General features: G+C 38.7%; 5 protein-coding genes and 2 long non-coding RNA genes across 9 annotated transcripts; 4 read left to right on the top strand and 3 right to left on the bottom strand.

Annotated features, from left to right (window-relative positions):
- Positions 1-12,197: 12,197 nt before the first annotated feature.
- LOC109156267 lies at positions 12,198-13,741 on the bottom strand. The gene is made up of 3 exons (XM_019304122.1): positions 13,451-13,741; positions 13,163-13,312; positions 12,198-13,064 (listed from the first exon to the last, which is right to left on the bottom strand). Exons 1-3 carry the CDS (start codon positions 13,739-13,741, stop codon positions 12,198-12,200), a joined length of 1,308 nt encoding a protein of 435 aa, XP_019159667.1.
- Positions 13,742-41,057: 27,316 nt separating this feature from the next.
- LOC109156391 lies at positions 41,058-42,578 on the bottom strand. The gene is made up of 4 exons (XR_002050017.1): positions 42,450-42,578; positions 42,175-42,231; positions 41,380-41,512; positions 41,058-41,275 (listed from the first exon to the last, which is right to left on the bottom strand). It is a non-coding gene; the product is annotated as an uncharacterized LOC109156391 (long non-coding RNA).
- Positions 41,506-49,655, top strand: LOC109156392. Its single transcript, XR_002050018.1, has 3 exons — positions 41,506-41,663; positions 48,909-48,911; positions 49,645-49,655. It is a non-coding gene; the product is annotated as an uncharacterized LOC109156392 (long non-coding RNA).
- Positions 49,656-67,693: 18,038 nt separating this feature from the next.
- Positions 67,694-68,851, top strand: LOC109156266 (uncharacterized mitochondrial protein AtMg00810-like). The gene has a single exon (XM_019304121.1). The coding sequence runs from the start codon at positions 67,694-67,696 to the stop codon at positions 68,849-68,851; it is 1,158 nt and encodes a 385-aa protein (XP_019159666.1).
- Positions 68,852-79,931: 11,080 nt separating this feature from the next.
- On the bottom strand, positions 79,932-85,756 carry LOC109156390 (probable GTP-binding protein OBGM, mitochondrial). 3 transcript variants are annotated; one of them, XM_019304228.1, is made up of 7 exons: positions 85,524-85,756; positions 83,382-83,498; positions 82,669-83,075; positions 82,487-82,595; positions 82,258-82,340; positions 82,030-82,092; positions 79,932-81,159 (listed from the first exon to the last, which is right to left on the bottom strand). In XM_019304228.1, exons 3-7 carry the CDS (start codon positions 82,795-82,797, stop codon positions 79,990-79,992), a joined length of 1,554 nt encoding a protein of 517 aa, XP_019159773.1. In that variant the 5' UTR covers positions 82,798-83,075; positions 83,382-83,498; positions 85,524-85,756; the 3' UTR covers positions 79,932-79,989. The 3 variants fall into 3 exon arrangements, with proteins under 3 accessions (XP_019159773.1, XP_019159776.1, XP_019159774.1); XM_019304231.1 differs by having other exon boundaries at positions 82,669-83,024; XM_019304229.1 differs by having other exon boundaries at positions 82,669-83,019.
- Positions 85,757-112,849: 27,093 nt separating this feature from the next.
- On the top strand, positions 112,850-113,546 carry LOC109156301 (F-box/FBD/LRR-repeat protein At1g13570-like). Its single transcript, XM_019304146.1, has 2 exons — positions 112,850-113,061; positions 113,396-113,546. Exons 1-2 carry the CDS (start codon positions 112,878-112,880, stop codon positions 113,518-113,520), a joined length of 309 nt encoding a protein of 102 aa, XP_019159691.1. The 5' UTR covers positions 112,850-112,877; the 3' UTR covers positions 113,521-113,546.
- Positions 113,547-113,564: 18 nt separating this feature from the next.
- LOC109156302 (F-box/FBD/LRR-repeat protein At1g13570-like) lies at positions 113,565-114,522 on the top strand. The gene is made up of 2 exons (XM_019304147.1): positions 113,565-113,837; positions 113,930-114,522. The coding sequence occupies exons 1-2, from the start codon at positions 113,634-113,636 to the stop codon at positions 114,245-114,247; spliced, it is 522 nt and encodes a 173-aa protein (XP_019159692.1). The 5' UTR covers positions 113,565-113,633; the 3' UTR covers positions 114,248-114,522.
- The last annotated feature ends 29,657 nt before the right edge of the window (positions 114,523-144,179 follow it).

Below are 144,179 nucleotides of genomic sequence, written 5' to 3'. Positions count from 1 at the left end.
CTAATCGCTCCCAAAAACCCAACACACCTAGGCGTGCAAGTATACAATTTCCCCGTGGAATACCTTCTCTATAGGACCACGGTCCTTCTCTTGACTCGTTAACCCTGCAATGATTTCCAAGCTTCGGGGACGAAGCTTCTCGTAAGGGGGGGAGAGTGTAACACCCCGTGTTACGGCCTTCAATCCCGGATTAATTATTAAATTAATCCCGTTAATAATAATTAAATATGATTTAATTCGGTTAGGTTTCCTTTAATTAATTAATAAAGGTCCACCATGAACCGTGGACCCTTGCCTAAATTAGAGTCCTAAGCCTATTAGGAATAAAGAAAGTAAACCCTTCACTATTCAGATTCTAATTAGGAATCCTATACCTAGTTATCTAATAGGAATAAAGGAAGTAGGCCTTTTACTATTCAGACTACGATTAGGATTCCCTTTAATTAATTAATATGGTCCACTATGGACCATGGACCCTTATCCCTAAACCCAATCCTTAGTTCCAAAAGGAATAGAATTAGCAAGCCTATAATATTAGTTCCTAACCAGGACTCCTAAATATATAAATAGGGGACTTAAGAGGCACCTAGAACCCCCACCACAATAAACGTTCCACCACCCCAAAGTGCTCCAAGAATCCCCTTAGAAGAAATCAAGAAAGCAAGAAAGCTTAAAGAAAGACCCTTCATAGCCAAGGAATTAATTAAGGCTAAAAGGTAACCCATGTCTCAACAAAACCTATTTTCATAGTTATGATTCCCCCTTAGGGTTTCCCCATATTATTGTGTATTAATGATTGGTGACGATTATTATTAATGATTGATATAATGATTCCATGAGAAATCTTGATAATCTTGATATTGGGAGGTTCTTGATAATTATGATGTTCTTGATGATTAATTGGGATTTTGATGATTATGTGTTGTTCTTGATGATTATGATGTTCTTGATGATTAGTTGGTATCCTTGATGATTATGTGTTGTTCCTACCGAATCTTGCAATTAGAAGACGAACCGTATTCTTGTTGATATAAAAGTGATTAGAACCCTAGGTTGTATCGTATGATCTTATTCTTGGATTATCGAGTGGGAAATCGCATGTTTGGGTGTTGATCCGTTAATTGTCTACTTGTTGTTGTTAATCGCGTTGTAAAGTGTCTAAGCATGGTTTCAGGTTCCACAACGGTTCCCGGGGCGAAAAGTGATGGAAAGAGTCAGTGGGGGGTAGGGGACCCGCCACCTACCCGCGGCATTCTCGGGCAGCTCCGGCAGCGGGCAGCCGGCGGGCGGGCAGCTGCCCGCCGGGCACCCGCTGCCCGGAACAGTGGCAGCCGGCGGGTGGACCCCCACCCACCGGCTACCCGCTTGAAATTACACTACCTCGGGCTCCCGGTTTCCCCGTTTGATGTTTCCCCGATCCCCGTGGTGTCCCAACGGACCCCGTTTGTCGTGCCTATGTCTAGTTTGATGTTTCGGGTACCGTTCGTAGGTTTATGAGTCTGTTATATCGCATGCTAGGTGAATTGGTATCCCGTTGACCTAGGTGAAGGAAGTATGAACCCCTTAGGACTATTCTTAGTATGTGATGGATCACGCATAGGTTTGTTATACGCTTTATCCCCCTTCCCAATGTGTAACGTGGGTTGCATGTGCTTGCTATGTGTTATGTGTGTGTGCTATCCCAATTCGGTTGCGATCGGATTGGTTATCCTGAGCTGCGGTTCAGAAGCTGGCTGCGGTCAGATTGGTATTCCTGGCTGCGGTCAGATGACATTCTCTTGGGCTGCGGTCCACCGTTTGGTTGCGATCAAACGTTTCTATACGAGCTGCGGTTCGTCCTTTATCCTGGCTGCGGTCAGATGACACTCTCTTGGGCTGCGGTCCACTGTTTGGTTGCGATCAAACATTATGATGAGCTGCGGTTCATCGGTCGGTTGCGATCGACCTCCCCGTGTTGCGATACGGGGCATGGTGCTGCGGGGCTGTGTCAGAGCTATATGCGCTGACCCTCATGTATGGGCATGCGATCGGTCCTGTGGCGCCAACAATGTGCGCTATGTGTGTGATATGGATGAATTGTGACTATGAGTGCCTTGGGGGATGTGACTATGGGATTTATATTGGGGATTGTCATGTTGGGTTATGATTATCGTTTATGCTTTGCCTTATCTACCTTATCTGTTGTGAACTGCATATGCTCGTTATAACTGTTGCTTGTGTCTGGCCTTATCTGTCGAGTCATTCCCGGTTTTTAAAGCTAGAGTTAGTAGGATATATCTTCATGCTCAAAATGGTTTTCGTATATCTATATATATCTCTATATGTATTGTATTTCAACGCGTTGGAGTGGGTTACCAGCATCTCTCGCTGAATAGATATATTTGGCTTTCAGGCACAGAAGATTAAGTCACTGGAGTGCGCTAGAACTTAGAAGTAGATAGTTTCCCTTTTGGCCTGCGTGCCACGTTTACGTATTTATGCTTTGAGGATATTAGTTAGATAGCCTGTGCACTTGGGTTCTCTAGCCCAGGTGTGGCATAGCACCCCAAACGCTTGTATTTATATCTTGGGATTTAATAAGATTCTACCTTTATTATAAGTTTTAAATGTCTTGAAAATCTGGGGTGTTACACTTTGAGTTAGGCTTTAGCACATGATGGGTGGAGACAAGCAATGGAGGAGGAGATGACTGCTCTTGAAGACAACCATACTTGGGATTTGGTACCCCTCCCAGTCGGTAAGACTGCAGTTGGTTGCAAGTGGGTTTATGTTGTGAAAATGAACCCTGATGGGTCTGTGGCTAGACTTAAAGCTCGTCTAGTAGCAAAGGGATATACACAAACTTATGGTGTTGATTATACAGAAACTTTCTCCCCGGTAGCTAAGATAGCTTCAGTTCGTATCTTTATTTCCTTAGTTGCGTCTAACCATTGGCCTCTGTATCAGCTAGATGTCAAAAATACATTTTTGCATGGTGATTTGGTTGAGGAAGTCTACATGGAGCAACCGCCTGGGTTTGTTGCTCAGGGGGAGTCTGGAAGAGTGTGTAAATTGAAAAAGTCTCTATATGGCCTGAAGCAATCTCCACGAGCTTGGTTTGGGAGGTTTAGTAGTGTGATTATGGAGTTTGGTATGCAAAGGAGTCAGTGTGATCATACTGTCTTTTCAAGCATACTAATGATGGGTGCATTCTCTTGATTGTTTATGTTGATGATACAGTAATCACAGGCAATGATGTAGTAGGTATTGAAGCTCTTAAATCTTTTCTCAAAGAAAAGTTTCACACGAAAGATTTGGGAGTGTTGAAGTATTTTTTAGGGATTGAAGTTGCTCGCTCTCGAAAAGGAATATTTCTCTCCCAAAGGAAATATGTGCTAGATCTGCTTGATGATACTGGGTTGTTGGGGTCAAAACCATGTGAGACCCCTATGGAGCAAGGTGTGAAACTTGTGGCTGGTGAGGGGGAGGCCTTTGATTCTCCAGAAAGATATAGGAAGTTGGTGGGAAAGTTGAATTATCTCACCATTACACGTCCTGATATTGCTTTTTCAGTCAGTGTGGTAAGTCAGTTCATGCAAGCACCCATGCAAACTCATTGGGAGGCAGCAGTTCGAATTGTAAAGTATCTTAAGAATGCACCAGGTAAAGGCATTCTATATGCTGATCATGGACATGCGAGAGTTGAGGCATTTTCAGATGCTGATTGGGCAGGTTCGTTGAGTGACAGGAAGTCTACAACAGGGTATTGTGTGTTCGTAGGAGGTAATTTGGTTTCTTGGAAAAGCAAGAAACAGACTGTTGTGGCTCGGTCCAGTGCAGAATCTGAGTATAGGGCAATGACTCATGTGACATGTGAAATAACTTGGGTGCACAATATGTTGGAGGAGGTTGGTGTGGAAGTGATGAAGCCTATATGTTTATGGTGTGATAATCAAGCAGCTATACACATTTCAAACAATCCAGTGTTCCATGAGCGTACCAAGCATATTGAGGTAGATTGTCATTTTGTGCGTGAAAAGATTCAACAAGGCCTTATTTCCATGGCTCATGTTCGTAGCGGCGATCAACTAGCTGATGTGTTCACCAAAGGGCTTAGCAGGGACAGGGTTGAGTATATTTGTAACAAGCTGGGCATGATTAAAATCTATGCTCCAGCTTGAGGGGGAGTGTTAGAAGTAAACAGTTATAGAAGATGGGAAGGCATAGAAATAAATAGACTAGCAAGTGAAGAGTTTATAAAACTGTCCATTGTTGTAGTATATATAGCTAGTTGTAGCAGTGAAGGAAAACACAGAAAATAGAACAAACACATTGGGTTGGTATCCTCTCTTTCTTTCTACACACACCACCCCCGCCACCGTACTATTTGACTCAGGGGCTACCAACTCATTTATAGCAACCGAATTCGCCACTCGACTCGATCTCAACACTAGCACCAGAGTACAACTCCAAGTCAAGGTGACATCCGGTGAAATCATAAAATGTGACCGCATGTACAAAGACATACTAATCACCATCGAAGGAGTGGGATTCCCTAGCAACCTAATATAATTCGGACTGGATGGGTTGCAAGTGATCTTGGGCATGGACTGGCTAGGGAAATTCCAAGCACAAATCCTATGCGGTGAACAAAAAGTGGTCTTACGGGGACCAAACGGCAAACGGGTATCCTACCACGGAACCCACAAAGACCCGGAAATTAAATTAGTGAACATGATAAACATGAAGAAATATCTAACCCAAGGGCACGAAGCCTTCCTATGCTCAGTCAAGGATCTCAACACCGAAATAGCCGAACTCCAAACCATTCCAGTGGTAAACGAATTCACCGATGTCTTCCCAGACGAAATCCCCGGAGCACCCCCAACCAGAGAAGTCGAGTTCACAATAGACCTGATACTAGGCGCTGCCCCAATCTCGAAACCACCCTACAGGCTGGCGCCAAAGGAAATGAAGGAACTGAAGACACAACTTCAGTAACTACTAGATAAGGGATACATCTGTCCCAGCACCTCACCATGGGGAGCACCAGTACTATTCGTTAAAAAGAAAGATGGGAGCATGCGTCTTTGCATCGACTACAGGGAACTGAATCAAGTTACAATAAAGAATAAATATCCTCTTCCCCGAATTGACGACTTGTTCGACCAACTTAAAGGAGCAGGGGTATTCTCGAAAATTGATTTAAGATCCGGATACCATCAAATAAAAGTAGCTAACCCAGATGTTCAGAAGACAGCCTTTCGAACACGCTACGGCCACTACGATTTCACGGTAATGCCCTTCGGACTCACCAATGCACCCGCTATATTCATGGACCTCATGAATCGAGTATTCCGGCCCCACCTAGATGACTTCATCATCATATTCATCGATGACATCCTGGTCTACTCCCGAAACAAGGAGGAACATGAAAAACACCTCCGCACAACCTTGCAAACCCTGAGAGAACACCAGCTGTACGCCAAATTCTCCAAATGTGAATTCTGGAAGGACAACGTAGCCTTCCTGGGTCACGTGATAACCAAGGAAGGAATCAAGGTGGACCCAACCAAAATCCACGCCGTCAAAGAATGGCCCACACCAAGATCACTTTCGGAGGTCAGAAACTTCCTTGGATTAGCAAGCTATTATAGGAGGTTCGTACCCGATTTTACCAAGATAGCTCAACCCCTCACCAAGCTCATGAAAAAGGAAACCCCCTTTCGATGGGACGATAACTGCACCTCGGCCTTTCAAGGATTGAAAGAGAAGCTGACCACGGCACCCGTCCTAGCCCTTCCCTCCGGGATGGAAGGATTCGAAGTTTTCAGCGGCGTCTCCAAAAAGGGACTGGGATGCGTACTAATGCAAAAAGACAAGGTAATAACATACGCATCCAGACAACTCAAAACCCATGAAGAAAATTACCTCACACATGACCTCGAGCTAGCCGCCATCGTGTTCGCCCTAAAAATTTGGAAACATTACCTATACGGAGTACAATGCAAGATTTATACAGATCATAAAAGCCTAAGGTACATCTTCACCCAGAAAGATCTAAACATGCGACAACGAAGGTGGTTGGAACTTATAAAAGATTACGACCTAGATATCCAGTACCACGAAGGGAAAACCAACGTCGTGGCGGACGCCCTAAGCCGAAAGGCTAACCACTCCCTCAACATCACCTGGATCCTGCCAGACCAGCTATACAAGGACTTCTAGAGGTTGAACTTGGAGGTGGTAGAGCAAGGACAAACCAATTCTGAGATCCACCTATTCAATGCCAGAGTCATACCCACGCTATTCGAAGAAATCAAGGCCGGACAGCATCAAGACCCAGAACTAAATAAAATTCGACTCGACCTAACTCAAGGAAAGGACGGACCCTTCGAAATATGCGAAGATGGCAACCTCTGCTATCAAGGAAGATGGTGCGTGCCCATGACACACCCCCACCTAAAGCAACAAATCCTGAAAGAAGGGCACAACTTCCCATACTCGGTGCACCCCGGAGGTGACAAACTATACCAAGATGTGAAAAAGATGTTTTGGTGGCCCAACATGAAAAACGAAATCGCAGACTTCATGGGCAAATGTCTAAATTGCCAAAGGGTAAAGGCTGAATGATGCAAGCCCAAAAGACTCGTACAACCTCATGAGATACCACAAGGGAAGTGGGACTCCATATCCATGGATTTCGTCGGAGGATTACCCACAACACCAATAGGCAAGGATAAAATCTAGGTAATAGTGGACCGGCTAACCAAGACAGCACAGTTCATTGCTATGAAAGAGGCATGGACAATGACGCAACTAGCCCGTGCCTACCTGAACCGAGTAGTAAAGTACCACGAGATTCCCCGAAACATTGTGTCCGATAGGGATCCTAGGTACCTCTCACAATTCTGGAAGTCTCTACAAACAGCCTTGGGAACACAGCTGAACCTGAGCACTGCCTTCCACCCCACTACTGACGGCTAAACCGAAAGAACCATTCAAACTCTCGAAGACATGCTAAGAGCCTGCATGTTAGACTTCCAAGGGACATGGGAAGAACATCTAGACCTTATCGAATTTTCTTATAACGACAGCTATCACGCAAGCATCCGCATGGCTCCCTACGAAGCACTATACGGTCAAAAATGTAGTACCCCCTTATGTTGGGAAGACATGGTCGGCCCAGTAACACTGGGACCCCAATACTTACAAGACACCATAACTGAAGTCAAGCACATACAAGAAAGGATGAAGGCCGCCCAAGACCGCCAAAAATCCTACGCCGACCTAGGAAGAAGACAAGCCGAGTTCGCCCCTGGAGATAAGGTCTGGCTAAGAATCTCGCCCACCCGAGGGGTAATGAGGTTCGGAAGAAAGGGGAAACTCAGCCCCCGATTTATTGGCCCCTATGAAATCATAGAAAAAGTCGGGAACCTGGCCTACCGCCTCGCCCTACCCATCGAACTGGAACGGGTACACAACGTATTCCACATATCCCAACTAAAGAAATATATACACGATCTGAGCCACGTGCTACAACCCGAGACCGTGGACCTTGACGACGCACTAGCTTACAAAGAGAAACCTGTAAGGATCCTGGACACCAAGACAAGAACCACCCACCAGCGAGCCATAGAAATGGTAAAAATCCTCTGGACCAACCACGGAACCGAAGAGGCAACATGGGAACTCAAAGACACAATGAAGGAGCGCTACCCCAAACTCTTCACACAAGGTAACCAAGGCGAAAGCATAGGATAAGGGAAGAAGTCACTCAACAAGGACCAAAGCTTCGGGGACGAAGCTTCCCGTTAAAGGGGGGAGAGTGTAACACCCCATGTTACGGCCCTAAACCAATTAATTATTTACCCGGAAAGAAAGATTAAATCACATTAATTACTTAGGAAAGGTCCACCATAAGCCCATGGACCCTTATCCCTAAATCCAACCCTTAGTCCCATAGGAAATAGAATTAGCTAAATCCATGCCATTTGTGATTGAGTGTCACAAATGATGATTGAATGATGATTAAATGATGATATGATTGATGTGGATATAGACTGTGACCTTAGCTGCAGATTCTTTATGATGATCCTCCTTAAACTATTATTATTGATTATGTGCTTACCTTGTTTGCTGAGTCCATTCCTGCTTTTAAAACTAGTGTCTCTTAAGTATATATCTTCCTGCTTCAAAACGATTTTCGTATATCTATATATATCTACCTATAATGTATTTCAACGTGTTGGAGTGGGTTACCAGCATCTCTCGCTGAACAGATATATTTGGCTTTCAGGCACAGATGAGTAGACACCGGAACGCGCTAGAGACCCGAAGCGTAGAGTAGCTAGTTCCCCTTTTCGTCCTGCGCGCCATGCTTATATACTGACTTTACTTCAAGGATTTTAGTTAGTTTGCCTGTGCACCTGAGCTCTCTAACTCAAGTGTGGCATAGCACCCCATACTCTTATGCTTACTTTTGGGATTTAATGAGAATTTACCTTTGTTATATAAGTTTTAAAAGTTTCAAAATTTCTGGGTGTTACAGGGATGGACCCGGGCTTGTGCCTACCCTTGTAGAGCTTAATGGCCTACCGACCGTGACAGGACGGACCCTGGCTTGTGCCTACCCTCGTAGTGCTTAATGGCCTACCGACCGTGCCAGGACACACCCGGGCTTGTGCCTACCCTCGTAGGGCTTACTGGCCTACCGACCGTGCCGGGACAGACCCGGGCTTGTGGACTATACTGAAACAGGGAGTTTTTTCATAACAACGCGGGGATTAAAAACCCATTTCATTTCATAACATAAGGAAGCCAACTGGCGAATATAATTAACTACGGCTGACCTACCGGCACAACAGCTATCCTGTTAGGTTTAAACTACTGCAAAAGGAAACCCACCGGCGAAAAGGACGAACCAGTGGGGCGAACAGCACTGATTCAGTCAGTCGCCTTCACTATCAAAGATGAAACAAGTCGAAGTTTTCTGAGTTTCAGATTCGATCCACAGGCTTGCCTATCGTGGTCTCGAGTTTGTAAGTGCCCGGGCGTATAACAACGGAGATTATGTACAGTCCTTCCCAACTCTGGGACAACTTTCCACCCTTCAGGGGACGGCTCGCCTCTCTCTTTCTTAGGACATAATCGCCGACCTAGAAATACTTGGGTCAGACTCGAGCGTCGTGGTAAGCTTTTGTCTTCTTTTGGTACTCAGCAACTCTCCGTGCAACCTGCTCACGTCTTTCTTCTACTGCATCTAGCTCGACCGCCATCTGCCTGTCATTCTCGTCCGGGTCGAAATCTTTCTCTCTAGCGATTGGCAGCAAAGCCTCGATCGGTAGCCTGGCCTCCGCGCCGTATACCAAGGAGAAGGGGTTCTCCATGGTTGCTTCCCGGGGAGTAGTTTTGTAAGCCCAAAGGAAGTAAGGCAGCTCTTCTGCCCAACTCTGCCCCGCAAAATATAGCTTCTTTTTTATGCCCTCCAAAATTGTTCGGTTGGCGTTTTCGACCTGGCCGTTCCCCTGAGGGTATGCTACGGACGCCCTTACAGCTTTTGTTCAGATCGTTGCTAGGAAATTTTTAACGTAATTCCCTTTGAACTACCTTCCGTTATCCGTGACTAGCTGCACGGGGACGCTGAACCGGGAGATGACGTTGTGCCATAAGAACCCCGCGCACTGCTAGGACGTGATCGTTGCTAGCAGCTCGGCCTCAATCCACTTGGAGAAGTAGTCGATGGCCACTATGATGAACTTTCTTCTCCCGGCCAGTTCGGGGAACGGTCCAACGATGTCGACACCCCACCAGGCGAACGGGATGGCCATGCTAACAGGTTGATAGAAGGTTGCCGACCTCCCGGGTGCCTTTGCGAAAAGTTGGCATGCCTCGCACTCCCGGGCCATCTTCATACAATCGAGCTGTATCGACGACCAGTAGTAACTTATTAGCATTATTCCACGGGCAAGGGCTCTACCCACCTGATGGGTCGAGCATATGCCGGAATGTAGCTCGGTCATTACTAAGTCAGCCTCGAAGTCGTTCAAACACCTCATCAATGGTCCACCGTACGACCGTCGATATAAGCAACCGTCCAACACCTGGAACCGCGGAGCTCTTAACTTGAACTTTCGTGCCCTTTCCGGGTCGTTGGGCAAACTATCTTCTTGTAAGTATTGGATCTAGTCTGTGATCCAACTCTCCTCGGGTTGTTCGACCGGGACGACGGGCAGCTGGTTTATGGTAGCGTGGGGGATTTCCTCTATCTGGGCGATTTTGGAGACGTGTTCGGGAGCTTCTTGGGCGAGTTTGGACAGAACGTCCGCATTCACATTTTCCATTCGGGGAACATGCTCGACTATATGTCCTCTAAACTCTGCCAAGATCGCTACAGCCTGATCCCGGTATTGTATCAAACGGTCACCATTCGCCTCGAAGTTTACTAGGACATGGCCGACGACCAGGGCCGAATAAGTTCGAGCCCGGACGTACTGCGCTCCCAGTTGCTTAACATAACGGAGACCGGTGATGAAGGCCTCGTACTCCGCTTCATTGTTCGTGGGAGAGAATTAGAAGATCAGGGCGTGGTACAATTTGAACCCCTCCGGGCGGTTATTACCACCCCACCCCAGCTCTCCTTTTGCTGCTGGACCCGTCCGTTGCTAACTCCCACCACTGCTCGTCTGGGTCATGTCGCGGTGCCTGATCGGTTTCCTTAGCGGTACATTCCACCACAAAGTCGGCCAATGCTTGGCTCTTGATTGCCGGTCGGGGTTTATACTCAATGGCAAATTGTGTCAACATCAGTGCCCACTTGACCAAACGCCCGGAGGAGTTGGAAGTGCGTAGGACGGCACCAATGGGTTGATCAGTAAGTAGCCGGACCGTTCGCCCCTGGAAATAGGGGGTCAACTTCTTGGCTGCTGTGTAGAGAGCGAAGACAACCTTTTCCAACTGGGAATACCGGGTTTCTAGCCCGTGGAGGGCATGGCTGACGTAGTAGACCGGCCTTTGAACACCTTGGGCTTCCGTCCTGCATAGGAACGCACTGACTGCTCGATCATTTACCCCAAGTAGACTTCCAAGTCTTCCCAGGCTCCGGCTTCGAGAGGACGACTAGCAACATTAAGTATTCCTTTAATTCTTCGAACACGTTCTGGCACTCTCGGTCCCAAGTAAATGCGTTGACCTTCCGCAATGTCTTGAAAAAGGGTAACGTGCGTTCGGCGAGTTTAGAGAGAAACTGGCTGAGGGCAGCCAATCTCCGGTCAAGTACTAGACCTCCTGGACTGTGGTGGGGGGTTGCATGTCTAAGATTGCCTTGACCTTGACCGGGTTGGGTTCTATGACCCTCTTGGTCATCATGAACCCCAAGAACTTCCCGGTCTGGACTGCAAACGTGCATTTGGCCGGGTTTAGTCTCATGCGGTGGCGACGCATAATTTCGAAACAAGAGCGGAGGTCTCGGTGGTGATCATCTCGGTGTAGGCTTTTCACGAGCATATCATCCACATAAGCCTTCATAGTTTTCCCGAGGAAGCCTTCGAACAACATATTGATCATCCTTTGGTAGGTAGCTCCTACATTGCGTAGACCAAAGGGCATAACTCGATAGTAGTATAGGCCGTCGGGCGTCGCAAAGGATGTCTTGGCCTCGTCTTCTTCAGCCATCATTATCTGGTGGTAGCCTTTGAAGGCGTCCATAAAGCTCATCAACTCTGACCCGCCCGTTGCATCGACCATTTGGTGGATACTCAGGAGAGGGTAAGGGTCGAGTGGACACGCCTAGTTGAGGTTGGTGTAGTCGATGCACATACGCCACGCGGGCGGTTTTGGGACCAGGACTACATTGGTTACCCAGTCTGGATGGACGACCTCTCGAATGTGCCCGATCGCACTCAGGGTTTTGACTTCTTTACATACGAATTCTCTCATGTCAACCGACAGGTGTCGTTGCTTCTGCTTGACCGGTCGGACAGCCGAGTTGACAGTCAAGTGGTGGCAGATTACCGCTTGGTCAATCCCGAGCATGTCTTCCGGTCCCCATGCAAAAATATCAACGTACTCCCTTAGGACTGCCAAGATAGAGCTCCTTAGCTCAGCTGGAAAAGTCGTTCCAACCCGGACAGGTTTCTCGGGGGAATCCTCAAACAGCGGGATCTTTTCGATTTCTTATGCTGGCTCGGGCTGATCTCTGGTGACCGTGTCTTCCCTGTTTATGATGGCATTGACACGGGACGTCCCGCTTTCATGTAGCACTTCTGAGTGGATCGGACATCTCCCCTTAGAACACCAACTCCCTCTGGCGTCTGGAATTTCATGCATAGGTGTGGCATGGAAATGATTGCCCCGATCTGGGAGATCCCCGGTCGCCCGAGTATGACGTTATGGACGCAGGCCAGGTTGACCACAATGAACTCCATGTCCACTTTCATCACCCTCAGATAGGTCCCTACCTCGACGGGTAAGCGGATCAGCCCTTCTTGTTCAGCCGTGTCCCCCGTGAACCCGGGCAACTGGGTCTGCACGGGGGTCATCTTTGCCTGGTCTAGCTTAAGCTTGTTAAAAACATCCATGTACAGCACATTCACACTACTTCCCGTGTCCACCATTACCCGTTGGACGTCTACCCCCAAGATGTCGATCATGACGATCAGGGCTTCCGTTCCGTGGTCAGGATTTCGGGGCAGGTCATCTTCTGTGAAGGCGATGGGTTCCACTATGGTGCGCTTTTCGGACCGGCCATCCTCCACGATCCCAACGTGTAGGCTCTGACACCACCTGTGTCTTTCTTCGGAACTGTCACCTCCCTCCAGGCTTCCAAATATGACATGAATAACTTGCTTGGAGCCGGAAAGCCGGGGTTCCTCGTCGAGATCCTGGTCTTTGTCTTTCTTGTCCGGACCCGATCTCTTAAAGAACTTCTTCCATCTCTTGCCTTTGCCTTTCTTCTTCGTGAACTGGGTCAGGAGGTCCTCTATCACTTCCTTCAAGACTCGACACTCGTCCGTGGTGTGCCCCCTGTTCCGATGATACGCACAGTACTTCGATGTGTCCCGACCATCCCGGCCGGGCTCAGGTAACTGAATCAGGTTGCAGCCCTATGCATAGTCGAGTATCTCGGCTGCCGGGCGGGTCAGTTTAAAAAGGTCCGCCGGCGTGCCCCGGGGCCCCTGCTAACGGTCGCCACGTTTCTGGTCAGGGCGGTTGTCCCGCCGACAGAGTCGGACTCTTGACGTCTCTTTGCAGAGTTCGCTTCCATTGCATTTGCATAATCGGTGACCCGACGGATGGCCTCGTCATAAGTTTGCGGTGGGTGTACTATGAAGTCCTAGTATAGAGCACCGGTTCGGAAGGAGTAATCTAGCACATTGATCGCTGTTCTGTCATCCATTGGTTCGACCTCGCCTATGGCATTCTTCCATTTTACTAGGAAGTCGGTTAAGGACTCCCCTTCCAGCTACTTAACCGCTTCTAGGTGCGTGAAGTGTTTCCGGATGGTCCGGGACATTGCGAAGCGCCGCACAAACTTAGTCGCCAGGTCGGCGAAACATGTTATTGATCCCGGTTTAACGGATTTGAACCATTCGGCCGCCCGGCCGGAGAGGGTGGAAAAGAACGCTCGGCAAATCACGGCGTCAAATACCCCTATCATTATCATGTTTCTGTAGAAGGAATTAACATGCTCCTCTGGGTCCGTCTTCCCAGAGTAGTCCTTTGCTCCCGGGATGCGGAGGTCAATCGGATATTGCTGCTGCATGATCTCAACGGAGAAAGTGTAACACCCCAGATTTTCAAGACTTTTTAAAACTTATAATAAAGGTAGAATCTTATTAAATCCCAAGATATAATACAAGCGTTCGGGGTGCTATGCCACACCTGGGCTAGAGAACCCAAGTGCACAGGCTAACTAACTAATATCCTCGAAGTGTGATTACATAAACGTGGCACGCAGGCCGAAAGGGAGACTATCTACTTCTACACTCCAAGTTCTAGCGCGCTCCAGTGACTTAATCTTCTGCCTGAAAGCCAAATATATCTTTCAGCGAGAGATGCTGGTAACCCACTCCAACGCGTTGAAATACAATACATATAGAGATATATATAGATATACGAAAACCATTTTGAGCATGAAGATATATCCTACGAACTCTAGCTTTAAAACCGGGAATGACTCGACAGATAAGGCCAGGCACAAGCAACAGTTATAACGAGCATATGCAGTTCACAACATATAAGGCAGATAAAGCAAAGCATAAACAATGATCATAACCCAACATGAACAATACCCAATATAAATCCCATAGTCACATCCCCCAAGACACTCGTAATCACAACTCGTCCATGTCACAGCACATAACACACTTTGTTGGCGCCACAGGACCAATCGCATGCCCATACATGAGGGTCAGCGCATATAGCTCTAACACGGCCCCGCAGCACCCTGCCCCGTATCGCAACACGGAGGGGTCGATCGCAACTGACCGATGAACCGCATCTCATCATAGTGTTTGATCGCAACCAAACAGTGGACCGCAGCCCAAGAGAATGTCATCTGACCGCAGCCAGGAAAAAGGACGAACCGCAGCTCGTATAGAAACGTTTGATCGCAACCAAATGGTGGACCGCAGCCCAAGAGTATCAATCTGACCGCAGCCAGCTTCTGAACCGCAGCTCAGGATAACCAATCCGATCGCAACCGAATTGGGGTAACACACACACATAACACATAGCAAGCATATGCAACCCACATTACACATTGAGAAGGGAGAGAAAACGTATAACAAAACCTATGCGTGACCCATCACATACTAGGAATAGTCCTAAGGGGTTCATACTTCTACCACCTAGGTCAACGGGATACCAATTCAACTAGCATGCAATATAACAGACTCGTAAACCTACGAACGGCACCCGAAATATCAAACTAGACATAGGCACGATGAACGGAGTCCGTTGGGACACCACGGGGATCGGGGGAACATCAAACGGGGAAGCCGGGATCCCGAATTGGGGAAATTTCCAGCGGGTAGCCGGTGGGTGGGGGGCCACCCGCCGGACTTTACTGTTCCGGGCAGCGGGTCGCCGGTGGGCAGCTGCCCGCCCGCTGGCTACCCGCTGCCGGGCGGTGTTTCACGGCCATGGGTAGGTGGCGGGTCCCCTATCCCCACTGACTCTTTTCACACACTTTACGCCCCGGGAACCGTTGTGGAACCCGAAACCATGCTTAGACACTTTACAACGCAATTAACGACAACACGTAGACAATTAACGAATCAAATACAAGAAACGAACGGCACATAACCTATCATGCTTTTCTAAATATAATCAACACCCAAACATGCGATTTCCCCACCCGATAATCCAAGAATAAGATCATACGATACAACCTAGGGTTCTAATCACTTTTATATCAACAAGAATACGGTTCGTCTTCTAATTGCAAGATTCGGTAAGAATAACACATAAACATCAAGAGCATCACACAATTATCAAGAACAACACATAATCATCAAGAACTCCATATAATCATCAAGGATCTCCCAATATCAAGATTATCAAGATCCCTCATGGGATCATCACGTCAAACATCAATAATCATCATCATATCTCGCCAATACACAATAATATGGGGGAAACCCTAAGGGGGGATCATAGCTATGAAAATAGGTTTTGTTGAGACATGGGTTACCTCTTAGCCTTAATTAATTCCTTGGCTATGAAGGATCTTTCTTTAAGCTTTCTTGATTTCTCCTAAGGGGATTCTTGGAACTCTTTGGGTGGTGAGAGATTATTGTGGTGGGGATTCTAGGTGCCTCCTAAGTTCCCTATTTATATATTTAAGACTCCTAGTTAGGGCCTGAATGGTATGCGTTTACTAATTCTATTCCTTATAGGGCTAGGGTTTGTTTTAGGGATAATGGTCCACGGTCCATAGTGGACCATATTAATTAAAGAGGATCCTAATCATAATCTGAATAGTAAAAGGCCTACTTCCATTATTCCTAACAGGCTTAAGACTCTTATTCGGGCAAGGGTCCATGGTTCATGGTGGACCTTACTAATTAATTAAAGGTGAACCTAACATAATTAAATCATATTTAATTATTATTAACGGGATTAATTAAATAATTAATCCGGGATTGAAGGCCGTAACACGGGGTGTTACAGAAAGGGATGCGCAACAGCGAGGCGTCAAGGCCAGGGACCTGCATTGTTTGCTCCTGCTTCGATCGGTTAAATTCTTGACGGACTTGCTCCATGATTCTGGGGGGAATACCATCCCCGGCGTCCTGCCGGTTATCACGACGATGGTTACTCCGGGACGAGCTGACTTTGTCTAAATCTCCTCCGTGGCTAGACACCGACCAGTCGAGGGACATCCTCCTGTTGCCTTGTCGGACTCGGCGAGGGGAATCGGTGGGCTGGAGTCGTTCGAAGGTGCTCTTGCGGGGCGCATGCTCTTCGGTGCGGTCGATTGAGCCAAGGCGAGATCTAGCTGGGCGACGCGGGGGCGCCTGCGAGGCGCCCCCGGAGAGCGGCTGACGGCCCCTGTGCGGACTGGGCTCGACCGTCTCCCGGCTCGCTTACCCTAGGGCCGAAGGCGGGGGCAGCGACCCGGTAGTTGTGTACTGGGCTGTACATCTATGGTAGGTACATTCCGGGTATTGGCAGTTGGAGGTACGCCGGGGCGTAAAATCGCAGAGCGTCGGCCCACCACTGGTAAGCTGGGTCTACCATCCCCGGGTGTGCTCCGGGGGCTTGATACGCGATGTGAGCTGGTATATCCCTGTATGTTGGTTCCGGTTGTCCAACGTTGACCGGCTCGGGCTGTTGAAATACTCCCTCTGGTGGTTGGTTGAGGTCCACTCGAGCAACTAATATTGTCATTTTCAAAATTCATCAAATGACTCTTTTCATTATGCACTAGTATTCAAATTTTAGCAAATCCTATTAAACTCTTAAAAGTCTAAACATACACCAACCAAAGGAGAACGCCGACACTCCCAACAAGTTCCAGCCGTCACTGCTCGTAACCGGTAGCCCGAGTTCACCGCGGGTGCCGTCGTCAACTGAGGAAACGAAATAGAAGATTTAGGCATTTAGTTACCATTTAACTATAATATCTAGACTTTTTGTTGTGGTGAGGACTAATGAATCAATCTGCAGTAAAGAATAATTCATAAAAAAATTCAAAGATTTAAAGAATAATAAAAAAAAGAAATGGAAAATTGCCTCTACACTTGTACCTTGAAAATTAAAGAGAAATGACCTGTGTATATCTGCTGTGATTTGCTGTCTGCGTGTCTGGTATGGAATTTAGATAGTTTGAGTATAAAACTTACTCTGGAAGCTTTGCTTTAGGGGGGAGTTGGGGGGGGGGGGGGGAATATTTTGCTACTCTCAAGTGGCTGAGATAGGCAAAAAAATAGTTTATGAGGGAATATCCTTTGTCTTAATTAAATTATAAAATATTTTTGTGGAAAAAAAAAAGTACCTTAAAAAGTAGTTGGGTGAGATGAGGATAGGGATGACTATATGACATTATGGTGGGAAATATGCAAGGTATATATATGACATTCATGTGCCCAAATCCCTTCCCCACCACATCTCCTCGTCCGTCCCAATTTGAAAAACAAATTCCTAACTTGATGTAGAAGCTCAGGTCACAGTACAAGAAAAGACTTAACAAAATGATAATAGAAGGACAAGAATGCCCTTAAACTATTTAACTAATTTGTATCTACATCATCACCCCCTACCCCACCCCCGTTTGATGGCCTAGCTTTGAAGGGAAATCATCAAATTTCAGTCTCGGTAAAGCTTTGGTGAATCCATTTGCAACGTATTTATGCGATGGAATCGATAATAACTTGATCAACCTTTATTGAATCTTTTGTTTGACAACATAACAATTTATTTCGATGTGTTTGGTGTGTTTATGGGAGACATAATTCTCTCCTATTGCAAAAGCAGAGCGGTTGTCACAGAATAATGCAATAGGTTTGTTAAACTTCAGATTCAGATCATCTAATACATAGATAAGCCATTGGATTTCACATAATGTAGAAGCTAATGCCCTGTACTCTGCCTCTGAAGAAGATCTTGACACTATGGCTTATTTCTTAGCTTTCCATGAGATTAGGGACTGTTCAAGGTAAATGTAGTTACTAGAAATAGATTTCATGGTTTCTATGCAAGCTGCCCAGTCTGAATCAGAAAATCCTTGTAGTTTATGTGAGATTTTGAGAGATAGAATAGCCTTTTGCCAGGAGAACCCATGAGGTATCTAAACACCCTATGCGTAGCAGTAAGATGTGTGTTTCTGGGTTTGTCTACAAATTGACTCAATTGTTGGACAACATAGGTGATGTCTGGCCTGGTGGTTGTTAGATATAATAGTTTGCCAACCAATCTTCTATACACTTTAGGTTTTTCAAACAAGGTTCCAGCTATGTTACCCAGTTTTTGCCTTGCTATGATAGGTGTTTGTGCAGATTTAGCTTCTAGAAAACAATTTTCCTCCAAGATCTCCATAGTGTATTTTCTCTGATACAATTTAATGCTATCAGGGGATCTGAATGCCTCAATTCATAGGAAGTAATTCAACTAACCAAGGTCTTTTATCTTAAAAGACTTATCCAAGAACTATTTCAATCTAGCAATTTGTTCACGATCAGTCCCTGCAGCCAAAATATCATCTACATAGATGAGCAAAGCAATAAATGAGGTCCCTGATGACTTAGTGAACAATGAATGATCTATTGTGGACTGTTGAAACCCATTATCCTGTAGAGCATTTGTTAGTTTGGCGTTCCACTGTCTACTAGCCTATTTTAGCACGTACAATGATCTTAATAATCTGCAAACCAGCTTGGGTTTGTCACTCTAAAAACCAGGAGGCAAAATCATGTAGACTTCTTCATCCAAATCTCCATGCAAAAAAGCATTGTTGATGTCTATTTGCTGAATACCAAAACCCATTGCAACTGCCATAGCTAGGAAGATTCATATAGTGGTTATTCTTGCTACAAGAGAAAAAGTTTCAATGTAATCCACACCTAACTGCTGAGTGTAACCTTTTGCAACAAGCCTCATGTTATATCTTTCTATGGAGCCATCTTCCTTGTGTTGTACCTTGTAGACCAATTTACAACCAATAGGTGATTTTGTGACACCCCGAAATCCAAATTCGGTTAAGGGATTAATTAAGTAATTAATCCTATTTCAATTTGTAATTTAATTCTTGAAATTTAATAGTCGGGGACTAGTAATTGACTAGTCAACCCCAAAGTCAAAGTTGTACCTTGAGCTTTATAAGGAGTTCCCTTGTTCCTTACACCTTTCGATGTTAGTAAGGGTATTCTTGACCTTTCACCTTGTGTTAGTATTGTAACCTTACCTAGTGAGAACACCTCATTTCTATCCTTACACTTTCCAAAATCCTAGCTCCATCTTCTCTCTAAAAAGGTGGATAGCTTTTCTTCCAAGCCAAGTTGAAGCTTTGCCAAGACTTCAAGAGTTGTCTCCAAGATTCTACTTTTCATACATTTGGGCATCTAGGAGGGTAAGATCCATGTTCATCTTGTGTTTTTAGTGTTTTCTTAGGTGTCTTTTCTTAAAGATAGGATCTTTATGATCTTTTGGTATGTTTTTGAAGTGGGTTTGGAAGGTGAGCTTTGATAGGAGCTTGGTGTGGTGTGAAGTGAAGGTTTTTGGTCTACAAGAGGTAACCCATGCTCTACAAAATCTAGTTTGCTTACCTATGTGAATATTTCTTGGATTTTACATGTGTTTTGCTATGAAATGTGAGTGTTTATGCATTGTCTTGTGAAAATGCATATCTAGAGCTTGTGTTTAGGGTTCTTGAATGCCATTGCTTGGCTATTCCTTTGATTCAAGTCATTTTGTTGTATTTGGTGAGTTTTGGTATGTTTTGGACTTGAATTTGAGTTTGGAGATGAAAATCCGCGAAGGGATTTATTGTGGTACAGGAGTGTACCCGCGGGCAGAACGGCGGGTAGGGATCCAACCCACCGCCCACCCGCGGGGTACAAGCTGTTGAAGGGTTTGTACCCGCGGGCAGGACCACGGGTAGGGGTCTACCCGTGGGCCCACCCGCGGGGTACGTATTGTGGTTGTTGGGGGATTTGTTCCCCGTGATTCTTTTGACTCGGTATTTGGTCTTTTGACTTCCCGATGTTCTTTTGTGGAACTATTTGAGTGTCTTCTTGATGTTTCGTATGTCTAGAACTATATGGTAGGAATCCATGTAGGTTTTGGTGTCTTGAATCGTGTTAAGTGTTCAACATTGTGTTTCGTTGAACCGTGATGAGTCTTGTGTGTTCTTCGGAACTACGTTTGGTTTACCCGTTTGATAAGCATGCTAGTTCGGTGTTTAAATGCTAGCGTGTGTGTTGTTTATACCTTCCTATTGGTTGATGATAACTTGTGTTACTCATCGTTGTTGTTGTTGGACTGTGATCCATTCCTTGATTGAGTATGGTTTCATATCTTCGTTGTGATCCGTTGATTGATTCCTATTGTGGTGTGTTGTGTGTGTGGCTTTACCTGGATTGCACGATTAGTGGTATGGGACACTAGTCACCAAGGTATTGTAGTGGTCCTTGTGGTGGCCATGACGCGATTATGGAGTTGTGACCTTTGTGTAAGGTTCACGTATTTCTTGGGTGGCATGTGTTGCCGTGTGTGTGATCGGTACCATCGTGTATTATGAAATTGGTGGTTTGTTGGTGGGGGACGACGGTCCAGGAAGAAAAAGGTTGGACTAAGAAGTACAGGGGTCCTGGAGGTAATGGTTGGAAGAAGATATAAGGTTGGGGGTAGCCATAAGGTTGGAACCGGGCATAAGGAAGGTATATCAACTCGTGATGGGTGATGTCACGAGGGCTTGTGTAGCCGTTGTTGTGAGTTCTCTTCTTGTGACGTGTGTAGTCACAAAGGCAAGTGTTGTCTTGGCATGTGTTGCCTTTGTTGTGTCTTTATCCTTTGAGTCTTGCATGTCGGGTACTAATCTATTGTGTGATGATAGATTATACCTTGAGACTTCTTGTGAGTCGTTGTTGTTCTTTGTAGTCTTGGGATGTGTTCCCGTGTTCTTGTTGAGAGTGTTTGAGTCTTGTGTTGACTATTACTCTTGGTTTTTTACTTATATATATGTATTCCGTTTCGAAAATGGTTTTACAAACTTATATCTTACCTATGTATGATATTTCACATGTATTGGTGGGTTACCAGCATTATTCGCTGACCGGGCGTCGTCCCATGTTTTATATGCTTCTTTCAGGAGATGCTTAGACGAGTGCGTGGTCTAGTGCCTGCTAGTATAGTTTCCCCTTTGTGTTTTGTGGCCTGTGAGCCAATATAGACGTAGAACTCTGTTAGATGGTTGTAGATTTAAACAATGCAGAGCGTGGCATAGCACCTCGTTTCCTCGTTTTATACATATCTTATCTTTCAGTCTCCCGCTGTGTTTGGTGTTTTAGTTTAAGTTATCTGCATGTTTTAAGGCTTTAAATAGCTTGGTTTTAGGGGGTGTTACAGATTTTCTTACTGTTAAGTTTGTCAAAGTCTGAGTTTTATTCTCAATCAATGCATGTACTTCATTTTCCATGGCTTTCCTCCAAGAATCAAGGTTGCAAAATATGTTAGGCGCCCCCTAGGCGTCGATTTTTTTAATTTTTTTTAATTTTTAAATTTTTAAAAAATAAAAATAAAATAAAATTTAAACCTAAAAATTTTAAAATTTACTAGTAAAACATAAGGTTCCTCAAGTTTTTTCTTACAAATTATTTATGTAAGTGGTTGTAAAATCGTTTTGACTATTGTTAAAAAAATCTAAATACATAAAAAAAATTAAAATTAAGAGCAAAAGAAGCATTTTTTTAGAGAAATTAGAGGGTCAATCTTGAAAAAATACGCGATTTAAAAAAAATTGTCCAAAACGGACAACCGAGTCAAAAGTTATGCCTTACCAAAGTTTCTACACTTTTCAACAAAAAAAAAAAAAAATTAAAATTGTTCGGTGCCGATTCCGGCCAAATCGTTCGCGGCCAGGCGGCGCCTAGGCGCGATTTTTGCAACATTGCCAAGAATCATGCTTAACTACTTCATTGTATAATTGCGGTTCATGTGTGGATGCAATAGAAGAAGCACATGCCCTATGATTGGGAGTTAGAGAATCATAGGAAATAAACTTGTCCATTGAGTGTAGAGATGACGTACCTTTCACCATTGTCTGACAGTAGTAATCATGGAATCTAGGAGGAGGTGTAACACCCCAGATTTTCAAGATATTTAAAACTTATAAAATAAAGGTGAAATCTCATTAAATCCCAAGACATAATACAAGAGTACGGGGTGCTATGCCACACCTGAGCTAGAGAACTCAGGTGCACAGGCTAACTAACTAACATCCTCAATAATGTAAACGCATAAACATGGCACGCAGGCCGAAAGGGAAACTATCTACTTCTACGTTCCAAGTTCTAGCGCGGTCCAGTGACCTACTCTTCTGTTCCTAAAAGCCAAATATATCTGTTCAGCGAGAGATGCTGGTAACCCACTCCAACGCGTTGAAATACAATACATATAGATATATATATATAGATATACGAAAAGTCATTTTGAACATGAAGATATCTCCTACGAACTCTAGCTTTTGAAACAGGGATAGACTCAACAGATAGGGCTAAGCACAGCCAGCAGTTATACCAAGCATATACAGTTTACAACAGGCAAGACAGATAAGATAAGCGCAATTAATAATCATAACCCAACATACACGATCCCCAGTACAAATCCCATAGTCTCATCCCCAAGATACTCATAACAACAACTCATCCATACTTCATCACATAGCACACTTTGTTGGCGCCACAAGACCAATCGCATGCCCATACATGAGGGTCAGCGCATATAGCTCTGACACGGCCCCGCAGCACCCTGCCCCGTCTCACAGCACGGAGGGGTCGATCGCAACCGTCCGATGAGCCGCAGCTCTATATAATATTTATATACCTGACTGGTCTTTACCAGCCTGGTTAACAGTTGGGATGGTTCTCAACCCATTCAACTGCCCGTATAGTGGACCTTTGTCCTATATAATATTTATATACCTGACCGGTCTCTACCAGCCTTGTTAACAGTTGGGATGGTTTTCAACCCATTCAACTGCCCGTATAGTGGATCTTAGTCCTATATAATATTTATATACCTGACCGGTCTCTACCAGCCTGGTTAACAGCCGGTATGGTTCTCAGCCCACCCGACTGCCCGTATAGCCCGATTGATCTCAACCAAATCGGGGTAACATGCACACATAACACATAGCAAGCACATACAACCCACATTAACACATTGGGAAGGGGGAGAAAACGTATAACAAAACCTATGCGTGATCCTTCACATACTAAGAATAGTCCTAAGGGGTTCATACTTCTTTCACCTAGGTCAACGGGATACCAGTTCAACTAGCATGCAATATATAAGACTCATACGACCTACGAACGGTATCCGAAAATCAAACTAGACATAGGCACGATAGACGGAGTCCGTTGGGACACCACGGGGGTCGGGGGAACATCAAACGGGGAAGCCGGGATCCCGATGTGGGGTATAAACCAGCGGGTAGCCGGTGGGTGGGGGTCACCCGCCGGCTGCCCGCCGGCGTTCTACTAATCCGGGCAGCGGGTGCCCGGCGGGCAGCTGCCCGCCCGCCGGCTGCCCGCTGCCGGTGTTGCCCAATTTGGCCGCGGGTAGGTGGCGGGTTCCCTACCCCCACCTACCCCCCACTGACTCTTTTTCATCAAAAACGCCCCGGGAACCTTTGTGGAACCCGGAACCATGCTTAGACACTTTCAAACGCAATTGATAACACACGTAGACAATTAACGGATCAAAATCAAGAAACAACGGCACATAACCTATCATGATTTTCTAAACATAATAAACACCCAATCATGCGAAATCCCACCCAATATACCAAGAATAATACTATACGAATTCCACGATATAACCTAGGGTTCTAATTATTTTTAAATCAACAAGAACACAATTCATCTTCCAAAATCAAGATTCGGTAGGAATATCATATAACTATCAAGAACCTCATATAATCATTAAGAACATCAAGAACACCATATAATTATCAAGAACGTCATATAATCATCAAGAACACCATAATTATCAAGAACCTTTCATCATCAAGATCACCCATGGAAATCATCCCACCAATCATCAATAATAATATCACAAATCATCAATACACAATAATATGGGGAAATCCTAAGAGGGGAATCATAGCTAAGAAAATAGGTTTTGTTGAGACATGGGTTACCTCTTAGCCTTAATTAATTCCTTGGCTATGAAGGGTCTTTCTTTAAGCTTTCTTGCTTTCTTGATTTCTTCTAAGGGAATTCTTGGAGCTCTTTGGGGTGGTGGAACGTTATTGTGGTGGGGGATTTCTAGGTGCCTCTTAAGTCCCCTATTTATATATTTAGGAGTCTTAATTAGGAACTAATATTATAGGCTTGCTAATTCTATTCCTTTTGGGACTAAGGATTGGGTTTAGGGATAAGGGCCCGTGGACTATGGTGGGCCTTTCCTAATTAATTATTGTGATTTAATTCTTTCTTTTGGGTAATTGGCTAAATGATTTAATTGATTTTAGGGATCGTAACATGGGGTGTTACAGGAGGATTTCTTATCCTTGTTGATCTCCTAGGCTGAAATTGGTTAACATGTTCATCAATTGAGTCTTCTGCAATGGCTGCATCTTTACTTAACTCAAGTACTAGGTCATCCTTGTGTTCAGTGTCACTGCCAATCACCTCATTTGCAGTATCATGTGACATAGTATTAGGAGAAATATGTTCTTCTGCTGATTGTAAATGTGTGATATCTTCCTTAATGGAAATAGGAACTAGAGGCAATGCAGGAATAAATAGTTCATTTTAAAAAACAAAAAATAAATAGTTCATTTTTGGATGAATCGTCTTTGAAATCTGCAATCTTTTGTTTGAATGGATAGATCACTTCATAAAACTGAACATTCCTTGAAATGAAAGTGCATTTGTCATTAATATCATACAGTATGTGGCCTTTTACATTAGCTAAGAACCCCAAGAAAATACATTTTCTAGCCCTAACATGCATTTTGTTTCTTCTCTATAAGACAGTAGCTCCAAAACATAGACAACAAAATGATTTGAAATCATTATAATCCACATTTTTTCTGAATAGTATCTCAAAGGGAGTTTTCTCATCCATCACAATTGTAGATAGTCTATTGATTAGATAGGATGCATGCAAGACACACTGACCCCAAAAGTGTATTGCCAGTCTAGATTGGAACCTTAGTGCTCTGGCCACATTGAGGGTATGTTAATGCTTCTTCTCTACAATCTCATTATGTTGGGGTGTGTTTACACAAAACCTTTGGTGAACAATTCAATTTTCATTGAAAAAAAACATCCATCTTGAATTTAGTTCCATTGTTTATTCTAACGACTTCTATATTTGCTGAGAACTGTGTGGATGCATAATTATAGAAATTTTGGAACAAGAGCTTGACTTCTAATTTGTGCTTGATTAAATGTAACAATGTGAACCTGCTGTGATCATCAACTATTGTTAAGAAGTAATGCTCCCTTTCAGGGAAGCAACACTAAAAGTGCCCCAAACATCCATATGTATTAAATCAAAATATTTGATAGCCCTTGATGTGCTAATAGGGAATGTATTTCTTTTATGCTTAGCAAAGTGGCAAGCTTCACAAGAAAAATTAGCTAGTTTATGAAACTATGTAGCATTTATTCCATTCAAAAGGTGAATCTTATTCATAGGATTGTGTCTTAGCCTTCTATGCCACAATTCTACAGACAGGCTAATACAATGATTGAGTATCAGAAGTAGTACTAGAACAATGTGTATTCTTGGCAGGAGGATCTGTAACCAGGTACAATACATTCTTTTCCTTAGCATCCAAAACCATCCACTATTCCAAGAGGACCCTAGATGGTGCAAATATTATCTTTCAAAATAATGTTGCAGGCTGATTCTTTGTCAATTTGCTGGCAACACTACTGGAAATTATGAAATTTCTGACCACCTGAAAGTGATCTTAAATCAAGTTGATACCAAAAAGTGGTCGGAAATAGCAACAAAGGTTTTTCCGGATACCAAAAGTGGTCGGAACAAGGCTTTCGACTTGATTTAAGATCATTTTCGGGTGTTCAGAAATTCCATAATTTCCAGTAGTGCAAATATAATATTGAAAGTAAAACATCGAATATATAACACATTCTTCAACCACATAGTATGACAAAGCTTAATGTCTCCTACATGTGAAACTGTTATAGTTTCTCAATTAAGCAAATTGACTAAAAATCCATGAGCTTTGCAGCAAGTTTCAAAGTATTCTAAAGAGCATATGATATGGTTTGTGGCTCTTGAGTCTAGAATCTATGCAGTAGGAGAATTTAAGACAACATTTATATGAGAATTAGAGAGGAACCTGCCTTCATTAGGATCTTTTGGATGATTTTGAAATCTGATCTAAACTTGGAGTTATTCATAGTGACAACAACACTAGTAGATCCTTTATTTCATTGGTTCTGATTCAGGAAAAAAATGACAATAGCCTTTGGAATTGGTAAGCATATAATCTTATGTCTCCAACTTGGTTTACAGAAGCATTAGGGGTCTGTTAAACATCCTAATTTTGTTTGTTTTTGGATTTGTTGTATCTTGTAACCCAACCGAGAGTGGGGTACCCATTCTTCTTGTAGCATTTGTCAATGGTGTGACCAAACATCCCACAGAATGTACATTTTGGCACAGTTTTTCCACTACTATTGTTGAATCTCCTCCTATTATTTGATCCTGAGACTGCCACAATATTTTGGTCATTCACAACTTGCATTTGAGTATTTTGAACGGTTTATTCTTCAATGTTCTGAACAACATTGGATTGAATCAGCTCATTAGTGTTGTGACTAGTATAACCATTTAGTTTCCTTTAAACCTTTAAAGCCATATTAAAAACTTTGTCCTTGTCAGGGATGGGATCCAAGACAAGAACACCCAACTTAATAGTTTCAAATTCATGATTTAGACCTTCTAGGAATCTAATCACATGATCTTCTTCCCTTTCCCTTTTTATTTTGCTCACAAAACTGCAAGAACATCTAGGTATGCGCTCACACACACACAACGATCTCATTGCATTCATCTGTTCCCATAATGATTTGCATTTTGAAAATTTCATTCTGAAGCTCTGCAATTCTGTGAGGGTCTGTCTAAGAATACTTGTTCCTAAGATTATTCCAAATATCTATTGCATTTTCGAAGTATAGAACACTCTCCGCAATGGTGGAGCTGAGCGATCTGAAGATCCATGAGCACACTATGCTATTGCATCTCTTCCATATCGCGTACCTTGAATTTGTTTCTCTTGGATTCAGAATTGTTCCTTTGACGAAGCCAAACATGTTTTTGACCTCCAAGGAAATCTTCTTTGATCTAATCTGTAACACCCAAGATTTTTAAGACGTTTTAAAGCTGATAATAAAGGTAGAATCTTATTAAATCCCAGAATATAATACAAGTGTTCGGGGTGCTATGCCACACCTAGGCTAGAGAACCCAGATGCACAGGCTAACTAACTAATATCCTCAAAAGCATAAATGTATAAACATGGCACGCAGGCCGAAAGGGAAACTATCTATTTCTACACTCCGAGTTCTAGCGCGCTCCAGTGACTTAATCTTCTGTTCCTGAAAGCCAAATATATCTGTTCAGCAAGAGATGCTGGTAACCCACTCCAACGCGTTGAAATACAATACATATAGAGGTATATATAGATATACGAAAACCATTTTGAGCATGAAGATATATCCTACGAACTCTAGCTTTAAAACCGGGAATGACTCGACAGATAAGGCTAGACACAATCAACAGTTATAACAAGCATATGTAGTTCACAACAGATAAGGCAGATAAGGCAAGGCATAGACAATAATCATAACTCAACATAAACAATCCCCAACATAAATCCCTTAGTCACATCCCCCAATATACTCATAAACACAACTCCTCCATATCTCATCATATAGCATACTTTGTTGGCGCCACAGGACCAATCGCATGCCCATACATGAGGGTCAGCGCATATAGCTCTGACACGGCCCCGCAGCACCCTGCCCCGTCTCACATTACGGAGGAGCCGATCGCAACCGACTGATGGACCTTTGTCCTACATAATATTTATATACCTGACCGGTCTTTACCAGCCTGGTTAACAGTTGGGATGGTTCTCAGCCCATTCAACTGCCCGTATAGTCGACCTTTGTCCTATATAATATTTATATACCTGATCGGTCTCTACCAGCCTGGTTAACAGCCGGTATGGTTCTCAGCCCATCCGACTGCCTGTATAGTGGAACTTAGTCCTATATAATATTTATATACCTGACCGGTCTCTACCAGCCTGGTTAACAGCCGGTATGGTTCTCAGCCCACCCGACTGCCCGTATAGCCCGATTGATCTTAACCAACTCGGGGTTACATGCACACATAACACATAGCAAGTACATGCAACCCACATTAACACATTGGGAAGGGGGAGAAAACGTATAACAAAACCTATGCGTGATCCATCACATACTAAGAATAGTCCTAAGGGGTTCATACTTCTTCCACCTAGGTCAACGGGACACCAATTCAACTAGCATGCAATATAATAGACTCATAAACCTACGAACGGTACCCGAAATATCAAACTAGACATAGGCACGATAAACGGAGTCCGTTGGGACACCACGGGGGACGGGGAAACATCAAACGGGGAAGCCGAGAACCCAAGATGGGGAAAATTCCAGCGGGTAGCCGGTGGGTGGGGGGCCACCCGCCGGCTGCCCGCTGGATTCACTATTCCGGGCAGCGGGTCGCCGGCGGGCAGCTGCCCGCCCGCCGGCTGCCCACTGCCGGGATCACCATTCCGGCCGTGGGTAGGTGGCGGGTCCCCTACCCCCCACTGACTCTTATCACACAATTTCGCCCCGGGAACCATTGTGGAACCCGAAACCATGCTTAGACACTTTACAACGCAATCAACGACAACACGTAGACAATTAACGGATCAAATACGAGAAACGAACGGCATATAACCTATCATGCTTTTCTAAACATAATCAACACCCAAACATGCGATTACCCACCCGATAATCCAAGAATAATATCATACGATACAACCTAGGGTTCTAATCACTTTTATATCAACAAGAATACGATTCGCCTTCTAATTGCAAGATTCGGTAAGAATAACACATAAGCATCAAGGGCATCACACAATTATCAAGAACAACACATAATCATCAAGAACTCCATATAATCATCAAGAACATCATAATTATCAAGAATCTCCCAATATCAAGATTATCATGATCCCCCATGGGATCATCACATCAATCATCAATAATAATCATCACAAGTCATTAATACACAATAATATGGGGAAACCCTAAGGGGGGATCATAACTATGAAAATAGGTTTTGTTGAGACATGGGTTACCTCTTAGCCTTAATTAATTCCTTGGCTATGAAGGATCTTTCTTTAAGCTTTCTTGCTTTCTTGATTTCTCCTAGGGGAATTCTTGGAATTCTTTGGATGGTGAGAGATTATTGTGGTGGGAATTCTAGGTGCCTCCTAAGTTCCCTATTTATATATTTAAGACTCCTAATTAGGGCCTGAATGGTATGGGTTTACTAATTCTATTCCTTATAGGACTAGGGACTTGTTTTAGGGATAAGGGTCCATGGTCCACATTGGACCATATTAATTAAAGCGGATCCTAATCATAATCTGGATAGTAAAAGGCCTACTTCCTTTATTCCTAATAGATAACTAGGTCTAGGATTCCTAATTAGGATCTGAATAGTAAAAGGTTTACTTTCTTTATTCCTAATAGGCTTAAGCCTCTAATTTAGGCAAGGGTCCACGGTTCATGGTGGACCCTATTAATTAATTAAAGGGAAACCTAACATAATTAAATCATATTTAATTATTATTAGCGAGATTAATTAAATAATTAATCCAGGATTGAAGGCCGTAACACGGGGTGTTACACTCTCCCCCCTCACGAGAAGCTTCGTCCCCGAAGCTTAGAAATCATTGTAGGGTTAACGAGTCAAGAGTAGAACGGCGGTCCTATAGAGAAGGTATTCTATGGGGAAACTGTATAATTGTATGTCTATGTGTGTTGGGTTTTTGGGAACGATTAGGTTTACAAGACTAAGAGAGTGGGTTTCAACTTGAGGACAAATTGAATTCAATAATTAGGATCAAGGTTTTCGAGGTCGCAACTTAGGTTGTGAGGTTGTCGCCTTGTGCGGAGTCGTTAAAACATGGAATCAAGAATGGGGTTTGAAGGGTAGAAAGGGTTTTGAAATAAGGACGGGGCCGATTTTCCGAGGAAGGGAAAGGAATTCGGCTAGGATGGGTTAAGGGTTCTTGATCTCAAGTGAATAATCTGGTTTGATGTTTTGATCACGATGCGTCGACGAGCCGTTGATCCTCCTTCCTCGGTGTTGGCGCTTGCTTGACTTTAAGATCCTTGTTAGACCTTGCTTCCCAGGCTAAGGTTTCATCCTTCTCTTCTATCTTGAGGGAGTTTCCCGTGGTGATTTAACACTTACCTCTTTAATGCGTCCAAGGTCTTGGCCAAGTTGGGTCGACCAAGCCAATTTTTTAGGGCGTACTTCCCAAATTCTTCCCAAAGTCTCTTGGGAGTCGCTAGACTTTGGGTTGAATTTCTCTCCTTATTGAATTTCATCTCCTCGTTAGTGGATGCAATTCTTAGTAAGACTTCATGTCTTCCCCGAGGTTCGGCTTGTGGTGCCCTTTTTGTGTAACTTTTAATGATGAAGGTGTCCTTGCATGCTCTTTTCCTTCTTGAAGCGCAGTAGGTTACCTAATCTCGTTGTGGGATGACTCGGTGTCTTTACGAGTCATCTCATTTCCTTGTGGGTCCTTAATGACTCTTGAGGTCTTGGCACAAATGTGCTCTTTACCTTTTTGCTTAGCACCATGGACTACGTAGTTCTTGGTTCCTATACAACTTGTAAGGAGTCCTCTGATTTGCTTGAACGATATCCATGGTTTGGAGGGCTTCTGGTCCATCCTTAGCATTTTGACTTTTAAGGTCTTCGTGGGTTCTTGGCACGAGTTCCCAACTCGCCTCCTTGGTTTGCGCAATCCTTTACGCCAAACATCCCTAGTCGGTTGTATCGTAGAATCCAACTTCAATTACTCGTGCAATGCAATTGATTGGGATTTTCCGATGGTGCCTCGTGCGTAGAACACTATGTTTGGGTGGCCCATGGTTCCTTACCCAAGACTCATTTTCATCAGTCGAGGCACACAAGTGTGCCAAAAATCAAAAAAATGAGGGGTTAAGAAATCAGCACATTGTACCAATGGGCGCGAGGTGGGCGGTTGTCCGCCTGCCAAGCTCCTGCCAAGGACCCTTCAAGGACCCGTTGGGGACCCGCGGGAGAATGACTAGGAAGAGTCAATTCCCTCGGGAAAGGCCCCAAAAAGGCACCGATTCTTGTCCTGACAAGTCCCATGCCCTTGTGCACTAAAAGGGGCTTGAATACATAGGATGACCCATCGTACAACGTTTATTGATCCTTAAGAACGAGTTCTAGATGAGTCAAGACTCTTGTATGTTCGTTCCGCTTAGTAGGTCGGGTCCGGTTTCCAATCGGCAACCTCGTCATCTTCACCGGGTAGTTTGGTTATAAACCAACTTCATCTTTTCCTTGCTTGATTAAGGGTAAGCCCTCTTGGTTCTTCTTGGAGTTCGGCTTGTCGCCCGCTCTTTGTTCAATCCTTTGGTGACCGAGTGCTCGGTGATGCATTTCCCTTCCTTGGGATGCATTTGATTGACTGCCCTTGACGTCGCATGGTGTATTGGCGACTTTGCGTGTCTCACGTACTTCTCACGGTGCCTTAAAACCATCAGGGTCCTTGTTCCAAGGTAAGATCCTTATTGCTGGGAGGTTCTAGTTGTATGATACTTTCCATGTGTTCGTTGCCTCTTCTTGTCATATCGAGCCTCTTTCGGTGATTCGTGCCAACGATTAGGAAAGGGTGTCGTTGACGTACTACCTTACTTCCTTGCATTCTAATTGGCGTTCCCAGTCTCCAGGCTGGGATAGTTGCGCCCATTCGTGACTAGTTCCGAAAGGGTTCGCTCATGCTGGAGGGAGCGGCTTCCCACTTCTGTTACTTCTTCTTTCGGGTTTGTTCCTGGATTCCGCGTTTGGAGTAGTTGGATTCGGTAGAGATTAGCGGCACTGGAGTAAGCCTCATTGAGAGCCCGAGGTCTGCTTACCACTAGTGCTTTTCGGGCTTCAAAGTTGAGGCCCGATACGAATCTCTCTACTCCGGTTACCTCGGTGGGACTAGTTCTAGTGTGAAGCGTGCTAGTTCAAGGAATCGTTTGTTGGTGTTCCATGACGGTAGTTGTCCCTTGTCTTAGATGGAGAAAGTCTTCGTACATGGATTCTTTTACGTGTGTTGGATAAAACCGCTCTCGAAGTCGCGCCTTGAGGTGTTCCCAGTTGAACCCTGGTTCTTGTTGGTAAGTGGGACCCTCGTGGATTTACCAGAGATCGGCCTCGTGTCCGAAGTAGAACGAGGCTACCTCCACGCGGCGTTCCTCTGGGCGTCCTACTAACTCGAGGATTTTGTTGAGGGTTCGGATCCATTCTCCTAGGATTACGGGATCCTCTTCTCCTGAGGATGTGGGTGGTCGATGGTTAAAGACTTGTCGGGCAAAGTCTGCGTTTTTGTTCGACGGAGGTGGTGGGGGATTTCTTGTACGTGGTTGCCCTTGCGGGTGCGGGGTGGAATCGTCCTTGTAGTCGTGCCCCTAGGCACTCCTAGTTGGACCCCCGGTTGTTACCCATAAGTGGGTCCTTTTTGGATTTATCAAGGATCAGCCTTGTGTCTTCGAACGAGGCTATCTCTACGCGGTGCTCCCCTGGGCATTCCATTAACCCAAGGATTTTGTTGAAGGTTCGGATTCGTTCTGCGAGGAGTGTGGGGTCCTTGACTGTCTTCTTGTTGGCGCCGTGCTGCTGGTCTTTAGGGCCAATATTTATTGTAGTGATGGGTCAGTGTGCTGCACCCTTACCTTGGTGTGGTAAGCGTAGGGGGGTTCTTTAAGTCATGGAGGGATAAAGTGAGGGGAAGTTATGTGTAGGTTTCACAATCTCACCGCGCGTCCTAAGATTCCTGAGTCCTATGTTCCTAGATACCTAGAGTTCAAGCCTAATGTCCTAAAGTCCGGTCTTAAGAGTCTTATCCTAGGGTCAAACTTAGGCTCTGATACCAACTGTAACACCCCAGATTTTTAAGACTTTTTAAAGCTGATAATAAAGGTAGAATCTTATTATGCACCTGCATCGTCAACTGGATCTCCCTCGGCTTTATATGCCGGCAGAGGAGGACGGCATCAGGGAACCGGAGGCCGCGGACAGAATCGCAGTGGAGGCGGAGGCGGTCGCGGCGGCAACCAGTGAGGCGGGCGTGGTGGTCGTGGCCGGAACAGTGGTCTGCGGTGCCAGATTTGCGGCAAGCAGGGCCACTCGGCAGCTTTCTGCTACAAGAGATACTCCGAGCCACCACCATTGGCGCATGTAGCGGTCGCCGGAGACGCTGGCAGTGGCGGATTGGCTACAGCAGTCACATCTTGGCTGCCGGACACGGGTGCTTCCACACACGCTACGCCGGATTCCGGTGTGGTCTCGCAGGCCAACGAATATCACGGTGATGACGTTCTGAGAGTGGGTATTGGCACAGGTTTGAAAATCTCGAGTTTGGGTCATGTAGTTATTCCTTCGGTCATTAAGCCTTTAAAATTATCTAGTGTCTTACATGTCCCCGAGTTGTCAGTTTCTTTATTATCTGTAAATCGGTTTACAAAAGATAATAACTGTTACTTTGAATTTCATCCTGATTTTTTTGTTGTGAAGGATTCAATCACACAGGCAGTTCTTCTTAAAGGGCCGAGCTCGGGGGGATTGTACTCACTGTCAGTTCCGAATCCTTATCATGTGTTTGTTTCTACCCGTGCTTCATCCACAGTATGGCACCAGCGTCTCGGTCATCCTCACGAACAAGCTCTAAAACGTGTCTTACGGGAATGCCCGGTTGATTTAAATAAAAATGTATCTCTTGGTTTATGTCCTTCTTGTCAACTCGGGAAATTCTCACGATTCCCGTTAGATAGGGTAGATAAATCTAGCAATAATATTTTAGATCTTATCTATACCGATATTTGGGGTCCCGCAACTGTTCTTTCTGCGGATGGCTCTCGTTACTTTGTACACTTCGTAGATGATAATACCCGTTATTGTTGGTATTATCCGCTACGACTCAAAACCGATATATATAAAATTTTTGATGTTTTTCGGGCGACGGTAGAACGTACGTTTTCACGTTCTATCAAGTCCATTCAGTCTGATTTGGGAGGGGAATATCAAAAATTACACAAACTATTTACCTCCTTAAGGATCGTACACAGACAATCATGTGCCTATACACATGAACAAAACGGTCGTGTCGAACGCCGGCATCGGCACATTGTCGAGACTGGGCTCGCCATGATGGCCCAAGCCTCTGTTCCACAAAAATACTGGGATCATGCTTTTGAAACAGCCACTTATTTAATAAATCGATTACCGTCATCCTCACTCCAGTTTGATACACCTTATTACCGGCTACATCAATCCCCACCCACTAACACATACCTACATGTATTCGGGTGTCTTTGTTTTCCGTACCTTCGTCCATACAACCGTCATAAAATTGAGTATCGGTCCAGTCCGTGTGTCTTCTTAGGTTACCCACCGTCATTTAGGGGTTACCGCTGCATGGACCTAAACACCGGGAAAACTTACATCTGTCGCCATATCCGCTTCGATGAAAGTCACTTCCCTTTTGCAACCAAGGACCCCGTGCAGTCTGAAGCACGAGAAGTTGTACCCAGCTTACCTTGGGGGTCCAGTCCCGTCTTGCACCGTAATACAACTGTTGAAACTGGAGTCATCACTCCGTGTACTGTTATAGAACCAGCTCCAGCTCGGCCTCCCGTTGTCAAAAGACGAGGACGTCGAGCTCAACCTCAGGAGCGGGCTCATGTTATGAGGCTCAGGCGTATGACACAGGGGACTGGGGAACAGTTCCATGCCCTAACAGCATCCACAGATGATCCGACTTGCTACTCTCAAGCAGTGGGGCATCCACAATGGCGAGACGCCATGGACCAAGAGTTCAACGCGTTACTACATAACAACACGTGGACTCTTGTTCCAGCTACTCCAGGCATGAACATAATAGGGTGCAAATGGGTTTTTCGCACCAAGCGAAAAGTCGATGGCACGGTGGAACGTTATAAGGCCCGACTGGTTGCCAAAGGCTACAATCAAGTAGCCGGCGAGGACTTCTTTGAGACATTTAGCCCGGTTGTTAAGCCGACCACGGTTCGGCTGTTGCTTTCTTTGGCCATTTCCCGTGGGTGGACTCTACGGCAGCTGGATGTTCACAATGCCTTCCTGAATGGGCATCTGGCTGAAACGGTCTATATGCGGCAGCCACCAGGCTACGAGGATCCCGATCGTCCTGATCACGTCTGTCACTTACAGCGTTCCCTATATGGGTTGAAACAGGCACCCCGCGCCTGGTTTAAACGCTTACACGATTTTTTGATTCTGACAGGGTTTGATGCTTCCAAAACAGATGTTTCACTGTTTCACTACTCCGCTGCTGATGCTCGGGTATTCTTACTTGTTTACGTGGACGATATCATTATGCTTGGGAGTGATACAGCCTTAGTCGATTCTATACTAAGGCAACTGGCAACGGTCTTCAAAATTCGGGATCTAGGGCAACCGACGTTCTTTCTCGGCATAGAAACCATTTCTATCTCTGGTGGCATGAAACTTTCACAACGACATTATATGCGGGATATTCTCCAGCGAGCCGGCATGACAGATTGAAAGGCGTTAGCCACTCCGGCCTCTGTGACTCAACCCGTGTGTCAGTCCACTGACTCCTTCGACAACCCAACGCAATATCGCCGCCTAGCCGGGGCTCTTCAGTATCTCGCCATCACTCGGCCGGATCTGTCATATTCTGTCAACCGACTTTGCCAGTTCATGCATTCACCGATCGATGAGCACTGGGGCCTACTGAAGCGAGTTCTTCGTTATATTAAAAGAACACTAGAGTACGGGCTACGCCTTATGGCTTCGGGGGTCTCGGATATTCATGCCTACTCCAACTCAGACTGGGCCGGTTGTCCTGTTGATCGCAAGTCCACTGGTGGGTATGCAGTATTCTTCGGCACGAATCTTGTCTCCTGGGTCTCTCGGAAACAGCGCACCGTCGCACGCTCGTCGACTGAAGCAGAGTATAAGGGTCTTGCAGATGTGTGTGCTGAAGTTGCCTGGGTTGTGTCCTTGCTACGAGATATCGGATTAGGGCCTGTCTATACGCCCACGCTATGGTGTGACAATCTAGGTGCGACATATCTTTGCGCGAATCCAGTGTTTCATGCGCGTACCAAACATGTTGAGGTTGACTACCATTTTGTCCGAGACAAAGTTTCAGCTGGAGAGCTTCAAGTTCATTTTGTGTCTACCAAGGATCAGCTAGCAGATATTTTCACCAAACCGCTTCTAGCAACGCGGTTCGCAACTCTGCGTGGCAAGCTCAATGTGGTTTCTCACCAACCTTGTGCTTGAGGGGGAGTATTAGACTATGTTATTATTATATACTATGCTATTAATATATATAGTTAGTTATGTAATAATCTGTTAGTGATCTAGTCTCTAGCCTAGAAGATAGTTCTCTCTCTGTGAGAGTATTAATGTAACTATGGTTCTGTTATTCAATTGATAATCTTTTCCCTAACTCATCCTGGGAAGCCCGTCGGCCAGCCCCGCACATTCGTGGTAGGATGTAGTGGCAGGCCTTTAGGGCCTGTCAACCACATCCATGATCGCCGCGGGACTCCACGGTAGAACCCAAAGTTTTTCCGCCTAGTCCCGTGCGATCATAGGGCCCTGTAGCAGAACACAAGTGTTTTACTACTAAGTGTTCGGTCACGGTTTGGTTTGCGGATCCGGGTGACTCGTGAGGTTCGGGACTTGATCCGATTGAGCCAAATTATTAATATGCTATGTGTACAAAATCTATTTTCAAATTAAAACATGATCTATTATTTTTATTAAGTGTGGTCCAAATATGAATTGCTATAAGTGTTGAACATGTTATATATGAGTTTAAATCATTATGGGTGCAACCTCTAATGTTATATGGCTTGAAATGTTCAATGTAAGTCTATGAGACTGATTTAAGAATAGTTTTCATACAAATGTGTTTGCCTATATAAAGTTTAACATTCAACCTACTGAAGCACAGAGAGTTAATAGCGCCTCCATTGAAGTTCAAACCCACAACCTTCCATGTAAAAGTTCAACTTGGTACCATTGATACCCTTGTCTATAATTATATTCCTTTTTCAACTTACAAATATATGATTATATTTATCTACCTATCTTTTCTCAAATAAAACTTATATTTCAATTACATATCATTTCCCTTACTTTAGAAAACTACATACATACATACATACATACATACATACATACATATATATATATATATATATATATATATATATATATAGACACACACACACTCTCGCGCTCTTATGTAAAAAGAAATATTTTTTTTGTGGAGGTTTCTGTTGAGTCACATAGACTCGATTTTCTCTTCTTTCTCTTGAGTCTCTTGACTCGCTTTTTTCTTCTTTACTTTCTTGCTTTCTTTCTGTACTCGCGAGCGAGGTAGGAACTTCACGAATCGTGAACGAACCTATCCGGACTCGGCATCTAGCCGGCCTAATACTCATCTCGTCCACAAAACCACTCTCTTGGTTCTTATCACAATCTCCGTAGAATCAAGTATCGTACTTGTCAGTGTGCACACCCCCTAACCAGGATTCAAAGCCCGGCGGGTAGTATCAAACCTAGCAACCCGGGAATATCGACCAAGTTACTTCATAAAAACTATCGGTCCTCTTTGACCTTTTCTTTCCTTTCTCAAACTTTCTTTCTTTCTCTTTTCTTCTGAAAGGACATAGTCCTAAAGGGTCTCCAAAACTCTATTTTCCTCACAATAGATAGCATATAGATATATCTCATGCAACTTGTTTCTCATGCAATTTCTCTTTTCATGCAACAAACTTTAACTTATACAAGCCTTGCTATGCACAGAAATCTCAACAACTTCTCTTTCTCACATTTTGAAAATCAAACATCATGCAATCTTCTCAATGCAAAATAGATAATGATTTTCCAAAACAGATATAGATTTTTGAAATAGATCTTAAGCTTTACTTAGAGCAATTTATGCACTTTAAACCTTTAAATAAGCTAACATGCTCTTTACTGCGAAATATGCTTTAATTCTCATTCACTGTAAAACAAGGAAATAATGCACTGTTCATGCCAAACTCTCATTAACTTAGTAAAACTTCCCAACAAATACTATCAAGTATTTAGACATGCTTCTCAATCAAATAACAATACTCAAATACTACAAACTCATTTACTGATATAAGTTCACAAATAACAAACAACAGAGCATTCATCTTCAAACTTTAACTGTATAACATGCTTTCTAACTCCAAATCCAACGAAACTAACTTCTACTAGTGCGTCGTAACCAGCCCGGGTGTCCGAGCCTCAAGGGCCCATGAATCCCGGTCTGAACGACACGTAGTTGAGCCACAGAGGGCTCGGCCCGAACCATATTTTGGCCTGGCAGAGCTTGGTGGCGGGGCTTGTGAAACCCCGCCGCTTGGCAACGGATCCAGTTGGGATCTGTTGCCTTAGTCCACTCCTCTACGGAACTAGCCAACGGACCACGCCTAGGTCCGTTGGGTTTACTGGTGCACCATCTGTGTGCACCAGACCCCTTCTTCTTCACCTGTAGCCTTCTCAGATCAACAAAAACACTTCCAAACCTCAATAAATCAATCATAGATCATCAACAGCACACAAATAGCTCAACAACAAGCATTATCTAGCATTTTAAACATTTATTTCATACTTCTAGCATTTAATAGAGCCAAAAATCTAGTTTGGGAGTCCATGGTTTATACCTTGTACTTCTTCTTCTTCTTGTGTGGATCCCCTTTTTCTCTCTACTTAGCTAATACCCCCTTCACCACCTAAACTCCCCAAACAAAGCTTAAGGAAGCAACTCAGAGATTGAAGGCAAAGGATGGAAAACTAGAAGGAAATATGAAATGAATGGATGAGATGAAAGCTTGGAATTCTTACTGTGTTTCTTCTTTCTCCTTGGCAGACTTAGAGAGTGGAGAGGCAAATGAAAGGGATCAAAAAGCTCAATGGAATAGTGAGGAATAAATAGGGTTCAAAACTTAGGTAGAACTCAAATGATTGGTTGAGGGCAAAGAGGTAATTTGGCTTGCTTCTCAAATATCATACAAAGCTTGTAGAAGTATCAAGGTTCACCTTGTATCATGGACCAAGGTCTCAAAAATGATTTAAAACAACTTGGGGTCAAAAAAAGATTTTCTGAAAATAGTTTCTAGTTAAAACACTTGGTTCAGGTTTCACATGTTCCTCTCAGGTTTCACTCAGATTGACTTTTTGGGTCAAAACTTGGTACATAAATGTACCCGAAACTTAGGATTTTCGAAATAGGATATTCTTGGTGTTGAATTTATTCAAAAACTCGGTTAAAATAAATATTTAATTCATACACCGTTTTCGAAATAATTTTTTTTTTTTGAAAGAGTGAAAATAGCTATTTGAAATTTTATAAAATAGAATTTAGGAAAATTATTTTTGGGTTGTCACACTACCCCCACCAATATAATTATACAGATGTGATTGAGGTTCTGTTAGGTGCGGATGTGGCGGTTGTGTGGCGGATGTGTGTTATTTAAAAATATATTTTAATTAAAACAATGAAAAGCTAGCAATGAAAAAAAAAAAAAAAAAAAAAAAAAAAAAAAAAAAAAAAAAAACAATAATTAGCTATCCAAAAGTAAAAATAAAAATAAAAATCAAGCCATCCTTACCTTAGGAAGGTTGGAACTTTACCAAACAGCCTCTTAAAAGTATACTTGAATTTTTCAGTGAGATGTGACTGCCTCATATGCCAATAATGTTATTTATCAAGGGAAATGTCATTATTACAATCATACATTTTTATCACCAATCATCAAACTTTTGCTGTGCCCACTAAGACTTTGGCGTGTGCTGAATTTCCAAGAAATTTCCAACCACTTTTATTATAAAAATGTTCTTGATTGAGAGATTAATAATGAAGGATGTTTAATTAGTTTTACCTCTAGGGGAAGTAAGTAGGGCTAATTGGATGATAAAATCATAAAAACAAGAAACTTTTCAAATAATATTATTGATTTCATAGAATTATGTTGTGTGGTTTCTTGCTGGGATTCTATAATATGTTGTTAGTCGCATTTTGGATCAAGTTTTATATTGAATTCTTCATCGAGTTAAATTATATAATTCTAAAAGTAAAGATTAAAATAATTATGTTTCAATATTATCACGAATGACATTCAAAATTTGTCAGAAATACTAGCTAACTTGTGGTATGAGCTTAGTTCTAATACCAAACTGAATGACATGTTCCATCTTAACTAAAAACATAAATTATTAATTAGACACACATATCATACAATCATAATCAGATAATTGTTATACCATGGACCAAGGTCCATCCTGTATTATGGACTCTGGTCCAAAAATTCTGTATTTGCAATATGTTAGTTCATGGTATAATTTGTTATACTCAGACTAATTCTCATTCGCAACAGGCCGGCTCAATTAAAAAAGGAGTTTTGAACTTGCAACTTCTTTTAAAAGATGAGACTGCACGCTAAGAAAGCTGGTTATGTAATATTAAATGAATATACACAAAATGAGTTACACAACATACATTATTGATACCATTTTAGTTCAATACAGTACAGTCAACCTCTTTCAATATACATTAAGGATAAAGTCCAAACACCCAAGCAACCACACATTCCAAACATAAATGAATCACACAAATCTAAGTGACACTTCAACAAAGATCTGCACAACTCATCATCTGCAATCTGCTTATTATTACACTCATCATATATCATCACTGCAAAAGCCCCATCCATTAATTATCATCAGTACATACACAGATATGTATATATATATATATTTAGACAAACCCTAATAAGACATGCTCCGATCTATCCATACATAGCTTGAAGGGGTGATTATTATATTTGCACTATTTTAGCCCTAACAGTTGCAAGGGTCACAGGTGCAGTTTGATCCACATTTGCAGCCATGTCCCCCCTCTGTAGCCTTCTCAGAAGATCCCTCTAAGCTCCTGCAATATAATCCCAACATTAAAAACAAATAAAATATTTTTTCCACTCATAAAAATTAGATATTTTAAGATCTTTTGTTCCGAGAATAGCCATATATTGTACCAAATATTGATATCCATATATAGTATCCAATACAACTAGACATATCATGTATAATTATATCGTATACAGAAGATACAAATCGACACCTTAATTAATCCCTTAAGAATGTTAAAAAGGATAAATAGATCATAGAAATTCACATACAACTTCATTAGTGTCGATGTATGTACATCTTTGTACCGAATATAACCATATGGTATTTAGATTGTATCAAATACAAATCGATCTCCATAATATCCAATACAATGAGATATATCATGTGTAGTTGAATCCTATACAAAAGACACAAATTGACACCTTAATCCCTTAAAGAAAGTTAAAAAGGATAAATAGATCATGGAAATTCACATACAACTTCACTGGTGCAGATGTATGTATATCTTTTATACCGAGTACAACCATATATGCTATTTAGATTGAACTAAATACAGATTAATCTCCATAGTATCCAATACAACTAGACATATCATGTATAATTTTATCGTATACAAAAGGCATAAATCGAAACCTTAATCCTTTAAATAATGTTAAAAAGGATAAATAGATCAAGTTCACTTACAACTTCACCGGTGCAACCCCCTTGATGATGGTAACGGTGGTGGTCACCTCTTCACATCTACCAAGAAAAAAAAAAAAAGAATCAAAATTGTAATCCATAATTGAGCTATACAACTTAATAGTAAGTTACACCTCTCTTTCTTTCTCTCTCTCTCTATATATATATATATATCCAAATAATAGAATTAGTTTCGATCAAATCTTATTGTTCTCATCTGGTATGAAAAAATAAGATGATGGTGGTTGATCGGGCCGGCCGCCGGCCGGGAAGCTTACCCACAGTTACTGCCGCACTTGCAGTCGGAGCCACACTTGCAACCGGAAGACATCTCTTACTCCGATCCCTTCAAACACAACAAACTAATATTATATCTCTCCCAAACTATATTGTTGCTTGCATTATATTCTCTGGGCGTTGGATGCTATTTATGCTTGAAAGTTGGGGATACGTACACGTCAACTGTTATAATCTTTAGGATTAAGCGTGATAATTTATGCACTAATGACGTTTATTTTTTAATTAAATTTTTTAGGTTGACATTTGGGGAGGGTGGGTCCCACGGGGTGATAAATGATAATGAATGTAATTGTCACTACGTGTATGTTGAGCAAAATAGTTTTTAGTTTTTGTCGAAGGAATTAACATTTTTGCACACAAAGAGTTCAAACTCAAACTTGCATTTGCAATGTTCAAACCCGCCCCTTTTCATTAAGAAATAAATTATGAGACTCAATATCAAACTGTACATTTTTGCTAATGTTTGTGTCAGAAATTGAATTCACTTTATACACACGGGTTTAACTCACCAGTTCAGTACGCAGTATTTGGTAAAAGAGATCAAGCTAGGTTTGAACCCCTGCCGCGGCAGTGTGAGAATTATGTCCAAAGTGGACAGATCCCTTGTACACATCGATATTTGATCTTGTCTATTGAATTATTGAGTCATATTTTGTCGGATCGGGGTGTGCGAGTTCTTTGAGTTGAGGATTCAACATTTTGAGAGAAAAAATTGAATTCACCTTATTATTAAAAGTATGTCTTTAATAGTAATAATAAAAAAAAAAAATTATGTCTTTAATAAAATTTCTCGACCAATGCTTGAGAGAAATATTAAAAAAAAAAAAAAAAAAACATTATTGAATATTGGGTTGTTAACATCATCCTCAATGGATTTGGCATGACCGTGAGGATCGGAATTAAAAGATCGTGTGATATGTAATGACTGAATGTGCCTTCTGTGACATCATTGCTGACCGAATACCAAGAAAAATATCGGCAATAAGCCAATAATATTTGAGAAAATTTCAACGGCTCTTATAATGCCATATATTGTAAGGGAGTTTTATGAAAGGTATTTTTAACTTTTATACCAAATGTCATTTGCATGGTCTTATTTGGTGTTAGCTGATTGTGTTAATTAAAGATTATAAATAATTTATAATATTAGCTGATTGTAAAATGGTGCTTGATAAATTAGTTGTTAGCTGATAGATGTTTAATATAATTTTTTTTCTTAAAAATTTAATTGAAAAAGTTATTTTGAGTAGCTTTTTAAATTTTAGCATTTTGGAGTACAAAAAGCAAATTAACCAAACATTTATATTGATTTTTAAAATAAGTCAAATAATTAATAGTGGTCAAATAAACTAAAATTTGCCTATAGGTTAACTATTTTACCAAATTGGGCCATTATATTAAATATTGTCAAACAATTATTTTTACAGTATAGTTATAACTAGTTTTTTACGCGCATTGCGCAATTGCCCAATGTTTTGTTTTAAAAAAAAAATAAGTACTTTAAAGTATATCAATGCAAGATTATATTGAAATTGTTCATTCATAGATAATTGAATGTTCAATTTGCATATTTAAATAGGTAATTCTAAGTTTACAAATGTAAGATAATATAGTCAAGATTGATTATAATTGTCAATAAAATAATTGTATAGGTATGGTTGAAACCAAATACGGGACATAAGAGAGAGCAAATAAAAATTAGGCATAAAATATTAAATATATATTAATATTGAAGAGCTAACTGCTGATTGCAAAACAAGGATATTGCGAGATAGTTTTCCACTTCAATTTGTTGTGTGATTTGAATACTCTTTTTGTCAATAAATTCCCCAAGTAGTTAATATGATTGAGCTTAATTATATATTTTTATTTTTTTAAACTATTATTATTATTATTATTATTATTATTATTATTATAATTATTATAATAATAATAATAATTATTATTATTATTTATTATTATTATTATTATTATTATTATTATTATTAAAATATATGTATACCCTTAGGCCATTTTACATGTTAATCTAAACAGTTAATTTTTTCAAATATCTTTTTACCAACCGTTGATATAATTCACTGGTCAAATCCGCTAATGCTAACCGCTAACTGCTAATTGTCAAACAAGGACATTGCGAGGTAGTTCTCACTTCAATTTGTTCAGTGATTTCAATACTCTCTTTGTCAACAAATCGCTCAAGTAGTTAATATGATTGAATTTATTTATTATATATTTTTAAATTTTTTTCACGATATTAATAAAATACTTGGTAAATAAATATATAGCATTATTTTGTATTATAACTTTGATATTTAATTAAAAAATAGTGCACAAAAAAATAATAGACAATGTAGTGAATATAATCCATTGATGAATTTGAATGTAAAGAATTTTTACATTGGAGAATTATAAAGACAATATAATTAATAAAATTATTTCTCTTAATTAATTTATTGATAATGAATAATTTTTTTAATAAAGACACTGTAGGGACAATGTAGCGAATATAATCGATTGATGAATTTGAATGTAAATAATTTTTATATTGGAGAAAAATAAATACAATATAACTAATGAAATTATTTTTCTTATTTAATTTATTGATAATGAATAATTTTTTCTGAATAAAGACATTGTAGACACATAATTCTAAATTAAAGAAATGCATATGTATTATTTTTGTTGTAGCTATTAAATTATTATTTAATTTAATAAAAGTAAAATAGAGTACTAATTATCCCAACTTTGATTGTGATGAAGTTCGAACCTAAGACCTTTCTTATTGAATTCAATGGGTAAGTTAACGGTGAAATAACATAAATTAACGAAAAAGATAATATTTAACGGATAATCATATTCATTATATATATATATATATATATATATATATATATATATATATATATATATAGAGAGAGAGAGAGAGAGAGAGAGAGAGAGAATAAAAATCATATGAGAACCCATTGTTAGGTAGGAACGTAAGAACTAATCTAATTCATTTATTTGAATCAATCTACGGTGCAGATTTAATTGTTTTAAATTTTTCTGTTATGCGCTTGTTAGAGCCGTGTAGGGGTAATTTGGACAGTGGATATCATCTTGCGTGTGACAGTGAGAGTCTTTCACTGAAATGTCGCTACCTCCCTTTCGCTGTAGGAGTTCACCGTAGGTAGTGTTCAGAGTCCAACGTCGCTATCTCCCTTTCGTCGATTAACTTCCCATCTGAGATGGCCGGCACCGTTGTTCGGAACGCTAAGCGCGCACGTCCGGCGACCTCGTCGGCTGCTGTTCCACGTCAATTTTCACTTTTTTTTTTTTGAATTTCGGATTCGTATGGGTTTTGTGTGTGTGTTCTTTTTTATATATGATTTGTGTATTTGTTTGATTTTGTTGTATTTGTTTAGCTGTGTTTTTGGTGTAGCTTGGTGTTTGAGAGTGGAATTCAGTGTTGGGTCTGTGATATTGCGTTAAATTTTTGTTATACTATCTATAGTTTACAAACAATCTGTTTGTATAAGATAGTGAAATTGAAGAGTAGCAGAAGATATAGAGAACATTGTGGGCTTGAGGAGAGAATATTGTGAATGCATAAAATGCTCTAACAATTTGTAGATGAAGTTATGAATAAATAGTTTCATGCTCGAGAAGTGTTCCACGTCACAAATAGCTACTGGTAAGTTTTTACCTAGGTCGTATTTCATATTTGGTCCGTGTGTCTAATCAGTTTATCTAATGATGGAGTATGTTTGAGAGTGTATATCTTTCCTGTCTTTTTAAGAGTGAGAGATCTGATATTCTGGGAGCAGTTCTGCTAGTCTGTTAATTAGTGTGGGTATGAAGCTCTGGGAATGAACTCAGAATGGATGCAATCTCTTAAGACATATAATGTGGAGGGAGGTTGCAGGCAAAGGGAGGATCCTACCTTAGGAAAGGACTCCCCCTGTTTAAATTCTGATTCTGAGATTAGTTTGTTATTGGCTTCTGAAGATTGTGTTGGGTTTTTTCCTGCACTGTGGATGAAAGCTTTGGAGCGAAAAAGACAAAGGCACGGTTCTGTATCGTGTGTATCACACTGCCTTAAAAACATTCACGACCAGGGATTGAGTCGTATGCTTTCGACCGGCAAAACAGAACGGACACGGGCAATTTATATTATGCAAGCTTACGGAAAGAAAATTGAAAGAAGCAGTTTTGAAACAGCAGCAGTATTTTCGAAACAGCAGCAGTATTTTCGAATGCAGTATTGCTCTCTTTCTTGCGATTTTCTAACCTGCTAACAGCATATATTTATACTACAAAGCAGCATAATTGTAGCATCATACCACCTCCCATTACCCTACTTTGTAGCGCTAGAAACATGTAGTAGACCAACTCTGCGCACTCCTTCATGGAGTGGTGCGGACAAGGTCATTACAAGATCCACAAAAATAGGGTAAGAAAAAAGAGATTGAGAGCAAAACGTTGACCCCACCACACCGCGCGTCGTGACGTGCCGAGTTGGACGGGCGGGCGGCGGCGTGCGCGTGGTCTTCCTCTTTTCCCTTCTCATAACACTTCAAAGTAGATGAAAAGACTTGGAGTATATAAGCAAGGAAATAAGAGGCTAAACTTCCAATGTGGGACAACATGGATAGGCAAAAAGAAGCTTTTCCATTTAAATGCTCCCAACAATCCCCCACCATTAAAGGGATTTAGGCTGATGCTGGCATTGCCTGAGAACGATCAAAACAAATTTTCCTGCCAGTGTGTAAAACTTGAACTGTCATATAGTGACATTAAGTACTTCTCTAAACGGGAGTGAATTTGATCTTGAACTCATCGAATAGACAAAGCTTGAACTTAATGCACTTAATTGCTTTGGTCGCCTTGAAATATGTGAGGTCATACTCTTGACCCTGAGCTATCCCCTGTTAGGTCTATTCTAGGATAGACCTTCGACTCTGTCAAGTCTACCTCAACGCAGACCACCATGACTGGCTACAGAGTATCTATGGGTCCCAAACCCATTTCCCTTGATGTATCAAGGACGGCCTTTCTGTTTAGGCCCTTTGTGAAAGGATCTGCAATATTCCTTTCAGATCTCACAAAGACCATTGTGATTACCCCATTTAGTATTAACTGCCGAACAGACTCATGTCTGACTCTTATGTGTCTATGTTTCCCATTGTAGACACTGTTTTACGCAACACAAATGGCAGTCTGGGAATCACAATGTATGGGAACAGCAGGTGCTGGGCACCCCCACAATGGCACGTCTGCCAAAAGATTTCTCAGCCATTCGACTTCCTGACTTGCTAGATCTAATGCTATGAACTTTGATTCCATAGTTGATCTGGCTATACAGGATTGTTTGGTCGACTTCCATGATATCGCGGCTCCACACATAGTGAATACGTATCCACTAGTTGAGCTTACATCATCAGCGTCGTTTACCCAGTTTGCATCACAGAACCCCTCGAGCACAGCTGGGTGTCCCTTATAGTTAAGGCCCCAGTCTATTGTGCCTCTTAGATACCGAAGTACCCTTCTCAGTGCATCCCAATGTGAGATACCAGGGTTGTGAGTATACCGACTGAGTTTATTCACAGCAAATGCAAGATCTGGTCTAGTATAGTTCATCAAGAACATTAGACTCCCAACTATCTTTGCATATTCTTCTTGAGACACATTGGCCTCTATGTTCTTTGATAATTTTACGCTGGGATCATAGGGGGTTTTAGCTGGAGTTACTTCATAACTCTCAAACCTGTTCAGGAGTTTCTCCGTGTAATGACTTTGGGATAAAAGGTAACCTCTCTCAGTTTTTGTAACCTTTATCCCGAGTATTACATCAGCCTCCCCTAGATCCTTCATATCAAACTTGTCACATAGAGTTCTTTTAGTCTCATTTATAGCTCCTATACTTGAGCTAAAGATAAGCATGTCATCTACATAGAGACAGATTATTACGATGCTAGACTCTACCTCTTTTGTGTATAAGCAGGCATCTAAGCGGTTAGTGGAATAACCTAGCTCTAACAAAGTTTTGTGAAACTTTTCATACCACTGCTTAGGGGCTTGTTTCAAGCCATAAAGAGATCTTTTAAGTCTGCATACCTTCCCTTCTTGTCCTGGATCAACACATCCGGGGGGTTGTTCCATGTAGATCTCCTCTTCTAGTTCACAATTTAGAAAAGCTGTTTTTACATCCATCTGATGTACTATCAACCTGTGTAAAGATGCTAAAGCAAATAGAACACGTATAGTAGCTATCTTTGTTACTGGTGAATAGGTATAGAAGAAATCCTCACCGAATTTCTGTGTGAAACCTTTGGCTACCAGCCTGGCTTTAAATCTTTCAATTGAACCATCTGGTCTCAATTTCCTCTTGAAAATCCATTTACAGCCTATGGGTTTACAACCCTTGGGCAAATCCACGATTTCCCACGTATGATTAGACTGTATGGAGTCTAACTCACTTTTGACTGCTTCTTTCCATAGAGTGGCGTCTACAGATCGCATGGCTTCTTGAATGGATTTTGGTTCTTCTTCTAACACAAGTTGACATATAAAACAATCACACAGTTCATTTGGATCTTTCAATTCAGTCATATACGTTATGAAGTCAGAGCCAAAGTTTTTCTCAGTTCTAGGCCTTTTACTTCTTCTAGGCTCTTCTAAATTACATGAGAAATCAGGGAAAGATAGATTATGTTGAACTTTATTCGTATCTAGTTCAAGATCACCCTTCAAGGGAAACACATGTTCAAAGAAAACTGCATCTCTAGATTCACATATTGTACGGTTTTCTAAACACATAAACCTGTAAGTTGCGTTATTTTCAACATATCCAATAAAAATGGCATCTAAGGTTTTAGGTCCCAAGTTGGGCCTTTTAAAGGACGGAAATCCCACCTTTGCCAGGCAACCCCATACTTTAAAGTATTTAAGATTTGGCCCATGCCCTTTCCACAGTTCATAAGGGGTTTTTTCAAACCCTTTGTGTAAGACTCGGTTTAGAATGTGGTTAGCTGTTAGAACAGCTTCTCCCCACAATGAATCAGAGGCACCTGAACTGATTAGCATGGCGTTGATCATCTCTTTGAGAGTTCTATTCTTTCTTTCTGCTATGCCGTTTTGTTGGGGTGTGTAGGGTGCAGTTACTTCGTGTACAATGCCAAAAGATTCACACAGATCTTTCAAAAAAGTTGATTCATATTCTCCTCCTCTATCGGATCTAAGCCTTTTGATCCCTTTTTCCAACTGATTTTCTACTTCATTTTTAAAAGCAACAAATTTTTGTTCGGCTTCACATTTTGTTCTCAACAAATATAATTTGGTATAACGAGAAAAGTCATCAATAAAAGTTATATAATAACGTTTACCACCTCGACTCTCAGTGGTTTTAAAATCTGCTAAATCAGTGTGTACCAATTCTAGTAATGATGAAGAACGATGCTTTACAGTTAAAAAGGATGTTCTAGCAAATTTTGCCTCAGCGCATGTTTCACATTGTTCACATGTATCATTAGACAGGTTTGGTAGCATATTCACGTTTTTCAGTCTATATAAACACTTTGCACCAACATGTCCTAATCTAGCATGCCAAACATTAACTGATACAGCGGTATAAGCAAAAGAAGCATTCTTATTATCACGAGCATTCAGAGAAGAGCCAGATACATCAGAGTTATTGTTAACTATAGAGACATCTAGTACAAAAAGACCTCCACGCAGATATCCCTTCCCAATGAATTTCTCACAACGAGTCATAACCAAACGGTCAGACTCAAAAACCATCTTAATTCCAGCCTTATTAAGAAGGCCTCCGGAAATCAGATTTCTTCGAAGGGAAGAGACATAAAGCACATTTTGCAACAATAAATGTTTTCCAGAACAAAGCAGTAATTCTACTTTTCCTCTACCACTTACCTCGGAAACGCTGGAGTTTCCCATGATGACTTGTTCTCCACCAGTGATAGGCTCAAAGGTTTTGAATGAAGTTTTGTTGTTGCAAAAGTGTCGTGAGGCTCCAGTGTCCACAACCCATTCGTCTGGATTTTCCACCACGTTGGCTGCAGTTACTACTGCAGCTACTAAATCAGCATCTTCTGTGTTCTCCGCCAGATTAACTTGGTTCTTCGACTTCTCGTTGTTTGGTTTCTGACTCGTAGACCCATGGCTTTTATAGCATTGGGCAGCACGGTGGCCTCGTTTTCCGCACACATAGCATTCACCACTATTGTTCCCCTTTTTCTGAATTTTTCCACCCTTGCCGCGAGTGGAGTTATTGTTCTTATAATTCTTCTTTTGGTTTCTAGAATTGTCACCAGGTTTTGGTTTCTCAAAGCCAGAGTTAGTTTCAACAATATTAGCTTTAACATTGTTAGTAAGAGAAACAGACCTTTGAACCATGCGGTTTTCCTCCTCGATATTCACGCTATTGATTAGCTGTTGCAGTGTGTAGCTCCTTCGATCATGTTCCATTTTATTCTTAAAGTCCACCCAGGAGTCGGGCAGTTTGTCAGTCAAAGAGTCACATAGGACTACTTCATTAACAATCCCACCTTCTGCTTTCATGTCACCGACTAAATTTTCAAACTCGTGGACCTGTTCGATTACAGGCTTGGTTTCCACCATTTTAAAGTGTAACCAATGACCCACAGCATATTTGCGTCTCCCCACATCATCAGCCCCATATTTTTCAATCATTAAATCCCAAATTGCCTTTGCAGATTTATATTCAGAAAACATATCAAACAACGGGTCACTTACACGTTGAAGAATGGTTGTCCGGGCAGTCTTGTTATCATTTTCGTATTTGATGCGAGCTGCCTCGACCGTAGATGTATCTTGAACTGATGATGACTTCGGGTCCGTGGAAGCATCCGCAGTAGCTGTACCATCTGTCGACTTCGGGTCTGTCGCAGCAGTTGAAGCCGTGGTCTGCAGTGCAAGTTGCGTAGTTGTCACATTGAACTTCGCAGGGTCTGCAAAAAGGACATAGTCCACATCCTTTGATTCCAGAAGCATGATTAATTTTGCAGCCCATCTCTTGTAGTTCAAACCACCAGTGAGTGGTTGAATAGGAGCAATATCAGACACAGTGTTTGTCGCAGACACTGCGGATGAAAGCTTTGGAGCGAAAAAGACAAAGGCACGGTTCTGTATCGTGTGTATCACACTGCCTTAAAAACATTCACGACCAGGGATTGAGTCGTATGCTTTCGACCGGCAAAATAGAACGAACACGGGCAATTTATATTATGCAAGCTTACGGAAAGAAAGTTGAAAGAAGCAGTTTCGAAACAGCAGCAGTATTTTCGAATGCAGTATTGCTCTCTTTCTTGCGATTTTCTAACCTGCTAACAGCATATATTTATACTACAAAGCAGCATAATTGTAGCATCATACCACCTCCCATTACCCTACTTTGTAGCGCTAGAAACATGTAGTAGACCAACTCTGCACACTCCTTCATGGAGTGGTGCGGACAAGGTCATTACAAGATCCACAAAAATAGGGTAAGAAAAAAGAGTTTGAGAGCAAAACATTGACCCCGCCGGACGGGCGGGCGGCGGCGGCGGCGCGCGTGTGGTCTTCCTCTTTTCCCTTCTCATAACACTTCAAAGTAGATGAAAAGACTTGGAGTATATAAGCAATGAAATAAGAGGCTAAACTTCCAATGTGGGACAACATGGATAGGCAAAAGGAAGCCTTTCCTTTTAAATGCTCCCAACAGTTTGCTAGTGCTTTGCATCTAAGGCATGGATGATGCAATCTTTTAAAATTCTGGGAAGCTAGAGGCATTTGAGACACTCCCAAGTTTTGAGTAAAGCTGGGCAGTGTGGGGGCTAAAATTGCCTAATTAAAAATTTTTTGTGCAGTTTGAGTAAGGGAAGGCTGCTGCAATTGCTTGAGAGCCTGCTGAAGTTGAATTTCGTTAAATGGGTGTATGGTTACAGATTTGATTGAAGAAAGAAAATGGTCCACCTAGTTTGGTGGATCAAAGGAAGATTTGACTTTCATGAGGCTGGAAGGGTGATGTTGAATTAATCTGATGCAATCTGAAGCATTTTAAGGCAGTAAGTGATGACTCCTGAAATGGAGGCATAAGGATGGTTTATTTCTAGCTGCAATTTATGGGATTTGATTGGCAACAGAAGAATGGAATGAAAGACTGGTATGGTGGGTTTGGGTGTGGGGTTGCCGTCCAGTGTAGGTGGCTGTTGGGAGGTCGGGGGCAGTGTTGCGGGGATTTTTTTTTTTTTTTTTTTTTGCCGGTTACTATGGGGGGTTTTCATTACAGTGTGTGTATTTTTGTACATCAGTGTGTGCCCTTGTGGTGTGTTGGAGTTTGGCTGCTGTGTGCATTTGTGATTATTCGCGTGTGCGTTCATAGTATTTCAGAGTGGACTTTAGTCTATTAGTTTATGTGGACTTGGTATATGTTTTCTTTTTTTTTTTTTAATTTTGAAATTAGTTGTCGCATTTGAAATAGTATTATGTTTAACATGTTTTTTATTAATTTGTAGGTTGGCTATTTATAGATCCTATATAGTTTATCCACGTTTTTGTGTTAGTATATTTAATAGTAATAATGTTTTTACAGAGTAAATATTTAGCATGTACATCATTCATTTCTCCGAATAATTCTCTAATATCGGGTTTCTTGATGAGAGTCCTATGTGTTTAAAGTTTGAGCCTGTTAAAGAAGTATGTTGAAGTAGTTTCAAAAATAAATTAGGTGGGGGTGGGGTATTATATGTGTGTGTATTGGTGTTGTGTGGCATCTCAGTAGGTTGATGCGTGTAGTGGTCGGTGTATGTATCAGACTTTATAATGGTAATAGGTTTTGTTAGTGTGCAGTTTTTTTCTTACGTGTGTGCCCTTATGGTGTGTTCGTGGGTTGTTGGGTTTGCTATGTGCAGTTTTGTTCTTATGTGTGTGCATTTCAGGCCCGATATGTTGTCTTTTGGTTTTGTCCAGAGTTTCAGGCTGAGGTTGTGGCACCTGGGTAGGTGGATGATGATGTTGAAGCTTCCGAGTATGAGTTGACTCCTGAGGAGGCGGCTCGTTTCGAGAGTTTGAAGACGAGGTGCTCTGCACGCATACTTTTTAATGCCCGTAAGAAGTTCTCATGTTGGCAGCGCAGTGCAGCGTATGTTTAATGTTCCATCACTTGTGCCCACCAGCATGGTTTTTTTGGTTGTGCACATTTAAACTGTGGCTTACTAACGTTGTGTGCGCTTTGACAGAAAGATTTCTTGTCCGTGTTCCTTGATGATGTGGTAGTTGTACATAGGATTATCCCTAGGAAAATGCAGATGCGGTGGCGGGATGCTCTTAACAAAGTGGATTGTGGAGTCTTTGCTATGCGGCACATGGAGACCTTCGTGGGGCAATCGGTGAATGTGTGGGATTGTGGTCTGCGCAAGGGCGATAGTAGGGGCCTTGATTTATTGAGGGCAAGTTATATGCGTCAGATTCTGTCGGTTGAGTTAAACATACGCCATTCAGAAAACATTCGAACTGCATTGGAATATCGTGATTCTAGGTGTCAAACATAGATAAAATTATTCGTGTGTATCTAGATCATTATCTATTAAACTTTGTTAGTTTGGTATTTAGGCTTATGGTACTAGGGAGCTTATTTTATTTATTCATCTAGCACATTTTGTCTTAATCAAAGGGTCTTCCATTTTACACTCTATGCGGATTTAGATGTTATATATTTAAACAGGTGCACAAACCCACACGAGTACGTGCTCAAGCGTTGCCCTGCGCGGGGGCCACTAAAATATTTATGTCACACCCTTTTGGACGCAGGTGCTATTTTGTTTTTTGGTTTTCTGTTGTTAATTTACTCAAGATCTTAGGGTTCACGTGGATTCGCATATGCACTGTACACTATCGGTGTGTGCACAAAGTCACAGATGTTTGTGCCTGTCTGTGCACTACAACATCGTAGAGGGTGCTATTGTGGTTGAAATGTTCTGGTTCTGCCCGATTTGGCACACCCTTTCCGTTAGAAGGGCACACTGCCTAGTACAAAATCCTTTTCGGAAAAGTAACTTGCGAAACAGGTTTGTTTCCCAGGTCGGTCTGTGCACTTCAGCATTGTAAGGGGTGCCATTGTGGGCAAAATGGGATGGGAACGTCTAATGTGGCACATTCTGCGTGGTACAGGTGCACACTGGCCAGTACAAATTATTTGATTGGAAGACAACTTCTGAAACGATTTTGTTTTAATGAATTCATGCCAACAGTTATATGACTACGCTAAAACAAGTTGGTGGACAATGTTTTGTACACAAATTGACTAGTAAAGAATGAGAATGAAATTGTAGTGGAGATCTTAGAGAGGCACACACTATTGGACTCAGGTGTTCTTTCGTTGTTTGGGTTCTGGTGGCTATGGTACTCCACTTTTTTTTTCTCAAACCTTATTATTGCATTCGTGAGTTGGCACTCTCTGATTTCACACACTTTTGGTCTCAGGTGCAATTCTGTTTTTTGTTTTTTTTGTTGTTACTTTACTCAAGATCTTAGGGCTCACGTGGATTCACATGTGCGCTGTACTCTATCGGTCGATGCACATAGAAACTGATGGTTGTGCCTGTTTGTGCGCTACTATATCGTAGGGGGTGCCATTGTGGCCGAAATGTTATGGTTCTGCCCGATTTAGCACACTCTTGTCGTTAGAAGTGCACACTGCCTAGTAGAAGCTGTTTCGGAGTTCAGTCTGTGTACTTCAGCATTGTAAGGGGTGCCATTGTGGGTAAAATTGTGTGGGAACGTCCAATGTGGCACATTCTACGTAGTACAGGTGCACACTGCCCAGTACAGATTATTTGGTTGGAAAAAAACTTCCGAAATAGTTTTCTTTTAACGAATTCATGCCAACAGCTATATGACTATGGTAGCCAGTTTGAAGCCAGCATGTGAACACAACACATATTTCCATGTGATTTTCCCTTTCCTATCCCTTTTCTCAGAAGCGCACTGCACATCAAACCCAGTAGCAGTGGCGTAAGTTTTGTAGAACTCAATTCCTCCTTCCAATGTAGTGATCACCTGTCCGGCGAAAGGCTTTTTGGCTTCTTTGCACTCTGGGTCCAGTACTTCGTTGATCCAGGTGAGATATTCATCAAACATCCGGTTGACCCCATTGTTAAGCCGGCTTCACCTATCGTGGATTGCAAAATTATTAGTACAATATGCAGTAAACTTGTGTGGCACATAGTGTATAACCAACATGCACGCTCACTGTGTTTCATCAGCCTGTTTGGCACATTAATTGCACATCAGGTGCACATGCACACTACCAAGCTATGGTTAATACGGTATTCTAAAGGTACCAGTAATGCTCCGTCCTTGTGAGTAGGTATGTGCACTTATGGTCAGTGGGCTGCGTACATAAGGGTACACGTGCTTAGTATGTGCACTGCGCCCTAACTCTAGGTGCACACAGCTACATATGCCCAGGTCTGTATGTGCACGGCAGCATATCAGGGTGTGCCATTTTGGCGTGGTGAACCCAATTGGGGAGGCCATGGACATTACTGTGTCCGCTTGCGATTCCTCACCGTGTTGTTGGATGTAATGCAATCTCTGGGTGCATGCTTACACACTCCATTACTAGTCCCAAACAATTTCAATTACAAGCACAACCATTATAACATATTCGTATATAGAATTTACTGTCTTGGTATTGTGTTGCCATCATCCTCAACGGCGAAGAACTCTTGGTCCACGGCTTCAACTGCTTTGGGATGCATGAATCCGGTAGAACTGCGCAGACGTTGGTGGGAGATCTTTCAGCAGTGGTGTTGTCGTTCGCGGAATTGTAGATAGATTACAGAGTCCAAAATCATCTTCATCCCCTATAATCTTGGAGTAATTTCAAATATAATATTAATTATTAATTCTTGGGTGGTGGAAATTACCCTAGTGTCCCTTGTAATTAATTATATTAATCGTCTTCTTATCACTATTAATTAATATAAACCATTGATCGGATGGGGTTCAAAGGCTTATATTAGTTCTTATGTTCCTACCTAAATATGGGTTCTTACTTGAAGGCCACCTTATATATATATCTTTTCTCCTACTTTCTAGTCTAACTTACCCTAGTGCATAGTATTTCTAATCTACTATATATATATATATATATATATATATATATATATATATATATACTATTGACATATGGATAAAGAAAGAAGGATGTATTCATTGGGTGAGTACAATGTCTCTCACTGGATCCACTGTGAGCCATAGCAGCCCGAGTGACTATTTCAAGAATACCCGTTAATGAGATTGTAGAAAATGATCATTCAATTCGGCAAATGAGATCTATTTATATTACAAGTACTAATCAATAACGTGACAATTGGTGACAAGTGAGATTGACGTGACAAACTCCTATTCGAGGAGAAGGACGATCAATTAGACTGGTGTACAATCCCATCAACTGAGACATTAATCCTAACCCTCGGCTACTCTGCAACCTCAACATTTCTAGACTTTCCTCGATCGGCCTTCCCATAGGCGATTGGTTGGGTAAATCGAGGCAATTTATATCCTACACCACGGCGCGCGTTGCACTATGCGTCCAGATGCAAAACAACGTCGTTTTAATTATTTCTTTTTTTGAAATTTTCCGCCCCAGTGAATAGCAGTAGTTTTTTCTTTAAAAAAAAACCCGCTGTTTAAAAATGTACATAATGTTATACTAGAATACACATAATGTTATACATGAATGTACATAATTATATAACAAAATATACATACTCTTTTTAAAAGATAATACACATAATCTAAGATAATACATAATAAACATAAACTTTTAACATAATACACATCAACTCTTAACATAATACACACAAATTTTCTGATTCGGATGTACATAATTGTATAAAAAGAATGTACATAATTGTATAAAAAATACACATAACTGTATGAACCAATACACATAACGTTGTGAACAAATACACATAACGTTGTGAACAAATACACATAATATCAGCAACTTCCTACCGCGCCTCCCAACACTACCTCAAAACGACGTCGTTTTGGGAGGCGCGCGGCACACAGTGCTATGTGCGCCGTGGTGTAGGATATAATGATTGGTAAATCGATCTCTATTGGCCAATTTCTAATTAGGTTTATTTTACTAGGCCCTATTGTTCCATTATATGACTAGTTAGGCTGTTTTAGGCTATCCTTATCTCAAAAATTTCTCACTTTCTAAAATGGGTCCCACTTCCACATCATCAATTTTGTATATAATAAAATAATATTAAAAGAAATAATAAAAATAAAAAAGACATAAAAAGTTGTGCAGTTGTCCTTTTGCAGCTTTTTCTTTCATTAGCAAATTCTCTCTCCTATTTCTATTTTAGCAATTTTCTCTCTAATTTCAATACACATCAGCATCGAAAAAGAATAAAAAATGTATTCTCTCTCTTCCATGTCATTTAGAAAGGGGTAAAATTTCTGGGATGGGGTTAGCCTAACCCTATCATTATGAATAGTTGTACCAATATATTTGATACTAAAGATAATGATGTTGATAAACATTTTTTTTAAAAAAAAAAACGTATAATAAAATTAGCAAAAATGACACTTGTTTCCCTGAATTATATGTTTATAGCATATTTTCCTCCTGAATTATGCATGTAAGCATATTAGCCTCCTCGATTATTCTAAAAGTTGCGGTTTTTTCCCCCTGATATATTAAATTGACCTCTCTAGCCTTAAAGTAAACATTTTATTTATTTTTCTTCTCCAACAAATTATTGGTTATACGTAGGGATGACCACGGTTCGATTGGAACTGAACCAGACACTATAGCAATCGAATTGAAAATTTTCGGTTATGATTCAGATCCAGAATCCAATATTTGGATTTCAGTTTATTAAAATCATGAATTAAAAAAACTGGATCCTGAATCGTGAACCGACGGTTCGAATTGGAACAACTACTAGCATTAGTTTAAAATTAGAATTATAATATTTACAAATATTGTATGTTCTTTTTTACATTTATTCTGATTCTCACATATAAGTATATATGACCGCGATTTGGTTTTGATTTTAAACCACCGGTTCACGGTTCCGGATCCAGTTTGAACTGCTGGTTCAAACTTTATTTTAAAATTTTATTTTTTATTTTTAAAGTAGTCTAAATTCAACAATAAATGTATTTTTTTTTTCAGTTCGGAACATGAACCGGCTGTTCCGATTCGCGATTTTAATAAACTCTAAATATCGAGTTCCGATTCTAAATTGTAATTGAAATATTTCAGTTTGGTTGCTATAGTGTCTGTTCGGTTTGAACCGAATTGTGGCCATTATTTGTTGGAGAATAAATATAAATGGAACATTTATTTTAAGGGTAAAGATGTCAATTTAACATTTCAGGGAGAAGAACTGCCACTTAGGGTCCGTTTGAAAACCCGGAAAATTACTTCTGAAAAATATTTTCCGAGTTTTCAATGTTTGGATGCAATAGGAAAAAGTGCTATAAGGCCATCTCCAACTCAAAACACCAAATTCTGCACCAAATTTTACACCAAAAGAAATATTCCCAGCATATTCTTACACCAAATTTTATTCATTCCCAACCCATTACACCAAATTCTACACTAAATTCTATTTCTACATTAATTTAGTTTGTTTTCTAATAAATTAAAACTTTAAGTTTTTACTTTAATTTTTTTAATATAAAATGTAATTGTAATGCAAATAATATTTTTATTCCACAATAATATAGCATATAACAATTATTACATTTAATTTTCAAAATTAACATATCGTTCCCACAAATGCTCAATCACATTACGAAGCGCATAATGCGCTTCTTTATCTTTTACGAAGTGAAAATTATGTTTTATGTACTTTAGTTTTTAATCTATATATAATATTAGTCTTGTTTTCATGGTCTTGATGAGATCTTTCAAATGGTATGATTTATTTTTAATTATTCAATTTTTATGTTAAAGTATTTAACAATATATGTAAATACATTAAAATAAAATAGGGATACCAAAGGAATTAACAAAAAAGACTAAGGGCCTAAAAGGAATTAAATCTTCTACACCAAAATGGCGTTCATCTATAGTGCAGCGCATATATGACACTGCATTGTAGACAAACACCAAAATGGCGTAAGATTTGGCGTCTCGTTGGAGGGAGATTTTGCGCCAAATTTTCTGCCATTTTGGCGTTTGTCATCTTCGTTGAAAACGGCCTTGTATATAACTTAGTGGGAAAAAATGTCATTTTCCTATAAAATTATAATTTGTATTTGATGACATTCAAGCAAAATATGGCTATCTTAGAAGTTTAACTATTATACACGTAAACGGTAAATCAATGCTATACGGAATTATATAAAAAATTGTGTCTTATTTTCATAAAGAAATATACTAAAAGAAATAACTTCTCAAACAATATTTTCATTGTCAATTTGAAGACGTCTTTTGAGGCGGTTAATGGGTGACAGTGACAAGTAGCAAGACGAGGAACACAAGAAACAAGAAAATGTATAATTTGTTTGCGCATAAGGGTCCGTTTGGAAAGCAGGAAAATGACTTCTGGAAAATGAGTCATTTTCTGAAAAATATTTTCCTTTTCAGTGTTTGGTTACATTCTAGAAAACTGTTTTTGTGTGTTTGGTTCATTTTCTGGAAAATGAGTAGAATTGTATAATTAAACATTTTAATTATTTTATTTAGAATATTAAAAAACATGTATAATAATATATAATAATAATTTTAAATATAATAAAAAATAACTAATAATATATCAAAGATATTATGGTGGTGTAGTGGTAGTGGTGTTATTTGTTATATATTAATAATAATAATAATAACTGGTGGTAATATGATGGTGGTGGCAGTGGTGGTGGTGGTGGTGTGGTTGCGGTGGTATGGTGGTGGTGGTGGTGGCGGCGGTGGTATGGTCGTGGTGGTGGCGGCGGTGGTGTGATGCTGGTGGTGTGGTGGTTGCGGTGGTATGGTAGTGGTGGCGGCGGTATGGTAGTGGCGGCGGCAGCGGTGGTATGGTGGTGGTGGTGGTGGCGACGGTGGTTGCGGTGGTATGGTGGTGGTGGTGGCGGCGGCGGTGGTAGTGGTGGTGGTGGTGTGGTGGCGGTGGTATGGTAGTGGTGGTGGCGGCGGCGATGGTTGTGGTGGTACGGTGGTGGTGGTGGTGGTGGTAGCAGCGGTGGTGGTGGTGGTGTGGTGTTAGTGGTGGTAGTAGTTGCGGTGGTATGGTGTTGGTGGTGGTAGTGGTGGTGGTGTGATGGTGGTGGTGTGGTGGCGGTGGTATAGTGGTGGCGACGGCGGCAGTAGTGGTGGTGATGGTGGTAGTGAGGTGGTGGTGGTATGGTGTTGATGATGTTGGTGGTGGTGTGATGTTGGTGTAAAAGTTGGAAAATGACTTCCCCCCAAAAAAAGGGAAAGTCATTTTCCTCCAAAACAAGCTTATTTTCCAAAGTCAACGGAAAATGATTTCCGTTGACTTGATTTTCCAGACACATCCAAACAGTGAAAACTTGGAAAATGATTTCCAGAACTCATTTTCCAGGTTTCCAAACACACCCTAAAATTAGTATTCGACGTGTGTGTGTGTATATATATATATATATATATATATATATATATATATATATATATATATCTAAAAACATAATAAGCTTCAATGATGGTTATATCCCTGGTTTTTGTCCCCTTTTTAACTGCTGATTTTCTTGTACATTGTGTTATTAGTGTTGTACATTATATTTTTTATTGCCAAAAATGCCCAAACATATTCTGTTAGTGTTAAATAGACTTAACTGCCGTTAAATATTATCGTAGGTGCCCACTAACCCTCTCTGATCTACAGAAACCATGTCTGTTCCGCCACCCACCAAAATGGCTCAGCCCTTCCTCCACGTGTTCAAGAAACATCCCTCTTTCTTCCTTAGAGAGAAGATCAAGACCGCCCGGTTAGCCCTCACCGTTGTCACTCCGACTCAACTCTGAGTTCTGTTGCTAATCTGTGTGTTTTTGTTGCGTCAACGATTTGTGGGTGACCCCCGTTTACGTGTTAACAGATTGGCGGAGGAAGCTACGAGCGGCGGCTAGGCGTCACCGGATACTCGCACCCTGAAATTGATTCTCGCATTCTTGGGTTCTCCGTGGATTTTCATACTGGTTGGCTTTATGTTTTTCTCAAAGTTTTTATCTTTTTTAGAGTTTGTGTTTGTGGTTTTGATTGGAAAGGTTTGATCAGAAGAACTGGCGAGTGTTGTACCAGGCTCTGATTGTGTTGGAACACTTGATGACTCATGGCCTTGAGAGTGTTGCAAAGGAGTTCTAGACTGCCCAAGATGTTATTGCAGAAATGGGGAATTTTCAATTTATAGATGAGAGAGGGTACTGATGATTTCATGATTTCACCTTCATCTTTTTCATTTTTTTTAGTGGAGGAAACCCAAGTCACTATCCTAGAGTGTGCATTGGGTAAACTCATCTTATGACTCTAAACTTTGCCTTATAACTCTGGTACACGAAGAAGTAAACCAATTCGGTTGCCATACCTGACTTTCTCAAATTAAGAAAGATGAGATTCAAACTCGTAACGTTGTGGTTACAAATTTGTATTCTTAGTCATCTTGAAGATTACCTCTATATTTTTATTTTTGTTTCCTCCAATGTGGTTGTGCAGTTGATAAATCTTGCTTTGTGGTAGATATTAGGTTCCAGAATTTTTTTTTCCTTCTTCTTTGTGTATTCCATTTTAAATATGAAGTATAGTATTCTAATAAATTTATGAGGTTGGGAAATTTATCCAAAAGAACATAAATTGGAGAAGGCTGCAAAGCAAGTCTAAATGTTAATAAGTTGGCTGGAATATGAAATCTTACATTGTTAATATGAAGTCTTTTTTAAAAAGAGAGAACAAGAGACAACAGATTGATATTAATATTTGAATAATTTGGTTTCTCCTTTATATCTTAAGTATTTGTTGTGCTCCTTTAATTGCTGCAATCTAAGTTGTGTTTTGCCACTATATATTTCAATCTAATGTTGCAGTGTTGCTATAAAATGGAAATCCATTGAATGACATTTGAAGTATATGATTATGATATGGTGATGAGCATGTAGTTCTTTGTCTTAAGTGTTAATATTATTTGTATTTTGTATTGTGAATGTAATTGAATGAACCCAATTGTGGAACCAAAGCTAAAGTGTCAGTCTATCCTCCCTGGATGTTGATAATGAATGTGCTAAAATAGATCCACACATTTCATTTTATTGACAAATATAAATGTACGTGTTCTTCTTCGTGTAGTAGCAGTAAAGAGAAGGCATCATTTCCTTCACTGGAAGTGGTACTGGAAAGGACACCACTGCACTGCGCTAGAGGAATACAAGATTCCAAATCCAAGCCATTTTTGTCTGTTTATTTCTGATTCTTTGCTTTGCAATCAAACACGCCAACAACCCTTTGGTCGTTGGTTGGATATATTCGAATTCCCCAAGTATAGTGATACCCGATTACCTTTACATCAATGTGCTTTCTTCATAAAATACATCATTTTACATGTAACAAAAATGGTATTCTCAAACAAAACAACTACTATTACTTATTTTTAGATGTTATCAATTCAACAAATAACAAAGCCTATAAATTACACTCTAATAGTTACAACATTTGCCACTTTCATTTTGAAATCTTATAAGTCCAGTAAGCAACATACTTTTATGTGAGATTGGAAATAATGGAAGATACATGTTAACTAAATAACACAATGAAAAAATAGATGTAATATAATGTTGAGTACCCTTACTTAAAATTACAGTTGTATATATTCATCACAATGAATTTGTATTTTTTGTGAAAACTTCAAATACATCAACAAAATAAACTTTACGGGAATATTTATGAAACTTCGTCAACTAAGGAAAAAAAGAACTTTACAAATTTATTTTATCTATTTCAAAATGATTTACTAACCAAATTTAAAGATTGGGCACAAGTTTTCGCGCAAAGCGCGTCGAAAAAACTAGTATATATATATATATATATATATATATATATATATATATATATATATATATATATAATAAAGTTCAAATGCGGCGGGGTCTTCTCGTGCGGCGGTGCGGCGGAATTTCAGAATACACCAACAGTGTTAACAATATGCACTAGTAAGAAAAACACACCACACTGAAATGCAATAAAACATCACAAAATACACAACATACTCAAAAAATACACCATATAACTCACCACCCTCAATGGTGTATTTCCGAATAGTGTATGGTGTTTTTACTCACACATAATGGTGTGTGTTTGGTGATGCGGGGTTCTGTTTACTCTGTTTTTGTGGTGTATTTTCCTAACGTTGATGGTGCATATTTGTTGAACTATTGGTGTTGTTGCACCGTAAGAAATCGCCGCACCGTAAGACACCGCCGCACTTGAACTCGCCTATATATATATTGGTTCTTTTTGGTTCCAGCGAGAGCAGGTCTTTCCGTGCGGTCAGTGCGGCATACACCATTAGCATAAATGTATCATATAGTGTTCGAGAATACACCAGAATAAAATGCCAAAAAAATGCACCACAAAAAAAAAAAAAAAAATTACACCACACATAATGGTGTATTTTCGAACACTATGTGGTTCATTTATGCATACCTAATGGTCTATGCCGCACTGACCGCACGGGAAGACCTGTTCTCACAGGAACCTGGCCATATATATATATATATATATATATATATATATATATATATATATATATATATATATATATATATATATATATATATATATATATATAGAGAGAGAGAGAGAGAGAGAGAGAGAGAGAGTGTACTCCATTAGCCTGATGTCGTGTGCATGGCCGAATGTAGTCGTGTGTCATAGTTTGTATGTCGCGTACATAGGTTTGTTAATTAATAGAGCCTGGGTTCAAAACCTGATGTTTATATGTATGCTAATGTGCCATTTTGTATTAAATTGTGTGCCTGGTATTAATTTATTGTGTGCCCAATATTTGTCCGCACAGTCCTCTATATATTGTTGTCCTCATGTCAACTCTGTTAGTGTTACTATTATTATTGTTATTTAATTATATGTAACATATGATGTAATTGTGTAGTCATAGAATTAGTCTCAGTTAGTTAGTCTATTAGTTAGGAGTGTTTAGTGGTGTGTTATCATATACTCTCCTGTAACATCTTTCTAAGTAACTGAATCATTAATTCTCTCTCTTATCTGGTATCAGCCAAACCAACGATCCTCCGGCTTCCTTCTCCCGACTCTTATCCCGGAAAACATCGTCGATCACCCCCCACACCGCCATGTCGCAGCACTCTTCCGAGCATACGGTGTCCGCCGCCGGTGGTTCCTCCCCGAGCGGCACCACCAATTCACTGACGGGAGCCCACCATTTCATCTCTTTAAAATTAACATCGAGGAATTTTCTATTCTAGCGTACCCAGCTCCTCCCGTTTCTACGTGGCCAAGACCTTGTTAGATTTGTCGATGGTAGCACGCCCTGTCCGCCGCCTACCGTGGCTGCTCCGGCTGCAGACTCCACCTTCGGCGCCACCACGTCTGCCCCTACCCCGAATCCGGCGTACATGGCGTGGGTTCAACAAGACCAATCGGTGCTCTCCCTACTTATCTCGTCGATGTCCGACGAGGTCCTTCACCTTGCGGTTGTCCGGAACACCGCTGCCGAGGTGTGGCATTCAATCCGCACGGCGCTCGGCTCCAACACACAGGCGCGATGTCTGAGCTTACTCGGACAATTTCAGTCCCTCCGACAAGGGAACTCATCGCCGGCAGATTACCTTGGTAGAGCCGAGCTGCTGGTCGAGGCGCTTGCACAGGCTGGACAACCGCTCTCCCTTTCCTAATAGACGTTGTACGTTCTCCGCGGTCTTCGTCCGGAATACCGGACCTACGCCGCCTCCTGACTGCCAACACGCCAGTGAGCCTTCCGCAGATGGCGAATTACCTGCAGGCCGCGGACTTCATCTTGGCAGACGACTACCCTGCAGCTTCCGTAGGCGGCGCTGCTGGACTGCATACCGCGCTGTACCCCGGCCGGGGGCGCGGAGGCAGTGGCAACCACCATGGTGACTCCGGACGCAGAGGTGGTCGTGGTGGCCGTAACAATCAGCAGGGCAGAAATGGACGTGGCGGGCGTGGCGCTCCTAGGTGCCAGATTTGTCGTTCCCACAGACACACAGCCGTATACTGCTACAAGCGGTACTCGACCCAACCACCCGTGCAAACTAATGTTGCAGTTTCAGGTGATGTGCCGCGCGGCATCCAATCCCCCAACGGATGCGGGCATGTTAAGAAACTCGGAGGATTATGGAGACTCGGACACGCTCCGGGTTGGAAATGGTACAGGGTTGGCCATCTCACGAATTGGCCATGCATCTATCCCATCCGTATCAAAACAATTGTTTATGTCTAATGTGTTACATGTCCCTAAATTAACCGTACCACTATTATCTGTACAAAAATTTGCTATTGATAATGGGGTTTTCTTTGAATTTCATGATAGTTGTTTCTTTGTGAAGGATTCCAAAACCAAGGCAACTCTTCTTAAGGGTCCAACCTCAAGTGGTCTCTACAAGCTACCTGTGTCTCGGAGTCAGTTCGCGTTTGTCACTTCCCGTGCTACACCGGCGATATGGCATCGCAGACTTGGTCACCAACACAGTCTAGTTCAAAATAAAGTTCTCCAAAACTGCCCAGTTCAGCCGAATAATGTCAAAGATATGGGGTCGTGCTCAGCATGCCATCTCGGCAAATCCGCTCGTTTCAAATTAGATAGGGTTGATAATAGTAGCCATAATGTACTAGATCTCCTATATACCGATATCTGGGGCCCTGCTCCTGTAGTGTCATCTAGTGGCTCATATTATTTTCTCTTATTTGTTGATGATTTCACGCGTTTCACCTGGTTTTATCCATTAAGTGTAAAATCATATATCTATAAAATATTTGACTCGTTTCGTGTGTTGGTAGAGCGGCAATTTTCGCGCTCTATCAAGTCTATTCAATCAGACTTAGGGGGTGAATACCGCAAGTTACATGTCATGTTTCAGTCCTTGGGCATTAATCACCGGCAGTCATGTGCCTACACACATGAACAAAATGGAAGAGTTGAGCGCCGTAACAAACACATTGTCGAAACGGGCTTAGCTCTTCTCGCTCAAAGCTCTGTCCCGCATCAATATTGGGACTACGCTTTCGAGACTGCCACCTGTCTAATCAATTATCTTCCTACACCAGTCTTACAGTTTCAAAGTCCTTACTCCCGTCTATATAACAAAATACCCCCATATTAATTTCTACGGGTCTTCGGGTGTCAATGCTACCCTCATCTTAGGCCTTATAATCGGCACAAGATGGAGTATCGTTCCACCCCTTGTGTCTTCCTAGGTTACCCACCATCCTATAGGGGATACAGATGCATGGATCCAGTCAGTGGGAAAACCTACATCTGCCGCCATGTGCGGTTTGACGAGAATATTTTTCCTTTTGAAACAGGTATAACACAGCAGAACCAATCACCACCTGCTCAACAACCATGGGCCTCTGCACCTGTTATAACTATGCTGACACAACTGCTTGCTCCCAATCCAGGCTCTATACCGGCTCCTCAGCCTATGCCTCTAGCTCAAGAAGTGCCACACTTGGCCATTGAGCCCGCTGCTCCGACTCGGGCACGAAAGCGGACCACCCGACGGCAGCCTCAGGACCGTGATCATGTCATGCGGCTTCGGCATATGACTCGGGGTCAAAATGAAGATTTCCAGGCCCTAACAGCAACGACTGATCCAACATGCTACTCCCAAGCTGTGGGACATCCACAATGGCGTGATGCTATGGATCTAGAGTTTAACGCTCTGCTTCATAACGATACTTGGTGTTTGGTCCCACCGGACCCTACCATGAACATCATTGGGTGTAAATGGGGTTTTCGCACCAAACGCACCGCAGACGGCTCGATTGACCGCTACAAGGCTCGCTTAGTAGCCAAAGGTTTTAATCAAGTTGCGGGCGAAGACTTCTTTGACACTTTCAGTCCAGTAGTCAAGCCCACTACAGTCCATATTCTGTTTTCGTTGGCTGTGTCAAACAATTGGACACTGCGTTAGTTGGATGTTCACAACGCCTTTCTGAACGGCCACTTAGCCGAAACAGTTGATATGAAACAGCCACCAGGATACGAAGATCCGGCACATCCCGGACATGTCTGTCTCTTGCAACGTTCACTCTATGGGCTCAAACAGGCTCCGAGGGCGTGGTTTAAGAGGCTCCATGATTATTTACTATCTGCAGGTTTTTATTCATCTAAAACTGATGTCTCGTTGTTCTGCCACACCACAGAAGGGTCCAAAGTGTTCTTACTTGTATATGTTGATGAAATCATAATGATGGGCAGTAACACTACGCTTGTCAACTCTCTGCTTGGTCGTCTAGCTTCCACATTCAAAATCCGTGATCTGGGCACACCAGGGTTCTTCCTAGGCATCGAGACAGTTAGCTCAGGTGATGGCATGGTTCTTTCTCAACGCCGCTACATGGTTAACGTACTAAGTCGCGATGGGATGACTGACTGCAAACCCCTAGCAACACATGCCTCCTCCGTCACTCAACCGGTTACACCGTCTGATCAACCGTTTGAGAATCCAACACAGTATCGTCGCATAGTTGGAGCCTTACAGTATCTGACAATCACTCGGCCGGATCTTTCCTACGCTGTCAACAGGCTCTGTCAGTTTATGCACACTCCTACCGACGATCACTGGGCCACGGTGAAGCGTGTGTTACGGTATATCAAGGGCACGCTACACTATGGGCTCTGCCTTGATTCCTTTCCTACTCGCACCATACACGCCTATTCGGACTCCGACTGGGTTGGCTGTCCGGTGGACAGGAAGAGTACCAGTGGCTATGCTGTTTTTCTTGGGGGCAATCTCATTTCTTGGCTCTCCCGGAAGCAGCGCACCGTCGCCCGGTCCTCCACTGAAGCTGAGTATCAAGCTCTAGCCGATGTTGCAGCAGAAGTCACCTGGGTTGTCTCGTTGTTACGTGAACTCGGTCTCCATACAGAACAGCCTGCAAGCCTATGGTGTGACAACTTAGGGGCCACCTATTTCTGCGCCAATCCAATGTTCCACGCTCAGACGAAGCACGTTGAGATTGACTATCATTTCGTTCGAGACAAGGTAGCTTCAGGGGATTTTGTGGTTAGTTTTGTATCAACCAAGGATCAGCTAGCCGACGTCTTCACCAAACCTCTACCTGGGCCCTGGTTTACAACTTTACGAGACAAGCTCAATGTTGTAGAGCACCAACCTTGAGCTTGAGGGGGTGTGTTAGTGTTACTATTATTATTGTTATTTAATTATATGTAACATATGATGTAATTGTGTAGTCATAGAGTTAGTCTCAACCCTATATATATACTAGTTTTTTACGCGCATTGCGCGATTGAGATAATGCCCGGTGTTTTCTTTTTTAAATAAGTTTTAAAGTATTTCAATGCAAGATTATATTATATTGGAATTGTTCATGCATAGATAATTGAATGTTAAATTTGCGTATTTAAATAGGCAATTCTAAGTTTACAAATGCAAGATAATATAGTCAAGATTGATTATAATTGTTAATAAAATAATTGTATAGGTATGGTTGAAACCAAATACGGGACATAAGGGAGAGCAAATAAAAATTAGACCATAAAATATTAAATATATACTAATATTGAAGTGCTGATTATCAAACAAGGACATTGCGAGATAGTTTTTCACTTAAATTTTTTGTGTGATTTGAATACTCTTTTCGGCAATAAATCCCCCAATAGTTAATATGATTGGCTTAATTATATTTTTTTATTTTTTCAAAACAATTATTATTATTATTGTTATTATTATTGTTATTATTATTATTATTATTATTATTATTATTATTATTATTATTATTATTATTATTATTATTATTATTACTATTACTATTATTATTGTTGTTATTGTTATTGTTATTGTTATTGTTATTGTTATTGTTATTGTTATTATTATTATTATTATTATTATTATTATTATTATTATTATTATTATTATTATTATTATTATTATTATTATTATTATTATTATTAAAGTATCTTTTTAACAACCGTTGATATAATTCGCTGGTCAAATTCGCTAATATAATCCGCTAACTGCTGATTGTCAAACAAGGACAGTGCGAAGTAGTTCTCACTTCAATTTATTGTGTGATTTGATCGAATACTGTCTTTGTCAACGAATCTCTCAAGTAGTTAATATGATTGGCTTTATTAATTATATATTATTTTAATTTTTTCATGGTATTAATAAAATACTTGGTAAATAAATATATAACATTATTTTGTATTATTATTTTGATATTTAATAAAAAAAATAGTGCACAAAAAAATAATAGACAATGTAGTGAATATAATCAATTGATGAATTTGAATGTAAAGAATTTTTACATTGGAGAATTATAAAGACAATATAAATAATAAAATTATATCTCTTAATTAATTTATTGATAATGAATAATTTTTTTTAATAAAGACACTGTAGGGACAATGTAGCGAATATAATCGATTGATGAATTTGAATGTAAATAATTTTTATATTGGAGAAAAATAAATACAATATAACTAATGAAATTATTATTTTTATTTAATTTATTGATAACGAATAATTTTTTCAAAATAAAGACATTGTAGACACATAATTCTAAATTAAAGAAATGCATATGTATTATTTTTTGTTGTTGCTACTAAATTATTATTTATAATTTAATAAGAGTAAAATAGAGTACTAATTATGCCAACTTTGATTGGGATGAGGTTCGAACCTAAGACCTTTCTTATTGAAATCAATGAGTAAGTTAACGGTGAACTAACAGAAATTAACGAAAAATATAATATTTAACGGAAAAGTTAACGGATAATCATATTCATTAAGGATAAATTAGGAAATCTTAAGAAAAATTAAAATCTGATCAATCTTAGCCATTCATTTGATTAAAAAATTTGACCGCCATTTTTTCTACCCATTATAGGCCTAACTCTCTTGGCCTCTTATTAGTATATATATATATATATATATATATATATATATATATATATATATATATAGAGAGAGAGAGAGAGAGAGAGAGAGAGACTTGCGTTCAAATGAGGACAAGTATATTATAGAGGACTGTGAGGACGGATGTAGTGTGTGCCATTAGCCTGTATGTTGTGTGCATGGCCGAATGTAGTCGTGTGCCACAGTTTGTATGTTGCGCGCATAGATTTGTTAATTAATAGAGCCTGGGTTCGAAACCTGATGTTTACATGTATTCCTGTGTGCCATTATGTATTAAATTGTGTGCCTGATATTGATTTGTTGTGTGCCCATTATTTATCCTCACAGTCCTCTATATATTGTTGTCCTCATTTGAACTCAACCATATATATATATATATATATATATATATATATATATATATATATATATATATATATATATATATATATATATATAGGATCATATGAGAACACTTGCTTAGGTGAGAACCTGAGAAAAATCGTGTGCATCCATCTAATATTTTTTAATGGTCTATATTAGATTAAGTGTGTGCGAACGCGAATTAAAGTTATCGTGTGCAGTGACACCCGTTTGGTTGGTTTTGGTTGAATTTAAGTTAATTGGTATTACTTTATATTTTGTTTAGAGTTAAAGTAATTGGGATTTAGTTTTAGAAAAGCAGGGTGGTTACACCATAGCACTAACACCGATAGCAAGGAAAGCCTCCAAGATTCTCCATCTTCGAGGAGGGTTTAGTTGACCCGTCGATGCTAGCAACCTTAATGAATCGTCCAACGGTACATAACAGTTTATTGGTAACACTTAATAAATTATCAAATAATTATTACGAAAGGCAGTAAACGAGATTCGCCCAAAGCTTAATTACAATAATTAATGAAGCCAATAACTATAATAAAGGCAAGGCTGTAATTAAGAAAATGTCAAATGCAAATCTTAGTTCACTACATAATAATTAATTGAGACTATAATGAGTCATAGGGGGACTGAAATTAAGGTAATAACCAGATTACCAATGTAAAGGCAATACATCAACTACGTACATTGCTTGCCATAAGCTTAATATTATTATTAAGGCTCTAAAAACTATTGATAGATTAAAACATAATCAACTTAAGGGTGTGTTTAGTTGGTGGGTTTTGCCTAAAGGAATGGGTATGAAAGTGATTGTTGTTGTTTGGTTGATAGGTTTTTAAAACACTACTATGGGTTTCGAATACCCCATCAATTGAAAAACCCATACCCAAATACAATAAGGGTTTCATTCCCTTATTCATTCTCAAGCACTACTATTAGTAACCATTCTCATTCCACTCTACTACCAAACATGTTAAATACTTTCACCAAAACCCATTACCATTACCAAGTATTTGATACCCATTCCGATTCCGATTCCCATGTGCGAACCAAACACACCCTAAATAATAGTTATAATTCTTAATGGCCAAAAAAATAATTATAATTCTTAATCGCTTCAAATGGTAATTATAATCTATCCTTAAACACTTTGATAGATACCCCAAATCAGACACTCGGTCAGGCGTGTGAGGCAAGGTAGCCAGGTTCGGGCACGGTTTGACACTTGGCAAGTGGGACGGCATTCATGGTTCTCGTTCGCCATATGAGGCGCCTGGAGATAGCGGCCAGCCATCCACAAGGACAGACACCTACCCAAGCGGAGATCGGCCGGCTAGGGTAAAGCGACCATGCTCGATAGCTGGTGTGTCCTCGGCTAGGTTCGTACATGAGACACGGTTAGGCAACCAGTCCCGATAGTCGGCGTGTCCCCGACTGAATGCCCTATTAGGATTCAGATGGACGACCAGGCTCTGCGGTCGGGGTGTCCTCGCCCGAGTATCGTGGCCCCCTCAAGCCATCTCCTTGGCAGTCAGGGTGTCCCCGGCTGGGTGCTCGCCCAGAGGTGGTTACAAGCAGATTTCATGGAGATCTCTTTCCCCATTCAATACAAGTAACTTCCTTTATTAGCTTAGACAGTTATGGTCGTATTAAGCAAGCTGGATTCCTTAACTAGTTTGGCTCTATGTCAGCCCTACTTTCCTGGTAGATTTTGGCTCTACGTCAGCCCTATTTTCCTTGAAGATCTTGGCTCTGCGTCAACCCTACTTTCCTTGTATAGATCTTGTACTCTTGTATAAATATCCTCACGGGATCACTATGTAAGGCTCTCTAGCATTCAAGCGGCCGAAACCCTAGAGAAATAATACGACATTATTCTCTCAATTACGCTAGTCTTTCACGGATACAAGCATTTTAAGTATTTTACGGTAGTGTTGGCCCGCCGAGCGGCATCCGAAGGCCGTAAAACACTAAAACCAACACCCTTAATGACTCAAAATGGGCCAAGACAATAATTATAGCATTTAATCCTTCAAATTAGGCTCATAAACCTCAATGGCCTAAGTGAGTTATAACATGGATGGAAAATGGTCTAGTACTAAAATAGACTCAAAACTTAATATTATCACCAGCGATGAATACCAAAATATGGTAGTCAGTAACAATTAAAACTTAATACACATGTTAAAAGTCAAATAAAAAAAGCTATAATTATTATTAAAAATACAACCAATATTGGTGGGATCCATACTTTAATGACTCGAGATAGGTCCCAAATAACTTGTTCAGAATATGTTTTAAAGTCCCAAGTGAAAAATAGGACTAAAATATGCTCAAAATTATATTAAATGAGAAACCAAACAAGTTGTTTTAATAGGCTATAATGTCCAAAATTAGCCTAAGGATCCAAAATTGAATGATATTTAATATAAAGACTATGAGTTAATAATATACTAAATCCAACCTTAATGCATGCTTTTATGGATGTATAATTATAATAAAAATATAATTATTTGATAAATATATACAACATGCTTGGATTATACACATTAATATATTATTATTAACCCATATATCCTAAATAAATTGCAATACTTAAAGGAAATTTAATATGTACCTCAATATTAAATTAAAATTCAAATAGTAAATTTACAACTTAATATTTCTCCATAATTGAATAATAATTTAATTATGAATATAATGCCAAAATTAAGAGGAAACTAAACGGCATTCAATATTCCAAAAACAAGCAATTACTATATATTTACCATTTGTCAAAATAATATATAATATTAATTAAGGTAATATTAATATGGCAATATTAAACCGTAATATAATTACCATTTACCAAATTAATATGTAATTATTAAATAAGGAAAATATTAATATATGGTAGAATAAAGATAATTGCATTTGAATAAGAAACTAGCAGCGTACCATCTAGTCGTCCAGTCGTCCATGCATTGTTAGAGGGGAAGACAGTAACCGCAGGCCACCGTCGTCTTCATCGCATGAGGGCAACAGCAGGCCACCATCGTCGTCTTCATCACGACGCCACCATCGTCGACAGCCTTAGTCATGTCGTTGCCATGGCGCTACCTGAATGAGAAGAGGGAGAAGTCGTGTTAGGAATAAATTGTAATAGATTTTGATATGACAAATTGTATTTTAGAATCCCCAATTTTATTTTGTCTAAGTCTAGTTGTGTCATAGACCATGATAGGGAAATTAACAAAGGGATTAACGAAAAGGGAAAATTAAATGTATGCATATGAAGATAAGAGTAAGATGTATGCATGTGGAAAATAAGAAGAAGATGTATGCATATGATATGTATACTTGAAAGTGCCTACCTACACGCCCTACCTAAGAAGAAATGGCAATGGAAGAATTTTGAACAAATTCGGAGAAGGAGAAATAAGAAGCAAACGAGATTGCATGAAGATGTCTTGGAGTTCAAGCAATTATGGAAAGAAAGAAGTACAAGAAGAAGAATGCTACAATAACCAATAATTTGTACATATGAGATGGTTGGAAGCTTGATGATTAAACTCTAAGGTCTTAGATTCGAAACTCACTCTTTATAATTTTATATTGGCTTTTTAAAGAAGCCAAAATCAGTTCTATGAGATGAAGTTTGAGAAGATGTTTCGAAATTAATTAAGGAAATATTTCGAAATCAAGTTGGCCGAGAACCATGAGATGAAGTTTACTAGTCAAAGTCAAATGGGGTGTTTGATATAGTCAAATGAGGTGAAGTTTGCTATGAGATGAAGTTTACAAGTCAAAGTCATATGAGGTGAAGTTTGCTATGAGATGAAGTTTACAAGTCAAAGTTAAATGAGGTGTTTGCTATAGTCAAATGAGGTGAAGTTTGCCATGACGTGAAGTTTACAAGTCAAAGTAAAATGAGGTGAAGTTTTCCATGAGGTGAAGTTTGAAGAAAGGAATTAATTCGAAGGAATTAATTCATGAGATGAAGTTTGCAATGAGCAGAAGTTTGAAAGCCAATTATAGTATGGGCTGAAGTTGCAAATATGAGAAGAGATTCCAGTTTCTAAAAATAGTATGGGATGAAGTTTGCAAGTCAACAGTCAAAGGGAGCTGAAGTATGAGATGAAGTCTCTAAGACAAAAATAGTATGGGCTGAAGTTTCGAGACTAAATATGGAATGAGTAGAAGTTTCAATGAGATGAGATTTCAAGCATCAAGGTCTGAGATTTCACCGCCAGTATGAGATCCAGTTTGAGAATTAATTCATGGGATTTAATTGGAGATGAAGTTGAAATTAAATCAAGAAATCTCATTGGCTGAAGGAATTAATGCTGAGATAAAGTCTCAAAATCAGTAGCCGATTGAGAAGAAGTTTGAGCTCAAGATATAAAAGGAAATTGACTAGTCCAAAATAGCAAGGGATTAATTTGGAGCACATATTTGAAAGATAAAAATCCTAGAAGGCGTGATCAATATCAGAATTATTTGAGGAGCCTATTTGCGTAGACTTGGAGCTCAAAGCAACGGCCAAAATTATCAGACACATCAAAGATGTAATAAGATTTTCTGAAAAGGCTACAGATTAGCTGACAAGAATTCAAATTTGAGATTGTCTTTTTCCAACGGACAAATTATCAAAATGGCTATATAAGGATGAAGATTGAAGCAGAGCAAGATATGAACTTGAATGAACCAGAGAGTTCACAAGAGAGCAAGCGTGAGCAACAGAGCTGTGAATATACGAACTTCCATATCAAAGTGATATATACGAAATACAAGTGAGAAAATACACAAGTGCTCAGAGCTTACAAGAAAATATCCAAGAGTGCTAAAAATCTTCATCAAAGAAAGACTTGCTGCTTAATGAAAAATCCATCCAAGAAGTCTCAAAGTTGGAAGCAAGAGAAGCTTATTTTTCTACAGACAAACGTGATCCCTATGGGAGTGTAGGAAGGAGATTGTCACAAGGAGTTGTAAAATCTTGGTTGCAGTTCTACTGGAGCGTAGAAGGGGAGGAAAGTAACATGGAGTTGTGAAATCCTGAGAAAGTAGCACAGAGCTGTGAAATCCGAATTGTAGTTCTACCGGAGCATAGAAGGGGATGAAAGTAACACGTAGTTGTGAAATCCTAGGAAAGTAACACAGAGCTATGAAATCCGACTTATAGGATTAGTGTGGGCTTGGTGATCAAAGCACTAGATCACGGAATTCATTATATCTTGAAACCAAGAAGTGGTGGATATAGTGAATTGCTCTTGGAGGATAAGAGCAAGTGGATGTAGGAGGATTACATCACCTCCGAACCACTCTAAATTTCTTGTGTCGTTTACTGCTTTATTTATTTACACTTGCATTCTTTCCTCTCACGTGATATTCACTTGGCACAATCACAACACTCATTTTATCTTTCCGCTGTGCACAAAACTCTACCAATCGGCTCAGAGCTTTGTTTCTTAGTTGCCTTAGCTAATTTTGTTTTTGGCAAAATCGGTTGAAAAGTCTATTCACCCCCCTCCCCCCTCCCCCCCCCCCTCTTCTAGACTTTTCCTCACTATGTTTGGAACCAACAAGTCGTCGTTCGTCAGAAATCCATGCCCGCCTTTGCCATCTCGCCTCACTGCTACAACACTGGTCTGCTGACACCGACCGCACGTTCTAGATGAGGAATGGCAACGGAGAACACACTGGAGACCTCCTTAATGCCGACGAGGGGAAAAACGACGGAAGAAAAAATAACCAGAAGAACTGAATTTTTCCGCCGCCGCCATCCTCTATAGTCGCAATGCCAACTCCGCACCATACTGCGGACGCCTGACTTAATGGCGTAACAACGGCGACTTCAGAGAGGAAACAAGAAGATCACAACCATCTTCTTCGTAGCTATCTGTTCCGTCGATTTCCACGGAAGACGCTACTAAACCAGAACCAGTGCCGCCCAAAGAAAATGAAGCAGCAACGAGCCACCTGAAGGAGGAAACGACGACGAGAGCAGTGAACTTCCGGCGTCCCATCTCGTCGCCCAACACCCGTCGTCGACCTTAATAGCAGCACGCAAATGAAGCAGCGGCAGCTCGGAGCCAGCGTCGCCTGAAGCAGGGGAGAGGCAGCGATGTTGCCGGAGAATCCAACTCGCCTCTACCAGCTCCCCTCGTTGGAACGCCAACGTCTGCCATCATCCTCACCGTAACGCCACCACCCTGAAAACTGAAAACTAATGGTGGTTGCCTTGAAAATGAAGCACAGGCGAGTTGCATTTGAAACCAGTGCATAAGCCACCATTTTTCTCGGCCAAAACAAATAGGCGGTGGTAAGTCTCAAGAGTCATGATATATTTAATTTCAAACTCCAAAGGAAATTTAAAACATGTTTAATGCTCATAATTAAATTCCAAGCATCCAAATAAATTACAAATAACTCTTTCAAACAAAGAACTAATACAAATGTAATTGTAAAATAAAGCATATACAAGCACATAATGTATACGAGAAATTAATGTTGATTTTAAGCAATATATACAACCAACCAGGCAGAGATTGATAAAGGCTCTGATACCAAATGTTAGATATTAATACGAACTAACATTAACTAAAGTAACGAGGAACTTGACTCATAACAGTGGAAGCTTTAGGTTAATCCAAATATCCCTCATCCCTCGCCATAGTTGTTGGTATTGCCGTTGGGATGGTAAACCTGTAGAATAGTGTTAGCCGTTTTGTCTACCACTTCTCTTCCGAATACCGGATGGTGTGTGTGCTGAATACGGGAGCTGTGGGAGGACTGTTTTGTTTAGAAGCCTACATGCCATCAATATAGACAGATATTCAGTTAAAGCTAAACTGAATATCCTAAGTTACCTAACTGAATAAATCACCAATTGATTTAATCACCTGCTTGCAGCATAGCCACCCAACAATATATATATATATATATATATATATATATATATATATATATATATATATATATATATATATAGTCAGGTTCAGGTAAGAACCACTACTTGGCTGTAAACATGTGAACTGCTATGTACTATTGAAATGTGAGATTGGATGGCCAAGATCTGAGGAGTGGTGCAGTTGTGCAATGGTGTAGTGGTGCAATATGAGATTGGATGAACAAGATCTGAGGAGTGGTGCAGTGGTGCAGTAATGTATAATTACCAAGTCAAAATCATTACAAACCACAAAATCAAGCAAAATCAATGGTACACAAGTTCACATATTAACAAAAGTTCTCATTTGGAAGTGAGTTATGCTACTAAAATGTACTTTTGTTTGTGAAAAAAAAAAAAAAAAAAAAAAAAAAAAGTGGCGGTGCTCTAACATATATAATATATTATCACATCATTAAAAAAACAATTAAAAGATTTTATTAATAATTTAAGGAAAATGACATTTTTAATTTTATAATTATGCGGGTATATAGAGTTAATACCATCCAAGGTCCTCTGAGTATAGTGGCTTTGCCACATTTAGTCCTAAACTTTCAAATTGACCATATGTGGTCCTTCGACTTTCAAATTTAACCATTCGTGGTCCAAGTTAACCACCCATGGTCCTTCAACTATTAAATTTTAACCAACCATGGTCCTTTCAAGAGGATCACAACTGGTTAAGTTTTGAAACTTGAAGAACCATGGGTGGTTAACTTGGAACACAAATGGTTAAATTTGAAAGTCGAAGGACCACATATGGTCAGTTTGAAAATTTAGGACTAAACGTGGCAAAACCACTATACTCGGAGGATCTCTAACGATATTAACTCCGGGTATATATATTAGTCTTCAAATCTTCAATTGTTGAAATTTCTACCTTTGTTCCTATCGCAAAGTACAGTGAAATTTTTGCGATTCAAAACCCTTTCAAATCCAAGCACTATTTTGCTGACTATTATTATGTCATATTCTCATTCCATTTCTGTTGCAAGTTTATTCATTCGGAGACATTGTCCATATCCATGATAGTATGAAAATCAAAAGTGAGTGTAATAATAATAATTGGAAGAATAAATTCATTATATCCCTTAATGTAGAGGCATATATTTTAGCAGTTTGTGGTCTACGAAAAATACTTAAAAGCTTCCAGCGCATTGATCTAGTTAATGAAAAGTCTTATTTAAAACTTGCTTTTAATATGAAAGTGAGTTTGATTTGGATTTCTTTGTGTATAGAAGTGTATAGTTTGATATTGAGTTTTAAAACTAACAAATATTATACCATGGACCAGGTCTAGTTCATATTGCATTGTGAAACCTTGTTTTAAAATTATGTGTCTGCACTTAATACTTTTTGTACCTACAGTTAATAATTTATGTACCATGAATTGTTAACTGCAAGTACAAAATACATATTTTGTACCTGCAAGTAACAATTTATGTGTTTGTAGTTATCATGTTATGTGTATAATTATCATGTGTTTTCAATCTATTTACATGTACAAAAACGGTAATTGCAAGTACAAAATGTGTCAAATGTCTGCCCATAATCAAAATGTTATTTTTGGACCAAAGTCCACAATGCCACAAATTATTCTGTGGACCCAAATCCACCTTGCAAGGTGGTTATGAGTCCAAATGTTCACAATTTACATATTAAAATATTTACAATATACCTTTTAAAATTTACAATTTGTATACTACGAACACATAATGTTAACATATATGTAATTGATTATCTTGTTTTTTATTCAAAAGTTCCTTTCAAATACTACATTAACACAATATTAACATATTAGAATTTGATGACCATGTATTATATGCACGATTGTTATATGTTTTGACTTAAAAACACAATTTATATTCTAAAAGTTCACATTTCAAATATTAAAAATATACAATTTATACGTCGATTAAGATTAAGGTCCAATACAAGATAGACCCTGATCCATGGTATAATTTGCCTAAAGCTACATTTACTTCTTCATGAGCCTAAAAGCAAATTCATGGGTTCATAGCGAATTCAAAAAACTTGGGGAGTAATTCATAAATAAATTAGGTTCTTTGGATTTGTTTTGGAAAATTTGAAGAGGTTAGAGATCAAGAACAATATTGTCTAATTTCAACCGGCAAGATTCCATACCGTTGACAAGCAACCTAAGACTATCTTTGAGCTCAGAGGTTCCTTCCTCCAAAACTGCACACACAGGAAAAATGGGAACGCCAGACACCCTTTGTTTCAGCTCTTCATAAACCTCTTCAGCTCCATCCTCATCAATTTTGTTTGCAACTACTAAGGATGGCCGATCCGACAAACCCTCGCGATAATGCTCGAGTTCCAAAACCAAATCTTTAAGCTGTTCCCATGGCGGTATTCCTTTGTTGTCACCTAGAGCCGCTGCCAAGTCCACCACGTACGCCAGAACTTTTGTTCGCTCTATGTGCCGTAGAAATGCATGCCCGAGCCCCCGGTTTTCATGCGCTCCTCTTATAAGCCCGGGGATGTCGGCCACTGTAACTGAGAAGTCGTCGTAGTTTACATTCCCCAAATTTGGCCTCAGTGTCGTGAAGGCGTAATGGCCTACTGTAGGTTTCGCCTTTGACAGAGCCCCGAGAAGGGTGCTTTTCCCTGCATTTGGCATCCCTACAAGACCAACATCGGCAATGCTCTTGAGCTCTAACACGAGAACAACCTCCGAGCCTGGCGAACCAGCGTTTAGTGATGCAACTTCTTCATCAATATACTCTGCAGCGTCAACAGTGTCGGGGTCATCGTTTCCCTTCTGTGTCTTCTTTGAAGTCTTTCCCGTAGAGACGTTACCTAACCCGCCCTTCCCCCCTAGAGCTATAACTATCTGTTGGCCTGGTTCCGTTAATTCTGCTACATCGTATTCCACATTCTCACTCTCCTCCCGTTCATCCTCCCACTCCGTTCCTGACACATCATCGTCACTATCTTGACCTTCCAACTGACTACATTCGAGCATTCTCGAACGTGGAATTTGAGCATGAGATGAATCCGACGAAGCACAGGTGGCTAATCTGGTACTAGTCGAGTTGTCAACACAAGGACTGGCGGTTTTCTTGAAAGTGGTTTCGGTTTCACAAGTTGGAAGAGATTGTAGACAGCATTCAGATGAATGAGTAGCAAGTGTACCGGGTATATCCCAGGGATCTAAAGTTGTTGAAGAAACTTTCTCAACTGCAGAAGGAAGTTCTCCTTCCACAACATGAATTACAGTGCCAACTGGTACTTGGACAACCTATTAGAAAAGTTTGCATATTAGACATTTGAGCAAATACCAATTTTTGTCCCACGAGTATTAGCAAAATGACAGTTTTGATCCATATGTTTAATCACTACCAATTTTCATCCCACGACTATTGTTTTAGTACCAAAATTGATCACGTCGGTCACCCCTCTGGCTAAAACATGCCAGAATGTGAAATTGGTAAGGGTATTTTCATCCTTTCACAATTAATATGCCTACAAGAATTGGTCAGTTTTTTTTTCAATTTATAATGTTCATGATTTGGTTAAAATGAAAGGACAAGAATACCCTTACCAATTTCATATTCCGGCATGTTTTAGCCAGAAGAGTGACAAGTTTGAATATTAGACATGTGAGCAAATACCAATTTTGGTCCCACGAATATTAGCAAAATGACAGTTTTGATGCATATGTTTAATCACTACCAATTTCCATCCCACGACTATTGTTTTCGTACCAAAATTGATCACGCTGGTCAACCCTCTGGCTAAAACATGCCAAAATGTGAAATTGGTAAGGGTATTTTTGTCTTTTCACAATTAACATGCCTACAAGAATTGGTCAGTTTTTTTCAATGTATAGTGTTCATGATTTGGTTAAAATGAAAGGACAAAAATACCCTTACCAAGAAGAGTGACCGGTGTGATCAATTTTGGTAGGAAAACAATAGTGGTTGGATGAAAATTGGTAGTGATTCATGTGGACCAAAACTATCATTTTGCTAATACTCGTGGGACAAAAATTTGTATTTGCTCTTAGATATTTTTAGATCAAGTTGGGACATACTCATTAACAGTGTGATACAAATGGTTTTAAAAAGTTAAAAAATTATGAGAAAAGTATATAGCGCAACCTCAATACCTCATCAGTGCCTCGGCTTCCTATCATATTTTTGGAAGTTCCATGCCCCCCTCTCCTTGCATTCTGAAAATTACAATAATTTTAAATATATATCAAGCAACACATTGTGCCACAGTGAACATGATTAGAGGAAACGAATAGCAGGTAAATGAGGACAAAACAGAGGGAAAAAAAATGAAACAGAATATGATATAGAAATCTGTAGCCAATAAGAGAAGAAGAACGCACCATGTGATGCTGAAGACCACTGAAATCCCAGACTGCTGGAGAACATTCAAGTATAACATCACCACCTCGTCCACCGTTTCCACCTGAAAAAACGCAAGAAATGTGTTAGGGAAAAAGAGTGCATGAAGAGCATGACAAGGAAAGAAATTGGATTAGAACGGTAAGCTGATGTATAATAAGGAAACACAGAAAGATATAAAACAGTTTCATTTGTGTTGTGAAATCCAACCATCGGGCCTTCCAAAGCGATTGTGCCGGCTACGACGAAAGCTGTTACAACCGTTGCCACCATCGCCTCCTTTTGCCCATATACGAAAGCGGTCTATCATTCTCCGCTCCTACAAGAGAAGCATTTGTAAGATTATAAAATATGAGTACCTATATACAGGACATAGAGGGAGTGTAAAAGACCTGCAGTGGGGCAAGCTTTGTCTTCTTCTGAGCAATGTCTGAGAAAGAACACAACTGGAAAACCAATTGTGATTGCGAGACTTTTCTCACATTCCTCAAGAACGAGGATTTCCCACAATTTAGCCACATATTAATGTCACCCTCAACAGTTCAATATTAGTTGATTCCACATTCAAATAGTGACAAGGGCTCTCTTGAATATCAACCTTCACCAGATTTTATACTGTGAAACCCAGAGTATCTAAAATGCATGCCACAAAAGATGATGTCCCAAGCAGGCCTTAGTTCACTGTGTGGAAAATAGTAAATTCTCCTGGCTATTTCCTCCCCATCCAGAAGATTCAGAATCTCCTGCGCTTCAATCACTTAAACTTTAGTACTTAGTAGCCAAGTAAAGATTAAGGCATCTGAGCACCATTTACAAACCAAATAAGTAATCAATAACATTGACTTTCCATTGCAAATATCTGAAGTTCAGAACAAGACTTAGCTCAATGACCACAAAGGTCTGACCTTTAATGTACTCAGCCCATGAGTGGGGATGCGCCATATAAATCAATAAGCATACTACTCTAAATCCGAAAATTATTTTATCAAGTACAAAAAGGGTTGATAACTGACATTTTAAAAAAACCTGAATGTCAGAAGAATTTCATCGAACATGTTGAGGACAGTGGCAAATCTATTTTCCTTCAATAGTAAAAATACAATACCTGGTTGATCCTATTGAGCAGAAGACAGAGTTGGGCTCCCGGTGAACTTGTAGTACTATCAGGAACGCTGAGTCGCCGTCAATCTCTCCGACCAACTGTTGTTTTCTTCTTTAACTTCTAAAACAAAAGATAGAAATTAAAGGTCGTCCATGTTCCCGATCAATGACAACTTGTAACTTTTTTCTAACAACCTTTTTTTTTTTACCAATTCAATTCCTCTTGTAGGTCCCTACAATGCTTTTTTTTTTAAGTTGTCCCACCTTCTAAAAGAAAATTGACAAATAAAAATAAGTTTTAAAATTATCATGATATACACACACACTTTTTTGTCTATGTTATAAATTAATTTAATTTTTAAATTGTAACATGCGTGTGATGTGTTTGCTAAAATAGAAGTGAGCACACTTTAATTCACTTGATTGGTATATAGGGAATTGTTTGTCTCACAGTTTGAGATTGGTATAAAGCTCATGGATCACATCACTTCATTGTTTGTAGTGACTGTGATCACATTTGTGCCTTCAATAGTTGATGAGGATTTAGTGCGTCTTTTCACTTGACCAGCACTACTAGTCTACTACAAAAATAGGATATAACGTCGGACATATCACATATCACGTCGATTTTAGCAAATATGAATATCAGAAAGGGCACATATTAACCTTGAAACAAGTTCTTAATAGAAAGGTTTCCATTCCTAAACTGCACGAAAATAATCATAATTCTCATCTCATAGACAACTAGCAAACATACAAATGAAGAGAAATTAACATGAAACATTTGTAGTAATGCAATAAAATATCATTAATGGTTTGTGCTGTGTTGTTTGGCCAGTCTCTATCTTTCCCTATCAACTCTAATAAAATATCTCTGGTCTGTATGTCATAAAGTTTGCATTAGCTACTCTCATTTACTCTTGATCTAAATCTAATAACGACAGGATTATTGTCCAACAGAGTTGTTTGAAAAATACTGTTTGGGCAACATGGCAGGACCTCCTTAACAGCCTACCCTTCTGCAATATTAAAAAAAAAAAAAAAGTTAAAACCCATTGTTAATTATTAGTTTATGAACTGGTTAGTGCACCTAAAGACAACTGTAAACTTGATGGTCAAGAATTATAAACAAAAGTTTGAATCTTTAGTTAGAGAATTAAAGATTATTCACTGAAGAAAGCTAGATTTTCTTGCTCTATATTTGTAAGGTTTTGAGTCAAGTTTTATTTGTGCCCACAGTAATGTATCATATATGCAAACAAGTAGCCAGTATCTGTCTGGTCTGCTGATGTACACCCTTTTATCAGTTTTGTGGATTCCTCAATTGGATGCTAGAATCTTGGAGATTCATCATTGATATATTAATGTAGCTCTTGTTTGGAGTATACTAGTGTCTCAAGAGGTTCCTCAAAGAAAGGTAATTGGCAGCATATGGCAACTAACAAAGCAAAAGCTTGAACCGAAATATTAATGAAGCACCTACTTTCAAGTAATCAAGGAAATACCTATACCTTCATAACTAAACACACTAAAACAAATACTCCATTCCTCATTCACAAAAAGTATAAAACCAGAAAACCTAACTGATTTAATGCAATTACTGAAGCAATTAATAATTCGGAAAATAAACTAGAACTCTGCAATTACTGGAGCCTGGAAGTGCTTGATCATATACCCTAATTGATTATCCTCAAATTTTCTTATCACTACAATAAAGCCTCAATTGAAGACATGAAGAGGGCCTTTCTTATGCCCTCTATTTTGTTCCCATTGGTGGTCACATAATAAATTCAGAAATTATCAGTTTTAGTGCTGGAGAATAAAAAATAGGCAGAACATTTGACAAACATGCATATATTGAATTTAACCTAAAATATTAACCCACAAGCTTCCAAAATCCTCCCTCAGCTTACTAAAACTATGGATAATGTATCAGTTTAGCAGTTCGGCTCAATGATTCTACTTATTCTTTCTTCAATTATTAAAAAAATAATAATAATAAGTACAGAAATTTTTAAAAATGCCAAGCCCATTAACTATAAACCTATGGAGTACGGAGTACCAATAAATTTTTTATTTATTAAAAGAAAAAAAAAGAAAAAATAAAAAATAAAAAATAAACAGAACTTAAAATTACTGCGGATACCTGGTTGTGAAGAAAAGGATGAATTATTGGGGGAAGCCCATTGATTTTGTTGTTGATGAGGTTCAAAGTAGTCGGAATGGCGGCATGTAGCGGTAGCGGCGGAGGAGGACGAAGAGCAGGTAGTGTGGTGGTGATACGACGGCGGAGGTGAGACACGGCGGAGCTGAGGTTTTTGTACGGTTCGGAAGGTTTAGAGCTGAGGTTTTTGGACAGTGCGCGCGAATTGAAGGTAATTAAGTTCAGAACTAGGTTTTTGTTTGAGAGGAAATTGAAACTTAATTTTTATTTTTTTTTTTTTTTTAGAGAAGAAGGATGTTTTTATGGGGAAAAGGGTCAAACAGGCCCCTAAATATTTCGTAAAAAAAAAAAAGTCAATTAGATCCATGAACTTTTTAAAAGTGCAATTGAATACATGAACTCACAATTTTGAGTCGTTTGTCCCCATTAGCAGGTTACCACTCAGCTAGGTGTCGGTAAATGTCCCGTGACTTGCCACATAAGCTGTGTTTTGATTATTTGGCTCGCCACATAAGCATATTAGGAATGTTCGAACACAATCATGAGCTACTCCAAAAATAGTATGAGCTTTATTTGTTTAAAGCTCAAACTACAGCGAACAAAGTAGCATTGGCAAAACGAAAAGAAGAAAACAAAATCTTAAGAATGAATTTAAATTTGATAGAAGATCCAGATGTTTGTGAGTCGATTAGACACCAACAACTACAAATTGTTGCAGAGAGAAATCAAGAGCATGGAGGAGGTACGGAAGTTTTCTAGTTTTCAGGCAAAGCACTGTAAAACGACGATAATGGAAAACCTTCCGACGATGCCTAACAGCGAGGAGGAAGACCAATTAGAACGAAGCACGAAGAAAACGAAAACGTCAATGGAATCGCCAATGGGTGATGCAACACAAACCAACGATGGACTGATCCGTAATGATCCGGGTAAGTCTGCATGGACTGAAACTCTTTCGTTTAGCCAGGTTGTCGCGGATGACAACACCGGTGGCAATAAGAAAGTGGAGGAGATCGACCTTATCTCTGACGATGAGGAAGATGAACGTGATGAAGATGTTAATAAGAGCTGCCCAACGATCACGCTCACACGGGAGGAGAAATTGAGACTCCGGTCAAAATGGAAACAGACTTTGATTGTGAAAGTATGGGGGAGGAATGTAGGATATACATATCTCCTTAGGAGGCTTACCGCCCTTTGGCACCCAAAGGTGAGGATGGAGTTAGTAACGATGGAAAATGGCTACTACATAGTGAAGTTTAACTCCATAGATGATTACAATTTTGCGAAAATAGGAGGCCCGTGGACGATCCTCGATCACTATCTGATTGTGAAGGAATAGAGGCCAAATTTTGATCCGCTCACAGACAAAACCGAAAGTGTGATTGTTTGGGCCAGATTCCCGTGCTTACCTGTAGAATACTATGATCACAATTTCTTAATGAGGGTGGGAAACAAAATTGGCCGTTCTCTCCACATTGATACCGCAACTAGTCTGGTGTCAAGGGCAAGTTTTGCTCGTGTTTGTGTGGAAGTTGACATAACAAAACCTTTATTATCGAAGTTTACCGCGGGGAGACGGGTAAGGCCGATAACATACGAAGGGCTCCATCTCGTCTGTTTTAAGTGTGGACTCTATAGCCACAATGTCGAAACATGTCCAAAGAATCAGCATGAAAACGACGAGAAAACACAGAGTGAGAACCATAATGATGGGGGTCAGGCGACGGCAACCACCACCGGTGGCGGAGACAACTCGGAGCAAAGGAGCAACGGTAATAAGATGACTGATAAGGAAGTTCCCATACATAGACCTTTTGTCACCAAAGATTATGGTATTTGGATGGTTGCACCAAAACCAAAAAGGAATTATGCAAAGAAACAGGGTGAGAGAAATCAGAAGGAATCAGAAAATGGGAACTTACCTTTGCAAGGCACTGGAAAAAATAAGGAACAAATTACAAATATTTCAGGATCAAGATTCGAACAATTAGGTGGAGATGAGGTGGCAGATGCAAGAGTCAACCAAATTAGTACGGGAAATAAGCAGAATAAGGGACACAAAAATAGAAATACAACTGATAAAGGAAAAAGACCAGCTGTGCAATTCAGCGAGAAACAAATCGAGGGAAACAATGTGCACGGTAAACACAAGAAGCAAGCGGAGAAGAGTAGCAAGAGTTCGAACCAAGGGAGAAAGGAGCAACCAGGGAAAAACCAAGCAAATCAAGCAGCAGCCGGGGATGATCATACTCTCGTCATAGGAGACAAAAATGGGGCATCATCTTCGACAGTGGTGAACTTGGGAAGTGAGGAACATATGAATATCTTGCAGGTTGAAAACTCCATTCCTTTGGAGCACCATGGTGATCCACCGGATGAAGGCACTGGAGGAGATGGCACATTGGAGAATGAAGACCTCTTCATGGACAGTCTCGAGATCCCCGGCGGGGGTGACATGGAAACCGAGTTTTGCGGGACTGGTCTCTCTTGCTCGCTTGGTTTGCCTCTTTTCTTTTTTCTCTATGTTTTGCTTTCTTTCTGCGCCTCCTTTTGCGCTTTTGTTTTTCCTTTTGCTTTCTGTTGGTGGCTGTTTCTTTTTTCTTTTGTTTTCCAATGAAGGTTTTAACTTGGAACTGTCAAGGCGCAGCGTCTAAGAAATTTCTTAGGGCTGCTCGATGGCTTACCACCTCACACAAACCAGATATCTTCTGCTTGTTCGAAACCAAGACCTCGGGCTTCAACGCCACAGAAGTTTGCATGAAGCTAGGTTTCGACAATTGGGCTAGGATCGAAGCTCTTGGGTTCAGCGGTGGCATTTGGACGCTTTGGAACAAAGACACTCACGTTGAAATCATGGCTTCCCATCCCCAATTCATGCATATGAAGATTAAAAATACAGATGGGTTGATTTGCAGTTTCACGGCTATCTACGGCAGCCCCACTCTTTACCTCCGTCGCCGCCTTTGAAGCACTCTAAGTCGGAACAACATAAACGTGGATGGCCCCTGGCTGCTAGCTGGTGATTTCAACGCCATTTTAAACAATGAAGAATGTTCGAGTATTGGCCAGTCGAGTAATTATAAAAATAGCGAGTTCAAGGATTGGATCTTTGATGAAGAATTGGTTGACCTGGGTTTTATAGGCCAGAAATTTACGTGGAAGAGGGGATGTGAAGAGGAGACCTTCAAGGGAGCGAGATTGGATAGAGCTTTAGGGTCCCTGGATTGGTTGGAAGCTTTCCCAGACACAAAAGTCACTCACCTAGCCATGGTTAAATATGACCATTGCCCTGTTTTGGTGGAAACAGATTACTCCCATGGTAAACAAAATTGTCAGTTTATGTTCCAAGGAGCATGGGTTAGGCACCCAAACTTTATTGACACGATCAGAATTAATTGGAATAAGGAAAACACGGTTTGGGCTAATAAAGAGAACATGGCGAATAAGCTTAAGGATTGGAACCGATCAACCTTTGGGAACATTCATCATAATAAGAAAAGACTTATGAGGAGACTTGAGGGCTTACAAACTAAGCTGGACACGGTAGCTCATGCGGGGCTCATCAGACTGGAAAAGAAAATTAGAAAAGACCTCGAGGAAACTCTCCACCAGGAGGAGATTTTATGGTTCCAGCAGGCTAGAGAAAATTGGATCACATCGGGCGACAGGAATACGAAATACTACCATGCAGCAGCGACAATCAATAAGTCTAAGAAAAGAGGCTTTAAACTCTCAAGTAGCAACGGCCAAAACATCCTAAGTGAAGATGAAGCAGCCAGGTCCATGAGTACTTCTCGGCTCTATTCACCAAAGACTGTGATGTTGACTGTAGTTATGCCCCCAAGAATAGGTTTCCAAAGCTGAAGGAAGACGATTGGAACAGGATAAATATGGAGTTCACCCCGGAGGAAATTAAGAAAGCTTTATTTGAAATGAGCCCGCTCAAAGCGCCTGGGCCTGACGGTTTTCATGCTTGTTTCTATCAGAAAGCCTGGGAAGTGATGAGACCTTCTGTTATCAAGCAAGTAAAAGAATTCTTGGAAACAGGTAACCTTGAAGAAGGAATGAATGACACGCTCATTTCCCTGATCCCTAAGAATGAATCTCCCAAATACCCCAGCCAATTCAGGCCCATAAGTTTATGCAACGTGATTTATAAGGTGCTGACAAAGATGTTGACGAACAGAATTAAACCCATTCTCAATAAAGTAGTTCCGGAGCAAAGTAGTTTTGTACCGGGGCGTCAAATTACGGATAATATTCTAGTCTACCAGGAGATGCTTCATACCATGCGTCACAAACAAGGAAAGACTGGTTTCATGGTCCTAAAAGTAGACCTGGAAAAGGCTTATGACAGACTTGATTGGAACTTCATCCGGGATACTCTCCAGGAGGTGGGTTTTGACAACAAGTGGGTAAAAAATGTCATGACTTTTGTGGAAACCGCTTCCTTAAACATCCTTTGGAACGGTAAGCAACTGGAAAAAATCATTCCCTCCCGGGGTATTAGGCAAGGAGACTCAATATCTCCATACCTTTTCGTTATCTGCATGGAGCGCATTAGCCATATCATTAAAGGGGAGATACAACAAGGAAATTGGAAAGGCGTGAAACCCCCCAGGTATGGTCCCCCAATCACCCATTTATTTTTTGCTGACGACTTGGTTTTATTTGCTGAAGCCTCACAGGAACAGGTTTTGATAGTAAAGAGATGCCTTGATAGATTCAGCATGGTCTCGGGACAGAGGGTGAGTCTTAATAAGTAGTAGATCTTTTTTTTTTCAAAAAATGTGAGCACTGAGGATGCCCAAAAAATCATGGAGATAGCGGGCATGCCTGTAACGACAAACCTTGGAAGGTATCTCGGCGTCCCATCGATTCATGGACGACTCACAACCAGTATGCTCAGTCATATTTTGGATAAAATCGATGCAAGACTTGATGGATGGAAAACAAGATTCTTAACTCTTGCTGGAAGACAAGTCCTAGCGCAAACTATCCTTCATACCATCCCATACTATACTATGCAAACCGTGCATATGCCGGCTGGTTTATGGGAGGCGACCGATAAACGAATTAGACGGTTCATTTTGGGCGGTACGACAAACAACCGAAAATGCCAGTTGGTACGGTGGGACATCGTCACTAGACCAAAGCTAGAAGGTGGCTTGGGCATCCGAGCTACAAAGGAAGTTAACTTGGCCTTCATGGCAAAACTTGGATGGAAGCTTTATACTGAGAAGGATAGTTTATGGGCCAAAACACTAATTGCTAAGTATGGTCACGGCAAAAACGGTATGGAAATATTCAGCCACAAGCAAGGATGTTCAAACGCGTGGAGAGGTATTGTTGAGGCTTCTAGGATCATCCAGGAAGGCTCTTGGTTCACTGTTAACAACGGAGAGGGAGCTAGGTTCTGGCTAGACAAATGGATTCATGAGAAACCGTTGAGCATGTTTTTGACGGAACAAAATCAAGCCGTTCTCTCCAACGCTAAGGTGACTGAACTGTGGGACCACAATTTAGGATGGAGCCAGGTTGCGTATGATTGCCTTCCAGACCACATTCAAGAGAAATTAAACCTCCTCGCCCTGGAAACTACAGGGGTTCCAGACGAGCTGACCTGGATACACGAAGCTGCAGGTAATCTCTCTATTAAAACTGCGTATGCTATTGCTAAAGGAAATGTTGCCCACGTGCAGGTGCCGACTTGGGAGAGACTGTGGAAAATCAAGGTACCTAACAAAATGAAGGCTTTTCTATGGATTGCCATGCATGGTCGTGTTCTTGGCAACGCGGAAAGAAAACGTAGAGGTTTTACCGACAATGGAAGTTGCGACCTGTGCCCGGGAAGTGAAGAAACCATCGCCCATATTCTTCGAGACTGCACCCAAGCCAGGGAATTGTGGAGAGCTATCGCTGGAACCAACAGGTACACCTCCTGGCTTCACACTAACATTACATCTTGGCTTGAGGATAATATTGCAGGTGGCAAGGACACAGAATGGCCACGTACCTTCACCATCACCCTTTGGTGGTTATGGCGCTGGAGAAATAACAAAATTTTTAAAGAAGAAAACTTAAATCTCCAGAGGAGAGTTGCATGGATCAAGGAAGCAGGCGAGGAAGTTGCTCATGCCTTCATGCGAGAAGAGACCATCAAAGCCACAACTGCTAGTGAAAAAACCATCCACCTCAGCTGGAAACCTTCGGAACAGCACCACATGACAATCAATGTTGATGGAGGCGCCAAGGCATCAATTAACAGAGCAGGCTTTGGAGGAGTTTTGCGCGATCAGCAAGGAACCTGAATAGAGGGATTCTCGGCTAACATGGAGTTAAACCACCCAGAGGTGGTGGAGGCCAATGCGATTCTCATGAGTATGCAGTGGGCGTGGAACAAGGGCCTTCGCGATGTGAAAATTCAATCGGATACAAGGAAGGTGGTGGATTGGCTTTATACTAACACCACCCTCCGGGGACCTATAAACAAGATCATGGAGGACGCCAGGAAGTGGCTCGCAAAGGATTGGAGGATAACTGTTCGCGCTATTTATAGAGAACAGAACTGGGTTGCAGACTCTCTTGCAACAGCTGGAGTCTTTCAGCATGCAAACTGGGAGATTTACAAGTCCTGCCCCATCATGTGCACAAAGGCTTTTGCCAAAGACCAAGCTCGAGTTACTACTTTTCGTAGAGTCAGGGAGATAAATTAGTTTCCTTCCATATCTCCCTCGGGTCTTCCCCGTCCCCTTTGATAAAAAAAAAAAAAAAAAAAAAAAAAAAAAAAAAAAAGAGCATGGAGGAGGAGTTGAATCAAATCGTGAATTTGATAACTATTTTGATAATTTGGGAGGATGTGGGAATGGACAAGGGCAAAATGGTTTATTTCTTCCCCATCCTACATTTTCCACGGATGAACAGTGCCGCGCCACTATTTCCTCCCCATCCTACATTTTCTGCGGATGAACATATGGCGCAACACTGTTCATCAACGCCAAAAAAATTGGCGTTATGTCGCGATGGAGTCGCCCTTTGGAGCAGTCAAATTTGCATTTTTGGTGGGATGTCGTGGGAATTTGCTGTTTTGGGTCACATTGGAGTTGCTCTAAGTGTAAAAAAAAAAGAAGGAAGTCACAAAACTAAATTATTTTTTTTCTTTTTTAAATAATAATATATTTAATTAAGCAAATTATAGAAAGTTTTTTTTTTTAATTCACTCTCGTCTCTGGTATTTTACACGGCCGCTGCCTCCGTGAAGCAAGCGGATCACGGAGGCGGCGTCCGATCGTCTTCCCATGCTGCCATCTCCATTGCAGACAGCATCCGCCTTCACTATTTTCTCATCCATCTCCACCGCTACCGGTCGTTACTCCCTTATTTTCGCACTTTTGTTTCCTTTTGCTTTGTTTTACTGGTTTAATTTTGTTTACAGTTTCTGTGTTTTTCCTCTCGTTGTTTTGACGAATTTCTTCCTCTCGTTTACTTGTCTTTAAAAAATGAACAAAGATAACGGTCTTAAAAAGCCGTTGTCTTTGAAGTGTTGTGTATTCAAGTTCGCTTAAAGACAACACACTACAACAATTAAATAAATTCATTGTCTTTACAAAAAATAAAAAATAAATAAATAAAAAAAGACCACACAAAGACAACGGTTTTAAAAAAACCGTTGTCTTTGTAGTGTTGTTATTCAAGTGCACTTAAAGACAACACACCAATGACAACAGATAAATAAAATCGTTATGTTTTTTTTTTTAAATGGACATAGACAGTGATTTTAAAAAACCATTGTCTCTGTTGTGTTGTCTTTTCACAAAATGCACAAAGACAACACACTAAAGACAACAGTTCAACAAAAACCATTGTCTTTGATAAAAGTGTTGCGTTAAAGACAACGGTTTTGAACAAAACTGTTGTCTTTTGTCTTTTAGACAAAAGACAACACTTTTGCGAAAAATGGTTGTCCTAGTAGTGTTGTCTTTGTACATTTTGCTTGTAGTGCGTTTGTAGTGACTGTGATTCTGCCTTCAATAGTTGATGAAGATTTAGTACATCTTTTCACTTAACAAGCTCTACTACAAAATAGCGTATAATGTCAGATATATCACGTCGGTTTTAATAAAACTGTCATCAAAATATTAAATAAATTTATAATTTTTAAAAAAGAATGTTCTAACGTCAGTTTTATAAACTAAATGACGTTGTTAATAATTACGATTTTTTTTTTTAGTTTTAAAAATAATACGTCATTGGCATTTTATTATTGAAGATACTATGTTGATTTTTTAATGGAACTAATGTCGTATTTTTTACAATAAAAAAATAAATAATATTTATGGCGTTGATTTTTTTTTTAAGAAAACTAATGTCATTTTTAAAAAATGTTAAAAAAATTCAAAGAAACGACGTGGTTTTGTTAAAAATTAAAAATTAAAAATTATATACGACATCGCTTATTTGGAATAACCAATGTTGTATCTTTATTTTTTTTAATTAACCATGTTGATTTTACATATAAAACAAACATTGTTTGATACAACAATTTTTATTTTTTTTTTTTTAATTTTCATATATAACCGATGCAGATATTTTTAGCTCATTTTCTTCTTCTTAGCTCATTTTCTTCTTCTTCTATCCCCCTCCTCGTCCTTCTCCTTTTCTTTCTCCTTGTTAATTAACAAAGCAATGTTTTGCAATAATAGAAATAGTGGATAAGAGCTTTGTTAAATACTTACAAGTAATCGTTCCCAAGCACGATTTTTTTCTTCTACTATAAATTTAGAAAGCACAAGTTTCAAATAGGCCCATCTACTTGTCCGAAGTGCTCAATTCCCCTCATCTACTAAAACATAATCTAATTAGACACACTTACCTCCAAAAATTTGCCGATTAGCTTTTTTTGCAGGTTACCTCCAGGTTGCCCATCCATACTGCTGATATGTAATTTTATTTAAATAAAAATGAGTGATGATGTGGAATTTAATTACTTCCTAATCTCCAGAACACTTACAGCACGTTTGGTTCACGGAATGAATTTTGAGGTAATAGGAATGATATTCCATAAGGAATGGAATAGGCAAGGAATAAAATAGAAATTGTATTCTATTGTTTGGTTCGCAGAAGGAATAGACTTTAGGAATTATATTACAGTGTTTGGTTGATTTAAGGAATGGAAATGAAATATATTTTAAAAGACATAAATACCCTTATAAAAATATGTGATGGCGGTGGTGGTGGTGGCGGCGATGGTGGTGGTGGTAGTGGCGGTGCTGGGGTGGTAGTGGTGGTGGTGGCGGTGGCAGTGGTGGGGGCGACGGTGGTGATGGTGACGGTGACGGTTGTGGCAGTGGTGGTGGGGGCGACGACGGTTGTGGCGGTGGTGGTGGTGGTGGTGGCGGTAGCGGTGGTGCTGCTGGGTGGTGGTTCTGGTGGCGGTGGTGTGGTGGCGGCGATGGTGGTGGCGGTGGTGGTGATGGTGGCGGTGGCGGTGGTGGTGCTGGGGTGGTAGTGGTGGTGGCGGCGGTGGCAGTGGTGGGAACGGCGGTGGTGGTGGGACAGCGACGGTTATGGCGATGGTGGTGGTGGTGGCGGCGGCGGCGGTGATGGTGGTGGTGGCGACAACGGTGGTAAAATATGATAAATTTATATATAGGATAAAAAAATTAGGTTAAAAAAAAGGGGTAAAAAAGAAAATAGATTCTAAAATCTTTTCTTGAGCGTTTAGTAATAGGCTAATACCTAGGGGCCCTAGTAATAGCTATTATCTTATTTGAGGTAATAGGCTATTACCAGGAATATTATTCCCGGTAATAGAAATGGTTAACAAACAAAGGAATAGGCCTATTACTGAGAATGCTATGCCATTCCCTGCCTATTCCGTGAACCAAACGGGCCATTAATCTCCAGTTCGCAACGCACATCTCCGGTTCGCAATGCAGTATTAGTATTGTATTAACTACTGGACTCTACTTGGTTTATTATATTTGTATTAGGATTCTCCTATGTACTTATTATACTCTCTCTGTAATTCATAGCAGTTGTGATCATTAATTATTCACAGACACAGTTCCTAAACCTCCCATCTGGTATCAGCTTGGGTCGTTCCTATGGCCGATGTTAACGTTTCCGTTAATGGTGGCGATGGTCAGGTCGCATCGTAACGGAGGTCTCGTCAGCTCAACCGCCGTCCGCACATCTCCAGTTCGTACAGAAAGTTCAATTTCAAACGCACATCTCCAGTTCGCGCATAATCTCCGTCCATTCTTCATAATCTCCGTCCATTCTTCAAAATCTCTGTTCATTCTTCATATCGACATCTTCGCGAATTTAATTACTTCCTAATCTCACTATCCATTTCGCATAAACGTGTTGCTAGATGGTCCCACCAATGTGGGTAGGGTGGTGACCAAAAGCTTAACAATTAAGCTTGGAAGATGAAGTGAAAGGTTTTTTGATTAATGGCTTCATTCATGTCCACTTAATGGGAGATTAAAGTGGGCAAATGAAAAGACAAAAGAGTTGGCTTTGTAAAGCCTATATAAAGGCCATGGATTTGGCTACCTTGGACATGAGAGAAATCAAGAAGAAGAAAAAGAGAGGAGAGAAAATTTGTTGAGATATACAAGTGTGAGAAAATTAGCCGAGAAGAAGTTGGTGGATTTCGTAGAAATTCTTGTGCCTCGGGGTATGTTATTTTCTCTTGTATTTTGTGTTGCCTCTAATCGTTGAATTAGAGAAGCCTCCTCTGTTGTACCCATTATCTATATAGTGGAAGGTTTACTGGCTTGTGCCCGTGGTTTTTTTTACCCCTTGCCTTGAGGAGGTTTTTCCACGTTAAAATTCTTGATGTTCTTCTTGGTGCCGTTTATTTATTTTCATTGTGCTAACTATATATTCTTGCGAGCTTTCTTCCCAACAAAACGAAAGATTAGGAATCGCATAAACGATTTCCCAGGGGCTGTTGAAGGGCGCATAAACGAAAGATTACGAATCACATAAAAGATTAGGTAGGAATCGCATAAACGATTAGGAATAGTCGTGCGTTTATAGTTTATGAATTAAACAATTTAGCCATTTAGGGTTTCGTAATTCTTTTTTAGGATGGTTTTATTTTATTATTTAATTTCCATGTCATCAAATTTTGTTATTTAATTGCCATGTCATCATTGCCACATAATCAGTGACCGGGCCAAGTCAGACACAACTGGAGGTAACCTACAAAAAAAGTTAATCGGCAAATTTTTGGAGGTAAGTGTGTCTAATTAGATTATATTTTAGTAGATGGGGGAAATTGAGCACTTCGAACTAGTAGATGGACCTATTTGACACTTGTGTCAATTTATAATATTTTGTTGGACATGGCATGTAATCTCTAACTATTTGGCCAAGTTTATTAAACAACCTAGTAGATTGAGTTCTATTTAAAGGTCGTTCATGTTCTCGATCAATAACAACTTGTAACTTTTTTCTAGCAACTTAGTTTTTTTTTAACCAATCCAATTCCTCTTGTAGCTCCCATACAATGCTTTTTTGAAGTTATCCCACCTTCTAAAAGAAAATTGACAAATACAAATAAGTTTTTATATTATCATGATATACACACACTTTTTCTCTATGCTATAAATTAATTTAACTTTTAAATTGTAACATGTATGTGATGTGTTTGCTAAAATAGGAGTGAGGGCACTTTGATTTACTTGATTGGTGGATAGGGAATTGTTTGTCTCACGGATTGAGATTGGTACAGAGATCATGGATCCCATCACTTCATTGTTTGTAGTGACTGTGATCACATTTGTGTCTTCAATAGTTGATGAAGATTTAGTGTCTTTTCACTTGACCAGCACTACTACAAAAATAGCATATAACATTGGACACATCACGTCGATTTTAATAAAAGTGTCATCAAAACATTAAATAAAGAGTAAATACCCAAAATGGTCCCTCGACTATGTCATAATTCACAAATTAGTACTTGACTATCAATTTTTCCAATTAAGTCCTCAACTATTCAATTCTTACTCAATAATTCACAAACCAATCCTTCGTTGAGGACCTTATTGAGTAAGAATTGCATAGTTGAGGACCTTAATGAGTAAAAATTGAATAGTTGAGAACTTTATTGAGTAATAATTGAATAGTTGATAACTTATTTTGCTAAACTTGATTGTTGAGGACTTATTTGTGAATTATGCTATGTTAACATCGGTTTGATAACTTGTGAATTAGATTGGCTTGTGATTGAAAAAAGTTCGATGAATGCTCCTCGAATTAGTAAGGAATACGAAGATAGAGTTAGAATAATAATGGGAGATTCTTTTGTTCTTGTAATCAAACAAAATGAAGTGCAGATGACATATTTCATCATCTAAATTATACAAAATGGATATGGAATTGTGAAGGAGAAGTGGCTAGTACATCTAATGTTGGTGCTGGTGAATAAGTCTATACAAAAAAATTAATAATTTTGAAAATATATAAATATATATATAATTCAAAAACAATGGGATTTATAATTAGTACACAAATAATCCCAACCATAAACTAGTACGAAACTAGTACACGGGATTTAATTTTTAGAAAAATTAATCCCACCACAATTTGGTACGAAACAAAAACAATATTCTACTATACTAATAAGAGACAAAGAGAGTTAGGCCTATAATGGGTAGAAATTGCAAAGCTGACGGTAGAATTTAGCCCTCGTCGCCACGATTATGATGAGCTCCAGGAATCACTCTCTAAGACATTGTATGTCTTGTATATGCTCGCCGGAAGGCTTCTTGAAGATGGATCAACAATCGAGTATAACGATGAGGGCGTGGATTTCGTCTGAGCTCATGTTACAAATTACGATTTGGGTGAGTTTCTCTGGCACCCGAAGCTTGAAGATCTATGGTAGCTTCTTCCAGTTGAACATTCGTATAGTTTGTTTATGTTTATGAACAGGTTCCTGTGTGGCGGAATTGCGATGGATGGGGTTCTGCAATTTGTACAGGTTACTGGCTGGTCGCTTGTAGGAAGAGTGGTAGATGCGTTGGGTTTCACGGTTATGAGCGCAACAATGGCTTCAAGTGAAATTACAACCTGGTGAAGAGATAACGCAACATTCTTCAACATATTACAACGTGCTGGTGAAGGGATAATGCAAGCAGGATGTGAAATTACCACTTTGTCCTTCAATTTCACGGCAATTAAACGGGAGACTAACAAAGGAAGAAATCGTGTTAAAATTGCAAAGTTAAGGACTTAATTGGTTGAAATAAAAAATCGATGACCAATTTGTGAATTTAGCTATAGTCGAGGGACCATTTTGGATATATACTCTTTTTTATATGGGCACCTAAACTCATTGTCTTGTCCCAAGTGATTTTCCACAAATAACACAAAGTTCTTAAGTCTTTCTATATATTCATTAGACCTTTTATTCTGTGTCATCCCTGCTTTATCCATATTAAACACAATATCTATTACAACATATAAATTGTCATTTATTGTGCAAACTAATTTTTTCTTGACAATATAGACTAGTTTAAATAGTTAAATCTAAATTTTTTTTAAAAAAAAAACATCACATACTTTGAATCAAGATTTTAAAGATATATATATATATATATATATATATATATATATATATATATATATATACTAATAAGAGCCCAAGAGAGTTAGGCCTATAATGGGTAGAAAAAATGGCGGTTAAATTTTTTAATCAAATGAATGACTCAGATTGATTAGATTTTAATTTTTCCTTAAGATTTCCTAATTTATCCTTAATGAATATGATTTTCCATTAAATATTATCTTTTCCGTTAATTTCTGTTAGTTCACCGTTAACTTACTCATTGATTTCAATAAGAAAGGTCTTAGGTTCGAACCTCATCCCAATCAAAGTTGACATAATTAGTACTCTATTTTACTCTTATTAAATTATTATAAATACTCCGTAATAATTTAGTAGCTACAACAAAAAATAATACATATGCATTCTTTAATTTAGAATTATGTGTCTACAATGCCTTTATTCAAAAAAAAAAAATATTCATTATCTATAAATTAAATAACAGAAATAATTTCATTAGTTATATTGTATTTATTTTTCTCCAATATAAAAAATCTTTACATTCAAATTCATCAATTGATTATATTCGCTACATTGTCCCTACAATGCTTTATTTAAAAAAAAAATTATTCATTATCAATAAATTAATTAAGAGAAATAATTTTATTAGTTATATTGTCTTTATATTTCTCCAATGTAAAAATTATTTACATTCAAATTTATCAATTGATTATATTCACTACATTGTCTATTATCTTTTTTGTGCACTATTTTTTAATTAAAGATCAAAGTTATAATACAAAATAATGTTATATATTTATTTACCAAGTATTTTATTAATACCATGAAAAAATTTAAAAAATATAATTAATAAAGTCAATCATATTAACTACTTTGAGGGATTTGTTGACAAAGAGAGTATTCAAATCACACAACAAATTGAAGTGAGAACTACCTCGCAATGTCCTTGTTTGACAATCAGCAGTTAGCGGTTAGCGTTAGCGGATTATACTAGCGAATTTGACCAACGAATTATATCAATGGTTGGTAAAAATGTATTTGAAAAAATTAGTTGTTTAGATTAACATGTAAAATGAGCTAAGGGTATACATATAATAATAATAATAATAATAATAATAATAATAATAATAATAATAATAATAATAATAATAATAATAATAATAATAATAATTGTTTTGAAAAAACAAAAAATAAAAAAATATAATTAAGTCAATCATATTAACTACTTGGGAGATTTATTGACAACAAGAGTATTCAAATCACACAACAAATTGAAGTGGAAAACTATCTCACAATGTCCTTGTTTGGCAATCATCAATTAGCTCTTCAATATTAGTATATATTTAATATTTTATGCCCTAATTTTTATTTGCTCTCCCTTATGTCCTGTATTTGGTTTCAACCATACCTATACAATTATTTTATTGACAATTATAATCAATCTTGACTATATTATCTTGCATTTGTAATCTTAGAATTGCCTATTTAAATACGCAAATTTAACATTCAATTATCTATGCATGAACAATTCCAATATAATCTTGTCTTGATATACTTTAAAGTACTTATTTAAAAAAAAAATATTGGGCATTATCCCAATCGCGCAATGCGCGTAAAAAACTAGTATATATATATATAGGGAAGGGATCAGGTGCATTTGTTGCTTTTCGTGCGGTTGTGCGGGTGGACGCATGTTACGCATTAATCTGACGGACTTAAAGTACACAACACACGCACATTAAGTACACAAACAAAACACCTTCAGAACACAACCTCACGCACGTTAAGCACAAGCCTCACATATGTTAAGTACAAGCCTCACGCAGGTTAAGCACAAGCCTCACGCATGTTAAGCACAAAAACACACGCACATTAAGTTTTAAAAACAACTCACATTAAGTACACACTCACGCACATTAAGTACAAAACTCACGCACCTTAAGCACACGACTCACGCACATTAAGCACAAAACTCACGCACATTAAGCATAAAACTCATGCACTTTAAAGTTTCAACAACAACTCACATTAAGTACACACTCACGCACATTAAGCACAAAACTCACACACATTAGGCACAAGACTCACACACCTTAAGTACAAAACTCATGCACATTAAACATTACACACTCACGCACATTAAGCACAAATCTCACACACGTTAAGCACAATACTCACGCACCTTGTTGGTCCCGATAGGGTGGTAAAAAGTCTATAGGGGGGGGTGAATAGACTTTTTAAACTTTTTCACAATTAATAACACTTTGGTAATTTCAACTCTAAATAACAAGATATGTAATTTAGATGCGCAGCGGAATAATTTAAACAACCAAGTGTTACGTAAAATCAAAGAGATATATCACATGCAATATGATGGATATGCTTGCAAGTGTTCAAATAATAAGCATGCAAATTTATGCCCACATGCATACGTGAAAGCTACTAGACCCAGATGAATAAATTCGCACAATATAAGATGGGTCAGTCAAATATTCAACATGCAAGACAACAAAATATTTAAAGAGATGGTTCACTCAATATGTGTGTGATATCACGTGTGAATCAATGAATGAATCCAAAAGGAATTGTGTCTGCATGCACTTGTAAAGTCACATAACCCAAACAATAAGATAATAAGACGAATAGTAAACGGGTTAGTATGCATGCAATAATAATTAAATAAAATCAGTAAGTAAATGAGAGAGAGGCAATTTATAGTGGTTCAGAGGTGGTGTAATCCTCCTAGTCCACTCTTCTCCTTTCACTCCAAGGAGGAAATTCACTATCTCGTTCACCCAGATACAAATAGTGAATCAAGTGCGCACAGGCACTTCCCGAGTGTTTTGCACACAGCTACACTCAATCCCGAGTATCTCGCACAAAGCTATACTCCCGAGTATCTTGCACAAAGCTATACTCCTACATCAACTAATTGTCTTGCACCCAGCTACACTTAGCACCACCGAGCGTCGCACACAGCTACACTCAGCAACCACGAGTGTCTCGCACAAAGCTACACTCACGAGTGCCTCGCACAATGCTACACTCAACAGGGTAGTGTCTTGCACAAAGCTACACTCAACCCTCTTTCTACACACAGTAGAGGTAATATTTAGAGAAAACAAATTTCTCTTCTAAGGACGACTTGAAGAATCTCTCGTGTAAGCTCAGACTAGATATTTCAAATTTTGCTTCTTTTTATTGCCTTGCCTTCTCTTGTCTCTGCTTCATGTCTTCAAGTCATATGGTATATATAGCTGAAGAAGCTATATTACCGTTGTAGCATCAGTTGATCTTGATCGTTCATCTTGATCAGCTACACATTATTGCCAACTTGCATTGCGGTGATTTAATGTAAGAGATGGGCTTCTTACAGTGAGTTTGAAAATCCTCACCTGACAATTCTTCAAAAGTCATATATGTCGGCTCATCAGCTGAAACTTCTCCGAAAAATAATTTCCTTATCTTAACGGATTCAAAATGATGAAATCTTCCAAAAGATTTGCTGTTGTTTCTTGCTCGAGTAAAAAATATATTTCTTCTGAAATGATTTGAGATGCATAGCAATTAGCAAGAGATTTAAATGAGAAAGAAGATGTGGATGCATAGCAATTAGCAAGAGATTTAAATGAGAAAAAAGATGTGTAGAAGAATTCATGTGCATCTTCCTTATCATGTCCACAAGCTTCCAAACTTGTAGTCAACTTAGCATTCCATATGTCCACATTGTAGCATGCACCTAACAATTGTCATCTTTCAAAAGCATGCTTCCAATGAGATTTGAACACGAGCCCAACAACATATATCTCCCACGCTTGTACCACTACGCCATATTAACTTATTAGTTAATATTTCTGGATTTAATCTTTATTCCCAGAATGACTTTAGTAGCATTTTAGATTAATTCACAAATTAATCCGAGTCTGCCTCTTAGGCGTCCCCTATCAGCCTCTTCGTCGTCCCATTCTTTATCTCTTACTCAAGAATGTAGGGATTGAGTCTCAAACTTGTGACCTCTAACTTTAACAACCTTGTTCCTTATCCACTTCACCACTTGATCCTTTAGTGTTTTCCAAGGTAAATAATTCTCAAATAGGAACATTCTGGATAAGTATATTTTGCTAAGAATTTCATAGACTTTATGGCTTGACTTGGGACTTAGAGTAATAGACAACTAGACTCAAAATAAAATAGGGGAGTTCTAAAAATACAAATTTGGCTCATCAAAACTATTACATTTTATTCCTAACACACCTTAAGTACAAATCTCAGGCATATTAATCATCCGCACAACCGCACGGGAAGCATTCAACTGCACCTGAACCTTTCACTATATATATATATATATATATATATATATATATATATATATATATATATATATATATATATATATATATATATATATATGAGTTAATACCATCTAAGGTCCTCCGAGTATAGTGGTTTTGCCACGTTTAATCCTAAACTTTCAAATTGACCATCTGTGGTGCTTCGACTTTCAAATTTAACCGTCCATGGTCTAAGTTAACCACCCATGACCCTTCAAGTTTTTAAATTTAACCAGTCGTGGTCCTCTTGAAATGACCATGATTGGTTAAAATTTAGTACTTGAAGGACCATGGGTGGTTAACTTGGACCAGGAATGGTTAAATTTGAAAGTTGAAGGACCATGGATAGTCAATTTACGTGGGTCTATGTACAAAAGATCCTTTTTATTCCATGAAATTTCTCGACATTTCGTTAAATAAGGTCTTTTATCTCCCCCTAATGTCGGGAAATGATCTTCATAAAAAATGCAGTCAGCGTACCTCACAATAAACTGGTCTCCTGTCATGGGCTTTAGGTATTTAATGATGGAGTGAGATTCACAACCAACATATATACCTAGTTTTCATTGCGGGCCCATGGAGGTACAGTTTGTAGGTGTTATGGGGGTATAGACTGCACACCCGATGATAAGTGCATAATTGTTAATATTTATACCCCATGTCTATCCCATATTTAGCCTTGTTTTGCTTATGAAGTGTCACAACGTTGTTCAAAATGATCTTTATTTTGCTCATTTGATCCATTATGCACAATTCATTATCTTTGAGTAAAAATGAAGGATTTTAGATCATGTTGGATGCTTTTGGAGTCAAGGGGAGCCAAGGTGAAGCTAAGGAGATGGATGCAACACTTCCAAATGAGCCAAAGAGTGATGTTTTCAATGGTGTTGATAATATGGACAAATTAAACCAAGGCAAAAGTGGAACAAGTGTCAACAAGCTGAAATTCTCGCATGGATTGGCCACTGTTCCGTTTTTGGGTCATATCTCGGTCTAGAAGTATCCAAATCAAGTGATTCTTGTTCTATTGAAAATAAGGCTCAAAGGGCTACAATTCTTATAAATACATCAAAGCCTAAAAAGGAAGCTACATGGGTCAAAATTGTCCTTGAAGTTGAAGTTCCAAACTTACAATCCAAAACTGACCACTGTTTGGTTTTTGGACCATATCTCGGCCTAGAAATGTCCAAATGAAGTAATTCTTGCTCCATTGGAAAGAAGACTAGAAGGTCTACAACTTTAATAAAGACCATAATTCCAAATTCGGACGTTTTGAATGCCAAAAGATACAGCCATGTCTGTGGCCGTGTATTTTTTGTGCAGTTTCTAGAAACCTGACCAGATTCCAGATTTTTGGACATGGCCATGTCACCTCTGCTGCAACTTTATAAACTCTGTTTTTCACTCATTTTAGCTCAATTTTGACTCTTGTTAGAACCCTAGACACTCTCACTCACTTCCCTTCATATTTTTAGGTTAGATTAGGCTTAGATTTATGTTTCTTAACACTTTTGAAGCTTGTAATCTTGGATTTGAAGCTTGGATTCCAACATTTCAAGATTTCACCATCCATTTTCAGTAGAGAAGCTTTCTTACTTTTATCTCTTTCTTTTGCAAGATTTATGTTTAATGCTTGTGTTCTTGTGTCCTTTATGCTATTTAATCATGAACACTACAAAAAACACAAAAATAGTGACGGCAAAATCCGTCGCTAAAATTTGAAAAATCCGTCGCTAAAGTGAATAGCGACGAATTCGATCCGTCAAAAAAAAGTGGCGTCGCTATTCACTAACGACGAAGTCTAGTTCCGTCGCTATATGATTTATCTGTCGCTAAACTAAATAAAATCCGTCGCTATTTCCCTCCCCGCGACGAATTTGAACGACAACTTTTGCAAGAGAATAGCGACGGGATTGTCCGTCGCTAAGTTTAGAGACGGCATTTTTCGTCGCTATTTCGTTATTATTCTTTGATGTTAGAAGGTATTTAGCTACAGATTTGCTACAATTTTTGTCCGTCGCTAAATTTTTAAAATTTTTTTAAAAAAAATATGCCACTAATTATCCCATATCTACAATAAGCTTATAATATAATACTTCAATAATATAATTACAAAATATATTATATTTAGACATTCAAACTCAATAACATAACAATAATATAGCTTTGTAAAATGTTACATTCTTAAAAAAGGTATAAAATATATTAATACACACAATCTAATCATTACCTTAATGTACACACAATGAATTGACAAAACTTCTAATTAAATCAAATAACTAGAACACCTAAAAGACTATGACCACCAACTACTAAGCAATTCTAATCTAACTAAAATATTTATTAAATAATTAATAAAAGTATTGTTGCCTTCTTGCATCATATCCATGTCCCCAGCTAGCATCAGAAGGTCCTTCCACGCTTTCTCCCATGGATATGTGTTGATAAAATTGAACATAAGATATTCACAGAAAACCAAGATTAGAAAGAACCTACAAATTCAATTAAGAAACAAAATATTCATACAGGTTGTGTCAACTGTCAACATGTGTTCAAACAAATGATTTCAAGGTATTTACAGAAGAAACAATAACTGAAAAGGCCTCCCTAGTCCAATAGTAATGGTAATTTGTGAAACTAGAAAAACTAAATAACCTCACTTCAGACATCTGATGAAACTTGAAAAGATAAATTCCAATATTGAGATAATAACATAGTCTATAAATAAATAAAATAAAATAAAATAGGTAAATGGTGATTTAAGCCAAATCATAAAAGTGACACACTCTAAACCATAGAGCAAGCACAAGCAAATGAAATCTTTGGAATTGCCCACAAGGCTAAAGATCAACCTACAGAAGAGAAAAGAGATAAAGCTTCATGTGAATTCTATACCTGTTACAATTATGAAAATGATGACTGTTAAAGCGATGCTCCGACTTCAAGTGTTCAAACATAAAAGATAACTGTCAAAGAAGTTATTGCACTGTACTCAATAATAACAATAAATAGTGCAAAATCACAGCAATTCATTTCTTAAAATCGGAACCTGAGCTAAAATGGTGCAATTTGTATAGCCTAAAGTTACCCAAAAAAGAAGTCTCTTTAGGGGGTATAACTATATCTAGATGCCTGTGTGGTAAGCTGTTCACAACAATGAATTACAAAATTTCAAGAAATAAAGGGGAAAATGAATCAACTCATCCTAAACCAACATAAATAAAAGGGTTCAAACATACAACTGAGATTACTATGTAGTATATAACATTCTTGAAAGGGCAATTGAAATTTTAGTTGCAAAACTTGAAAATGATTCTAGGAACTGCTTCATGAATCATGCTAATGGGAAAAGCAAACAATTGAGGGAAAGCAACTTACCTAATGAGTTATCATCTTTAAGCCTGAAGTTGTAGGAATAAGGAAAGATTGTGGTGTGAACCTGGGAATGATGACAGTATAAACCAAAGAAACAATTATAAAAAGAAATAGCTGGTAAAAATAAGCTTTAAAATTAGAGCCCTGTATTAGAATATAATAGGGGATAACTTACAGTATTAAGAAGGGCCTTGTATGGAGAATCATCCAATAACAATGTGTTTGACTCATCAAAGTCTCCTTTATCCCAAGGCAATAACTTACGGGAATAAGTGGGCAGAGAATAAATACATGAACCATCTATCAGACACCCTGAATGATTGAGGCTTCACTGACATAATGTCTGCATAATGAGTCATGAATTTAGTAAATAAGTATCAAAATGATATGTGTCATAAACAAAAGATAGATTAAGAACAAGTCATAACCTGTTATCAGCTAGACCTCTGGTACTTTCTAGCAAAAAATAGATTAAGAACAAAAGATAGAGTACAATGTTCAGAAATGGTTGCAGCAATCACTCTTAGCTTTGAGAATTGTTCGTACTCCTAGGCTGCCTACAACATTTCTTACTAGCTTCAGCATAGTAAAATAACTGAATAAACTTAGATGATAATACTGGTGACTTCTATATGATAATACTCTTAGCACTTCTAAATCCATCGCAAAACCCACAGTAGACACCCACATAAACATATCAAATAACCTTATCTCAAGATAAGTTAACAGGATAATGGAATGGATAAATGAAAGAAGAAAACTCACCACTTAACCTAGGGCTAAAAGAGAAGGAGACTCAGGAGGAAAAATGCACTCAATTGTGACGGTAACACAATAAAATTTTATCAAAATACTTGACAGTAACACTCAATAATTGACTGTTAATGCAGTCTGCAATGCGTAAATATTTACTAACCATAGAAGCGGCGGGGTAGCAGGGCCATCGGCGGAGAAGCAGGGCCATAGGCGGAAAAGCAGCGCCGATCGGCTTGGGCGGTGGGCGGTGAGCGATGAGCGATGGTCATTTGAGCGTAGGGCGTCTGAGCGATTGGTGGGTTTTAGGCTGCGAGCAGCGGTCGTCTGAGCGATGGGCGAAGGAAACTAACGGCGGTCGTCTGAGCGATGGGCGAAGGAAACTAACGGCGGTCGTCTGAGAGTTTGAAAGAGAACTTGAGCGTTTTGTGAGGTAGGTAGGGTTTGAGGCAGCGAGGGTTGTCTGAGCGTAAAAATTAATCTATTGCAAATTCTAGCTACGGATTGCCATATCCGTCGCTATATATAGCGACGGTATCTAAAATCCGTCGCTACATATTAAAAAAATTCAGCAATTAATCTCCCGTTATAAATGTAGCGATGGATTTGTGGATCCGTCGCTATTTCTAGCGACGGATCAACATATCCGTCACTAGAATATGAATCGCAATTAAATCCCTGTTACAAATATAGCGACAACAATGGATTCCGTAGCTATCTAGCGACGGATAAGCAAATCCGTCGCTATATTGCAAGCACAAAAAATGCCTCTTGAAACTTTAACGACGGATATATCTTTCCGTCGCTATTCTGTAGCAATTAAAATAGTAAAATTGCCCCGTGCAAAATGCCGTCGCAAATTTGTCTCTAGTTTTTGCGCCAACATTTACCGCTAAATTTAGCTACGTTTTTAACTACGGAAATATTCAGTCGCAATATCCGTCATAAATTCGTCGCTAGTCCGTCGTTAAATATTCATTTAACAAAAAAAATAAAATCTGTCACTAATTTGTCGCTATTCCGTCGCTAAGTTAGCAACGGAAGTCATCCGTCGCTAAATCCGTCGTTATTTTTGTGTTTTTTTGTAGTGGAATAGTTAGTTTATGGATTTGAGTTAGGGTTGTATTATCTATCTTGATGCTTGATTTGTGATTATTGCAAAAAGGGGAAGAACTCTAACCTAGGGTTGTTGAGTTTATGAAGGATTTGTGTTTGTATATTGTTAATGCTTGGTGTACAACATTCATTGGCATGTTTTGGAGGATTCTTTGCCTCAATGAGAGTTGGGTCAAGATTCCAAGCCACTCTTTGCATAAACCCGATTTTTCCTATGAAAATGGGGAAAATGGGGAAAATTGGGGGGTTTAGATGCTTTGTGTTCTTGAAGAACTTGGAGTTGATTCACCATGAGAGTGAGGCAATTCCTTGTTCTAATCCTTGTTAATTTACTCACGTGAGTGACTTATAGACTAGGATTCCTACGTGCATCCCCTATATTTCTTGGTTGTGTGATTTCCCCCAATCCTTAGGTTGTGCTATGCATCTAGAAGATAATTCTCCCTAGCTTGAATCCTATTTCTTTATTTCGTGTTTACATCTTGTTAAGATGTGTTTGTGTTACTTTGTTTAGTTACCATAGCCTCAATCTTGTTATGATTTGCTTAGCTTCTTGTTGATTTCCTTATGCTAGTGTCTAGTTTCTTGTAATTGCATATTGCGTGCCATAACCCCCAATCCCCTGAGGACGACATTACACACCCGAGCTCCCATCTTATTTTTGCTAGAATCACTCGAATACACGCAGATGGGAAATATTGGGTTCTACACCACGTAGTAGTTGCAAGGGGGAATAATCATGATGTGCAGTGGGTCGGATTTGTATTAAAGCTGCAGCATGCAATACTCATGTTCCCAACAAGAAATCGGTAAATCGAACTTCTATAATAATGGTCTAGCGATCAATTTAATACGCTTAATCAGAGATTCAGCTAGACCATTCTGAGTATGGACATAATGTACAAAATGCTCTGCTTTGATGCCCAAGGTCATACAATAATCATTGAAAGTTGTTGATGTGAATTCGTCAGCATTATCCATTCTTATTGATTTAAGGGGTCGTTTGGTTCACGGAATGTCAGATTACCTTGGGAATGTTAGATTGCTAGGAATGTTAGATTACTGGGAATGTTAGATTCCTGTGTTTGGTTAAAATTGGGGTATGTAATATAATCATGTTCGGTTTAGGGTTATCTTTTATTCACACACTATATAATATCCTTAACATATTTTCATATATTTTAATAAATTTAAAAATTAAAATAAATAAATAATATAACGGTATCATATATAATTACATGATTTTAAAATATTAACTAAAATATTGAACTTGAGAAACAAAATTATTTTATATGCTAACCTAATATAATAAAAATAAAAAATATAAAATTACAAAAATAATTATATATATATATATATATATGTGTGTGTGTGTGTGTGTGTGTGTGTGTGTGTAAAAAACTAACATAACCAAGGTTATCTTACATAACCTTAGAAATTGAAGGGAATCACATTCCCTTCAAAATCCTATGTGGAGGGAATGTGACATTCCTGGGGAATGTTAGATTCCCTGAGATAATATGAACCAAACATAGGAATGTGAGCTTTGGAATGTCACATTCCCTTGGTTATGTTATATAACCCGAACCAAACGCCCCCTAATAGGATAATCTGGAAATTGGGCATTTGACTCAATAATTTTCGCAATAAATTTAGCGAAAGCTTTGTTCCTCGTGGACAATAGACTAACATGAGTCCAACGAGTGAAAGTATCAATAAGGACCATAAAATATCTAAATGGCCTAGAAGGTGGACTAATTGGTCCACACATGTTGCCATGTAACCTTTGCAGAAAAATAGGCGATTCAAGTTCAACCTTTGTACGCGACAGGCGTACAATATATTTACCTTTCGCACAAGCAACACATGTAAACATATTTGGCGAAAGTACATGAGATCTCGAAAGGTTATGTCCAGCAGAATTAGATATGATCTGACGACTACTTATCATTTTTCCTTTGCATCATTTTGTACACTTCAACTAGATGCTTTGGTGTGCGACATATATGATACCAGTGCCCCGTACACCCATACGATAGATGATGTGTGACCTCGATGAACCTTGATCACTCTGTTTCTTTTCTTGGACCCGGAGTCATTGTTGCCTTTACCTCTACCACTTTGGTTGTTTCGACCGTGACCTCTACCACGACCCCTTCTAGAATTGCTTCCCTGGGCAAAATGATGTGCTTCAGGCACTAGGCAGACCCAACCGGTCGTGCATTATGGTTTTTCATCAATAATTGGTGGTGCTTCTCGGCCACAAGAAGTGCAAATATTAGCTCAGAATGTTTTTCATAATTCTTTGCCATGTACTGCTGCTGGGGAGTACAAGGTTACTCGCATGAAAAGTAGATAGGGTCTTTACAATTAAATCTTTCTCTAGAACTTCTTGTTTGCAAAGCTTTAGTTGCAAAACCATTTTATGAAGGACCGAATTGTAATCAATCACTGACTTATACTCTTGAAACCTAAGATTAAGCTTGTCAAATTGGGCTTGAGGAAGGACAATCGATTACTGCTGTTCAAAACGGTCCTTTAGGGACTTCCATAATGCAAAAGGGTCATTTTCAGTATTCATTTTTCAGGTCGTGGTTCAAGTGGTGACGTAAGAAAATGAGAGTCTGCGCCTTCTGGGCGTTAGTACACTGTGACTTGGCAACAATGGTTTGACTTAGTTATTTAGACGCGAGATGAATCTCGATGTCTAGAGCCCAAGTCAAATAGTTGTTTTTGTCAAGTGCGAGCTTAGTAAATTCTCATTTGGTGATAGAAGGCATAATCGTTCACCACAGATTACGATGGAGGCTCGTGCTGATAACGTGTTGTAATTTGGCCTATCAATTAGCTCAATTCTCACGTGATGATTGCACGGTAATTGCTCGGAGATTATATATATATATATATATATATATATATATATATATATATATATATATATATATATATAGTGTAGAGAAGTAAAAGGAGAAGAAGAACACAAGATATAGAGCACAATAACATAAGATCTTCAAGATCCATTTCATTAAGCCTTCACTATCAATTTATACTAATCCATACAACCTTTCATATTCTTAACATAAACAATGTAATAAGTAAAATGCAAATGAAGAGTCACAAGTTTAATGGTCATCAATAAAGAATTTATAACAAAAATAACATAATGCAAGGACGAACAATTAATTCAATTTCCAAGTCTCTAACATCCAAATCTCCCTAATGCTATGCGGACCATGATCCATGTCTCCATGATATAAATTGCCACTAACCGAAGCAATTTATATCATGGACCAGGGTCCGCATAGCATTATGGACTTTGGATCGAAATGATGAGATACAAAATTTTATAACACAATACACAAAAAATCACAACATAACACACATACACATATTATATATTTACTTATTTTTTAAATTTGATTAGATACATAATTTGTGTTTATAGGCACAGAATTTCACAACACAAGACACAGAAATTCATAACATAAGACACAAGTACTAATTTGTTTCAGGTACAGGATTCATAATCTTAAGGTATAAAATTTCATAACACAAAACATAAGAACTCACAACATAAAATGAAACTGAATAACATTTCACATATTTGAGTGTATATTGTACAATGAAGCTATAATTATATCAAAATGATCATGTAGTTGTGTTTTAATAAAACTATAATGTATATAAAATAAAATTAAATAACACTTTCACATATTTAAGTCTATAAATATCTAATGAAACTGTGGTTATATCGAAATGAAACTGTAGTTATGTTGAACTGAAACTACAGTGTATACAAAATGAAACTGAATAACAGAGTTACTTTTTGCGGAAGGGTGCGAAACGGCTGCCGTTTCTTTTCATTAAACAAAACGACGTCGTTTTGATCATTTTGATGCCACCGCGGTGCACAATCGGTTATGCACTGCAGTACACGATATAATTTGCAAAGTATCCTAGTATTCTTCCAAAATCCAAACTCAAAACATCTAGGCGGAAGATAATAGAAAAGGCAAGGGTTTCTGAGTGATGACGCTTCTCCCCTAATCTCTTTTTTCTTCCCAAATTCTTGGAAATTTCTTTTGTTTCCAAAATCATGTGAGTTGAATTGGATTGGAATCGAGCGATTTTATCATTTCTTTGTTTAGTGGCGAGTTTTGGTCGAAGACCGAAGCGATGGATTTAATAAATGAACTGCCAGCAGAAGTGAAGGAAAGGGTTTTGGAGTGCTTGCCTACTCGAGACGCTGCCAGAACTGCTTTGCTCTCAACTCACTGGAATGAGGTTTGGTTGCGGCATGGGCGGCTTGTGTTCGATCAGGACTTCTTGAAATGCCTCTCAAAGTATGAAGGTGAGAAAGGTATAGCTCTGGTTAACACAATAAATGATATTCTCATGCTCCGTACTGGACCAGTTCTGCACATCGGATCCTAAGCCCCAGCAGTCTGACTGATTTAGATCGGTGGTGTCGTTTTCTTTCGAGAAATGGTCTACAGGAACTGAACTTGTTTATTTCGGGTAAATATAAACTGCCATTTTGTATATTCTCGTGCCGGACAATTAAAAAACTGATTCTAGGCGCGTTGTATATTTCCCAGCCTCACTTCATTAGTCTTCGAGAATGTTGAATTTAGGGATAATGTTAAGGGAATTGGCTACAATGTTCCTAATCTTGAGGGGCTGTCTTTCCGTAGATGTAAAGGGATCACTAATATTGAGATCAGCAGCCCAAAACTTGAAAGATATACTGTTATTGGTTCTCTGTTTTGGAGGAAGATTGATGAATCCAGATGGTTTAGATTTATTTGAAAACAATTAAGACCCTTTGCTTGAGTGCCTGTTTGTTGCCGGTGAGAATCTCTACTTTCACATTCTCTTTCTTTATGCAAATGGATTGATTATTAGGATTGATAGAATTCTTTCAATGCTCATATGATTTTTTTTTATTTTTTATTTTTTTTTTTGAAGTGTAAAAATGCAGAAATAGCAACAGTTACATGCCCTACCGCAATAAATTTGCAAGTAATTGAGCTGTATCAGTTAAGTGTTTCATGTGGAGAGCAGCTTGCCTTTGTTTTACAGTTGCTTCAAAGTTCCCCCAACCTATGCAAGCTGAATATTGTGGCATTAAATGTTGTAAGACACAACCTCTGGACTATATATTTGGGAATCATATATGATTGTTTTCTTTTCAATTCCTTGTTAACTTCTTCATGGTTGAGTTGTAGCTATGTTCTTGTGATATAACAACGGGTACAAGACTTTTGGAGGATCCAAACAGTTACATTATTAAGCAGGATCTGAAGATTCTCAACACAATCATGATTGACGGGTTAGGTGGATGTACACTTGAAATGCTTTTTGTGAAAATGCTGCTCTCAAAATCTCCTGCACTAGAGAGAGTTGTTGTTGATACTGATACCTCTGAAGATGTCAATAGCCTAAGGGAGTTGTTGCGTTTTCCTTGTGCATCTCCGAAAGCACAAATTGTTTGCAGGGAAAACGATGGCTCCTTGTTCGAACTATTTGAAAACGAATGGTTTTAACCTTGTAGGAATTTAGTATGATGAAGCTCCATGGGTTTAGTTTGCTTGAGTGCCACTTTGTTGCCGGTGAGTATCTCTACTTTTGCATTCTCTTCTTTTATGAGTTTATGCAAATGGATTGATTATTACTATTGACAATTTCTTTCAATGCTCATATGATCTTTGTTTTTTTGGTAGTGTAAAAATGCTTATGTGATATAACGTGTACAAGCTAGAGTTTTGGAGGATCAAAACAGTTGCATTTTAAGGATTTGAAGATTCTTAACAGTCATGATTGAAGGGTTTAGGGGATTTACTCCCTAAAATAAGCTTTTTTTGTGAAAATGCAGCTCTCAAAATCTATTGCACTAGAGAGTTGTAATTAGGGGTGTTCAATCGGTTAACCGTTCGGTTAACCGAACCGTTTTAACCGAACCGAATTAACCGAAGTTTTTTTTCTTTTAACCGTTAACCGAACCGAAGTTTTCTCTACCGAATTCACCGAACCGAAATTTTTTTCGGTTAATCGGTCGGTTAACCGATTAACCGAACTTTTTAAAGTTAAAATTTAAAATTCTAAAAATAACACCTAAAATAATAAATCCAATTAAAATAAAATACATATTATAATAAATTCATAACAAAATATACAAAAACATTAATTATAAACTCCAAACATCCATAACTTCAAATTAGTATTTATATTTATATTATTATTTATATATATATTACAAACTTCGGTTAACCGTTCGGTTAATTCGGTTAACCGACCTTTCGAACCGAATTAACCGTTAACCGAAGTTTTAAAATTTCTTTAACCATTAACCGAACCGAAAAAGTTCGGTTCGAAAACGGTTAACCGAAATTTGTCGGTTCGGTCGGTTAACCGAAAATTATCCGAAATTTGCACACCCCTAGTTGTAATTGATACATCCGTAGATGTCCAAAGCCTAAGGGAGTTGTTGCATTTTCCTCGTGCATCTCTGAAAGCCCAGATTGTTTGCATGGAACATGTGTCCGGACTATTTGAGTACAATATGGTTTTAACCTTATAGGAATTTAGTATGATGAAGCTCCATGGGTTCAGTTTGGATGCAACCTAGATATGTAAGCAATGGTTGTGGCCGGTGGTAGAGAAACCTCATTAGTGAGGTTTTTGGGTTGGTTTTTGTTATAGTCATGTAGGAAAGAGGAGGGAGAGAAAACAGGAAAAAAGAGGGAAAATAAAAACAAATTTTGACTCCAATTTCTTTTTAAGAAAAACAAACAAACAAAGCATAGGAAGCGCTTGAAGACGATGGATTGGGGTCCCGGCATAGTGCCAAATAAAAATTATGTGCTTATGGAAATGAATTTATGTATTTGCAATATTGACTCTTATGAATTGAATTTATTTAAAATAATGATTTTATGTATCTCACTACTAGAAATTATGGAATTTCCGACCACCTGAAAGTGATCTTAAATCAAGTTGATACCAAAAAGTGGTCGGAAATAGCAACAAAGGTTTTTCCGGATACCAAAAGTGGTCGAAACAAGGCTTTTTACTTGATTTAAGATAATTTTCAGGTGGTCGAAAATTTCATAATTTCCACTAGTGTCTCTAGATTTATTTGAGAAAAATAAATAAAAACTATCATGATTGAGTCATTTATAAATAAAACTAGTTGTAAACACGCGTGTACATATCAATATGAGTCATTTATAAATAAAACAACTTGTAAATATGTGTTGCGTGAAATTGAATAATGTCCAATGAACAACAAAAAGTTAGTAAAATTAAATGATTGAAATAAATAAAGAAAAAATAAATTTTATAAATATTAGAAGATATTTAATTTTTTAAATGATTAAAATAAATAAATAAATAAATCTTATAAATATTAGAAGTAAAATTTAATTTTTAAAATGATTAAAATAAATAAAGAAACAAATAAATGTTATAAATATTATAAGATGAAATTTTAATTTTTATGATACGAAATATTATCATATAGCATAAATTTTTTTAAAAATGCATGGCAGAAGAGTTAAATAGGTCCATGTACTAACATTGCAATCATTATTGCGTAGACCAAGGTCCACACAAGTTGTGTGGACCATATTTTGTATATTGTAAAATAATGTACATTAGTACAAAAATAATGTACATTGTATTCAGGAGATGTACATTATTTTTTGTACTGAGTGTACATTATATTGTATAATGTACTTTCAGTACAAAAATAATGTACATTTAGTATATTAAAAATGTACTTTTTGTTATGGTCCACACAATAATTTGATTGTTCATCTAGTACCATGAATTAAAATATGGTCCATCTAGACTATTATGGAACGTTATGTTGTGCAACCGTGTGCACCATGCAAGGTGTACACGATTTCAATTCATAATTTCTATGTTATAGATTCATAATTTTTATACTATAAATTCATAATTTATATACTATAGATTCATAATTTCTATACTATAGATTCATAATTTCTAAATCGTAGATTCATAATTTAAATACAGTAGATTCATAATTTCTATATCGTAGATTCATAATTTAAATACAGTAGATTCATAATTTTTATACAGTAGATTCAAATTATGAACATATAGTTCTGTGATTTGTGAATACAGAGTTCAACAATTGGGAATATGAACATCGAAAATTATGAACATAGAGTTCTGTAATTGTGAATATAGAGTTCAACAATTATGAATATGAAGTTCAAAAATTATGAATATATAGCTTTATAATTATGAACATATAGTTCAGTAATTATGAACATAGAATAGTGTGCACCATGCATGGTGCACACGGTTGCACAGCATAATTTGCCGACTATTATACTCCAAATTATTTTTCATCTAGCATTTTTAGCAAGTTTCTAACAAGTAACCCATCTAATTTGCTTACATGGAAAAATAAAATAAAAACAAAATGTTGACATTTTATTTTTTCATCTAACTCGCTGTTTTTGTCACTTTTTTAACGTATTTCCAGATTATGTTGATTTCTTCTATGAATTTTCCAGAAAACAGTGAATCTATTTTTCCATCGGCTGTGAAATAAGTATGTTATCGCTTTTGTGGTTTTTGAACTCATTTATTGGCATTAGGATTGGTTTTTATTTTGGTTTTGGATGATGCGTTTATGAGGCTTCTTCGGTACATACCTGAGATTGAGGAGCTTGGAAAAGAGCTAGTTAATAGACTAAGGGACAATGATGATGTGTATATTGCTCTTCATTTGAGGTATAAAAACTAACACGACTTTTGATTTAATGTTTGATGTGTAACTTAATTAACCAACTTCCTTTGAGTGTAGATACGAAAATGATATGCTTGCATTTAATGGCTGCAGCCAGAATCTGACTAAAGTAGAAGCTAAGGAACTTTGCGTTTTGAGATATAATGTGCAGCACTGGAAAGAGAAAGAGATAGACAACAAAGAAAGGGTCGGAGATTGTCATATGTCCCCGGGAAGCGGTCATGTTTCTAAAGGCGATGGGGTACCCCTCCACGACAAAAATATCCATTTCGCAGTGCAAAATTATGGTAACAACAGTATGGATGCATTCCTCTTAGAATACCTCTACGTGTTTTCACACTTAACACTCGCATCAGAGCATGAGGTGGAATCTTTCAAGCCATATCAGAAATCAACATAATCCAGAAATACGTAAAAAAAAATTTGAATTTTTCTGCAGAAAAAAAAAGTGACAAAAATAACAAGTTAGATGAAAAAATAACACGTTTATCAATTTTTGTTTTTACCATGTAAGCAAATTAGATGGGTTACTTGTTAGAAATTTGCTAAAAATATACTAGATGAAAAATAATTGAGAGTATAATAGCTTAGATGGACCATATTTTAATTAATGGGACTATATAAACAATCAATGTTAGTACATGAACCTATTTGACCCTTCTCCAAAATGCATTGAACACATAGGTATTGAGTTTCAAAAAATATTTTGCTTTTAGTAAGTGCACTTAGTTTTTCTTATAATTTCTTCTATTATAATTAGATTTTAATATCAATATCATAATAAATAAAATGAAAATGTTTTGTAGACAATAAGTCAATGAAGCATATATTCCACACAAGTAAGATACATATGGAAAACAAAACTCTTTCAAAAAAGAAAAAGAAAAAGGAAAAAAAAAGGTGAACATTTAATTCTTTTTTTTTAAAAAAAAGTTAAAATCTATATCTCACTAAAAGTATTCTCGCCCAAACTAATTTGTATTGGTCAAATTATTTGATTATGGTAGACTATGAAATAATTAATGATAGGATGGTAATAGAATATAGAAGAATATTTAATTATGGTTAAATTATTTCTACATCTACAAATACAATATACATACATATACATACAAATACAAATCTAATAAGAGCCAATAATGTTAGGCCCTTAACTGGAACAAAAAAAAATGTCGGTAATAGTTGTTTCTTAAAATGAATGGTTCATATTATTTTGATTTTAGTATTTTTAATGATTTTCATTATTTACCCTCTATTATATTATTTTCTTCCCTTAAATAACCCTAATTTCCGTTAGTATAAACTTTAGTAACGGAATATTCCGTTAACTATTTATTATTCCTAACATACTCATTAATTTACATAAGAAAGGTCTTAGGTTCGAATCTCATCCCAATTAGAGTTGGCATAATTGTTAAACATATATTATGAATATGTTAAAATGTATTAAAAATCTATATATATATAAAAGTAAAATCCTCCTATTTCATTTTCTCGCCCAAACTTTTGTAGTAAAACTTTTTGTAGTAAAACTTATTTGGTAACTAAATGTAAAATAGAAATTAATTAAAATCTATTAATTGATAATATTGTTTCCATATTCACGTATTAACCTAATTGGTAAATCTATTAATTGGTAATATTTTTTCCTTATATTTATTTATTCATTCTTTTATATTGAGTAAGTATATTTAGAGATATAGATATGTATACTAACATACAACTGTTACGGCTCCAATGTTTATTCTTGCCCAGGATATTTCTCCATTGAAGACTTGCAGAGCTATTAGACTGCAATTGGTGCGCACCTATATGAAGTCCCATAGAGAAAGGGGAGTGAATCCATAAAATCTAGAGAGTGCATGCTTCACGATCAAGAGGTTTTTTTTTTTTTTTTTTTTTTTTTTTTTCAATTTTACTTTTTTTATACGACTCCAATGTTTATTCTTGCCTAGGATATTTCTCCATTGAAGACTTTCAAAGCTATTAGATGGTGATTGGTGTGCACCTATATGAAGTCCCATAGATAAAGGGGAGTGATTCCATAAAATCTAGAGAGTGCATATTTCCCGATCAAATGGTATTTTTTTCGATTTTGTTTTTTTCTAGAACTCGTGTTGTATATGAAATTGGGAAAAAGATGCATTATAAAGCTGCTTCCTATACTGCAAAAATAAATTGCAAAATAACACTTTTCTTTTTTACTTCATTGTAGGAAACTTCATGCTCATATAAGGGAACATGTTGGTAAGTACTGTAAGCTTTTCAAACAATGAAAAGTTTATGCCATTAAAAATTTTATGGTGATAAGTAATCTCTATATTTTCAAAAAATGCACTCATTATTTTATGTTGTAATTCCACTATGGTACTTTGGTTAAAGAATATAAAAAAAATGACAACTTTTCTAGACAAATTTATTTATTGAAATTATTTTCATCTTTGAAGTCTGTAGATGATAAAAAATTTGTTGGTAAGTTTCATTTACAATTTGAATCTACATCTGAATTCTTTTTTTTTTTTTTATTTTTTATTAACATGTTTGACGTTATTGGTAGGGTCGTTGAGATATACTCCCCATTGGATAAGATCATTGCAGGGAAGCTTTCTTAACTTATTGATTTTCTAATTGTACGTGGATACAAAGTAAATTATCTAATTTTGTTATTTTTATTGTATTTTGTATATGTATTTTTTTTATTAAGAACTCCGTAGTTTATTTGTTTATAGGGACAATCAATTGAAAGCTATAGTGTGGGATCAACATATACCAAGGCCAAGAGTTGAAACCTTTTTTTTTTTTTTTTTTTTTTTTTTTTTTTTTTTTTTTTTTAATTCTGGCCTTGCAAATCCTATGGTTGTTCTTATGCAATTGTGTAGAGTTAAAAATGATACGAAGAGTTACTCTAAACACAAGTATTTTAATTTTTCTTTATATTTGAAAGTGTTTGAATAAGGACAAGTAATGAATGTTCTTTTTTATTAGCCAGTTATGTCAAGATATGTAACTCTTGATACACAGCTCCTTTTCAATCAGGATTTTCAGAGTTTTGTGATTTTTTGGAAAGGTAAATTTATTATGTCTTAATCATTATCATAATGTTTTTATCATTTATTTTTGTACATATTTTGTTTATGATTGTCATTTTTTTTTCAGTTTATGTGTTGATTAGATCCCTATAATAAAAATTATGGATATTTATGAGATGATTGAGGTAAACAATAGCAATAATTTTTTTTTATTTTTTTTTTTAAATTGATGCAGTGGCATCAAATTAGAAAATCATCTTTTGCCACTTTTTAAAATGATTTATTAGTATAAATTGTCACACTTTAAAATGTATTTTTTTAATGTTAATAAATAAATTAGCTTAAAATAATACATTAAAATCTAAAGGATAAGCAAAGTATAATTTAAAGTATAAAATAAAGCCAAAGTTGTGCAAAGTGATGGGGCATTGTAATAGTCTTAGTGCATCCAAATAAAGGCATCATTTAACTAATTATTTCTTATCTCACATTAAAGGTTCAATACTGTAGATATATATAAAGTATTAGTAATGACATTGGTACTGCTAAATGTGTATATAACTAATTATTTATTGATTTAGGATCAAAGAGTGCTCTATATGATCTTAGAGCTCAAATTTTACTTCCAGATATATTAGTTATATTCTATAATATAATAATATTTTTGGTAACATTATTGTTTGCAAATTCTCCGTATTTTTTTTTACGTATTTATAATATCGTGTAGAAAAGACATTAATTAATTAGGTAATAACATAATAGCATAATTGGTAATATTATGTATGGTATTACCGTGTAGAATTTTTGGATGTTTATCACCAACTAATTTAATACAACTTATTTTTGTAAGCAAATATAAAGTAGAAATCAACTAAAATTTTGGTAATATTGTTTCCATATTCAATGCTCTCACATAACATAATACCCTATATAACAAATTTAAACAATTTATAATATAACCAATTCATTATATATATATATATATATATATATATATATATATGTATGTATGTATGTATGTATGTATGTATATATGTATATGTATATGTTACAACCTCACGGTCAAATCTATACTATAATTAAAAACAAAATCCTATTTATTTGTTTTCTTGTCCAAACAATAGTAAATAGTAAAGGTAAATTAAAAAAAGAATGAAAAAAGGAACATAAATATTTCACAATAATATTCTACATCATCAATTAAAAATGGAATGGAAATTAGGTAAATTGAAAAAAGAAATGAATATTAATAATTTACTGAAAATTAAAAATGAAAAAAAGGAATTGAAGTTAGGTTAATTGGAAAAGGAAATGAATATTAATAATTGACTGAAAATAAAAATAATCCATAATTGACTAAATTGAAAAAGGAAATGGTCAGATCATTGCATTTTAATTTTTCACAATAATATTATACAGTATAATACATCAAATCACAATTATGTCATAAATCTTTCACAATTTTAAACAATAAAATGGAAATTAAAAATAGAACGAAAATATTTTAATAATAATATTCTACATCATCAAATAAAAGTAAATTAAAAATAAAAAGGAAATATTTACATAATAATATTCTACATCATCAATAGTAAATGCATATTTTAAACAATAGTAAAGGTAAATTAAAAATGAAACAAAAATTAAAAATGAAACTGGAATATTTCAATAATAATATTCTACATCATCAATTAAAAATGGAACGAAAATTAGGTAAAAATATCACTGCATCTGATATTCTAATTGACTAATTCAATGAAAATAAAATAAAATAAAAAGAATAATGGGCTGAAAATGAATATGACATTACAAATTGACTGAAAATATAAAAAGAAATGAATACTAATAGTTGAATGCAAATAAAAAATGATCCATAATTGATTAATATAAAAAAAATAAATGATTTGATCATTGCATTTTAATTAAAAATAAAACGGAAACTAAAATTTGACAGAAATATTTCAATAATATTTCTACATCATAAATAGTAAATGCATATTTTAAACAATATTAAAGATAAATTAAAAATAGAATGTAAATATTTCAATAATAATATTATACATCATCAATTAAAAATTGAACGAAAATTAGGTAAAAATATCACTGCATATGATATTCTAATTGACTAATTGACTAAAAATATAAAAGAATAATTTGCTGAAAATGAATTTGATATTACTAATTGACTTAAAATATAAAAGGATCGCTAATTGACTAATACTCTACCATTATATATTTTCACCCGAGTCACCTATCCTGATGAAGTGAAGGTGTTAGCTCTATACGATGATGGACAGGATTGCGTTGCTACAACCAATGTCATCTACAAACAGATTTCAATAATGTGTAAATATAATCGTTGATATTATGTTTTTTTAAATGACAAAATTGCTATATATCTAGACAAATATATATATATATATATATATATATATATATATATATATATATATATATATATATATATATATTGCATACAAATGAATTAAGATAGCAATTCATTCCTATAACTGAGTTGCTAGAGAACGAACATATTTGCCTAATTTATAAAAAAAAAAAATACTAAACAATGATAAATAAAATCTCCAAAGTTACAGCATCGCATGCGTACATCTACACATTAACTATTAATTTGAGCAATTATTTGCTCAAATTCAAACAATGATAACATCAAAACACATAAATAATCCAAAATATATCTTCAATTGCACTGTATAATATTTGATGTTCTAATTTAAATAATTATATATCAATCCAAATATTTTTAATATATTATAACAAATCCATCTCGTGCATCGCACGGGCGAAAATACTAGTATATATAATATAAAATTTAAGATAAACTTTGCTCAAATAATTAGCCTGACTAAATACATAGCATTCAAAGTTGAGCATCAAATTTAGGTTAAGTTTAAAAAAAAAAAATTATTTTAACATTTAATTCATCTTCTTTTGATTATTTAGAACAAAACTTAATATTTCAATTATGCTTTTGCATTATTATTGGAATGATTTAGGTCATAATAGTATTAATAATTTTTTTGTATGTTTTTATATAATGGTACAATTGTACATTACTTTACAAATATTATACTATTATTTTTTTTTATCGGAGAAAATTATTCTTACATCATTGTCAGACCTGCGCGGCCTAACTACAAAGTTGTTGATCATAAATACAATTACAAATGGACTCTAAAACGGTGGTAGGACCATTTTCCAAATAATTAACAATGTTAACATCCTACTAGCTCCAATTGAATAAGTTTACACATCAGAATTTTATCAATGCATGAAAACTACTTCTAAAGAAATTTGTAAGTTAATTTTTACTATATCATTATAACAATATCTATTGTAACCATATATTTTGAAGTATTTATTATCATCCTCTATTGACAGCAATTGTAGCAATTGTCATTAACAAACTCTCAAAACAATTTGTCTCAACAAAGAATGGAATTTTTTTTTTAAAAAAAATCATTGATTTCAAATTTTTTTAAAAAGAAAATCATTGATTTCATTATTGTTGATGAAAAGTATATACGACACTTTATTACTCTTATTAATTAAATAAATTAGTATTTACAACAAAAAATAATACATATGTATTTAATTAATTTAGTATATGTCTATAATGCTTTATTTAAAAAAAAAAACTTATTCATTATAAAAAAAATTAAAAAATAAATAATTTCATTAGTTATATTATCTTTATTTTCTACAATTCAAAGATTCCTTACCTTCAAATTTATTAATTTATTATATTCACTACATTTATTTACCAAGTATTTTATACAAATATAATAAATATTAATATTTTGTTCAATACTTTCACGTGATAACTTATGACACACATCTCGCAACACATGAAACATTTAGGCAAAAAACTACCACTACTAAATATCAATAGGTGTTTGTAAGATAAAGAGTTCATATTACAACTAAAATCACAGTCATATACACACAGCAAGACAAATCTAAAGCTTCCTACACCATAATCTCATTGTATGATAAATCCCTCTATACTGCCACCAGTAACCTAATTGCACATGACACACTACCAATAATATATATATATATATATATATATATATATATATATATATATATATATATATATATATATATAAGGACATGTACTGAAGATGAAAACAATGACAATGCTACCCAAAAGAGAATTAAGAAGAATTACAGAAATTTAAACCAAAAGTAGTATATATTTAGACTATTGTTTTAAGACTAAGTATTTAGACTAGCGTTATTACAAAGTTGCAAACATTTGTTTTAGTGGCAGTTATAACCAATCTCTCATATATTATCTTGAATTTATATACTTTAAATTACTGATTTAAATAAACAAATTCAACAGTTATTTACCTATGCATAAACATCTCCTATATAATATTGCATTCATATACTTTGAAATACTTATTTAAAAATAATCATTGGGCATTATCCCATTCGCGCAAAGCGCGTAAAAAAACTATTATAATTATAATACATTCCGTTTTTAATGTAGCATAATATAGAAGAATACTTAATTATGGTTATATTATTATTATGGTTATGTTATTGTTATAGTTTGGAAGAAATATGTTTGCTTTAATATAAATACATGTATTAGTTTCAAGACTATGTGGTCTAATGGTACCCGGGTTGGACTTTCATTTGGAAGGTTACGAGTTCGAGCCTCAGTGGAGGCGTTATTGGTTCTTTGTGTTTCAGTAAGTTGAGAAAGTATATGAACAGTAAAAAATACATGTATTAGTTTCAAACTCAGGTAATAGGGCCAGTAACATTCAAAAAAAAAATACATGTATTAGTTTCAAACTCAGGTAATAGGGCCAGTAACATTCAAAAAAAAAATACATGTATTAGTTTCAAACTCAGGTAATAGGGCCAGTAACATTCAAAAAAAATACATGTATTAGTTTCAAACTCAATCACCACCATATCGCAGTCTATTCGCAATCACCACCATATCGCATCCAATGTATTAGTTTCAAACTCAATCACCACCATATCGCAGTTTATTCGCAATCACCACCATATCGCATCCAATCTATTCTTGGTCATGAGATTTCTCCTTACAACATTAGGAGTGCAATGAAGGTTTTCACATCCAATCTATTCTTGGTCATGAGATTTCTCCTTACAACATTAGGAGTGCAATGAAGGTTTGAGTGGTTCGTGAGTACAACGTTCCTGAAAGAAAAAGCAGCAATGTCATCAAAGTCTAAAGAAATGGTCTTCCATGATTAAGCGGTATTTTTTTATTTTTTATTTTTTTGGTCTTTCATGATTAAGCGGTATTTTTTTATTTTTTATTTTTTATTTTTTTCATCTTATTCTTTTCATCAGATTTCTATTTTTTTTTGTTTTTTTTTTTTTAGTAAAATGCATCTTATCGTATTTATATACACAGGAAACTATTTTGGTATGGGACAGGGAATGCAATGAGCTATTGGGAATGACTCCAAAGATTGGAAGGCCAAGTGTGTAGAGGTAAAATTTATATTTGTTTTAAAATGAACGATTGGTTTATACAGTAAATTTTTGTGGTGTTACAAAAACAATTATGCCTGGTTACAACTTTTTTTTCTTTTCTTTTTTGGGTGCCGGGTGGGTTGTGTGGTGACAATCTACTGCTGTGATGCAGTAGATTTTTTTATTGTGGACAATTATGCCTATTGGCATTTTTTTCTTTTATCAATTTCTTGTTAACTTTTTATCATATTTGTTGATTTTTTTTTTAATCTTGCAGGGGTAGAAGCCTATATTTTAATATGATGTTAGTTATTGTTATCTTTCATTATCTTTTTCTAATTGCAGCTGTAGAAATCTGTAGTTCTACTATTTCTTATGAGGAGATAGTTGAACTGGCAGGTTATGAAGAGATAGATCTATATATACTAATTTTAGCCTTTATGGTGAACAAACCCATATACGGACGGTAAATACAATATCAAGTGTGTCTTTTGCGAACACATTTAATAAATTCATTAGTAAGTTTTTTAGTATTATAATGTAATCACTGTCTTATGTAAGTATATTCAATTCTATGTTGTTCTCTTATATGTGTAGTGTTTTTTTTTTTTTTTTTTTTTTTTCACTTGATTACGTAAATATGTGAGACCAACTATGATCAATGAATAATATCATAGATACATTGTACATTGCAGTAATATACATACCTGGAATTTTATAGACTTCTTTGAGTCCAAATTGCTAGCCTCCATATCCAACACCAAATGAAGTTCTTTAACTGTCAAACATAATTATGATATCAATGTATCAGGTCGTTACATGTATTAGTTAAAGCATAATTAATATTAGCATATATGATAGAATGTATAATAATAATAATAATAATAATAATAATAATAATAATAATAATAATAATAATAATAAGGGTAACACTTATGTGAGATTGTCTCACGGGTCTCAAGATGTGAGACGAGTCGGATCTTTAATTAATGAGTCAAATCTTTGATTAATGACACTTACAAAAACTCCTCAGAAACCAACCAAAAAAAAAAACTAACTTTTATGGATGCTCTAAGATCCCCGTAGATTAAGTAAGAAATAAACAGTTCACTAGCCATGAAGAAGTTAACAAGAGAAACAAGAGGAAACATCGATTTGAGAGCAAGGTAACATCACAATGTATCGTCCTTTTTTAAAAAAATACTTTTTATCTCTATTTTCTTCATGCATAGTTAAGATACAATTATATACGAATAATACGATGCTCAAGTACCAGTTAAGTCCAGACTAGAGATTAAATAAAAAAACACTTCTTTTATCACACATTTTTACACCAACATAAGCCGAAAAATTAGAGATGAATATTGATATCACCTTAATGCAATAAATTGCCTGAAAATTATAGATGAATATTGATATCACATTTTTACACCATCATAAGCCGAAAAATTAGAGATGAAAATGAATATGATATTACTAATTGACTGAAAACATAAAAGGAAATGAATATTAATAGTTGATTGCAAATAAAAAATGATCTATAATTGACTAATTTGAAAAAATAAACGGTTAGATCATTGCATTTTAATTAAAAATGGAACAGAAAATAAAATTGGACGGAAATATTTAAATAATAATATTCTACATCATAAATAGTAAATGCATATTTTAAACAATAGTAAAGGTAAATTAAAAATGGAACGCAAATATTTCAATATTAATATTATACATCATCAATTAAAAATGGAACATAAATTAGGTAAAAATATCAGTATATGATATTCTAATTGACTAAAAATAATAAAAGAATAATTGGTTGAAAATGAATCTAATATTACTAATTGACTTAAAATATAAAAGGATCCCTAATTAACTAATATTCTACAATTATATATTTTCACCCGAGTCACACATCCTGGTGGACTAAAGGTGTTAGCTCTAGACGATGATGGACAAGATTGTGTTGCTACTACCAATGTCATCTACAAAGAGGTTTCAATAATGTGTAAATACAATCATTGATATTATGTTTTTTTTTTAAATGACAAAATTGCTATATATCTAGAAAAAATATATATCTTCCATACAAATGAATTAAAATATTAATTCACTCTTATTATTGAGTTGCTATAGAATGAGCACATTTGCCTAATTTATAAAAAAAGAAAATACTAAACAATAATAAATAAAATCTCCAAAGTTACAGCACCGCATGCGTACATCTACACATTAGCTATTAATTTGAGCAATTATTTGTTCAAATTCAAGCAATGATAACATCAAAACACATAAATGATCCAAACCACATCTTCAATTGCACTATATAATATTTAATGTTCTAATTTAAACAATTACAGAGTATATATATCAATACAAATATTCTTAATATATTACAACAAATTTATTCTATGCATCGCACGGATGAAAATACTAGTAAATATAATTAAATTTTCCAGAAGCCCAATTTGTTTGCATGCAAAGGTGATAAAAGCGTATATCTGGTGAACATGATAAATGATACTCCGTATTCTTTGTGCATCATGCCAGACATGCAAGGACGGAGCCAGAAATTATGTTGAGGGGGGGCAAAGAAGTAGGGCTGGATTCAGTGGTGAACCCGGGAATTTTTTTCGGTGGGAGCAAAAATTAAAAGAAAAGAGAAATTTTGAAAATAAAAAATGAAACACTTAAGTATAACAATAAATATTGTTGGATATAGCGAAAATAAAACATATTAAAATTTTATAAAAATATTTATAACAAAATATGAAACGTAATTAATTTGATAAAACAATTCGAATATAAAACACATTATAAATTACACATCCCATTATTAATATAAAGAAAGTTATATATACATCCCATTATTAATATAAAAAAAGTGATATATACATCTCATTATTATTATAAAAAAGAAAGACATCTCATTATTAATATATATGTATGGATGCCAAAATTTAATTGTGTTGAAGCAAAGATGTAGAAGATTGTGACCTTACATTAATATAAAAAAAGTGATATATACATCTCATTATTATTATAAAAAAGAAAGACATCTCATTATTAATATATATGTATGGATGCCAAATTTAATTGTGTTGAAGCAAAGATGTAGAAGATTTTGACCGTGCCATTGCAAGGGCTCAAACCCAAGCCATTTCTAAATTCAAACGCAACTCTTACCACCTTGTCTACTAAAGCTTTTGATTACATAATCTGTTCTGTAATTAATAGTTATACTAATAATGTACTGTGTATATATATATATATATATATATATATATATATATATATATATATATATATATACACACAAAGGCTATATATAGGGTAGGGGTGGGGGTGGGGGTGGGGTGAGGGGGGCAGCTGCCCCCCTGCCCCCCCTTTGCCTCCGTCCCTGCATACATGTTAAGAAAGTTTTTTCTAGCACTTCCTGTGGATATTAACAGTGCATTTTAAATTTCTAAAAATATTAACAAATTTTGTTGGTTGGAGATGCCTTTTTTTTTTTTTTTTTTTTGGGTGAGATTGAGGGACCAAGAGGTCCCAGAAAGAGGTTAGAAGATTCTTCTAGTGGTGATGCCCCGGGCATCCATTTCTAAGATGTTCCTGACTCCCTCGGGAGGGTGCACGAAAAAGGTGGTATCCCAGGTGCCGCTTTGACCGAGATTCGCCATGAAGTCCGCACAGCGATTTCCTTCACGCAGGGTGTGCTTTAATTCGCATGCTCCAAACCGCTGCATGAGAGCGTTGCAATCGGAGATGAGGGTATTAGCTTCCGGGTGAGAGGCATTCTCCCCCTTGATAGCCTTGACCACTGATTCCGAGTCCACTTCTGCTATCAGGCGAGCCACTCCTCTTCTGTTTGCCATGATGAGACCTTCACGAAGCCCCCATAACTCAGCAATGAAGCTTGAGGTGGCGCCGATTTTAGTAGTAAAGCCTTCTAGCCAGCCACCCGTATGGTCCCTAATGACGCCTCCCGCACTAGCAAGACCTGAACTCGCCTTCCTCGCACCGTCTGTGTTCAGCTTTGTCCAACCGTAGGTAGGTGTAGACCATCCGACCCAGAGTTGCCTGCCCAGAGTGATGCCTCTATGAAAGACAAGCATGCGTTCGGCTTCTCCTGCTTCCAGAATCGCACGGGAAACCACAGCTTCTTCCTGCACCGAAGTGTGATTAAAAACAAAATCATTTCTTGCTTTCCACATGTTCCAGAGAATATAAACAAAGTCAGTGTTCCAACTTCCCTTTCTTGCACCATCCTCTGTCTTGGTGCAATTGATTTTAGGCCATTGGTGCATGGGATTAACGGCTGCAGCGTTGAACCTGTAAGGGACTTTATAATTTCTCCAGCAAGTCTCCGCGAAGTCACATCGTCTGAAAATGTGATCAACCGTCTCCTCTAGATCTCCACACCTCGGGCAGCCTCCGTCATTTGAAAGGCCCCGTCTTACTCTTTCTGAGTTTGTAAGGAGGCCATTCCACAAGATCTTCCACAGGAAGATCTTTATTTTTTCCGCACACTTAATGCACCAAATCCAATCATACTCTTTCTCCTCCCCGTCATAACCTGCAATGAGATTGTAACCTGTCATGACAGTAAAGAGCCCTATATCTGAGTGGGACCACATGAGCGTGTCATGCTAATTTTCCACAATGGCGAGGGGAGTAGCTCGGATGGTATCATGTTGGAAAAAAAATGCTTGTATTCTGTAATACATGTGAGATACAACAAAATTACAGAAAACATCAAGGAACAAAAACTGGATCATTTGATATCTTCAGGCGTGTAATCACTTTCCTATAAGCTTTAAATCTCCCTCTATAAAAACAACAAGGTTCAAGATTTAATCTTATGGGATACAAGAAGATGAATAAAATTCTTAAGTTGCTTTGTTTAAGAATTTCCTGTAGAATTGTAGAACTGTGAAATATCAAGATTAATGCAAGTTTATTGCATTTTGATCTTCAGATGTTTCTCCAAAATATTTATAAATACAAATATGACTGTTGGAGAAGTTACATGGAAGTTTTCGGCAGTTTTAAAAACTTATCTTCCATAAAATATATCTTAAATGATATATTTATCATAAGAGAATATTAATTACATAAATCATGTTCAACATGAATATATATGTAATTATGAACATTTGTAAGGTTGTGAACCGCATGCAAATAACTGTGCAAATTATAATAATATATATATATTATAACTTTCTAGCACACTTTTGCAAATAAGTTTGGGAAAATTGGAAGCTCATGTGCTGTGCAATCATTTTTCAAATTAAATAAACAATTCCTCTATATTGGGAATATAATCCCCTAATGTTGGGAATATCCCCCCAATGTTGGGGAATAATCCTCGAATGTTGGGAATAGACAAAGCCTTCCAACAAACTCATTCTCCAATTAACTTTCTACCAAACTAAAATAATATTTATAACTCCTCAACTCCAAATATTATTTTAAGCTTTCATGGTAGTCCATCTGAAATATTAATCTTCATTACTATATAAATTTCCAACATCCATTTATATAGTAAAAATTAATACTGCACCAAGATAGATCCAAAACTTATGCATAAATGAAAGTGTCTTAGAGATTGAACTTTCACATAGTATTATATGCGGTTGTTGGTCCCGAAAGGGTGGCGAGAAGTCTAGAGGGGGGGGGGGGGGGTGAATAGACTTCTCTAACTTTTCAAACTTCTTTTGCAAACAACACTTTGGTAACTTCAACTCTAAGTAACAAGCATAAACAAATATAATAACTTAGAGTGTGCACAGCGGAATTGTAACGGCAAAGTGTTATGTTTTAAATGTGTCGTGCTCAAAGAGAGATTCTATACATGCATCACGTTAGAAACACTTAATATAGATGTAGGATGATGTATATAAAATTTCACTTGCATGCAAACGAGGGAACTATCAAACCCAGACAGATAAAGATACGCAATAAACCGTAACGGGTTAGTTCACAGATAATATAAGCATGCACGAAATATATATGAGCAGTAAGTAAATAGAGAGAGAGAGATTTATAGTGGTTCAGAGGTGGTGTAATCCTCCTAGTCCACTCTTCTCCTTTCACTTCAAGGAGGAAATTCACTATTCTTCGATCACCCAGATACAATAGTGAATAAGTGCCCAACGACACTTCTCCGAGTGCTTCGCACAAAGCTACACTCCACCAAGGTTTTTCGCAAGCTCCTCTTGTTACTCCGCCTTCCCGAGTACTTCGCACCAAGCTGTACTCCTACACCACGAGAACTACGCACAAAGCTACGCTCTCACCGGGTTTTCACAAGCTCCCCTTGTTACTCTGCCCGTTACAACCGAGTGCTACGCACAAAGCTACACTCCAACTGGGTTTTTCACTCTCCCTAGTTACTCTACCCCTTTTCTACACTCAGTAGAAGATTTACAATGAAATACAAAGATTTCTCTCACTCAGACTTGAAGTTGATCGTGTATAGCTCAATATATCACTTGATGATTGATTGGATAATTTTCTTTGTTGTTCAAGTATTTTCTGAATCTCTGTTGGATTCGTGCTGGTCTTCAAGTCTACTTGGGCAATTTATAGCAGATGAAAGCTATTTGCCCGTTGATCAACTTTCGATCTCGATCGTCCATTTTGAATTGTAGTTGATCAAATAATTTTGCCAACTTGGTCTGCAAAAATCATTTCGCCGTCTGTCAGAAGATTTTGAGAAATCTTGTCGTTGCTCTCCTTTAATCTGACAAAGCTTTTCTTTGGAATGGGTAGCCTCCAAATTTGAATTTCGCTGGCATGACTTTTGTTGAATTATTGATCTGATGTGCCAAGTTATCAAATAATTTATCTGCTGATTCTTGCTTGAGTATTAAAAAGATTTCCTTCGTTTATCAACTTCTTCTTCTCCTTCGACTTCTTCTGCAGAAGCAGAGCTTCAAAATAATGTTTCTGTCTAATTCTATCATGATGTCATAGCTCCTTTTGATGATGTCATGTCCCAATAGTGTATCATGGACTATATATCATGTTCCACCTTGTATCATGGACTACATATATCATGTTCTTTTTCATATCATGAGCTAGCTATCATGTTCCACCTTGTATCATGGACTAGATATCACGTTCCATTGTATATCATGGACCAATATCATGTTTTCATAAAATTACTTTAGGTGGGAATCAAACTATGGACCATTTACTTTGCTTGGCATGGCTCCTTCCATCTCGACTGGGTATCCAATTAATATAATCCAAGACTTAAATTCTTTTGTCTTGTCTCTTCCACGTGTTCTCCACTAGCCTTACCACACTGTGATTCGATAATTATTGCCTGATATTACTATCATGAAATTTTCTTGTGACATCATCTCCTGATATTGCTACTTCACGATAGCAATTCATCTTTACACCAAAATTGCTTCTAATGAGAATCAAACTGAGGATCATTTCACATTAAGCATGCTTCAACAAATCTTCTACCATCTCATCCATCTCAACCTTTAGTGACTTGATGCTTCATAAATATGTTAAGCTATGATCCCGCTTTCATTTATTCTTCCTTCAAACTGCTTTCACGTAGACTTCATGTAGGCTTCATGGCAGTGGTGCACTATACTTTATGAACCAGAACTGACTCAAAATAAAATTGGGGTCTACAAAATACATTTGGCTCATCAAAACTTATACAATATATTCCTAACAATTTCCCCCTTTTTGATGATGCCGAAACTTATACCCAAGTCATTTGGCTATGTCAAATTTTGAAAAATAATCTTTATGTCCAATTTTATTGCGACAAGCCATTTGACGGGTTTAACACATTTAAGACCTAGAGATTTTAATTTTGGACGGTCCTAAACGTATATTGAGACTATAACGCGGGGTTGCGTATTGATTTTTATCTTTTAATTTTTCTTCCCCCTTTCAATTTTATTTTCTCAATTATACGCCTCACATGCAATTACTAAGTCCAATTTAAAATCTTGAGACTTTAAAGCAATAGACATACTAGACACAATAAAGAAATAAACCATATGCTAGCAATTTATATTATGTACCAAAAGGCATAATTCGAACAAGCTAGCTATTATGTACACCAAAAAAAAAAAATTTGAGGCTTCAAATTTTACCTCTTGCCAATTAAGGCATTCACGTGTGCCCTTAATTTCTTGAAGTCTTGTTTTCCTCCTTCGAGTTGGTATGGTGCGGTGACTTGCTCGGTAACATAATTTCCATAAGCTTCTTGAATATTGTCACCCCGTAACACTCCGGCTTGGTACCAAGCAACGCATTCTTCAAATGATCTTCCATCCACCATTTCGTTGCTTGTGTGCCCAAAGAATGTCTCCAACTCTTGTATAAGCTTTAATTTGTTTTCTTCATAAATTGATCTTGAAGGTGATGATCTTTGGCATTCTTGTTGGCTAGGAAAGTCCGAGCTTTGAGCTGTCACCAAATAGTCCATTATTCTCCTTTTTCCTCGGCCTTGAGCTCTTGGTGTGGGTGTGACTCCTCTCGGTGCTCCTGGAGGTCGAATAAGCTCAACTAGTGGCCGTTGTGACGACGGTCCAATCAAATGATTCACCAAATGGCTTGGGGCACCTCTAGCTCTTTCCCCCTTTTCGGCAGCATCCACATAACTTTGGAAACTCGCCGAAGCTTTGTCTTGGCTTGTTTCGACTCCAATTAATAGATCATTGTTCACGCCAATTTGGTGTAGTAGAGCTTTCAATTGACTCTCCACCAATCGTATCCTCGATTCACACTCCGTTCCTTTCTTCCCTAAATCAAGGAACATCTTCAAGACTTCCCTATTATGCTCTTCTTGCTTAGTAGACATTGTGGCCATATCACCTTGGATTGATCCTTGTCCAAGTAACAAGGATTCGGCCCTTTCATAAGCTCTCTTGTGAAAGTCATCTAATTTGGTATCAACATTACCAAATTGATTTTGGACTTTCTCAAACTCTTGAAAGACATCTCCTCTCAATTCTTGAATTTCTTTTCGTACATCCCCAATAATGTTTTCTTTCAAAGCATTAATATCAATGGGAGTAGAATGTACCTCCTTGTGTGGTTCCTCTCGTGGTTGTCTCGGCATGGATGATTCCGGTGGTTCCACGTAAGGTGCATTGTCAAGACACAAGGGCTCATCAAGTGTAGGAATGAGTGGTTCGGCAGTGGCAAAGGGAATTGGTTCGGCACGACTTAGTGGCAAAGATGACACATCAATTTGTAGCACATTTTCTTGTTCCTCCATTCGGTTTTCATCATCAACATTTTCTTCCAAATTTTCATTTACCGAATTCGTCACATCCGTAGCCGTGTGGGGTGAAATAGCATCAAAACTTAGGTTGTCATCCCCAATGTGCGAAGGAAATGGGTCCAAATCTTACAAGCTTCCACCTTCGGTCTCCTTCAAAAGTGATGCTTCCCCATGTGTGCCGTGCACTTCTTCCCTTGAAATAACCAATGCTCGGGCAATCTCATCACGAGCAAATCCATCTATTGTCTCAACGGCATTTTCGGGAACTTCTTGAGCCACTTCCTTGCCCCGACTAATAGCAACTTTCTTAACAAAGCATTCATTAATCACCGATAGTCTAGTCGCGGTAGCAAGATTTCTTGTTCCAATCCATGTTAGAGCAAATTCCTCTAACTCTAGAGTATCCGGTCCTATTGTCGTAGCAACCGAATTATGATCACTTAATCTCCAATTCCTCCAAACTTTCACACGTTCATACTCCTTCAACAACTCACTACATGCCCCATAAGTTGGAATGTCATCTACACTCCCAACCTTGCTTGGAATTCTCTCTTCTTCATTCGGGTTTGGGGTGTGGGTTACAGGTGTTGGTATGGTAACAAATTGATGGCTACAAGCATCACCACTTCCCCTTCCATGAGTATTGGATTCCCCGTGACTAGTAGCTCGGATAGAAGGAGGCTTTTTGGTTGAGGAATGGGTTGATGTGTTTGCCGGTTTTCATTTTCGGATATTGGCTAGGGAAGGATCAACCGGGTTTGGTGTTCGAAATAGGTAATTTTGGTTTTGTATGGGTTTTGATTTGGATAGGGCAACACCTTTAGACTTCAACAACTCCCCAACAACAAAACCATACCCAATGTCATTTGGAAACCATCCATTCACCAACGATTTTGCTAGCCTAACTTGATCAACCATTCGGCCATATATAAATCTTCCCCAATCTACGGCAACATTTTTCACAATGGCATGCATCAAAGGCAAATTCTTCTGTGTAAAATAATTCATACTAGAATATTTGCACTCAATTGTTTTATGCACAATATCAAGTAGCATTCCATATTCGTGCTTCAACATCACCTTAAAGCCATTGTTACACGCCGCGACTTGTGCGGTTTCGTGTCTAATTTCACTCCAAAAATCATTTAAATCAAAGCCGTGATCTTCAACTTTCAACAACTTCTCCTCCAAACCAAATTTAGTTCTCACATCTATTAGGACTTATCATGTTTAGTATTGTATTCATTATGTAAGTCTGTGTATATAGGGCTCTAGCATATATATCTTGTAATCCTTTATCCTAGATCATTGATTGGAATACAACTACTACGCAGATTCGTTCATCTGGTATCAGGTTCAGGTATGTCCGATAATTCCTCCGTCTCTGAGAGCCGCACCATCACCGCCGCGACTTCATCTCCGTCGTTGGCAACGCCCGTTTCTCTTCAGGGTGCCCACCATTTCGTGTCGTTAGAACTTATGTCCAAGAACTACTTGTTCTGGCGTACACAGTTGGTGCCGTTCCTCCGTGGCCAGAACCTCATCGGCTACGTCGACGGATCTCTTCTCTGTCCTGCACAGTTTCTTCCCTCCACCGATGGCTCCACCGCAGTTGTGAACCCAGCGTTCGCTATTTGGACGCAGCAGGACCAGACGATACTCTCAATGCTCATCTCTTCTCTATCAGATGAGTGCATGTATCTCGCCGTCGGCAAGGACTCCTCCAGGGTTGTTTGGTCTGCCATTGAAGCAGCTCTTGGTTCTTCCACCCGGGCGCGTTCCCTCAGTCTCCTCAGTCAGCTTCAAGGTGTCCGGCAAGGAGACTCCACCACTGCCGAATACCTTGGTCGAGCTCAAGTCATCGTTGAAGAGTTGGCTCTCGCCGGCCGGTCGTTGCCTCTCGACGAACAAAATCTTTATGTGTTTCGAGGACTGCGGCCTGAGTATCGTGCGCTTGCTTCGTCGCTTACAGTGAAGGGAACGACGGTGACGATTGGGTAGTTGGGAGACTACCTGACTGCGCACCAGTTCATTTGCGGTGATGACGACGACGGTGCTGCTCGTGGACTGCTTCCGACGCCAGCTGTGATGGTGGCTTCGCGTTCTGGTCAGGGCGGTGGTACTGGCGGTAATCGCGCTGGCCGAACTGGAGCACGTGGAGGTGGGCGCTGGAATAATTCCCGTGGTGGCGGTGGACGGCGTGGGCAGAATGGCCGAGGAGGTGGTGGGCGTAATTTCTCTCCAAAGTGCCAAATCTGTTTTGGTGTGGGGCATACTGCTATGTCATGCTTTCAAAGGTACAACAATGCAACAGTCTCACAGGTGAATTTGGTGCAGTCTGAGAGTTTGGAGGGTGCTCCTTTTTCGCACACATGGCTTCCGGATCATGTTACACCAGATGTGAATGCTATGACCGGTGTGGACTCGTATGTTGGTGGTGATACTCTCCGTGTGGGAGATGGCACAGGTTTAGTAATCTCGGGTGTTGGTCATTCCTTTATTCCTACACCCTCTCGTCCTCTTTCTTTGTCTCGTGTGTTTCATGTCCCTGATTTGTCGCATTCTTTACTGTCAGTACAGCGTTTTGCTTCTGACAATAATGTCTACTTTGAGTTTCACCCGTCTTGTTTTTTTGTGAAGGATCGCGCCACTAAGGCTGTTTTGCTTAAAGGTGGGAGTTCTGGGGGTCTCTACACGCTTCCTATTTCGGGTCCCGTTGCTCTTTTTCCGCCAAAGCATCGTCGCGGGTGTGGCACTGTCGTCTTGGCCATCCGCATTCTCGGGTTCTTCGTTCTATTTTACGCAATTGTCCTGTCACTACTGAGTCTGGTTTAGATAGTTCGGGTTCTTTATGTTCTGCTTGTCAAATGGGCAAGTCATCCCGTTTTCCGCTTCCTCGTGTTAGTAATAATAGTTCTCGAATTCTTGAACTTGTGTATACGGACATTTGGGGTCCTGCCCCTGTTTTATCTAATGATGGTTTTAAATATTTTGTTTTATTCGTTGACGATTATTCTCGTTATATGTGGATATATCCGATGCGCTTAAAATCTGATATTTATGATATTTTTGCTAAGTTTCGGGCTCGTGTTGAGCGCCAATTTGCGTGTTCGATTGTTTCTATTCAGTCTGATCTTGGTGGGGAATATAAGAAGCTTGGGAAGCTTTTCTCTGGTTTGGGGATTACTCATCGTCAGTCTTGTGCTTATACGCATGAGCAGAACGGCCGTGTTGAGCGCCGGAACCGACATGTTGTCGAAACTGGCCTTTCTCTCCTTGCTCATTCGTCTGTTCCCATGCGTTTTTGGTACTTTGCTTTTGAGGCTGCTACTTTCTTGATTAATCGGTTGCCTACTTCTGTCCTCCAAAATGTCAGTCCGTATTCTCTTGTGTTTGGCCGGCCTCCGGATTACTCGTTTTTGCGTGTGTTCGGGTGCCGTTGTTTTCCCTATCTGCGTCCCTATAACCGTCACAAAATTGAGTTTTGTTCCTCTCCGTGTGTATTCCTTGGCTATCCCGAGTCATTCCGTGGGTATCGCTGTCTCGATGTTCAGGCTAATCGCGTGTTTATTTGCAGGCATGTTAGGTTCGATGAGGATTTCTTTCCTTATGCCGTTCCTAAACAACTGTCTTCTGCCATTGCTCCTGAGCCCATGCCGTGGGGTGTCTCGGCTGTGGCTCGGTCTGTGCCTGTCTCTGTTCGTGATGACCCGCCCGTGGCTCCTGTGGTGGCACCGGTTTTGGGTATTGTGGGAGTCGTGGCTCCTGTTCCTCGTCGGAAGCGAGCTCGGGTTCACCTAGGGGCTCGCTCTCATTCCATGGAGCTTCGTGGTGCGACTCGGGCTGCTCGTGCGGGGCGGGCTCTTGCTGCGGTTGTGGCTTCTGAGGAGCCCTCTTGCTACTCTCAGGCGGTTGCTTTTCCTTAATGGCGGGCTGCTATGGACTTGGAGTTCAATGCTCTCTTGCAGAATGAGACTTGGCGGCTGGTTCCCTGTCGTCCCGGTCAGAATGTTGTTGGCTGTAAGTGGGTTTTCCGTGTTAAACGGAAGGCTGATGGCTCGGTTGAGCGTCATAAGGCCCGTCTAGTCGCTAAGGGCTTCAATCAGGTGGCTGGCGAGGACTTCTTTGACACCTTTAGTCCGGTTGTGAAGCCCACCATGGTTCTCTTGTTGCTTGCGTTGGCGGTTTCTCGAGGTTGGGCTGTCCGCCAGTTGGATGTCCACAATGCGTTTCTTAATGGGCGCTTGGATGAGACAGTGTTTATGCGTCAGCCACCTGGGTATGTTGATGGTCGGTACCCCACTCATGTTTGTCTTTTGCAGCGGTCACTTTATGGCTTAAAGCAGGCTCCTCGGGCCTGGTTTCGGAGGTTGCATGATTATCTGCTTCAGATTGGCTTTCAGTCGTCCAAGACTGATGTTTCCTTGTTTATATATTCTGAGTCTGACTGTCAGGTATACTTGCTTGTTTACGTGGACGATATTCTCATCATGGGGAGTGATTCGCGTCTTGTGTCTGTGTTGTTTGATTGGATTGCTACTGCTTTTAAGATTCGGGACTTGGGTACTCCGCGGTTCTTCTTGGGTATTGAGACTGTTGATGTTGGCGGTGCTTTGGTGTTGTCTCAGCGTCGGTACATGACTGACATCTTACGTCGTGCAGGAATGGAAGACTGTAAGCCTGTTCTTACTCCTGTCTCCACGTCAAAGGCAGAGTCCTCAGGTCCTCCTGATCCGCTGCAGGATCCCACTTCCTTTCGCCGGCTGGCAGGTGCTCTCCAGTATCTCACCATAACCCGGCCTGACTTGTCGTATGCGGTTAACAGGCTGTGTCAGTCGATGCATGCTCCCACGACTGCACATTGGGCGGACTTGAAGCGTGTGTTGCGCTATGTGAAAGGTACTTTACAGTATGGTCTTCGTTTCTCCAAGTATGACTCACTTGTTATTCATGCCTTCTCTGACTAAGACTGGGCTGGTTGTCCGGTGGATCGAAAGTCTACGAGTGGCTTTGCTGTCTATCTCGGTACCAACTTAATTTCCTGGGTCTGTCGTAAGCAGAAGACTGTGGCTCGGTCATCGACTGAAGCTGAGTACAAGGGGCTTGCAGATGCCTCGGCTGAGGTTACTTGGCTGGTTTCTTTGTTAGGTGAGCTCGGTATTCGATCGTCTTCTTCACCCTGGCTGTGGTGTGATAATTTGGGCGCCACATACCTTTGTGCGAATCCGGTTTTCCATGCTCGGACGAAGCATGTGGAGATTGACTATCATTTCGTGAGGGATAAAGTGGCTTCCGGGGATCTAGTGGTTCAGTTCATTTCCACCAAGGATCAGTTGGCCGACATTTTCACTAAGGCACTCGGCTCCGCTCGGTTTTCCTTTTTACGTGACAAACTCAATGTTGTTGCCTTACCACCTTGAGTTTGTGGGGGCGTATTAGGACTTATCATATTTAGTATTGTATTCATTATGTAAGTCTGTGTATATAGGACTCTAGCATATATATCTTGTAATCCTTTATCCTAGATCATTGATTGGAATACAACTACTACGCAGATTCGTTCATCACATCATCTAACCCAATTGTCAACACATTTCCTCCAACAGTAGATTTTATAACACCATTTTTGACATATGCATGTTTATAAAATTCTACTACTTCATTTAGATAGAAACCATCATACTTGAATGAACAAAAATTCAATAACCCACTAGTTTCAAGAGATGTTAAGATTTTTACCCCCAAGTCTCTGTTTTGGACAAACTTGTTGTAATCTTCAAGGTCCAAGATCATCCCGCGAATCACCCGTGTTGTTTTCATCGATCCTTCGGCTCCAATTGGATTTTGAGTTCCTTCCATCTTGATAGAACACAAATTAGGATTTTTGAGGTGGGATTTTTGGGTGGGGTTTCGGCAGTCCGAAAAAAAGGTTGAGGGGAGTGGGTTTTTGTTTGTGAGAGGTTTCAAGGTTAATGGTGAGGGTGGGTAATGGGTATTTATGTGTAGAAGATATTTTTGTCGGAAATTTGGGATGGGTTTGATTGAATTGATAGATTTTCAAGCTATTCTCCTTCTTCTTGCATGCGCCGGCGGTGAGAGATGGAGGAAGAAGAAGATTTTCAAGCTCGCCGGAAAATCGCCGTCGCCGCCGTGCCGGAAAAGGAGTCGCCGGGAAACGCCACCAACAAACGATCATCACCATGCCAAAGAAACCTCTCGGAATCCGCACCCCGGAGTGGAGCAATGCCGATTACACCGTAATCGGAGGTAAAGCACTCGAACCCGACCAATTCTCTCCGGAATTGGTTGACATGCTTAGACATCAAGGGCTCTTAGACACTTACCTTGCCATCAAAGGGGACACATACCCCGACTTGGTAAAAGAATTCTACCAACACCTTGTAGCCTCCAAACGAGGTGACAAAGTAGAAATTACCACCAAGGTCCGTGGCAAGGAAATTGTGCTTTCCGAGGGTCGATTGACCAAGCTCTTGAAATTGACCACCACGGGTGTGTCTGACTATGACCGAAAGGGGTGGATTGATACCCAAACCACGGGATACAAGGACTATCTTGGGTACTTACTCGGGAAAGAGGACGGGTTCACCTCGGCCACTCGACCAAACCGAAAGTGGCTATCGGCAGAGCAAAAGATATTGGTTATGATTGTAACCGATAGCCTCTTGCCCACCAATAACAAGAGCAAGGATGTGGGGAGCTTGGAGTGCACCTTTGCGTATCTCCTAAAACATAAAATCAAGTTCAACCTGCCGGCACTCATGCTAAAGCACATAGAGTTCTGCAAAACAAACAACCGGCTTAGCCTACCCTACGGGATGATCCTAAGTTGGATCATGGAGAAAAAGGGGGTGGACCTAAGCCACACCGAGGTCAAAACTGCCAACGGCATGGTTTTCAATGCCCAAAACCTCCGCCGCAACGACATATACTACACCGAGGGAGGACACTATCTCACCCTCGAAGAAATTTGCCAAAAACCCGAGGAGGAACGTAGGGAATTGGTTGATCGATTGGACATCTCCAACAAAAAGCTCAAGCGAGCCATGCAAGATTGCGGAGGTACGGAGGGGAATGAGGGACAAGAAGAGGAAGACGGGCCTAACCTGCCAGTGCACCCACAGCCAGGAGGGAACCCGAGGGGACAAAACGAGGGTTCGGTCAACGAACGCATACTCGCTCAGCTCGACCGGCAGAATCAAATCATGGAAGAAGGGTTCTCATCCTTGATTCGCACCACACGCGCACTCGGTCAAAGGGTAGCAGCGATCGAGGCCGCCTTGGGCACTCGCGGTGCATCCAGTTCCAGCGCAGGAAACCGAGGTACAACCGAAAAATTCCCTATCACAACACCATCAAAAGTTCAGCCTACCCCAAGCCAAGACAAACGTAAGGCCGCAACCCTAATCAGAAGGCCGAGCTACGCGGTGTCTAGGGGTGAAAGGATGGACTATAACACCGGGCTTCGGGGACGAAGCCCCTTGTAAGGGGGGGAGAGTGTAACACCCCGTGTTACGGCCCCTAAAACCATTTAATTAATTAATCAATAGCCCAAGAGAAAGAATAAATCATAATGATTAATTAGGGAAAAATGCCCACCATAGTCCATGGGCCCTCATATATAAACCCAACCCCTAAACCCAATCCTTAGTTCCAAAAGGAATAGAATTAGCGAGCCTATAATATTAGTTCCTAATTAGGACTCCTAAATATATAAATAGGGGACTTAGGAGGCACCTAGAACTTCCCACAAGAAAAACGCCCCACCACCAAAAGAGCTCCAAGAATCCCCTTAGGAGAAATCAAGAAAGCAAGGAAGCTTAGAGAAAGATCCTTCATAGCCAAGGAATTAATTAAGGCTAAGAGGTAACCCATGTCTCAACAAAACCTATTTTCATAGTTATGATTCCCCCTTAGGGTTTCCCCACATTATTATATGTTTATGATTTGTGATGATTATTATTGATGTATGATGTGATGATCCCATGGGGGATCTTGATAATCTTGATATTGGGAGATTCTTGATAATTATGGAGTTCTTGATGATTATATGGAGTTCTTAATGATTATGTGTTGTTCCTGATAATTGTGTGACGTTCTTGATGCTTATAAGTTATTCTTACCGAATCTTGCAATTAGAAGACAAATCGTATTCTTGTTGATATAAAAGTGATTAGAACCCTAGGTTGTATCGTATGATATCATTCTTGGATTATCGGGTGGGGAAATCGCATGTTTGGGTGTTGATTATGTTTAGAAAAGCATGATAGGTTATGTGCCATTCGTTTCTCGTATTTGATCCGTTAATTGTCTACGTGTTGTTATTACTTGCGTTGTAAAGTGTCTAAGCATGGTTTCGGGTTCCACAATGGTTCCCGGGGCGTAATTGTGTGATAAGAGTCAGTGGGGGGTAGGTGGGGGTAGGGGACCCGCCACCTACCCACGGCCGAGAAGTCGTCTCCGGCAGCGGGCAGCTGCCCGCCGGCGACCCGCTGCCCGGAACAGTGAAACCGGCGGGCAGCCGGCGGGTGGCCCCCACCCACCGGCTACCCGCTAGAAAATCATCCCCCTTCGGGACCCCGGCTTCCCCGTTTGATGTTCCCCGTTCCCCGTTGTGTCCCAACGGACTCCGTTTATCGTGCCCATGTCTAGTTTGATATTTCGGGTACCGTTCGTAGGTTTATGAGTCTATTATATTGCATGCTAGTTGAATTGGTATCCCGTTGACCTAGGTGGAAGAAGTATGAACCCCTTAGGACTATTCTTAGTAAGTGATGGATCACGCATAGGTTTTGTTATACGTTTTCTCCCCCTTCCTAATGTGTAATGTGGGTTGCATGTGCTTGCTATGTGTTATGTGTGTGTTACCCCAATTCGGTTGCGATCGGATT

This window comes from Ipomoea nil, unplaced genomic scaffold (genome assembly GCF_001879475.1).
Source record: "Ipomoea nil cultivar Tokyo-kokei standard unplaced genomic scaffold, Asagao_1.1 scaffold2705, whole genome shotgun sequence".
NCBI lineage: Eukaryota > Viridiplantae > Streptophyta > Magnoliopsida > Solanales > Convolvulaceae > Ipomoea > Ipomoea nil.
Note: the sequence above shows the minus strand (reverse complement) of the source record. Positions and strands in the feature narration are given on the sequence as shown.

What these genes read in the sequence shown, in the direction of transcription:
- LOC109156266 (XM_019304121.1), top strand. Translation starts at nt 67,694, where the DNA reads ATGAAACAGCCACCAGGATACGAAGATCCGGCACATCCCGGACATGTC.
- LOC109156302 (XM_019304147.1), top strand. Translation starts at nt 113,634, where the DNA reads ATGATTTTTTTTTATTTTTTATTTTTTTTTTTGAAGTGTAAAAATGCA. An exon ending in ATATTGTGGCATTAAATGTT is followed by an intron (nt 113,838 to 113,929) that starts GTAAGACACAAC and finishes GTTGAGTTGTAG; the next exon opens with CTATGTTCTTGTGATATAAC.
- LOC109156267 (XM_019304122.1), bottom strand. Translation starts at nt 13,741, where the DNA reads ATGCAGCAGCAATATCCGATTGACCTCCGCATCCCGGGAGCAAAGGAC. An exon ending in ACTTCACGCACCTAGAAGCG is followed by an intron (nt 13,313 to 13,450) that starts GTTAAGTAGCTG and finishes GCTCTATACTAG; the next exon opens with GACTTCATAGTACACCCACC. An exon ending in TGACCAGAAACGTGGCGACC is followed by an intron (nt 13,065 to 13,162) that starts GTTAGCAGGGGC and finishes AACCTGATTCAG; the next exon opens with TTACCTGAGCCCGGCCGGGA.
- LOC109156390 (XM_019304228.1), bottom strand. Translation starts at nt 82,797, where the DNA reads ATGTGGCTAAATTGTGGGAAATCCTCGTTCTTGAGGAATGTGAGAAAA. An exon ending in CAAAGCTTGCCCCACTGCAG is followed by an intron (nt 82,596 to 82,668) that starts GTCTTTTACACT and finishes CTTCTCTTGTAG; the next exon opens with GAGCGGAGAATGATAGACCG. An exon ending in GAAGCCGAGGCACTGATGAG is followed by an intron (nt 81,160 to 82,029) that starts GTATTGAGGTTG and finishes CTTTTCTAATAG; the next exon opens with GTTGTCCAAGTACCAGTTGG.
- LOC109156301 (XM_019304146.1), top strand. Translation starts at nt 112,878, where the DNA reads ATGGATTTAATAAATGAACTGCCAGCAGAAGTGAAGGAAAGGGTTTTG. An exon ending in AAAGTATGAAGGTGAGAAAG is followed by an intron (nt 113,062 to 113,395) that starts GTATAGCTCTGG and finishes GTCTTTCCGTAG; the next exon opens with ATGTAAAGGGATCACTAATA.